At 39.5% G+C, this 122,934-nt stretch overlaps 2 protein-coding genes across 12 annotated transcripts; one reads left to right on the top strand and one right to left on the bottom strand.

Moving 5' to 3' along the window:
• Positions 1-5,517: 5,517 nt before the first annotated feature.
• LOC121942974 (muscleblind-like protein 1) lies at positions 5,518-84,897 on the bottom strand. Of its 11 annotated transcripts, none has more exons than XM_042486304.2 (11): positions 84,740-84,897; positions 57,838-58,814; positions 26,068-26,238; positions 20,201-20,419; positions 17,057-17,296; positions 14,616-14,669; positions 13,669-13,819; positions 12,708-12,743; positions 10,895-10,986; positions 10,481-10,554; positions 5,518-9,314 (listed from the first exon to the last, which is right to left on the bottom strand). In XM_042486304.2, exons 2-10 carry the CDS (start codon positions 58,009-58,011, stop codon positions 10,498-10,500), a joined length of 1,194 nt encoding a protein of 397 aa, XP_042342238.1. In that variant the 5' UTR covers positions 58,012-58,814; positions 84,740-84,897; the 3' UTR covers positions 5,518-9,314; positions 10,481-10,497. The 11 variants fall into 11 exon arrangements, with proteins under 11 accessions (XP_042342238.1, XP_042342239.1, XP_087935130.1 ...); XM_042486305.2 differs by lacking the exon at positions 84,740-84,897 and adding an exon at positions 77,158-77,316; XM_088079004.1 differs by lacking the exons at positions 10,895-10,986; positions 84,740-84,897 and adding an exon at positions 77,158-77,316.
• A 30,678-nt stretch (positions 84,898-115,575) lies between these two features.
• LOC121943437 (succinate receptor 1-like) lies at positions 115,576-117,440 on the top strand. The gene is made up of 2 exons (XM_088078275.1): positions 115,576-115,683; positions 115,930-117,440. Exons 1-2 carry the CDS (start codon positions 115,681-115,683, stop codon positions 116,878-116,880), a joined length of 954 nt encoding a protein of 317 aa, XP_087934401.1. The 5' UTR covers positions 115,576-115,680; the 3' UTR covers positions 116,881-117,440.
• Positions 117,441-122,934: the final 5,494 nt, after the last annotated feature.

Raw genomic sequence — 122,934 nt, 5'->3', positions numbered from 1 at the left:
ACAATGTAATTTAGTATTGTTCCAGTGCAGAGAATTAAACCTTTATGCTGCAGTCTGCACTATGGCTAGTTAGGCTTTTACATTAAACAGCATAGGCCTAATGAAAATTTACAACTTTCAGTATCGTAAAACCACCACAGATGGAAAATACAATAAAAACAAATAACCCGCTGCACATAGCACAACAACATATACCAATACACTTTAATAATTTAGAGAAATGTTACAATTTTTTCAAATTTTTTCAAAATTTCTTTGCATCTAAATTTCATAGCATTCATAGCTTGAAAATTAGCTTGGTCGGACACAGCTTTCATCAGTTTTCCCCTTTAAAACACTAGAGACTTACGCCAACCCGCAGCCTTGAGTGCCAGAGCAGGTAGCCTAATTTCCGCCGGCGGAGGGACTAACTCCAAGATTCACCTTGCTAGCTTAAGTGGCGGTCTAAAAAATTAAATCTTGCAGCCCTTTTGGACTTTCCAAATGTTATCGAACTGGATGGCTTAAATGTAAAAGTGAAATGAATCGTGTTTTGGGCATTTTGAAGCTCACAAAAAAATTATTTACTGATTTACAGAAGTCTCTTTCTCGATGTAAGTCAATGGGGAAAAGTCCTTCTGGGCCAGTTGGCGTCAGGTAACTGTACCAGATGGTGTAATTCCACTTTCGGCCACTATGTAAAATTTACATCAGAGCCTGGCGCACTTCCTAGGGGCTTGGCTGACAAGCTCAGCCTCTGGCTGTTGGGAGTAAAGACGTAGGTAGTAGAGTGAAAGTCTGCATAATGTTCTGTCTCTTTTATTTTAAGGTATTTTGTCATCATCGTCCTTTCAAGAACCTACACAACTTTAACACAACATCCCTAAACCTAATCTGTGTGAGTTTACATGTGTGTAATGTGAAGATGGCATTTATAGGGCCCTAATCAGATGGTTGAATGTGCATTTTCTTCGACATTGAGGCTTCCTTTTCTGAGAGACATTAATGTAAAGCCTCTCTATGTTTTTTATTTACCTTAACTGCACCCTTTCTGGCCTAGCTTCAAAGTGAGCAAAACTAGCAATCAGCAAAACTGTGAGTTCAGGCTGTTCGCCTAAAGTTCAAAGTTGAAAATGTCCAAGTTTATCACTAAGGTGTTGCTCCAAAATTGTCAGCAAAGTGGTGGCCTAAATATTGATGGTAGTTCTGGCAAATTTGAGGATCTCTGAGTTAACAGAGCAGTGGATGATTTCGTCTACCTTTCAAAGGCTGGCACACACAGCTGATGTTGTCACACGGTACAAGGAAGCTAAAAAAATGATAGCCAAGCCTAAAAAGAACAAGGAATTCAACTACATGACTTCATCAAAACACAACCAAATTACAGCCGTTATTGGCAGTGTGGCAGGAAGTCGGTGTTAAATTCTGTGATGGACTTCAACCAGTCAGATCGATAGCACTCCTCTTCCAAGAGGAGATGGTATTAGACTAACCTGCTACTCTCACTCTCTTTTTTCCATCAGCATAGGAAAACACTCACAGACACTTAGTGATAAACACACACAAACACACTCACCATAATCATGCACACCTGGATGCACACACACGCACACACTCCCACATACACCCTAGAGAAAATTGGATGTTTGAGCGGCACTCCAAGTAGCACTCAGTGAAAGTCAAGTGGTGACTCAGCAGACAGATAACAGCAAGGGAGAGACAGCAACAGGGTTTAAGTCGAGGCGGGGTGGATGGTGCATAAAAATAATGAAACGATTACTTTGAAGCAAAAGTGTCAAAAAGTGACAATAATCTGAGCTGTCTGACTTTTGGATCATCATGTGTCAACCCTGGAATTACCTGTCTGTCTCTTTTTGTCTGCACATAAAACCCTTTATAAAGCCTGTTATCTCTGATCTGTTATTTATCTCTGATTTCAGAAGAAAAACATCATTATTTCTTTATGCACTCGTGTCTCACTGTTGTGCCACCTGCCACATCTAATAGTGACTTTAAATACTCACTCTTGCCACCATTGCATTCATCATCTTTCTCTCTTGGTCTCTCTCTCCTTCCCTTGTTTTCCATTATTGCTTCCATAATGAGGTCAGAGCATTAGTTCATTGTGGGTCAGTTTGAAGAAAAAAAGATCTAACCCATTAATTTAACAGTCAGCCCCCCATCACTGTATTGTTTGTATCTATAATTCACAAATAAAATAATTTGCATTTTTATTGTATTTCTCAGTATTTTCATCCCCTGAGAGGTAATTTTAATTAAATGACATTTATCGTCTGGTAATGGACACGTATGGCTGAGTGCTCAAAGTGCAACTTATTTCCTTTTCTTCCCCCACATTTATACTTAGCTGGAGGTGCAATCTTGCACACACACTCACTCACACTCGTGCACTATTCAAGCCTTATTTGTTGTTTTAAAAAAAGAGCCCTAATTGAAAAACTGGGCATGTTGAGGGGGCAGTAGTAAGTGAGATTCATGACGCATTACGGACATGAGGTCATACATCATACTTTGTGAGGCAGGCGACAGAAGCTGCCATTATTGGATCAGCATTGCTTCATTAAGTCTCCACACGACACAGTCTGCCACTAACGCCTGTGGACAGAGAGATGAAGGGGGGAGGGAGGGGGAGGAAAGGAGGGACAAAAGCTGGGAGGAAAAGAAATGCAGAAGAAGAGATGGAGGGAAAGAGACAAGGCACAGGGAGTTGACAATAGAGTGCAGGAGGAGAGAGAAAGAAAACAGTTGTGCAAGAAGATGGAGAAAGAAAGAGATGACTGATATTAAAGATGAAAAAGAAACAAAAGTCATCCATGATTTTCTGTGATTCAGTGCATTTTGATGATTTTTTTCAGGCAGATAATCAGACGTAGAAATCGACGAGTAAGGAAACAACGCATTAGAGATAATGGCCCGCAGTTTCCTGTTAATGCCGGCTTAGTCAACATTTCTACAACTCAAGCACAGTTGGCAAACCCTCCAGCAGCTCAGTGCATCCAAGTTTCAGAGGATAATTCCCATCCATCCAAATAACTGTCCTTCTCCTTTTCCCTGACAACTGTCACCATTATTCCACTTGATTAGGCTGTTGCATGAACAGCAGAAAACAAAGCATCAGGAACAGTGATCTCAATCTGTTTAAATCTATTGTTATAATGAAAGAAAATATATCCAAAGATTCAATATTATGCATAACTCAAATGACGAACAAACAGGTGATTGCAGATTCCTGCACTGCACAGTCACTGCTGGACTGTGAGCCCCAACTGACAAAGAGATGGTGCTATCTGGTGGCTAGACTGTGCATCACACCATTGAACCAGCAGCATGGTTTTATTTTGCTTTAGATTAGGAGAGAGACATCTTACCTTACGCTGGTTTCTGCAAAAAGGCACCAAACAACGAAGCCCCTGCAAACCTTTATATTATTTTATTAGAGCTTCTTTAGGACTGTGTGACTGTGCACTGACTGTGCTTCAGGTTTAATCAGCCACTTTAACTGAAAACACCTGTGTGAGGGAACCAAGGGTGGACAAGCTTCAATTTAGCTCAATTTAATGCTTAAATGCTGACATGAACCTTCTGTCTTTCACAGTGTGTGTACATGCTGCAACATGTATTGCGATTCCCAGACTTAATTTGCTTCTTTAAAAAAACTGCATCTCAATTAAGTGACATTGAGATTTTATCTGTGAATGTTTCTAAAGAAATTAGACTCACATCTCTATCTCAATTAAAATCTTTGCTCCTAATTAGAAGCTTCAGTGGGTAGGACAAATAGAAGCATCATGCAGCGAGATATCAGTAATAGGATTTTAATGAATACCAATATTGATTTGGAGTCACTGAGTGCTAAGAAAACATAAAAAATAAGTCATGCTGGATCAATGTTTGTGGTAGCAAGATCATTATGCTCACTGAATATGGGTAAGTGCAATTATTTAAATTACTGCAAATATACAATAATCAGATGACAGAATAACAGATAAAGATATATTGGATTTTTTAACAGGGTTAAAATAAAAATTAAGTGTTCGATTTAGCTGCTATTGGACTTGCAATCAAAAGTATCTGAATTAGAATTGGCCTATTGATAGAGCGATAACTTTTGGACTGCTTTTTAAATTACTCCTTTTATCTCTGTAATGTAACCACAAATACCCTGTATAGGTACTATAGTAATACTACAGTGGTGCATCTTTAATTATGGCAACACGTAACTGCATTTCTCTTTTAAATGTATTGGCTTATTCAGATGATTAACAACACTCACTTATGAGATGGTTTTGTATGACTTATTGGCTCAGTGATATGTGACATCACTGTTTCTGTTTTCCTGATTATTGGATATTTATTGGTTATTTGAATTTGCTTAAAAAAAAGAGTTAAAAACTTTGGGAAATATTTGAATTCTTGCATGATGAAAAGTTATGCAAGGTTATGTCCAGGACTATCTCTTGGCCAGGTGCAGGGAGTTTTTTGGAGTTGCCTGGCAACCTCAAGGTGACAATAATACTGAAGGAGGCCAAGACCCAAGAAACAGTCATGCATGTCGCCTTCATGTTCTATCAAGCTCGGCCCTCTACTGGACATTCACACACTGATATTTGAATAAATGTGGCCAGCCAATCAGGACATGCCTACCTGGATATGTGCATAGCCCACTGTATGTAAGGAGGCATATGACACTGTCAGCTATCCTTTTTCATCTTCAGTGACAGCCATTAACAATTGACTCACCTTTAACAGGTCAGGTGGATGTTATGTCATGACAAAGTGTTCATTCATCTAGCTCCAGCCACTGTACCCACAAACACTAGTAGAGGTTGGAGCATGTGTGAGGATAAAACAAAGGTTACAATATTGTAACCCTAGTTCTATTAGCACAAGCGGAGCCCTCTATCTAGGAGCTCTGTCACTTTTACACTGTTCACTGAAGGAGGTGTTAGACAGCTAATGGTGTCTTATGTATCCTTCTATACTGTGGGCACTGCACATATTCAGGTAAGCATGGTCTTACGGCTAGACTGCTATTCGCCTGTCAAGGTGAACCTCAAATGGGACCGAAAAGCACTTTACAAATAACAATAATGCACTTTCTCACCCTTGCCTGAACTGCTGCTAAACTGTGTTTTAAATATTGTTTTTGGCTCAGCTGCTCAGTTGTGTTTCTGATATGTCTGTTTAGCTGAAGAGAAACGGTATTTCATTTCAGTCTGTGTATGCAAATACTGAAAATAAAATCTCATCTTGAATCTTGAGGGCTCTGCCTGTGCTAATAGAACTATGGAGTTACAATATCATAACGTTCATTATTGTCAAACTTCAACTTGTCAATTTTGCAATTTATTTGTACAGATGAAAGATATAACATAGCAATGAGTGAGCCTTAGTGCAGGATGCTGGATTTTGTCAGAGCTAAACAAACATATTTGTGCATTTTCTTAAATATGGTGTTATTTGGACAGTACATCATGTGTTCTCCCCAAATACATGAAATACTTTGTCTGAGGCAAATTCTCCTTCAGTTCATTTGTAAATTTTTATTACATTTTTTTTATTCATAACAGCAAGAATCAAATATAGCAATGCAGGCCCCATGAAAAAAACGTGTCAAGAACATTTTTTTCTCTTTACTACACACAACCATCAAAGTTGGCACACAACAGGTTATATTAGCTACATTCATGACTTCAGTTTTTACACAATGTTGTAGCTAATAAATCCCCAGCAAACACATATTTTTACCAGCTTCAGCAGGTTCAGTTGCGCACCTCGATTTCATTCCTGGTTTCCTCTCAAACGTTTCATTCTGATGAGATTATATTTTATGGCTTTAGACTGTGACCATCAGACGTTTTCTCTACAGGTGCTTTTCAGAGGAGGCATGCAAACATGACACATTTTTTCAGGGGGCCCGGAGCAGTAAAAACAAGCAGAAACAAACTGCAGCAGAAGACAGAATACATCATATTAGCACTACGAGCAGAGAAAACAAACAAGAAACAAAAAAAAGTTCAGTTTACATTATATCATAAACGTAAGCATGCGTGCTTGTAGGAGATGAGAGATGACAAAGATGATCAGAACACAATTCTTAAAACTTACGACTTAATGACCAAATCACGAAATGGTATTTCAATCTGAAATGATTCTTTAATTCTGCCTGATGTTGAACTACATTCATGTTTGGTCAGTTTCATCTACTAGAAGCACAGCTTACATAAACATAAAGAACATACTTATAGCTATGGTGTTTGTGTTGCATGTATTTTAACTCTCCAAGTGGTAAAACTTTAGTGAGTATATTTTCAGGATTTTTTTTTTTAAATAAACCACTATTCTATTTTTGTATTTTTTATATATATCTTATTCCATTACACTGATAGAATATTGTATACTGTAAATACATCTTTCTGTATAACATGTTTTCTTATTCAATATTACTGTTGTGATTTTTTTAAACGGTATATGTATTTCCTTTAACATGCATTCCTCTCTGAGTTAAGTAAGGAGACAGGACGTGTTGTGATTGGTTGGGCCTGGGAGGGCGTGGCCATGACACAGACCTGTCCATACAGGCAGGTTAGGGGACCAGACAAACCCAGTCAGGCCCTTACGCTGGAGGGTAGTGGACGCCTCCTCCGGAAGGTTACCTGGCAAACTACAAGCTGCTGACAAAAAAGAAGAGCAACACTTGGCCTTTTCTGAAACGGGTCGCAGAGTCAGAACTCAGTGCCGTTTTGATGCAAGCAATTTTTGTTCAGCCTTTCGTAAGATTTTTTTTGTGTTATCCTAGCAAAATTCCTTGTCGTTATAGACATTATGTTTTTTTTTATTCAAAATAAGATCTCAATATACATGATTCTCTCTTTTTTGACTATGTACAGAAGTGCAAAAAAGTCAACCTTTATCACCTTTATCACCTCAAGTTTCCCCACCCCACCCTTGTTGTTTGCAGTTGGCGAAGTAAGAGATGAGCATGTACACTCAGTTCCCTACTCGCCACGTTCACCTGACCCCGCCAGCGACGCCCCCAAAAAGTGATCAAATATGCAGCTTGTTTTCCAACATGGCCCAATTTCCAGGGAGAGTAAAAATATTAAAACAATAGTTACTATTTGAAATGGATACAGTAGAAAATAACATCTTTACTCTAAACATCTAAGAACTAGATTTTTATAATAGTCTTTTTTTTTCTTATATGACTAGTTACAAACCTTACAATCATTAAAATATTACTCGGTTATTGGCGGTGGTTGCCACAGTGACAACTTAGCCTCTCTGTTCTATTATGTCATCACTAATAGATACTCATATAAAACATCTTTGTCCAAAGAACACAAAAAGACTAGAGAAATTAACAATATGCATACAGTTCAACAATATGCATAACGTAGAAAATATTGAGTTTACAATCATAATCATACTAAAATTAACATTACATGGAATTTCAGGAAACTGTGCATGAGGAACACACAAACACACACTTTTTTTTTTAAACCTTATAGTCACTATAAGAAAGATAAATAGAATGAGCAAAAATCCGAACTAAATATCAAAAATCATCCAAACAAAATAAACACTTCTCATCTAAAGAAAAACCACAAAAAAGTTAAGAAAACACTGACAAAAAAGTGACAATTACATAGTGCTGTGTGTGTGTGTGTGTGTGTGTGTGTGTGTGTGTGTGTGTGTGTGTGTGTGTGTGTGTGTGTGTGTGTGTGTGTGTGTGTGCTAATATGGCGTGAATTAGGCAACTGGATGGTTCAAAATGGCATGTTGCATTGTGCTGACCCGATGGTACATTCTAAGGCTTTGGATGAGTAATACAATCGTTTATATTCTTGCCATTTTCCCTGTACTATCCACCAATTAAATATGCCTGAAGAACACCCAGAACACAACAAGAACAAAGAGTTCTAGAGATCTACTCAATACACTCGATCCTACTTTGGGCTCGCCTGTGCGGCCCGCACATTTTCAAAATTTTGTCCCACTACTCTACCCACAATATCTAGTAACAGTGACCCAAAAAGACTTTGGCTGACTATCTGAAAACTCTCAGGTAGACGTATTAAACAAATATCCTTAAATATGTCAGACCATATATACACTACACTTCAACAGTCTGCTTTAAAAAATGCATAACCATAAAAATGAAAAAAAAAAAAAAAAAAATCAGGTCATACAAAGCCATCACCGGTTGCACCCTCGATTTCTGTCTCACAGCAGTTTGGACACCAACTGATCTCCCTCAAAGCAATTAATTATTACATCATCATTAGGGGAGTCTTTGGTCTCTCGTGCAGGCCGAGACCCCACATACAGCTCATCTGACATTTAGAGTCAGTAGACTTAATGATCATGGAGAGATCTGTGTCAGCATAGATCCAGTCATTTCCTGTCTAAACAACTGACATCAAAGTCTGAGAAAAAAGAAGAAAAAAGAAAACTTTCCTTCAGTAGATTTGATTAAAGCAGACAATCTGGTAGAATCTAATCAGGAGGGGCGCTATTGGCAATCACAGGAAATGACAGGTCACAACATTGGACACTACATGCTGTCCAAAAGAGAAAATAGACGTATTAAAGGGAATTGTTGAGTTTAACACTTTGTAGAACTGCTTTAATACCATTCATGTGTTTTGAGATGTATGGCACTTTACAGGGATGCCTGCAAGGTTAAAGACATGTGCTTAAGAGATAGAAAAGTAGGCTACAAAGGTTTGAAAGACACCTCACAGACATTCAGTTGCTATTTTGCCTCTGAGCACACTCGTGTAATTTCCCCTATCACTGGTTTAACAAAATGAAAAAAAAAAAAAAATTGTTGTGCATGCATATGTGATTAGTCAGATAATTTGTTTCTTTCTTTTGCCTCAAATGAAATACAAGGTGCACCGTTGTGTAAACAAATGAACACATTTCGGTCAAAGACCACCAACCAATAAACAAAAAAACACATGATTCTTGGTCAATGGACGTACCAATCCAGTCATTTTTTTTTTTTGAATGACTGCTCCCTTCGTTTACCTCATGTTGACATTCAAAGTGTGTCCGGTGAATAAAGGTAAGTTGCCTCCACAGAGCGAAAGGCAGTCTTTTAATGCAAATTATATTCTTTTCTGTTGTCGTGTTGAAGTGTGCATGAGTAACACATGAAAACAATCCTAACACACTGTGCCTCCTATGATAACATGCAGATTTATCCCAAACCAATTGAGATTTGGTTTTCCGTTTTGCTCTTGATGTTACAGGCATGAAGGGTTACCGCTAGTCTTGGACTTGACACCAACGCACTCCAGTTCCATCTGGGAAGAAGTTTACAAAACACAAAAAAATCAGATGTGAAAGAAGAGGATGAGCTGCAACAAAGCACAGTTTAGAAATGTGTTATTGTCCTTATTTGTAGAAAAAGGGGTTCCAAAAGGGTTCTTCCTGAAGGGCTGAGGTTCTACCCTCAACCATTTGCTTTTGAAGTACCTTTTTTTGAAGAACAGGATCTTTGTAAGACTAATGGTTTCATCAAGAACCTTTTTCGAAAAGGTTCTTTCGAAGACTAATGGTTCTATTGAGAACCCTTTTCACCCCCACAAAAAACAAAAAAAAAACTTGTTGAATATAGGGTTCTTCAAGAGTTCTTTCTATGATTAAAGATTCCATTACGAACACTTTTCATCCAACAAACTATTTTTAGAGGAGAGAGTTCCTAAATAGTTGTTGAAAACATGGATGTTGAAAGATTTTTATCCTCAAGTATTCAAATGTTTACCCATGTTTCAAACGGTACTTTCAACCGTAGACGTTCCTGTAATCCCGTTAATCAATGTATGTGTCTTGTGTTCTGCCATAGTTGATACCTTTACGGAATATTTGCCCCACAAAAACATGATCAGGAACAATGATTGTAGTGATTTGCACAGGACCACATCAGCCCAATCTTTGGGAGCCTCATGAAACCAAAGTCTGCTGGATGTGGTTTCCTTGGCGGCAGACTAATGTGTTACACTAAAACCATCATTAGTGAGAGAGAGATCTATGGGCAATTTATTTTGTTGCTATTTTTGTAGACCCCAAAGATAAATCCCTTGGAATTAAAAGTGTTCTCGGTAAAACACCATGGGTGGTTGGGTTAGCACCCTTTGATCTCAAATACCAAACAAATACAATTCTTGCTTACTACTGAATCTCCTTTCAGTGCATATCTGGATGTAATAAAAAAGAGCATATTAACCAAAATGTCAATTTATTCCTTTAAGTTATACATTACTCCAATAAATTAAGTGGTAGAAATGTTTGATCATAATATTAACAATAATAATGATAACTTCCTGAAGAAATAACTTTGTCAGCTGCAAACAAAAAGAAATTGTGGCAAATCTTTTTCACAGCAGTTATGTAGCTGTGTGTGAAAAGTAGCAGACAGTATTGGTCAAAATGCAGTGTGTGAGATGTTTGACAGAGGTGCAGTACATACTGTTCTGATTGAGACTCCTACATCTGGGTCACATACTTGTGACTAGTCAGATGGTCTGCAGATATTATTGGAATCTGATTGAGAGAGGAAAAAAGGAGTGGGAGGGAGAAGGGAAAAAGACAGGCAGGGAAAAAAGGTGAGAGACAGACATCATTTAAAATGAGGACAAACAGTACTCCAACCTAAATTGATGGTAAAGTACAGCACTGTGAGCTTTGCTAAATAATCACAGTATTAGATGCTCTGAAAAGCTAGCAAAGATCAGAGATAAGCCTTGTGCACCATTCATGCATTTTTCATTAAGAGGCACATGGGAATCATAAGATCAAAAAAAGAAAACTAACAGACGGTGAGCAGTCAGAGCTGATACCAGAACTGAAAAAAAGAGAAAGAGGAGGCAGTAGAGGAGCAAACCTGATTGGCTGTTGCGGTTGCAAAGGGAACACTTGTGGCAGATGTGGTGGCTGCAGACACAGTGGCTGGATTAGCACCGTGCATCATGGGTACTTGGAGGGAAAGATCATACAAGCAGTTGAACCAGAGCAGATTTGAAGTTTTTTATGTTCACACTTCATGTGTACATCTGTCTTTAGAATGTTGATAAATATGAGTAAATCTGTGTGTAGAATTTGGGAGCATCTTTTGGCAAAAACGGTTTAGTCATAACTTTGATTGAATTAGTTTATAATTACCTAAGATAGGAATCTTTGTGTTTCAGTTACCTTAGAATGAACCCTTTATATTTACATATAGAGCGGGTCCTCTCTCAGTGAGTCCACCATGTTGTTATACAATAGTCCAAGATGGACAACCCAAACACAAGCTAAGACCATTCACGTTTTTGCATCAGCCACTGTGGTTCTCTTACACGCCATCTGCAACCTCACTACTAGATGCCACTAAATACTAAACACTGTACCTTTAAATTACAATCTATTTTCTCATGATCTCTACAGTGGCTTTTGTTTTACCTCCCTAAAGAAAAAATAAATGCAATTAATCATGACTAGAATACAATTAAACTTACATGAACATTTGCCATGCTACTAATAATAAGTCCTCATGTTTATATGGTATATATAACCACACAATAAAATGAGGTGCTTGAGAAGTTGGAGAGCTTGGGATGGACATATAATGAAGCAAGGGTCAGGGGGAATTTAAACTGCAACAAGCATTAGGTGACAGACAGATCTGTGGCAGAGCAGAAAAGGGTTCATTCCAAACCACTAAGATGTATTGCAGAGCAAATTAGGAAAAAAAACAAACAAACATAACTTCCATTTTAAATTACACAATCAAATTTAAAATAAAAATGTATGTTTTATCAGCCTGTTGGCTGCGTTGAAAACAGATAACATATGCCAATGTAGGCTAATATCAAAATCTGGATTCACAAAATGGAGAATGTGCTCACATTGACTACGTTTACATGCACATTAATATTCCCCAATTATTCTGAATATGACAATATTCTGAATTTGATACCGGTCATGTAAACAGCATATCCCTATCGGATATTCTGATTTAGGCCAAATGTAGCCAATCAAGACATGGGGTATGCAAATATTGTTCGGGTTTAAGGCAGTGCATTCAGAATACGCAACTCAATTGAGGTTTTTACAGCAGTTTGCAACACACAGCCTCTGGCCTGCTTACAGTCAGTTCTGTGTGTTGCATGAATATGTTTTACATAAATCAACTAACCAAAAGTTTGTGAGGTTGGGGTAGAAATGCATGCCCCAAAGAAAAGCCCAAATGCTGGCCAGAAGGAGAAACATACTTTCTTTTAAACATTATGAAAGACTATACTTTCATATATACTAGATATCAACTGGGTTTTTTTTTTGGTTTTTTTTAAATAATCACAGATATCGCAAATCCGACCTTTTTAAGAAGTTGGTTGCCGGAATGAAAGAGAGTGGTGGTGTTCACACGGGGGAACAAGTCCCCCACTGTTCGAGAACTTTAAGCAAAATGGCAGACGCCATTCCACTTCTCCATATTTCAATGTAATAAACAACATGTTAGGGTTCAGAAGTGTTAGCAGAAAATTCATTTTCATGGGCCATGTAAACAGCTAAGTAAGAACATTGACTTTTTCAGAATAAGGGGGAAAAAATGAATAATTTATGTATGTAAACAAAGTCATTATGTGGTGAGTTGAATGACACGTGAGAGACTACAATGGGCTCAAAGATAATCAGGAAGGAAAGCTGGCACCTACCAACACTTGTTGCAGGTGTCATGCACAATATCGAGCCTGCCCATCATGCATTGCAACAGGGAGTGGAGTGATTAGGGAGGAAGAAATAAAGAAAAACCCATTACAAGTGTTATAAAGTCAGACACATTGGATTAAATGTGGAAATGAACAAACTGGGCACTGATTATGTTAACCCGCATGCTACATTAAAATGATTATATCTCTGCTTATGTGCCAATACTTACATTAATAATTGCACAGGCAAACCACCTTCATACATCACAGTTGCTGCCACCACACAGCATGGGAAGCATATGCATGAGATACAAAGCTCTGGCTCTCAACTCTCACTGCTCCATTAAAAGGAAGGGGGAATTAAACACTACCAGAGGTCCCATTTTCCTGTCAGCAGCACAGCAGCTGTTTACACAGAGGTACTTTTGAATGTCCTGCTTTCAGAGTCCTTAAAGTGGGCTGCAGTGCCCTGACAGTCCAATTGTGTGGGACATGAGAAAGATGAGGTGAGACAGATGAGAATATAATACACAGTGTACAATTGTACACAGTGGCCAGAGAGGAGCTGTGTGTGTCTGTGCATAAGCACACATACTGTACAATAAGGGTGCAATTTAAATTTTAAGCCTTGCATAACACTGATATTAACAGAATAGACTACCATCATTGTGATATAAAGACCACACTGTGGTGAATTTCGTATTACGTCATTACGTACTAAACTAACACACATGCAAAAAAGCGCAGGCATAAAATGTGTTGTTTTTTTTAAAAAAGTACTTCTGACACTCCTTCTCCCATGCAAGTCCATGCAAATTGTTTCACCCACTATGAATTCACACAGTCATTCAGCCATTTACTGCTGACAGCAAACATTACTCAGTTGTGAGAGACAACACGTGATTTAACAGCCAATAGCAATGAGATCGCTGCCACCAACATGGGTTAAAGAAGTCTCAGGCATTACCTGATGGTATGAAGGCAGCCTGCTGCTGAAACTGCATGTTGGCCAGGGCCTGTTGGTACTGGAATACGCCAGCATTGAACATAGTGGTGGCACCATTGGCTTTTTCAAGTGCAGGTCTCTTTGGTAAAGGAGGCAAGACAGGAGGGAGCCCCTAAAGAGGGGACAACATCAAAATAAAGGGATGGGAGTGAGGGAAACCAAAGGATGGTGGCAGTGACATTCAGGACAGAGAGAAGAAAGAATTTCATTAGAGGATAAAGTTGCTCTTCCAAAACATTACAAACACTGGCAAGCAAGCAGTGGACTGCACTACCTCTGTCAGAGCAAGACAGGACTGTGGTGCCAGCTGATATCTATCAAAAAACTGTCCTCAGCACAATGTCATGAACTTTATGGTATGATTTTGAATAAAACAGTACATTAAGTAATTATTTTTCAGTCTAAGGCACAACTAGATCTCTCTATAACTATGATGAAAGTTAGGATAGTATTTATTGTATTGGCTGTCGGACCATCAACAGGAATGATGTAGTTAGGGAAAGCTGCACTGCCAGCTCCATGATAATAGTTCACTATAAGCCATGTTTAGACACCTCTAAAACAATTACACATGCAATATGGGAAGTGACAGAATCATGCAAAGACTACCTTATTAGAAACTTAAGTATTACATTTTCATGCCACCAATTATTTGCTGATGAGAAGCACTTAAGGTGATGAACTGACCACTTACAGTCACAAATGTGGGGGCTTTCTTATTTAAATATGTTTTTGGTTCCTTATTAAACTACATTGAAACAATTATTCTGTAAATAACAAACATATGATACAAACCAATGGCTTCAGCCAGTTCATCACCCCTCAGTGTTTTGTCATTACATATCTAGAACTACGACTCTAGTACACAACAGCAACATGCCAAGCTAAAAGGTGAAAGGTCATAGTACCAGGTCAAAAGTTGCGTCGAGGGGTCGCTTCAGTGATTTGACAGCCGACTGAGTCTTAATTAGCAGGCAGCGAGCACATGATGGCAATGGGCCAATGGGGTTCAAGCGCATTAACATAAACCAGCAAGCGAAGGTGCATCATGGGGGCAGCAGTGCAGTGTGGGTTGGTGAGGAAAAAAACAAACAAACAAAAAAACAAACAAATAAAAACAAATCATTGGAATGCAATATACAACAATAACAAGACTAAGGCATGCACATTAATGGCTGTAGGGTCACTAAAAAGAATTATAGCCCTTGATGAAGGTTACGAAAATTCTGTTTCATGAACTGTAACATTGAGTGTAATGTCGTTCTTGTCCAGAAAGGAGGATTAGCCAGTTATCAGATCTGTTAAATTCAAAATCAAGCAGTCCTGGATTATTAGACATACACTATGAATACAATGTAAGTATAATATGAGAAAAGCCCATGCTCCAGATTCTGGGTTAACTCGTGGTCTGTGATGACTGGACTATGGCAACTGTTACCATGAAAGTAAACAAGGTTAACTTGATCCCAACCCCTGGTCCCTTTAACTCAACCCCCAAACTATGTCTGCAACTGCTATTACCATCATCTGAACAGAGTGAAACACTGTGTTTTTATTAATGTTTTGCCCCCTGCACACCTTAATTTCACATTTACAATGGCCATAAACCAGAATTATGGGTGCAGTTTGTTGAATTGTCATTAATACAATAGATATCATCTGCCATTAATGAAGTAAAGATTACCTGCTTGCCCTATAGATCAGAATATTTTTTTCTTTCCTTCTTTATTGCTTCAAGGATACTTTTTATATATTTGAATCACCAAAGTCTAGATTTGCTACCAAGGAGGATCATGCATTTAATGTCATAACACCTATGGGTATAACTAACAAAACACTGCTTCTGTAGCTACATAAATGTGAACGTAAAGCCACAGCAATGAGTCCATAGCATGAGTCCATACAGTTAGAGAAGGCATAATTATTAACATTTTCTCTCCATCTCTGAAACAATTTGCTGATATTGACATATTTGATTGTTTTAATTGTTTGACTCTCTTTTAATAAGTCTTTTTTCCATCTTTGGGTGGCTTTGCATTGCAGAATGTTGTTGTCAGTACTGGAATAACAACTTTCTCTGCAGGATTCTCCGTCACTAAATAAGGCTATCACACATGGATTTATTTAGAGAGAACTGGATCCAATGTTAAACACAGCACCCTGTTCATTCTTTTGAGAGTTGCTCTGTGGTGCAAAATGGCTCAACTGCAGCACATAAAATTACCCGGATGATCCGGGGATGATTGGCACTATTTTCACACTGTGCGGCTCATAGAGCATAGGCACTAGCCACAATAAAAATTGGCCTTAAAACCTGTAAAACTTCCTGCGAGCCTGCTTTCACCAACAGAACGTGCACACAAATCTGTCTATGTAGAATAGCCAACAAGAACTCTTTAAAACAAACTGTGATTGGCCAAGGTCTCCTGTCAAGGGCTAGATTTTCTAAAGTCAAAAACAGAGCCAAAAGGAGGTACAGAGGTGTAGTTTTCTCTTAGTCCACTTGAATTACAATATGCTCTAAATTCATTGCCGGATTTTTGCCCAATGGTGCCTACATTTAAACAGCCTTCCGCCGCTTTAACGTTTTAAAGAGAAGAGAGGCTAAAAGGGGCAGATAAATTGTTCAAATGCAAAGGCAAATATTATGCCTAATTTGGCTTCAATGTAAAAAGGAACTGAGATCAAGCTTACCCTCCTTTCTGCAATACTTGCTTTTAATATCTACAGAATTCGGCTGTGCAAAACATGTCCTTCTATAGAAAATTACGATTGCATTGTAGAAACAATGCTGAAGTTGACAACAGTCTTCACAGTTGTCTTTTCAGTAAAAATACAACATATGTACAAACTGCAAACAGCAAAATATACAACTAAGAAAGCAGCAAAACAAGGAGGAGCAGGAGGGGAGCAGTAGGCTCAGTCACATACTAGCATGATCGCTACAGCCTGCTGCTAATAAAACACACATCCACTCTCTGTATCTTCTTAGTGCGTATTGGGGAAGGGCTGAAGAGAGCAGAAACAGAAGAATTTGGGATGTGCGCAGCGAGGTTCAGTAAAACAACAGGGGAGAAGGTGTTGACTCAAACAACATGAAAATGAAGACTTTTACGTCCAAACATGAGTGTTTGTGGTATACTGTGCTCATGTGCTGGTCATGCTGAATGAGCCAGCATCAACATTAGAAGAGCGTAATGATTTGTTTTTGGTAATCACAGAAGTCTGGCTTGATTTCTGAAATAATAATGCTACTCTAGGTGTCATTTCATCTGTTGGATGTCATTATACAGTTATACTGTTCTTTACCTTGACTCCTTATTGGTGCAATCTGTGGACAGATACCTACCATGGCTGCAGCAGCCGCAGCCTGGTTGACTTGGTGTTGGGCCGCTTTGATCTTGGCCTGCAGGTGAGCTGGAGGGTGAAAGTACTTGCACTTCTCCCTCGAGCAGCGGCCCTTTATGTAGTCCATACACACAGTGACCGTGTTATCGTTGGTGTCAATCATAGTGCTGTCTGAAGGGTGGGCAAAGCGACAGTCGTTCTCTCCGCGTGTGCAGTTACCCCGCTGGTACTCCCGACACACCTGGTGCACAAAAACACATGAACGTACACAAGTATAACTGATTTCATTTTGTTTACATGTCTTCAAGATCACAGTAAAACACACATAAATGCACACAAATATCACATCCACACACACATTATAAAGTTACTGTTCACTTTACTTAACTTTTGATGAAGTAATCAATCTGTTGAGTCATTTCAGAACTTGACAATCACTTTACCAGACAGAGCTAACCAATCTTAGTGACAGGCTTGGCCATTACTGTTGATTGATAAGCAGAACAGACTGTAACCAGCGTTTACAGACTCATTAATCACACGGCATTTATCCATTATTCAAATGAGCTGTGTTGTTGTTCTTCCTTATGGAGACAGGAGGGGGCAGCATCTGCGTGAACAGTCAGGGAACCGATTGCCTCAGCCTGAATGTGGAGACTCAATGAGGCTCGTGGGAAATATGAGGCTGGTTGCCCTCAAGGGAGGCTGCAACTGACGTAATCACCAGCCCACGCATAATAATACACACACACAAGGTGGGTGCACATATAAATTATGAGGCAGCATATTTTCCTCCAGAATTAAATTTTGACACTTAAATAGCTGCGCAATAACTTAAAATCTCAGTTTGAGCACAGGCAGACACTGCTGAGTCTGAATTGAAATCCCATCCTGCCCCCAAATAAAATGTAATTTCATGGTACGTTGTATCGATCTATCAGTTATTTTAATAGAACAAGCCATTTACCAAATGTCTGTTTACCAGTCTCACTGTCTGCATGCATAAAGGATTTGATCTGTGGTCGAACTGCTGCCAGACAAAAGGCCACCGATGCTGCAATCTACACACTAACCCTGCTCCGTCTCCTGTCATGACAGCTCATCATCCCCAATCACTGATCTGTGTGAGCAATAGGGCAGGATTCTCTCTGTCTGTCTCCTCTTCCTCTTATGTGCCTCTCTCACACACTCCACACACTCCACAGTCACATACGAATGTGCACTCACATTAATTCACCACCACTGCCACCATCACCACCGCTGCTACTGGTCTTATTTTTTAAGAGAGAGCCTTGTTGTCAGGCAGATGTTTGAGAGGCGGGTGAGGGAGGGAGGGAGGAAACAAGGAGTGAGAGCAAAATGTAAAAGTGGTTGATGAATAAAGAGAAAAAGACAGACAGATGGGTCTTTGGGATTGAGTGAGTGTGGCTAACGTGGAAAAAAAGAATGAGAGGAAATGGAAATGGAAGCAATTCTCTGCGCCAGGTGTGTTATCTTACAGTGGTTAATTGTGTGTTAGAGAGAGCTAACCCAGCGAAAGTGCTTAGTTGGACAAACAAATAAAAGGCCTGTTAATCATATTTCAATCCCCATGGTAACTGTCCCTCCAGTTTGTTTACCACACCATAGTTTTCAGGTGAAGCAAAATATGATTTTATGAGCGCTGAAAGGCTGCAGTATAGCTCCATAAAAGATAGAGACAGAGAGACAAATATTTCTTGGGAAAAACAGTCTGAAATATTGTCTTCTAAAATAGGAATTTCTCTCAGCCTCAAGGAAACAGCCTGAAACATATCTACTCGCTGGTATGTGTGTCGGTCCACAAAATTCTAGCTATGTTTATTTTTTTGACGACACACCAGAAACTAAAATATGTCTGGCCCTTTTCTCCAAGATATTTTTAGCAAACCTAGTTCCTGACAAATTAGGCTAGGATATGAATTCTCCCGATCAAAAAGCTTCACTAGCTCACACAGGCTGAGCTCTACAGGCAGTGTTGACCGCTGGGTGTTAATATCTGAAGTGAAACAGTGAAAATGAGCTGATTTTCCCTCCACTGCCAGTTATTGCATTTGGCTGATAAATATTACACATCTGTTTGGCCGTTTATTGCACTCTAGTGCAGAATGCTATCTGTCCTTTGCCAGACAATAGTTTCAATCTGAGTCGAGACCTGCGTGTTCTTCTTCTCTCAGCAACTAGCTTCCTCTCACTTGTCACGACTCCTCTATGAAATCCAATCATAGCTCCAACCTTTGTTTCTGTTATCTTTGTCTCTGCTTGCCCCAACCACTCCCCTGATGACCACAACAGGTCTCCAAATTGATTTCCCATCTCCCTCTTTGTCTCTTTTTCCCGTCATTGACCCATTCCCTCCCTCTGCATGTCATCCACTCGTTCATCGGGTCCGAAGACTTCCTCAGCCTCACCCCCATTAACTATCCAGCTACATTTTAAATGTAACCTTACCAACATTCTCGCACGCCTCCCACCTGCCTCCAACGATTTCCCCATTATTCTGCTGCAAGTGTTTCCCGGGTGGGGCTGCATAATGGATGAGATTGACTTACTGTCCAATTAATGATTATCTGAACACAGCTAGAGGAACAGTGCTCTTCAGGTATCAAAAGACTGATTGGCTTCATAGAAGAATTAAAGATTTTTGTGAAAATTACTCACTGATAGAATATAACTTGAGCCTGTGCCAAACAATGCTGTCTCCTGGCTGTTGATGGGATGCAGCATTGACAACGGTACTGTTTGTAGAGAGATACTCTAATTAACATCTCTCTCTCTTTGCTTAGGTCTGGGTAATGACTGTATTATGGTAATGGGATGTAGTAACTGTAACAGAAACTGTGTACCAGATACATAATTAAAGTCTACAAACAGAAACTGTTGAGGCAAGATTTTCCAACCCATGCCTTTAATATTCAAATCGGCACAGACCATGTTTCAAAGCCCAATCTGTTTGCATAGCTGCGAAAAAGACCCTCGCCGGGTGCAGTGTTTACTAGAGTTTTGTTAATCTATCTTTCAATCTGTGATATGAAAGTGGAAAAATAATTATGCAAATCCGCTCATCTGTGTGGTCTGTGTGTGTAGTCAAATTATACCTTTGTATGTGAGTGTGTGTGCTGCTCACCTCCAGTCTGTCTGTCCTCATGAGTTTCTGTGCAGCAGCAGCAGCAGCAGCTGGTACGGGGACATTGGGGTTGCTGGTGACCAGTACGGGAGCACTGGGCAAGATGTCAGCGGGCATCAGGCCGGGCGACACGGGGCCAAGGTAGGGGTTAAACGCAGCGGCTGCTGCCGCAGCAGCATTGACATTGGTTGCAAGGCTGGGTGTGACTGAAAACATGGGCTGTAGGCACATGCAGAATGAAAGAGTTGAGCAGAAGATGAGCAAAAAGATTAGTCACAAAGTCGATATTTAAAAATGTAATATGTAAGCCTTTGTAACCTGAGCAAATTCTTTTAATTTCTTTCAAAAATATTGAGAGAAGGCAACCAAAATTTGCTAAAAATTAAGAGAAAATTTTTTTAAAAAATTACCTGAAAATAAGGGAAAGGTTTTAAAAGGAAACACAAAAATGACCTTCAAAAAGTGCTGAAAAATATGTATTTATTTTGTATATATTTTATTTTCTATCATTTTTTTTTCTTTCACGTAATTTCAAATATATATTTTTATTTTTTAAACTATTTTTAACTTAATTTTCTTTGTCAGCTTTTTCTTATTTCTTGCAGTTTGTGAGAAATTCCTTGCCAAGTTGGCCATTGCCTTTCTTCCCATACTTTTGGAAGAAATCATACCAGTTTGCTTAGGGTCGAATAACTTGTGAAAGGCAACTGAATACAGCACAAGAAAACTGATATTGATCTAGGTTTCAAGGGGTTAATTACATCCACCAAAAAGTATAATGCCATCCCTCCCCACCCTGACTCAAATAACCCAATGGACTTGAAGATATATGAAGCAAGACATGTTTGCAATCATCAAGTGCCAAGCAGAGGACCAGAAGTGTGTTGGGAGAGAGTGTCAAAAATAGACAATTACTGGGCCCACATCTGAGGAGAAACAATATATTCAATGGCTGCTTGTCTTTCTTTTGAATTAACACATAAAAGACGCCAAGAGACTCTATATGTGGTGTCACCTCCTCCCTATACGGATCAGATGGAATCACATGCTTGGCAAATCAGAGATCACACACATATAGGAATTATTGCTGAGGGACGTCAAGCTGTGTGTGCATGCAAGGAGAGAGATGGGCTATACTGTGCAAACACATACTGCCTGTATGTGCTATACTGGAGATTGAAAGACACACTCTGTGAGAGGGAGGCTAAGGAGTACGCTAGCTGACATAGCGTAGTCTAAGTTTTCCCTGCACGTTCCTGACCTCAGCCCCAGTCTGAGAATTGTCTCTTGAGCCCCTGCCAACACGACACAGTGAGTAATAGAGCAGCGGCAGCCAAGGCTGGACAGCTACATTCCTCCAAAAACCTCCTTGCTGCTCTGGGATGACTCAGAAAATCAGGAATAATGGCGCAGATTTTCTAATTCTTTCAGTGCTCTGCTCTGGAATGTCTAAAGAATTATGTCCTATCACAAGGTACTCTGGAAAAGTGTCTCTGTCAAGGTGCTCAGATACCAGTTTGGGATATTCACAGCTCAAGGTTGGTATGATGTCAGTGAAAAGACTCACAGTCATGAGGCAGTGATGTCATCCTGTAAAAACTTTGCGATCTTGCTAGCGGCCTTTTCTTAATGTCTCTTCACTAAGCATTGAATTGTTTCCAATAGGACGTAGCACATTCTTGCTATAAATGACAATCCCAACAGATTGAAAACAGATATGTTAAACTGAGTGTATTTACACAGTAAGGACATCTCACTGCATGCCTTCTGTCATTAATCTGTGTTCCTGCGTCGATGTGGTGTCTGTTATGGTGGCTGACATGTGCAAATTTCCATTTGGAGAAGTATGCTGCAGCTTCAGAAATGAATTTAAAAATATGTATGGATATCTAAACAAATGCAACAAGTAAAATGTGCTGCAACTGTAAAAGTTGTGCTGCAGAAAGCCAAAACACAGACAGTAAATAGACCACAAACACGCTACAAATACAGAAACCATGCAAAGTCAAAAACACCAAAAAACTATTGCAACAGATAAAACGTTGCATATCTAGTCAACACAACGGAAGTCCTCCAGGCCTCTAGGGGAGGGCTCAGTGGAACAGCTTGATTCTCAACCCAGAGAGAGAGAAAGAGAGAGATGACCAAACAAGAGTTTTTGTTTGTGAACCAGGAGAAGCAGATTAAAGAAGGAACATAAAAAGGTTTAAATTCTTTTCTTTTTTTTTTTACATTTGACCTTAGTCTTTCACAATATTCTAAAAGAAAAACAGATTTGCGTATATTCCCTAGAGACCTTCAGAACCTCTGTTTTAATGATATATGCAGAATTTTTCTGTTGCATTTTCAGGGTTTGTGTATTTTAGACTTCGCATCATTTCTGTATCTGCAGCATGTTTGCTGCCAGTCTATTTGTTTTGGTGTCCTGCAGCACCTTTTGTTCGTTTGCAGCTTCTATTCTTTGTTGTATTTGCAATATTTTCTAACAAGCTAAAAGAACTACCTGGGGGACCCATGGGTTGTGGGTCCACCATGCATCACTACTGTTCACACTGTTAAATATGCTCCTCTGTTACATTATGAAAATAAACTATTGTACTTGTCAGCTGTGTGCTAATATAAAGAAATCATGTAGTCTATCAGCTGTGCACTGGAGATTATAAGACGTAACCATTTACACGGTGGATGAGTATTTGCAGTCTTCATATGTTTGCAGCCTACTTTTAAACAGAAAAAAACACATTCTATGTTGCGATAATTACTGGAAATTACATGCAATATAGCCAACAGCTAGTGGGTGGTTGTTTGTGACTTTCAGCTCCAGTTAGTGAGTCGGATTTCAGTGATTGATTAATATGTTTACTGGTTAGATGGGCTCTCATAAGTGGCCTGGTGGGTGTGGTTTAAAAAAAACAAAAAAAAACTAAAGCGCATTACTTGTGTCTAAAGTTTGCCAACATTAGCTGACATTAGCTTTTTTAAACTATTGGTCATACTCACCAGCCAATAAACATGGAAAACATACTGTGTAGTTACAGCTTTAACACACCACTGGAATGTCCTTTTGTGCACCTTTAATGGTTTTATTTTACTTATTTCTAAACACCACCTCTGCCAAACGTACACCAAAAGTAAGTGAATGAGTGAGTGAGTGAGTGAGCGAGTGAAAGCGAGATAGATATAATTGTAACATGGGCTGTCCGCTGACGTTGACTCTATAATAAAAAGCATCATGAGCACCATCACTCACAGACATCTGTAATGGACCCTAATTACTTCACCCTCTGCACAGTACCATGCGTGAAATGAAAGCACTCTCCTACGCACACGGAGGGAGGGTGGACAGCTACAGACAAAAAAGTGGGAGAGCAGCAAATATAATTTGTAGAGATACCAGGGATGGGGGCAGGAAACTAAGCTGAAGACACAAGAGAGGGATGGAGGAAGAAAGTCTGATTCCTGGAAAGGCAAGTAGCCAGTCTTACCCTTTGTTCCCTTTGCACACAACACGGCTGTTTTCTTGACTTTTCTTTGTAGTAGAGGCCTAAAGCCATCTCTCCTCACTGCTGTCGTCCTATCTCCTTCATTTTACCTACCTGTCTTTACTCTGTTCATTTATCTCTTCCTGCCTCTCTCTGTCCTCCCTTTCTTCTTCTGCTGTGTCCTTCTCTGTCAGCCTGTCTTCCTCCTCCTATCCTCTGCCCATGACATAAACAGAAAGGGAAGACTTTGCAGTCCCAGGGAGATCTATTGCTTCTTTAAACTCTTTCATGGTTTCCTCTGTTCCTCTCAATGGGCCTCTCCACTCAGCCCCTCTTCCCCAGATAAGGGTGATAAGCCATCGGCTAAGTGTGCACGTGGGGGTGTGTGTCCAAGCATGCAGCATCTGAAGCTCTTTTGAATAGTCTGAGACAAATTCACTCCACTGCTCTCACTTAAACATAAAGGGACAGGAGAAGACAGAGAATTTACTTGAAGCCTGACTGACAGGTCTCATTGACTCTGTGAGGTCTCATGGATGGGGCAGGGAAGGATTCATTTGAACTGGCTGAACGGAGCTACGGCCATCACCTTGAAGATCCTTGGAGCATGCAGCACAGTCACAGAGCTATTTCTGATCTCATTTACTGATTGTGTTTGTGTGTGTGTGTGTGCATGCATGGATTTGTGGGTGTGTTGCATGATAATATTTTATTGATCACCATATAAGAAATACTCACACAGTAATGATACAAATTGTGTGTGTGATGCCTTGGCCTTGTTGTCCCAACAATGCTTGATTATTGGGCCTAACATAACATTAATTGACTGAAACAAGTAGTTTATTAATGAATCAGTCACTATTAAGTTGTTTTTCAAGCAAAAATACAAAATATTCTTTGGTACCACCTTTTTGAAATGTGACGCTTTGCTGTTTTTCTCTGTTTATATCATGGTATGATATATTTTTCAGTTTTGGACTGTTGGTTTCAGTCTTTCTCAATAAAGATCTCCTAGCCTGCTCTGTGCCTATATAAATGAGCTAAACTACATGTTGCTTGTTTGAAAAACTGCTTGCCCTGGCTATATTTTTGCAAAGGTCTGCACACCTCTAAACCATTTTCAGTGCAACAACAGACTGTTTCTAAGGCTCGATCAGGGCTCTATAGGCTAACTGAATGTTGTTTTTGCTTTAAGTATATATCTTAGCATTTTTTTGTGCTCAACATGCCAGAGTTTGGTCACTTGTTGTATGTTATGTGCAGGTGTTAGTCTCTGAGATGGCTATTTTTTGACATGTTAAAGATGAAACAGTTCATTAAAAAAGTAATTTCCAGATTAATCATAAATAAAATTAATAAATATAAATGCAAGTTGCATCCATCTAAACTCAAATTCCACTTTGAACCTTTATTCTGGAGTTCTCACAGTGTGTTTCCTAAATGAATCTTAAGATTTCAAAGTTGCTTTTTTTTAATTTATTTATTTTTGTATGTACTGTTTGGTCAAGACTCAACCTCTATGCTCCAACTTAACAACCCTGTTAATTCTTACCCAGTCAACCTGGCTCTTAGCTTTGGTACTTCTTTGGTACTCTTAACTTTGGTTAAGTTTGAAATAAAGGCAACACACAGTCAAAACTATGATCAGTGCCCACAAGTTGATCATATGATTGTCATGTTTGGCTGATATGATTGACGTCCTTACCCTAAAGATATTCAATTAAATGAAAGCCAGATCTTTCATAGAGCATGCTAAAAGCACTTTCAATCCACAGATTTAACTGCATTACAAATTCCCAGAAATCTGTCAGAGATAATTTTAATAAAAAAAATTCTAATCAGATATAATTATTAGTTGCAATCTCTTTTACACTCCTAGAATAACAAAGCAAATTAGGATTTGTTCTCTTTTTTGGTGCATCGATTGCATTTCATTCTCTAGCCTATTTGATCATTTCTAGATGTTTCATTTTTGTTAATACCAAGCCCCGTGAACATTATTGGGCTATGAAGTGACTTTTTGGAACAATCAAGAATGCAGGTCACATGAAAACCTCTGGCTCAAAAAGAGATTTTTCCCCATACACATTCATTAGAAAAGAAACAGCTGCGAACAATGAATATATTTTTCACCTTAGCATTAAAAAACACTGACATGACTCTTTGCATTTTCTTAATTTAACCCATTATGTCCAGTATACATCTCAAAGAGGTGTTTTGGCTGTCAATCAAAAACATTTATTGAGAGTTCTTGCTCTATCAATAAGATGAATTTTAGAAAGATGGAGAGTAAAGACTTTCTGAAGAGTTTGTACATCCTGTGTGTAGGAAATTAGTGTCATTTTTTTATGTTAATGTGAGCTGTGTATACATGTGTCCACATACCACTGGCTGTAGCTGTGTGCCGGGCATCATGGCGTTGGCGAGCTGCATCTGCTGGGCCAGCATGGCCATGTTTTTCTGCTGGATGAGGTTGTTCCTTCCATTGATCTCCAGCTGGGTCTTTAGGTGGGGAGGAGGATGCAGGTACTTACAGTTCTCTCTAGAACAGCGGCCCTAATGGGGTGAGAGGGTAGGAGGAAGAGGAGACAAGAGTAGGGGATAAGGAGGATAGAGACATGGAAAAATGAGAATTAGATTAGTCTTTCTTTTGACTGGAGCCTAATGTAAAGGAGTAATGAGCCTTGACTCAAGTTGTTGCCCTCCGATTTAGCAGGCGCTGACCTAACATCCCTGGCATCTGGGCCTGCCACTGGCTTCATCGTAAAGAAGACCGATCAGTTCTAGTTACTATTTCCCTATTCGTGACCTAAGCTGTGCACTCACTACCTTACCCTATTTCCTCTAGGTCCCATCGAGAGACAAATTAGCTTCAAGTGCAGCGATAAAGAGGATTAGCTGTCTATCTGCTTCTGCTAACAGATGGTCATACACAGAGCAAAAGAAAAAGAAAGAATGATGCACTGTCCTAATGATGATATGGAAGGTTGTTCTCATAAAGTGTTTGCATGTTTTCTTACAAAAAGTAGCCTAATGCACCCAAATTTGTACATATCCCACACAATCATGGGCTAATATTTGGTGCAAAACCGACATATTTTAGAAGGCTACTTTCACATGACCAATGCACTGACAGCAGAAACAAGGAAGTAGTCCCGAGCAGCAGGTTGAGGTGGTGGATGGGTCACAAAACATTGGACTGTTCAACACTGGGTGTTCGGCCCGTGTGACCTTTGAGTCACAAGGTATGTCCTCACCATATTTTTTTCTCTTAAACCTAACTACAGAAACTTTTCTTGCTTAAACCTTACCTCCCTACCTTTATTTTGATTACGTGACTTGTTAATGTTATGATGTTAAGGACATAACATGATTTATGGAGTGCATTAACATACAAATCATTCTACGCCGATTCACTGGATATGGATAGCTTTATTATTAATCAATCTGGCTGTATTTTCTGGATTTATCTTTGTCCAACCACCTGTCCAAAACCCCAAAAAGTTAAACTTTTGTAATGAAGCAACACAAACTACATGTCTTATGATGAGGAACAACCATTCACAGCTTGTATGTGTATCTTCCCTTTCTTCTGTAAATATCAGTCTATGACAGATATGGAGAATAAGTTGATCATTTCAGAGCTTTTCATCTGTCCTACAGACAAAATGTAAGGCTGGATACACACTTGCCTGGAAAAAGATAAGCCCTGGTATGCTATGGTGCTGGTTATGCTCACTCAAAAACTTCAGACCCAACTTGTTGCGTTCTTAAAAGCTTGAGGCACAAGAGAAGCACCCACCGCCTAACCTCAAGTTTTAAAGATGAAGCGAGTGTCCCAGTCCTTAATATTATCAAAATAGTAACAGATCTTTGTCCATTGATCAAATAATCGATAAATAAAAAAATCATTTTAACTCCAGTGTTCAATCTGTGTAGCTGTTTCAGTAAAAAGTGTCCTTTCTTTTTGTGAGAGAGATTATGTTACAGGGACAAAACACCCAGAAATAAGTAGAGTAATGTGATTTATGCAGTGCAATGCAACCAGGATTGCACAGACTTGGGTCTCTTGGGTGTTGGTGTGTCCATGTGACATCACAGACAGGCAGGAGAACATGTAAACCGGAGGAATGGAAGAGATCTTTGAGAACTTTTCAGTATTTTCTTCTCTTTATATATATCTTTCTCACTCCCTCTCTCTTTAAAATTTGGTGCAGATGTATTTGGATCTGTGTTTTAGTGCTGCTTTGGAGGAGATGGAGGGTAATTAATGACGGCGCATCATTGCATCTTGCCAGTTAAGGAGCTGAAATTATCAAGTCACCAGGTGTTGTATTCCCATCAATGTTGATCGGAGCTGGAGGCAACAAAAGCCCGTGTCTACTGCAGAGTCATTTTACCAGGGTGTTTAAGCCAATCATAGGCATTCTCATTGCTTTAAAAAGCCAGATGTTAGCAGGTGTTAGCTGTTTTTTTTGTGCAGTGGGAAGAAGGCTTCACAATGCTGTCCCAAAGATCAACACTCATTCACACCTGGACCCATCTAGCCACAGCAACCCACACGAATACTGTTTGGGTCAAGGATTTGAAGTGGCCTTAACAACTCTGAAACTCAGAGTCCACATGTGTCCTTAACGACTCCGTAGGACACACCCACATAGGGAGGAAAGCCTGCAACTCCCTTATGGTTGGTTAGAAATGAAGAAGCTTCTTGGATTACAGGCAAAACGTCTTTAAGGAACTAAAACAACTCCAGTTGCAAACGAAATAGCACTTATGGATACTATGACCCAGACTGAGAACCTTCATCATCATACAGGGAAAAGAGGCTCAAGTTCATAAAGGTCAAGAACATACAGTATCTCTTTGTAAGACAGATGTGAAGTAAAAACAATGACATTAAATTAAAAGAAAAGACAAAGAAGCAATGCTCATCTTTTGACCTGAACTTCAGCTGCACTCTAACTCCAAAGACAAACTTTTGTGCGAATCGAATTAGCAAAAACCTGCATTCTCCTCCATCTTACAACATTAAAAGATATCCCACTTTATGTTGGATGTTTTACATGGCCCTCTGAATCACTATTGATCTCCTCCAAATTGAGCAAAATGACTTGTGTGTCAATACTTCACATCATATCAGAAAAAAAGGACCGGAGAACTGATGCCGGATCGATGCATGATTGGAGACTTCTGTGACAATAAACATAAACACATCATGGCACTTTATCTAATATTCTGCTATAAGCAGCGCAGTGTGTGTGTGTGTCTGAGTTCTTGGAGCTGTGGGCGATTATATTCATCCAGCAGCCGGCAGCCCAAGGGGAGAAGGAGGGAATGTAATTTATACTCTCATAATGCCTGCTCCACTGAACACTCCCCCGGATAGGTGTAATATTTTAGATATCTCCTCCTCTTATTCACCCCCCCCCCCTCCCCCCCCTCCTTCTCCTTCATTCCCTCCATCCACTATACACCCCAAGCCCCATGCTGGTATTTGTTCTCCACATCATGAATACAGAGCAGTTGAGGTGCAGCGGTGCTGCTGTGATCTGTGTATGCGAACATGTTCCATGTATGTGTGCAGAATGTGCAAAGCAGACCCTCACTCTGCCTTTGTTGCTTTTGCTCTTTCTTCTTGTCTCGCCTCAATCTTTCCCAATCAAAATGCATCCTCCATCTGTTTCTTCCCATTACTCCCTTATATAAATCTATTTCCAGGGGATGGGGAGAACAACCCTGCGACAACTCCACGGCACCACCTCCCATTTGGAATTAAAGGCTGGCATTCATGCTACAGCTTATCTCAGGGAGATTACCTGCTGCCCATTGCAGCCCACTATTATGACACCTGCTTTCACAACCTAACACATAGACTCTCCCACTCTTCCTCTATTCCTCCCACCACGCTTTATTCCTCTCCTTGTCTCTCTCTATCTCTCCATCTCTGCCTTTTATTTCCTTGTGCAGCCTGTTCTGCCTAGATACAGCAGGAGAGATACTTTGCATTGGGGAGCAGCAGAATGTCAAGAGTTCTTCCAGCATTTTCATTGGCTGAGAGCAATAGTACTCCCAGCCTGCCGATTGGCCTGGAGGCACACATTTTCAATGCTCCCAGTCTGGCTCGTCCCTATGTGGCTGCGACTATTGATCAGCGCTAATTGGTTAATGTCTTTTGATTTTCAAAGCGCATTCCCACTGGGTGACTAGACTCCACCGTGTCAGCTCAAGTCAGTGTATGTGCCTATGTGTGTGTACAGTGTGTGTGTGATTAACTGTGACCTGCAGAGCGTGCATAAAATCCCCAAAGCACCCTTTGAAGGCAATCTCTTCATTGGGTTGCATTTGGTCAACTTTGAGGCAGCTTTACTGAATGTGTTCTACATTCTGAACAAAAATTTAAATGCAACACATTTTCATAGGTTTAAGTTAAAGATCTAAGACTTTTTAATGGACATGTTTTTCTCAATTCTTTGTTGCAAATTTGTTTAAATCTGGTAGTGAGCACTTCTACATTTCCAAGTTCATCCATCCACCCGACAGTTGTGGCATATCACGACTCTGATTAGACAGCATTGTTACTTCGTAGGTGTGCCTTGGGATGGTCACAATAAAAGGCTTCTCTAAAACGTTCAGTTTGATCACATAACACAAGGCCACAGATGTTTGAAGGAGAGTGCCCTTGGCATGCTGACTATAGGAATGTCCACCAGTGCTGTTGCCTGTGGGCTGAATGTGAAATTCACATCATAAGTCATCTCTAGTGTTGTTTCCTTTAATCTGGCAGTACATCCAACTGGCATCAGAACAAATACCACATATAGCCACACCACCTTAGGACCTCCAAATCCAGCGTCTTCACCTGTGGGAGACCAGCCATCCCAAAAAGCTGATGCTACAATTTGTTTGCACAACCAAAGACTTTCTGCACAAACTTTCAGAAAACATCCCAGGAAAGTTCATCTGCATGCTCACTGTCTTCACCAGGGTCTTGACATAACAGCAGTTTATCAGGGAGTAAAGACATAGCATAAAGAGCAAAAGTCTGTGTAAGAAGGCAGGTTTGGGTGGTCGATGGGTCACAAAACCTAATGTAACTTTCCTCGCCTAAAACTTACCAACATAACTACATTAAGTATGTAACTTTACCTTTGGTGTGTAACATCAGTTGTGGGGCGCTAATAAGTGCTATATTAATGTATAATTAATATATATGTAATTGCAGGTTTAAAAAAGTCTTATACCATTTTTTGTACTTATTTTTAAATATGTCAAGCTTGAAAACGTCTTTTAAACTTTTAAATTTAGTGTAATGTAGTGTTTTTGAAATGAAGACAGTTCAATAAATGTTTTGTCCTGTTAGTAATCATCCAAAGTCGAAAATATTGTTAAATAACACATGGTTTGAATAGCTCTTTTTAGTCAAGTTGTAATATTAAAAGAAGTCTCATCTACAAAGTACCTTAATTGAAGAACCCTCCAAAACCTCTTATGAAACCACATTAGCATTAAACCAAAAAGCAGCAACCTCCAAGACTGACAAAATAAGATAATGCAGAGGTGCCAAAAAACATCAGTTCCTTGAACAGCCATTTGAGATTGGCTCCGAAACAGAGTATATCGCCATAGACCACCATGCAAAAATGCCTAACTGTACCTAACTCACCCACGCAGTGTTGCTTGGGCATAACCTCAGGGGTAGGTTATGCACACTGCATGTCAAACATCCTCAATAAAGCCTCTCCATGATACAGTCCATGCCTATTTAGCGGTTGAATCAGCAGACTGAATACAGGTATTTTCTTGCCTTGCCATCTTCTTTTAGTAAAATCAGAGGGAAATGAAAGGACACTTGAAGGAAAGGAAACACGATATTATGGTGGATCAAAAAAACTTTGTTAGGAAATGTTTTTCATTTTGGTGATTTTGGCCTATAGGGCAAGGTCAGTGGCTTTCATGTGATTATCTGCTCAGTCAGCTGTGGTTGTAGAATAACACAGTGGGCTGGAAGCCCAATCTAATGTGGATAATGCTCTGATGTTTGTAAAAGAAGTACTGTTGATTGTTTTGATCCTTTGAGGCGGACACCGCTGTGAACACATTATCTGGGAAGAGTACTATCATTAGGATGAAGGTGCTTGTAGTAATGAGGATCTACCTCTGCACATTTTATTAGCTGCATTCACAAAGGTCAGCACCTTGACGTCGTCCTACCTTTCATGTTTCTGCCAATAGCCCCATTATCTATTGCTATGTTGTTTGAACGATTCAATCCTGCATGAAGTCTCCACCACCAATCACTGCCTGCGATGCTAATGTGCTGGCCTCTCTCCTGCCCCTTTTCTCGGCTGTTTCCCCACTGTCTAAACAGTGTCACTATAGGTTAATGGTGAGCCTGTCTGATCCAAAGCAGTGCTCCCTCTGGCTAAGAGCGTATGACTACCAGACTCCACTCATGTTGACTCTGTTCCACCTTCACCTGTCTGCCTGTCCTCTGCTGAGACGCTAATATGCTAACAGACTACCTCGATCTGTCTTTCACGCACTCTTACGATTGCTTCATCATTCTTCTTGTCTCTTCTCTGTCTGTTTCCCTCAGATACCTTTCAGGTGATTGTCTGGATTGGTCTGTTCTCTTAGCAAGCCCTCGCACCAAACAAACGATATTCTTCACTCAAGAGTCTTCACTCAAAGCTATAAAACATAGTCTGGCATGTCAGGGTAAGGTTTTCGTAAACAGCTTCCACATACGGTAGTCTTAACACCAAATATAGATTGTGAAACTTGAAGCAATTTGCTTTAGCCAGGCTTTGGCCGTGGCAAAGCTTTATTTCACTTGCTTTTAATTGGCAAGTTGTAACAAGAAAGAACCAGCTGTCACAGTCTCACTCTTAAGAGTGTGCATGTACACACGGGGGAATGGAGCATCCTGCACTTATAAATCACCTTGGCCTCATTACACTTGATACCTTTCAGCCATTTTCAGCTCCTGGACACACACTCGCATGCACGCACGTACGCACACTTATTTTTTTAAGGTGATATAACAGTTTTGGTCGGCAGACTGTTATTGATGCTTATTAATCAGTGCCACAGGAACAATAAAGCTAAATTAATTCCCAGGTGCCTACATAAACATGAAAGTATGCATACACACAAACACGCACATACTATACACGTCCTAACATTTAGTTACTTCAATTACCACTGCAGCATTTTTACTGCAGTTTCAGGTATCAGATGTTTGCCTGGGTCTGACCTCGGCAACAACATCGATTTAATCAAGAACACATGATCCTCTATGACAAAGTTGCATCAGCGAGACTGTCCACAAAACAACAGGAACTCAGGAGACTGGGTATAGGATTTTCTTAACCCTATGTCCCAATCACTGGACACACCATATTTTTAAAGTTCCTTTAATTGATATTTTGATCAGCCTTGTTGGCTATGGACACCTGGATGCTAACAACATGTGCCATACATGTATTACATATACACATTCGTTGTACTTCGGGGAATGAGGTATTATGGAAATCTACAACCGTAAACTATGCCACAAGAAACAGACCACATTTTTGTCAAAGAGGTTATAATATTTATCTAGATACATGAGCAGATAAACATAAGAGTTTGATTTTATTATTGGAAGTACCCTAAAGGCAAATCTTAGTCTTAGTCATGTCTTTTTTTATATTCTAAACAGTACCTTTTAAGTTTTTTTTACTTTCTTTTTTTTTTTTGGGAGGTCTGGGTTTGTACAATCACGATCCAGACCAGCAGCATTACTGTTTTTGCAGTAACCACAAATACATCTGTTGCTGTTGCTCATTTTCTTTATGACTCCAGTTATTTTCATTCTTCCAAGCCTTTTCTTCATGCAATTTTCCCCTCTTTTTCACAAGGCTTATTTCCATCTGTTTGATCCAAGTTTTTGAAATGAAGACAGTTCAATAAATGTTTTGTCCTGTTAGTAATCATCCAAAGTCGAAAATAGGAAATGCTCATAACCATATCTGCCAAAATAATGGTCGAGACACTCTTGGTAACATGTTTATGAAGTCACTGACTTGCTAATTTTGTGTGTCTGTGTGTGCTCTGAGACTATGATCAAAACCTAAGACCGTCAGACTATTTGCTGCCTGTGGTAGTTTGGCAGCTCTGAAGGATGTGTCTGTGGACTGCCAGAGAATAAAACTCATGGCAGAATTCCACTCACGGACGAGCAACAGAGACAAAAACAAGACCAGAAGAAGGGGAAGGTAGACAGTCAAACAGAGGCATGAAAAAGCAGAAAGACAGAGATTAATATTAATCAAAGCAGTCTGAGTGATTTCTGCAGTGTCTTAACTGGCAGATATTTACATTCTCCAAGGGTTGAATGGCGCATTGCTTTCCACCAGACCCCTTCTGCATGCTCACTCCAGTAATCACCAATTGATTCTAAATGATCTTTTAATCTACCCGTCCAGGATGACTCATTCCAACTTAACCACACATAATCCAAAAGCCTCTGATCTTTTCCGCATTCTCTCTCTCTGCACACGCTGTGTTGGAGCTCTCCTCAGACTCCCAAATACCGTGACCAGTGTGACAACTGTAGAGCTCAAGTCTGGACAGCCACCGTTCCGAACACCTGTGCATTATTAATTCTCTCCCAATGGCACGGCCTCTCCCTCCTGCTCCCAAAGACAACCATCAATCAAGAAAATGCTGTCTGGATGAGGGGCCGTGAAGAGAATACACAAGTACACACACAAACATACGGGCATGTGCTTTCTTGACCAAGGGTTCCTACTGGCAAGCATACGTCAGACAAATTATGACATCAGATGCAGCACAAAGAACGTCCTGTCTGAGAACAGAGAGTGCTGCCAGACTGGCCAATAACACACACACGCACACACATAAACACAGCACATTTATTAAGCAATACAAACCAGCTGCACACCACTGGTCCATCATGCCAAATGTTAGAAAGTAAACCTGATGACAGACATGTTTTTTCATTGAAGTCAACAAGAGAAAAACATCCTGTGTTCTGTGTCTTCTCTTTCTCTGTCTCATCATGTGCCACTGCTGATACTGGATGTCTATATAAGTCTCATTATCTCTTTCCAATCATTTATCAAATCCAGAACACCCCTGGTGCATTAGTATAATATCCTGGATCAGTTAATGACCTTAAAACCTCATTTAACTGCGCAGAAAGGCTTAGAGATAACGACATGGATAGATATATGGACAGAACAGACAATGACACAACACAGCTAGCAGAAACTATCGCTGGAATTAAACATCTTATGAGTTCACAGAAACGCTGTTCAGAAATTAAAGCTTCTTTACGTCACAAATGACGGCAAGTCCGCAGAAAGCTTTTAGCCGTGGTGCTCAATAAGCCAAAACACCAATTACAGCCCCCGAAAGCACTACTTAGCCTGGCAGTGTGTTAGCATGTTTTGGGGTGGGTGCCGGTGTAAAATCGTTAGCACAGGGAGCTAATTACAGCCCAAAATCATTAGCTGTCATGGCTAATGGCAGCACTCTGCCACTGTTAGCTGGGCTGTTTCCTTTTTGTTATCCAGTATTATACCTGGCTGAAATGTCTGGGTCAAGTGGCCCGTGTTTAACCAGTTTGTTTTATGTTTACTGTCACTGTTTTTCGTGATCAGTGATGGAAATGAAACAAATGTGCTACTTGTGGGCTCTCACAAATCCATTCCCATCAATTAAAGTTATTATAGTTTATGTATTTTAGATGTGTCTGAGTCTGTCTGTTGCAGGCTGCATTCTCCTCACTGCTGTCAATCTTTTAAGAAAAAATAATAAACATTAGCTGCCAAAGTTTTTTTTATACCTTATTTTTTTGCTGCATAATTAGTGTGGCTATCAGTGTTGTTCACTGGTGGGAATAGCTGCCTCCCACTGACTGATCGTTCAATAGATTGGTTATTCCATTAGATTTTTCAATATTTCAATAAGTGCCAGAAAATAGTGAAGAGATTACCACAAGTTCACAGGGCCCAAGATGAAGCAGGAACTAAAAAAGTGTCAGTTCAATGTGAATATATTTATGATTTGTCATTATTTATAAATCCTGTGACAAGCCCCTTTCACACATGACCTGCAAAACGGAAATTAGCGAGAAATTACTCAAAGGAGCTATCAGCAAGGACGCAAATGTTTAAATCATCTAGATAGCACTTTAAGTGGACTTTACCCCCCAAGCTCTATCGTATAAAGTTAGTGTAATATCCAAAGGAGACCATCTGTTAATAGCAGGTAATTGTCCGGAGAATTTACAGTGAGCAAGCTGATGACATTTGTCATGCTGGTAACACAAAATTGGAAGAAAATAAACATTAAACAGTGAAGAAAAAGGGTAATTTACACAAAGATGGTAACAATATCTAACTGGAGAGATGACAATATTTGGGAAAAGTCTGTTGGTAAGGACTGACGCAATAATCACATACAAGTAACTGCAAGAGACTCTGTTATTTATAACCAACATTACAAACAGATATGTGGCTGTGGTGTAATCCATGTTATTTCCCACCTCCTGCACGTGAATTTGCATTTCCTAGCATCGTAGAGCAATCTCCCTAGGATTGGCTAAGTTTTTTTTTTTGCCTTGGATTGGTTGGTTTTGGGTAACAATGTTAGGGTAAGCCAATGAGAGACAGAGTCTGGTGGGCCATTCTTTTGCTATCCTAGGAAATGCAAATTTGCCCCCCGCATGCTCTACCCAGGCATCAACGCTTGCTTAAACCAAATGGAGAATTTCAAGTCAGCGAGAATGCCTCTGGAACTGATAGTCTGTTGTTGTGTGCTACATGTGTGAAAGGGAAACTCCTGACAAAGTCCAGACCTGATTTTCCAGATATCATCGAGAGTTAATATGAGAAAACAACAATACACTGGCACTCTGTCCAGCCTCCCCACCACACTGCAAAGGATCAACAGTTATGGAAAATGGTTGGACGCATACAGGTGCAGGTTTGATGTACAAACAAATATGTAACACAGTAAACGTTGCTAACTTATTGAGCCAGCTAAGCAGCTAACTTAAAATGCCTCAACACTCCGTAATTGGAATAATGGTTGAGTTGCTGTTCTTTCCATTTAATATTGCATCAATGCAGTTTAAAGGCTCCGAAAATGTTATACAAAACAAGAGCATTGTGTGAAATACATAATGAGGATTAAATTCCATACATAGTTTAATGAACTGGAGTATTTACTCTTCAGTCCCTGATTTTAAGTCAAACAATACTGTTTACGAAATCAACATTTGGAAGTCACCTTGCTATAACGAGGCAAACAAGTGCAGTTGGCGACGTGTGTTTATATTTCCAGAAGTCAACTCCCTCCATGTTTTTGTTTTGTTGTGTGTTACACTTCCACTGTCATTGCTGTTTTAATGTCAAAACACTATGAAAGTGCAAAGTTTGCAGAATTCCATATTTTCAAAGGTGTGCATAAAAGGCTCAAAAAAATTCAGTCTCCAGCACTTGCATATTTCACGGTGGGGCAGCACTGAACCCTTGAGGAATGCTGCTGACTGCTTTGAAAGCGAACATCCCCCATGGTCAGAGAAGCCAGCATTAATGTTACGACCCAGCTCTCTAGGGGGAAAGAAAGCAACATAAACCAGATGGATTTAGCAAAAGTTATTTATTGCATTAAAGTTATTTATCATATCGGCCGTGGGTAACTTCGTTTTACAAACAACAAAGGAGGCAAATTCCAAAGTAATAGGGACCTGAGGGCTTACTTCAAATAAATAAATAAATACAACAAAAAGAATACTACCTCAGAGTTTGACTTGATAAAAGACACCAGAAAATAAGGACATGAAACCCAAACTGTATAACCTCCTTTACATTTTGTTGTTTAAAAGAACAGGATAGAAACCAGGAAGTCAGGGGCAGTAATGTGATGTGTCCCGTCTGACTAATTTTATATGCAAATAAATTGATACAACTATTAAAAAATGTATTCACACAGGCTTATGTATTTAAAGTTTTTGGCATTTTGATTTTGTTGGCACTTTATACTTGCTATTGTAATATTTACTTTTGGAGAAACAATGTCTTTACAAAAGTATGGAAGCGTTATTTTCCATTTGTGTGGTGTCACTCTGTTGTGTTGTGATTTATCTATTTATCTGTTAATCTAAACTATAAACAGGAATGTAAAACACTGCAGTGTCAGTTCTTAAAGTGGGTATGGGTAGTGGAGACAAAAATGTTAAACTGAAGCTATGCCGACGCGTGTGCCTGCAGAAGTGTTCGTACTTCACGCCACCCCTGCATAAGTCAGTGCCCCACTTGGGTGACCCCAGTAAAAAAAAGTCTTGACACGCCACTTCTACATCAATCTCACACAGGGATAACGGACACTACTTTACATACATGCAAAACACAGGAAAGAGTCACATGGGGCAGGCAGCAGCCGAAGTGGCAACAATTAGCATTTAAAGGAAATGAAGTTGGTAGTCAGTAAAGGGATTAAATAAAATGTCAAAGTCACTGAGTCAGCAGAGGAGGCACCTTTTCATCTCTGTTCACTATGCTCCTTTCACTGACCCGGCTGCAGTTATAAAGCCTAGATTTGCTCCTTTTTCGCTTGCTTTTAAAATCTGCCTGAAATGGAGTTGATGAAGTCTGTGTCTCTCTCTGGAGAATGCAGTATAGGTGGCAAGTGTTGTTCTGGCTCCTGTGGGAACGTCATTGTAGAATTGTGCAAGGCAAAGTCTCTAATTAGCTTTGTTCTTATTAGGTCTACAACACTATCTCCCCTCAAACACACACACACATACAGTGATGTAGAGAGAGGCCGCGCCACAGCCCCTGAGATCTGCCCCCTCTTCTCTATTTCTCTTTCAATTAACCCTCCTCCTCCATCCTCTATCTGTTCATCTTCCTCTTTCTGCCTTCATCTTCCCTTCACTCTCAGCTTAAACATTCACTATTCACAATCTCTAAAGTTTAGACTAATTCATTTTTATCTCCCATTCACTGTGCAAAGGAGGCAGGCAGAGAGCAGACCCATTAAAACAGCCTTAATGGAAGACTGGTGAACAGGCACACAAGATTCAACAGCTTTTAGGCCTAATTATTTTTTGCCCAACTTTGTAACACTCACTCTGCAGATATATATGGCCTTGCTGGCTGCTGGGAATATATCCTTTTTTTATATCTAAACCTCCCTCCTTTTTCATATCTGGATCTTCCTTCATTTCCACGCTGTCCTTAGATTGCTTCACAGCCATTGTCATTAAGTGTTCAGCAAAAGATGCGCAAAAGAATAGATAAAAATGTTGTCTTGTATCTTAATTTGAAGACAGAGATTGAAAAAAAGTAAAAAGGAAAAGATTAAGTTGTGAATGAACAAAAAATGCTAGCTGACAAAGACTGGCAGCTGCCTTTGGTTTGTGCTGTGATCTTTAGCAGCTACACTGAGTGGCTCCAATGTGAAAACAAAAGACGCTGTTGGCAACAGGCACGGCGCTGCCCTCGGTGTGTGAAAACTGCATGAGTGGACACAAACAACAAGACACAGCCGCATGAGTGCACAGAAATTTTTAATGTGCCTGCTTTGTAGAGTGATCTCAGGAGGGATTTAGGATCAAATGACACTTTTTTTTTTCCTCCTGATGAAGCGAGTCAGGATCAGATGCAGTAGAGTCAGAGGGCTGGAATGTTCTATTCTATTCTACTTCTGATGAGTCATGGGGGACGTGGCGGATAATCACAAGACCACACCCTGAAGCTCTCAAGTCACGGAGTGAGAGAAAGTTGTCAGATGCGAGTAGAGATGTCTTTTGTAGCGTGCATGTTTGCTACATGTCTGCACTCACACATACTCTATCACACACACACTCCTATTCTACTCCGGCGAACAGTGTCACTGTACTGGCATCAGCAGCTAGTGTCATTGCCTCGAGGTTAAAGCAGATAAGAGAGGATTAGCATTCATTACTCCATAAAGTGATGATACCCCAAGCAAGCACACACACACGCACAGAGCTATGTGCAGACATGCTCAAGGCACACACACATACACACACTCAAGGCGAATGGCCAGATTTTTCTCTAAAGCCACAGCATAGCTTCATTTTTTAAAGACAAACCGTCAAAGCTGAAAACAAAGGGAAATGCTAGTCATCCAGAGTTCTAGCATGTAATCCTTTGTACCACCAACAACTGGAGAGCTGGACAATCCTCAAACTGAAGCTTGACTCAAACACTGAAAAATCCAAGGACAACAATAGAAAAAGAAACAGATGAAACAGATTTTTAGAATGTGATAGGAGATCTTTCAAAGGGACTGTTCACCCCATAGCGTTGGGTACCAAACTCTGCACTTTTAAGGAGACTGAATTTCGTCTGTACCCTAGAGTACGGATTCATAATAAATCCACTGTTCCAAATAACGCTAACTTAGAGTGCATCTGGGCAAGTACGCCAGGTTTAGCCAAGGAGTGGAAGTGCCACGATGCACCGAGAAGCTTGGAGACCAATCAAAGAGATCCAAGGCTGACAACAGATCTCCATGGAGTCATGGAGCTCTGCGACTGCTCCATCAGCTTCCCAGCAAGCTCAGCTTATCACTGTAGCAAGCCAAAAGTATCGCTGCGGTGCTGATCTACTGCGATAGTTATGGCATCCAGTCTATTTTATTCTCCATATCATTTGCACTACTAGATAAGAAACACACAAATACATGCAGACAGAGAGACAGACACATAGGATAAGCTCTATGATTTAAAAAAAGGCTGAGAAGCAAAACTGTGATTTGGTCAATTATGTCACTTCTGCAATTGTTTAAATATTATACTTTAGTTATTGCAGAGGAAGTAAAGTACTGAAAAAAAGACAATGTTGGGTACAGGTACTAAATCCCAGGTACTGGAAGTGGAACTACTATTGGTTCAAATGTGAATGTACTTAACCTTATCACCCCAACAGCAAAAACACACACTTTTCCTCTTACCCATAGTGCTCTTTATCAATTTTTGATTGTTTTGATGAAAGTTGTTGAGTGTTGGAGATATCAGCCATAGAGATGTTTGCTCTCTCTTGAATGTAGTGGAAGTAGCTGGCACTCAGCTTGTGGGGCTCAAAGCACCAACAATCACATTTGAAACACTTACCAGCTATGTCTTTTTCCAGAAATCATGACTTAAATCATACTCAAGATAATTCACAGACCATGTTAACATGAAGGAACTTTTTTTCCCTCTAATCAAAATACAACCACCAATCAGGGCACAGAAAGAAGCGTGCATCCAATCATGGACGAGAGGCTCATGCTCTTGAAAGCGCAAGATGTAAACATTATTAGCATCCTCCTTGGATAAGCTGTAACATTAGCCAGCTTAGGTAAGCTATCTTAACAGTATCAAACTATATGGGTAAATAGTGGATGCTTCCTTCTCAAGGTGATTTAGTTGGTGGGTTTACTTTGGTAGAAACAATTAAACCATTTAACTGCTCACAACAAGATTTGTGGATTATCTTGAGTAACAGGGTCATGATTTTGTTGACTTTTTGAGACAGTGTTCTCGAGTTTTTCAAATATCTTTTTTTCTTTCTTTTTTTTTTTGGTGCTTTTAGCACCACAAGCTGAGTGCCAGAGAGGGTGGACATTTCTACTTATGAATTTGTCAACTCTCAGCAACTTTCACCAAAACATCTACATTGATAAATAGCACTATGGGTAAGATAAAAACTATATCTAGGATTTTTGGGTGAGCTGTACCTTAATTCATTAAAATATCCATATAAAAAATATGCACCACAAATAATTAAGCACAAGTAAGTAGCATTTTTCGCTCAGGACCTTGGCTTCACCACTGCAGAGGAACATTCAGCATGCACCATGCGGTGTTCCCATAAAGATGCACAATGGAGTGAAAGCGAGAGACAAAGAGACGGACAGAATGGACCGAGACAGAGTCATTTATAGGTTAAGGATATGTTTTGTTAACACGATACATCATGTAGAAAAGCATGACACAATGTGTCTTAATTCCCTCCCCCACACACACAGAGAAGAGCAGAGCAGGGTGCCATCACCACGTAGCGCCTTCCGGCTGCACACTCATCCACATCGATCCACATTGATCAAAGTCGGCTTGTACCACTTCAGCAAAGAGCGGGGTGATCACCTTCCCTAAGCCGATCTAACAATGGCCTCATCTGTTTCAGATATGCCACGTACTGTATGTAGTCATAAAAGTATATCAGGAACCACAGTCTATTTAAAAAGAAGTAAAGGTCAGGTGGAAATGTGAAAGAATTCAGCCTAAAACCGAACTGAGGTTACACTGAAGGATCTGGTGGTTATTTCCATATCATTTAGATCACATATTTTGTGATATGTCGTCCTTTCGAGACTTCAAATATCGTCAGGAAAGCTGCAGTGAGAGGCAGCATGGTGACAGACAGAGTGCTGTCGGCAGACCCAACACAACACAGCTGCTGTATCTCTCTCTGATGGCTGAGCCTGATACCGCTGTAATCCAGTTAAAGCCTTTTGAAGAATCACAATGTCCAACAGCAAGCCCTGCAACATGCACTATAACAATAAAGGGATATTACAGGCATTCTTCAATCTTGCGCGTCGAATAGACGACTGACACGGCTTCCTTTCACTTCCTCTGTTATTACTTTCCCTCCATCCACACACCAACTATCTGCTGTTCTTTCCTCTCCATCTGTCCATCACTGTCCATGTTACACCATTTGATGTCCTTGTACCCATCCATCACTCTTTCAGTCCCTTTCATTGAATCTCTTTTCCTCTGCTTGTTGACACCACCCTCCTGTCTGTCTGTCTCTGCAGGGATGGCATTCTTTGCCTCATGTTTAATGTCATGATGATGCTATTACAGATGCAGGCATTTCCACAACCGATTTGGCTTCTTGGGTCACTTCACAGCTACTTATGTTTTTGCCGCACACTTTCACGACTTGCATGTTTCAGGGGGGCAAAAATGAAAAAAAAAGTGGGCTTTACAGGTTGCTGTAAGACAGGGATTTAGAGTTGATGTATTAACTTTTATAGAAAGAGAGAGGAAAAGAGCCCGCTGGAAGCAGCAAAAAACATCCGCTCCATAATGGTCATGAAGGATCAATATTGCATGGAGACAAAGTGCTGCTAAACAGTGTGGTTTCTGTTAATTAGCACTTCTCTAATGATCCCTCTCTTTTTTTTTTTTACCTCTCCTTTCCCCTCTCCTTTGCTTTCTGTATTTCCCTCCCACTCTCGCACTTTATTGCTTCCTTCCATTATAACCCTTTCTTTCTTTTGCTTCATCACTTGTTCACTGCTCTCAGTCAGTGGATTCTGTCCTCCTCACCAATGTTCTGTCTGAGCAGAGAAAACAATGCGAGAGGAGGTATCCGAGTTCTTTTCATAAGCGTGATAAATATCCCGCGCCTGTGTTTGCGGCTGATGGCTCTCAAGGATGAGATTTAATGAACCTCTCATCCAACTCTGATTATTTTCTAATTAAAGGAGTGAGTGATGGGGGCAATGAGCAAATTCATGAATTCATGTTTATAACTGCGGGGGGTGGGGGGATAAAACAACAAACTAAACTGGTAAAAAACTGGTAATGACAGACGTAGAGACAGAACTCGTTTTCAGTCGAGCCGTGTTTACTGCACTCCCCTGGGAGTGAGGTCGTTTGGCACAAAGATATATTTGCAAAACTTAAATAAATCAAATTATCTTTATGATGTAAAGTGTGAATGTGTATGGTGTAAATATTAAAGTGTTTAAAGTTTCAATAGGTGCATTAATCAAGCCAGATTTGCCTGGTTACAAATAATATATCTGAAAGCATAATTAACATTATGCTGAGCAATAGGTACACAAGTCAGATATTTTACTACAATTTATGTACCTCACTCTTTGCTACTTGCTGAGCACGAATCTGATACTAAAATCTTCTACCGTAAAGACTACAATATAACATGCATAAACATCAAGCGTTACTAGCCCACTAGACTGTATGGCTTACAACCTAACACATATAATGTTAATGCCTGATGATAAAATGTGGCACTGGTAGATAGCAAGCAAGCCAACAGCATTTGCATTATCGTTTGTGGTACCAACTGTTTACAGATTTAAGCCAATAAACAAACTGTTGACTTCTATCCAACAACAACATAGTCGATGTGAAAGATACATATTTTTGTACAATACTTTGGTGTGTACTGCGGTAGTAATTCACAAGTTTAAAATGTGTTTGTGGTCCTGCACCTTCAACTACGTCGGCAAAATGGCTTCAACTGAGTGTGAGAAGTGTCCAAAATTTTACACTCATAGTGCACTGCATTTTGCCACACTTCTAATTATGAAGGCATTTATGCACTCAAAATGGCAACCATAAGTACAGAAGTATCTGATTTGAGACACAGCATAAGAGTCCACAGCCACACTAAAGCTCTGTTAGCTTTTTAGTTAAATGCCAATGTCAGTAGGCTAATATTTGCACAATGACAATGCTAACATGCCATTGTTGCATAGGCATATGTGTACATTGTGACCATTTTGATACTACATGAAGAATTAAGGGATCACCAAAGGTAGTACAATTTCATGGCAATCCTATTTGTCATTATTATTCAATAGTTATTTCAGTCCTCACCAAGAGGGTGGATGACCAACTGACAGACAAACATTGTCATGACACCTTTGGGCATTTTAGACTTGATAACTTATAACTAATCTGCATGTCTTTGGACTGTGGAAGGAATCGTGGAAACTCTCTACAGAAGGTTGGTTGATTTTGGATTTGAACACTGCAAAAAGACAGCGCTAACCACTGCATCGGCCCACATTTAATACAAAATAAGAACATGCTGCCCTTTAGTTTCACTTTGATCGTCCAAACTCTTTCCTGTCCCATTTTAATTTCTTTATTCCATTACGTCATGATTTGAGAGCTATTGTCCAATGGCTTTAGTGACGGTACACGCATACATAATCAATTCAAAGTGCCCAATAACAGAGCAGTAAGCAACTTGCCCAGATTCCAAATGCCTGCTTGTTGCAGCCTGCAATACCATTAACCAGGCACCAAAGCCACTCTAACGTGATTACCTACCTGAGTTGAATGTTCATGATTTCACAGGACTCTCTCTGCTTTACTGAGATCAGTGTGTGTGTCACTGTGCATGTGGGTGACTGCAGTCAAGAGTAACAGTTTGTTTGCAGTTTGTGTTGATGTGTGTGATTATGTGTTCAGGGATGAAAGTGAAGGATTACACTTCAGAAGTGCAGCTGCATAGTGCTCGAACTCCTGAGATCAGATGTAGAGCAGAGGGTCAATGACAGATAGAGGAGATGATGAGATGGAGGAAAGGCAAGACAGGGGTAGACAGACTTGCGGCGCTGCCGAAAGGAGGAAGCAAGAGACCAAGTTGGCAGAGGAGTCGCTGTCCTGGAGTGAATTAATGCTCCATTGCTCCCATTCTCCATCTACTTCTTCCTCCACCCCATACACCTTACTTGTCTGCATTCTAATTTTAAATGTTTGTTTTACCGCATCACTCTCAAAGAATTACAAATGGTGTGCTTTAAAAGCAGTCGGGAAGACGATGAGGTAAGGAGAAAAAGATGGGGGGGAGACGAGAAGTTAGATTGGTGAGATGAGGAGGGGGGTGAGACAGAACAGAAATGGATCAGGCCATAACTGATTAGATATTCTGTTCACAAGAGCAGTAGCAGCAGGAGCAGCAATAGCAATGGGACATCACGACTCAGCACGGAGAGATGCTGATGTTACCTTCACATTGCCTAAATGTCCAGGGCTCTTGAGCCTCATATGAAAACACATACGTAATGCTAGAAAACTGTCCCAGTCATATTTGGAGAAAAAAAATTCATGCAAAAGGATGTAGTTTGAGGCAAGATTAGTGGTTTGATAAGTGGTGTATTAAAAGTGCATGAAATGTGCCAAAACGTAAAAGGGAGGCAATTGCATGTGGTGAGATGCTATTCCTGAATGCCCTTGTATGTATTTTGGCCCTGATGTTGTTGTGTCATGTCTCCATGCTGATGCAGCATGTTTAAAGATGGATGTGTGTGTTTGTGTGTCTATGCTGAGGCAGCGTATCCACAGATGGATGTAGAAGTGGTGGCCTCTCTGAGGACAGACATTTAGAGGAGACATTTCAAGGGAGGACTTGCTCATGAATTGAGCCAGACAAAGTTAATAGCTTCTGGCTGTGTATTCACTGCTTACTTCATGGCAATGTGCTAATAAAAGCCTCCTTTCATAATGTCCTGCGTAGGCTGAGCTATGTGAGTAATCAGATATGGTATATCCTATTTAGTTTGGCCCAAAATATGTATTCTATAAATGGATCTGCAGAGTGCTAGATGATAACAGTTCGATGGAGCACACCCTCTTCCCAGGACTAATGTTTTTGAGCATCTCTTACACCACTAACAACACTTTACAAAAACAGCTCAGGGGATACTCTTGTACATGCACAGGCACTTGAAAGGCACACTTTTCAATACAAAATAGATAAAGGGTTTAACTAAAAATAACTTCAAGTATGGAACCTACTGTCACTCCTAAATTTACTGACAGTTTGTTTTAAAGTCAAACTGAACTTGTTGTTGTGAGGAAATCTGTTTGTATAATTTATGTTTATACTGACTTGTGTGCTCAATTGGTCAAATGTTTACTTGTGTTTCAATTTTAACCCATTTTCGATTAACAGTGAACACCAGGAATCAAACCTAATCATTTTTCATTGTTAACATTCTGTTTACGTCATTAACATTTGTAAACATTGAAGTAAATCCTGACCATAGTATACAGTATTACATGTTGTGAAACACATCCTAATTGCCCTTTTATATATCAAATGTTTTATAGGCCTAGTGCATCTTAGTGTTAGAAAACTGATTGGCCTTTAAGACTATGCACTTTTTTTAAGTGGCATAAGCAATCCACTTTTGTGTTTCCCCCACAGTTGTAATACTGGCATTTCATTTGGGTAAAAGAAAGAACCTTAATGGGATCAGTATTTGCTGTTGGAGTTGAGATATTTGAATTTTTGTTAGAAGGAGAAATGCTGGCTCTGTTAACTCCTAAAATGTAGCAGGATCAAAGATAAATGTAATTTCACTTTTTAAACTTTTTTTAAAAAATGACTAATAAATCTACCTTCTACCTTCTTAAAATTACATTCACTCTAGGCTGACTTCATCTGACTTCATCCCATGTACAGAGGCTGTGTCATCATTGCAGTGGCCCTGGGTTTGAATCCAGCCTTGGCCCTTTGCTGCATGTCTCCCCTCTCTTTCTCCCCCTTTCATGAAAAGAAAAGAAAATATATTTTTCTTTCTCAGGCCTGCTGTTAACCTGAGCCAGCACTGTTCAAGTGCAAAAGTATGCTTTTTAATAAATGGTCCTCTAAGTGCATACAATTGATCATAGTCCCCACATTGTAGTGTGAACAGAAACAAACTGTGGTATTGGAGTGCAATGAAGTTACGACTGCTCAGACACAACAATCTTAATCCTGTGGATGCACGATTTTCATGGTAAACAGCTTTTTTTTTTTAAAGCTCTAACCATATCAGTGCTGAAACAGTCTAAACTCAGATGCCCTTGGTGACCCCTGCAGACCAAGGTCTGATGATGCACAATAAGGACAAGGAAGCACTGTCCATCCTGGAGGTGTAATTCATCTCGTTCTAATGGGTAACCACAGTTAAAAAACGAAGCCAGAGACAAACAAGTGTCTCCCCAAAATACGATGTAAAGTGATAAAGAAAAAAAAGATTTTAAAAAAATCATTGTGTGTGAAATGGAAATGAAAGTGTCTCAGATGGCTGAGAAAAAATAAGTGTGTGCGTGTGTCTTGGGGGGGGGGATGTAGGATGGGTTGAGTAGAGACAGATTAACAGAGGTAATGAGAGGAGAGGATGAGAGTGGAGAGCATGACAGTAGAATACAGATGCGGTGCAGATTAACACTGTTAGAGTACGTTTCCCTTTCAAAGAGTTCTTATCCAATATACTGCATCCCTCTCTGCACTGCACACTCACTCACACACACACACACACACACACACACACACACACATACTCACACCTCTGTTTTCTACTGGGCTCTCATCTCAATACATATTGCCTTACCTATTCTCCTGTTATCTGCTCTCTTTGCTTACCTCTCTCTCTCACTCTTGCACTTACACTCTACATTTGTTGTGTCTTTTCAAGGACCCTCAAGTAGCCTGTATATGTAGGTCACAATACATTCCTTAGCTCATCTTTGAGTGGCCATGTCTGTGCAATATGGAAATGTATGTCTGATTGTGTTTGTGAGTGTGTGTATGTGAGTTGTACTCTCTCAAATAGAGCCTATAATTATTGATCTACAACAGGGAAAAAGGATTGCTACTTGTAGTGATAAGGGATAAACATAAACATAAATGTATATCATGAACATAGTTTTGAACATAGTGCACAAAGTCAAACTCTGGGGTTTATGACACAAACTGTACAATGAATTACTTCATGGAGTTTACAAAAGCTGCAGAGTTGTTGTTTTGTTTGTCTTTTTTAAATAATTTGTACATTACACAACTTACATTAACCATTTAGGTACTTTGGGGATTTTTGAACAAATATAAAAAAGACTTTACCTTTTTTAATTACTCTCCATTAATGCCCCAGATGGTATGTCTAACTACCTATTTTTTTAATCGTGTATACCTAACCTATAACTACCTTTTGAAATATTAAAATAGGTTTCTACCTTAAACCTTTTTTTGACATCTCTAAAAGTTTGGCTTCTTACACATCTATAAGAAAACTCACTGGTACTGGCTCCACTTTAACAGCCATAATACCCTTGAACAGGCTCTTTAAAGTGATTATGGGGACATAATACACAACAGCTTCACCATAATGACACTAAGGAATGTCCCATGTTATTGCAATAATAAGTACACAAATTCTCAAAGACATCACAAGCAAGATCTCCACCTTTGGGATTATGTTGTGCACAATGACACCCAAAACATTTTGTGACTTTAATATACATACAGAGCACCACATTTTCCTTAAGCCCATGAAATTTCTCCATTTGACTTCTAACAATAAGACCTGTCATGATCCTGGATTCTTGTTTGTAGTCTAGTAATTCTGACGACTCCTGGGTTTGGGCTTTTCTGTTTGTTGTGCTTTTCCTTGTTTCATGTTAATCATTTATGTTTAGTCTGTTTCCTGTTTTATTTTGTAAGTTTACTCTTCATGTGTATTGTTTCATTTTACTTCCTGCCTTTGTGTGCTTTCCTGCCTTAGTGATTGTCTGCCCTGCCCTAATTTGTTTAACCTGTTGTTCACCCTGCTGTCACCTGTTCCTCGTTATCACCCTGCACTCCTTGTGCTGTATTTAGTCCTTGTGCTCCCTCTCATTTTGTGTTTAAATATGCAAATGAGACATTATCTAATTAAATATAAACTTTCTGCATTAACCCCCAGAACAGAAATTTAGACTAAAATTAACTCCTCAGTGTGTATCTCGCACATTTTCCTTCCACTAGTCTAAAAGAAGACCATCCATGTTATGGAGGAAAAATAGTCCAAAATCTCATAATCAACCAGTGCATGAAAAAGAAAAATGTTTCCATGGCTGTGGAGTGTCTAACAGTGCCCAATAAACTAGAGCAGACCAGCATCTTTGACGTCAAAGTGACTAAGTGTTTTGCTAAATAGCCAAGAAGCCTGAAACAGCATCTTTCTAGTCAACTGTACAATGTCCAGTTTGCTGATCCAGTCCTCACATGACTCCTTTAAGCCACTGCAGGTGGACTGAGTGTGAAATTAACAACCCTGGAGCACCGAATATAAGGCAAGTTTGTCTTCAGTTAATAACAGTCAGGTGTCACAATGGCCAGAAAACTTTTGAGACTAAAACATTTTAGTACCTCAGCTATAAAAGTGACTGCTCTTTGTTCCTTGAGATTTTGCTCTTTGTTGATTTTTTATTTTTATTTTTTTGTTCTGACAACCAAACACTTTCTCTAACAATGAGCCAGTCAAATTAAATCAAACCAATGTCTCTCTACCATACACATTCTTTATGAGCTGTTTCTTTCACTGGCTTTAAACAAAGAGGTAAAATTGAGAGGTCGTACTTACCCTTCTGTCTGATTGGGTAATTAGCATAAATTAACAGTTTATAGTCAACAATACATTAATAATTGTCAAAACAAGGCAATATGTAATCACTGACAGACTGGTGAGAATGTGGCACACTGTATTTACTGCAGTTGCTAACTTCTGAACACTGAATGCTACAAGCCAAAATACTTGTGATTTTGTGTAAATCCCTCAGTGTTAGACAGACTGCTGTATTGACTCTAATTTGTGTAACTACATTTACTCAGCTGTCCCCCAACTGTCCGATAATAAAGTGCTCCTTTTACAAATAATATATCGGCTGTCAAAGGCTTCCATTGTACAAGAAAGAGAGTAAGAGTGCTAGATTAGTATGATACAACAAATGCTTTCAGCAGCTTTTCATACTGATCCTACACACATCACATACATCATGGCATGTGGAGGTTGCAGATTCAAGCAGGTGTGGTCCAACTTCCTTATTATTAATCATATTAAATTATAAATAGGGGAAATTTGATATAAACTTTCCACTTTTCCTCATTTCTTTCATTTCAGTATGAAACATGTCTGTTAATATTTTTGCTGATTACCAGCTCCAATGTAAAAGTATCATGGGACTTTGTATTATCCTACATAAGAAAAACAAACTCAGAAATTCATGCAACATATTTTCCTCTCAAACTGCCCAGCTTAAAAGGTCCTGACACCAAGCCAATGGTCAGTCACGGTCTATCGCCCTAGTTTTTGCAGTGTGTCCCATGCTGTTGGCACTAGTCTGCCCTTGTTGTCTTTTTTCAGCCGATTCAGCATGCTGAATTGGTGTCGGATATGGCAGAGCCCATTGGTGAATGAAAACACTCTGATTAGCAGTTCAGCTCAGTGCACGAGAAGATGAAGGAAGTAAGGAAAGCAAACAAACAGCTAAAATCAAGAGGGTGTGAGATGCGTGTTTTGATTTGTCAGTTCTCCAGTTTCCTTTTTTTTTTAACAAAAAAAGGATACATCTCCTCTCATGCAAGAACAGAATGTATGTGCTAGTTGGCTGCTGGCTTTGGTCTTCACAGTGTGTTGTTCAAGTGAAACTTTTTGGCCAAGACACAGGGTATGTGAGGCGTTGCAAAAGTCAGCCTTCGTCGACGCTAGTTCTTTGATGTTGGTTTGATTTGTCTGAGCCTTAACAGACAAAACAACAGGGGGTGAGAGAGAAAATACATCTAGAGTATATTGGCTTTTAATAATCACTTATTCCAATGAACATAAAGTAAACACTATTTATATACATGAAGACTTTGAAGTTTTTCATGTAATGTTGTTTTCTTTGAAGCAAGTAAATTGGTTATTCCTGAGTGGGCTTGTTAGACGACATGTTAACACTAAGAAAATTTAGGTCTAAATTATAATTAGCACAAAAATAGAAATCTGTGTACATAACAAAAACAGCAATTACATCAACCACTCCCCAAAACTAAAACCAAATTCTTTCTATGTTTTCCTGATATAATATATTCCCAATAGAAAACAAAAACAAATAAGAACGTATATGTAAAACATTAACAATGAACCCTTTTGGTAGTTTAGGGGAGTTCTAGGGATTTTCACCAACTCAATAGTTTACCTAATATGTTAATACCAAAAGCTCTTATTTTTCTTTTCATGCAGCTGCTTATGAAAGTTACAGTCGATTCCAATAATGGCAAGAATTTCCAGCAGAGCAGAAATATTCAGTGTCAATAGAAAGGATGAGAATCTTAATGAGAAGGAATTACATGGAAAGTAAACCTACTGAGACAATTTCAGCATGGTCATCAGTAGCCAGTCCATCATACTGTAGTGGAGCTCCTGCAACTCTCTGCCTCACTCTCACCTGTTTCCCATCATAGCCCCAACGGTGAGTTTATTGTATTTCGTCAGCCTAAATATCCCCAGAATTGTTTTTTATCCACTTGCAGTGAAACCAGCTTTGTATCCAGCTGCTAATAGCAACAAGCTGCTGAATTCCTGTGGTAGGAGCCAAAAGAAGAAGCAAATACCTTTTTTCTTGCTCTAATCATAGACAGTTGTCAGACAAGTCCAAAATTGGTTATTTCTCTGTCTTCAAAAACTGTCTGACTATTAAGCCATATGAGTATTTTCTTAGCTGGCACCTCCCTGGCTTAAGTTTTCACACATTCATGTCTAAACACACCTGTAGAAGGAAAACATTTATAATTCAACCAATGCAGTCATTCTTCTGCTGAGGACAGTCACCACTCAGCCTTATAGCAAACATTTTAATGCTATAGACTACGGAAGTAGTTGTTTTAATACTGCTGTCATATTGTGGATTGAACCCATTCACTTCCATCAATGAAAATAACCACAATGTTTAAATGTATTCCTTCCATTACTTATTTAGTAAATATACACATTGTGAACGGAGTTGTATCCATACAGTTTAATAATGGCTTTGTCAGGTTACTTCTCTTTGTTACTGTCTGTCACAGGTTTTCTGTAATGTCAGCCAATCCTACCAAGTCCTGTTCGACCCTATCACTCTATCCTCTGTTACACCACCCATTCAAAGTGTCTTTACACAACATTCACCACTGAAGACCTAATTGAACTAGAAAGGATAACTGACGTGCCTCATTTGATTCTCCTATGGCGCACAGCAGACATGACATTTGAAATGACCAAACCATTTTATGCAGGCTGTTCTCATAAACAACAAATGCACATGCGGTGGGAGGAAGCAGCACGGTCCCTATGTTGACACAACCGCGCAGACTGTCATGATAGTTGGGATTAGGCACCAAAGTCACAGATGGTTAGGTTTAGGCAAAAGAGTCACATGGTAAGGTGTAGAAAATAATACATACGCACAAAACCACATGGGAAACAAACTCCAAACTTCCACGAAACTTGGTTATTTGTGGGACCTATCTACCTCCCCACCTGCCCGCGCTGGCGCTCCTCATTATGTGGTTATCGGCAGCATTATTATCTGACCTGTCCTTCAGCATTTCAGGTACACGCGACTGGTTCCGTCTAGCAGCGCTGTCAGGTGACGCCACCCGTGAGCATTGCACGTGGAGGCGTGTCCATCAGCATATGATCACAACGCCAAGGGTTCTGTCCAACCACATTATAGTCCGATATGCCCGTGCCCGTTTCATGTGGACGTGGAAGGTGGCTTTTGGTGTCATACTCATACGCCGCAGCACTGACAGAACGGCGCTATTTGATGATTTCAGAATGAGACGGGGTTGATGGGTCACAAAACCACTTACTTTCCAAGGGGACTTTCTCACGGAGGGGAATGTTTAGAACTGGGTGGACTTTGAGTCATTTTAAGGTACGTCCACCATGTTTCTTTTTTTACACCTAACCACAGCAACTTTACTTGCCTACACCAGACATCTGTAACTTTATGTCTAGGATGAAAGATCATTCCTGGGGTACTAATTCATAGGACATCACATCATTTCGTTGGATATCATACAAACTGTTCTATGAGGATACAATGTAGGCAGGCATAAGTTTGTAACCAGCAATCTCATTATGTTTTTTTGTTTTTTTCTTCCAGGTCGGTGAAAGTCAAATAAAGCACAGCCAATCAACCTATATTATATTAATTAATTGCTGCTGTTTGGTTTATGAAGCAATTGAAGGTTTATGTCTAGTAGATGTCAATAAACACTCACAAAAACAAAGGTGATGTCTTATTTGTACATAAGAATCTATACCAGTATTTTTTTTATTTTCTTAGGATTTGACATGTGACAATACCACAGTTCCAAATATCTATAGGCAGTGGTAGTTGTTTTCATTCAGTGTTGCAGAACTACAACGGTTTTTAAAGCTTTGAGCTGAGCTATCCTCCGCTGTTGCCCAAAACCGATGTGCGCTCTAGCTGCATCTCCACCTCTGTGTCTCTTCATCTCTACTCTCTGCCTCACTGACTTTGGTTGCTGGGTCCTCATTTGATGCTCCAAAATTGAAACAAGGTCAGAGAAGAGATGTCAAAGCAGCTCGATGCACCTCATAATGCTTTTGGTGCGAGTGCAGACATTTAGAACAGCAGTTGTACTTAAGAATGTCGGTATCTGATGTTTTTAGCGCGTTTGGGCCTTGACAAATACCATTTTTAAGATAACACTGAATGACTGAATGAAGGTAAGAAAATAAAGACTTAACAAGCTTACAAAGAAATATCTTGCCAAACAGCAAGATCAATACTGATTGTATGCATCTTACTTGTATCCTATGAACTTTTGTTTTTTCTTTTTATTATTTTAGATCCTTATTATTGATGAATTTATCTTTGTCCTTGATGAATTTATCTCTTTTCTTTCATGAATTTATCTGTTTAGTCTGCTTCCCATTTTATTGCTTCATTGTCACTTTAGGTGTTTTTCTTTTTGTTGCTATGTCTAATTGTACTACTTCAACTACTATATATAAATATATTTTTTCTTTTCATTTAGCTATTAATCTAGTATCTTGATTATTTTATATCATAAGTTATTTGACCTCCATGTCTGAAACAATTAACATCTACTTAAAGATCAACTCGTAAGAAAATGTGGCTGAAGAAATAGAGGAGATACAGAACAAAGTGTTTTTATAAATCTGAGGAAGATTGTTTCATTAAAATGAGAGAGATGGAAGAAGCAAGAGAGAGCAATCCTTGTATTCCTCCAGCCACAGGCCTCCCTTCCTTTGCCGGCCTGCATTTCAACAGGAATTACGGCTGGGTGGTATGCCAAATTGTCGTGGAGTGCGAAGCCACGTGTAAAGACCATCTATCCCTTTACTCCCTTTTTTCTCCCTACATCCTCCTGCCTGTCCTTCCCTATCCTTTTGCACCTCTCTCCATGCCAAGCTATGTATTATGAATTCATCTGCAGATAAAGTAGATCTATCATTCTGTCATGGAGGAAGGGAGGGGAGGTAGACTGTGGAATGCCCTGGCACTGAGGGGAAGGGAAGGGCGCTGAGCATAGTGCTACGCTTCCTCGCACATTCCCTGCTGCGCCTGCTCTCACCCTCTCCAGCTCAGTCTACACGTCTGTTTTCACAATCCATGCAAGGCCCCCACAGCCCCTTTCCTTTTCCACTCCTATCTTACCTATACCAACCAAAACCATTGGGGGTCCAACCAAGCAGCCCAGAGCTATAATAACACAGCGCCTTGCTTAACAAGGAACCCTCCTCCTCCTGGTTATAAACCAAGGTAAGCCGTGGCCTGGACTGGCTTGACTGACTTCCAGCTCTGGTCTCCAGTTACACTGAATCACACCCTGCTTGCCAATCAGATAGGAGACAAATTACAGGACATGTGCATAACACGGCAGACAGAACTCGAGGATCCAGAATAATTGTGCTCACTTGAGCCAAAACACCCAGATTGACTTAACTGATATCACCGTATCCAACAGATTTCCAGCATCTGGAATAATAAGGCAGCAGGCTCATGCCACAGAGTGAGTGTTTGTATGTATGTATGTTGTGTATGTGACCTTTATTCTGCATATGTACAGTACATACACATACTTGTCTTCATATACAATAAACTACTGTATATCACAGAACGCCAGTGTTTATGTTTGGCTCTCAGCCATGACACATGCTGCCACAGCTGACCCTTTACACACTCTCCCACTGTTGTGGTAAATTAAAAGTGTGACCAGTATTCCCAGTGTATGGGCGTCCTCATCTGTGAACTGCATACCGTACGTTTATGACTGAATGAATAAAGTGTGGTTTATAGAGTACTCCAAGAATGAGTCCTAAAACCTGGAAATGAGTTAGGATTGAGGCTTGAGGTCAATGGGTTCTTCTGAATAAGCTTTTGATTAGATGCCTGAAATAAGGGTCTGTGGTTAACACAAGATTAAGAAGCTTTTATGCTTTGTTCTACGACATAAAATACTTCAGTAAATACCCCACTCATGAACTTTGTAGCCTTTATGTCTCTTAAAAAATTTAAAAAAAGAAAAAAAAATGAAACTACATCGTCTACTACACGTCATCATGCCGTGCCTCACCGAACACTGCTTTACAGCCTTGCTGTGATGGTGATGTTAAGTCGTGTGACCGTAGTGTAGTTTATTTAGCTAAATACCAGCTTTATATATGTGGCAATTGCATTCAGGCTCCAAAAATCCTAATAGTGTATAATTTATTAAGACTATTTTGCTGAACAAAATGTGTAGGTATCAAAAACATTTGTTTGCTACAGAGCTTATTCTCTCCCATAATCCAAAATCCAATGGAAAAATCCCATAGACTTTTCGACAAGGGAAGCAGGGCAAAGCTAACTTCCACATCAGCCTACAGAAAAACATCATCCCACAATGTCATCAACGGCAAAAACATTTGGAGAGAAAGTAGCTATGATGGTATTTGTTTGTTTTTTTATCAACTTGTGGGTGACATGATTTTTTAAAATGTTGTGACAGAATGACTGGTGAAACAAAAATGAACTCATACTATAAATTATTATTGAAGCTTTTATCTAAACTCAAGTACTTTGGTTACAGTCTATTGACATTATAGACTTTCTAATCAGCTGTGCTTTCATGCATCAGGAAAACATTTCTCACCACAATAAATATGCAGCGTTCTGTAATGAACCCTATACAATCCTCTTTTTTTCCGCAACTTCCAAACCGGTTAATTCCTCTTTTCCTCTGTCTTTCCATCATCTCTCCTGTTTGAACCCCCCCCCAACCGCCCCCGTCTCTGACAGAGAGTGAGAGGAGCTGCATAGTGGGAGTGTGTTGTCCCAGTGCCAGGGCAAAAATAGACAGTAAATTACAGAGCCTTCTGAGAACACCCCACTGTGCTTCATGACCTCAAAATAACACATACAGACATACACTCGCAAACTCACATACAAACATGAAATACACAGTGTGCTGCCCTACTTCTATATTTCCCATCCAGCCTGTTGATGTGATGATCACATAGAAACTTCTGTGATGTGCCAACTGACAGTCCTGCAATAAAGTTATGTGCCAGCTAAGGAAACTCTGAGTCTGATTCACAGATGTTAATGCAATTACGGCCTCCTCTCAGTTTACCAGGACACACACACACTCTAAAAAATATTTATACACATATGTGTTGATCCTCTTGCCATGGCTTAACCATTTGAAACCTGAGCAAATTGGCTTGATGTTTTCTGAAAAAAATGGAAAAAGGTCATTGAGAAGTTATGAGTTAAAAGAAAATAACCTAAAATTTAGCATTAAAAAAAAAGAAAAAACTAACCCTAACCCTATGCACAATTCCTGTGACTACGCCCTAACATGAAAAGGTAAAGACCAGAAAAAAAATCCATTAATAAATAGATACAATAGTTAATAATAACAACACTAAGTATAAATATATATTTTTCTAGACCTTTTCCCCTATTTTTTTTATTATTATTAATATATGTATTGTTTAATACTATTTTAAATTATCTCCTAATAATCTTTATCTTTCTCTCTCTCCCTTAAAAATAATTTTTAGGCCAGTTTCTTTTCTTAATTTCCTGCAGTTTGTGGTACATCTCCAACTTGCTCATTGCCTTAATAGCCATGTTTTCAAAAGAAGACAAACTAATTTGCTCAGGTTTCAAAGGATTAAATGCATGTGAAAGGTGTCTAATTGCAGCACAAAAAAATGATGTTCCAGGTTTCAAAGGATTAAATGCATGTGAAAGGTGTCTGAATGCAGCACGAACAAAGTGATGTTCCAGGTTTCAGAGGTTAACCTTGAGGCTAAAGAAATACCTAACTTTTCTTTGCAGCTTACTACAGACTCTTCTCCCCTGCATCAATCCCAGAATCAGCAACCTTCTCTTTAGGTCTAACAGGCATCCCTAAAACCCCCAAATACAACTTAATCCGAAAGACAACGAAAGACAATGCCCATCACCACTGCTCACAAGAAAAACAAGAGAAGACAGGGCCGTGATGAATGAACATCACAGGTGTTTGTCGTACTCACCTTGAGTGAGTCAAAACAGGCAATGACTCTGCCGTTTTCCACTTGACAGCTCTTGGCAGGGTGGGCAAACTTGCACTCGCTGTCCGGTCGCGAACACGTTCCTCTCTGGAATTCCCGACAAACCTCCAACGTCAGCCACTTTGTGTCCCGGATTGGTGTCACATTCACTGCCATTTCGAACCAGGCAGGAGGGGTCGATTAAGAGGAACAGATATCCAGCAAATGCAGTTACGCGTGTATGTTTTCAATGATGCGGGGACAAACGGGGAGAAAGAATAGGTAAAGGACATGGGAAAAGGCCAATTTTAAGAGGTTTTGTCCCCAGAGTCTGATTCTGAGGTGAAGCCTGTGAGGCCTGGGACTTGCCTACCACCTGCGGCCCATCCCAAGAGTCTGTTTGTGGCTGTGATAGGAATCCTCCACCGCCTGTCACCCAGGGCTGGCGACGGCCACAAGGGTTTGCTTTGTAATCTCTCTTTCTTGTTCTCTCTCTCTCAAACACACACACACACCAGATCTGGCCTCGCTCCTCGGCTGAGCTTTGAGATGAGACGAATGGCAAAACACATTATCGATCGAGTTGGCCCATGATGAAAAGATGCGGGGCTGGAGGAGAGAGAAGGAGGAGAAAAATGAACAGAAGAAGGATGAGGAGGAGAAGGCTGTGGTGGAGGGGACAGCAGAGAGACAATCTCCTTCCGTTTGCAGGAGCCGATAAAAGCTGTCTGTCTTCAGTATCAAGCTATGCCTGCAGAGGAGGGGGGGTGGTTGACTTCCACGGAGGAGGGCTGAGTGGCATGGACGGAGGGAAGCAGTGAGGTGTCAGTGGTGTGTAGACTGGCTCAGTGGACGGGATTGGCAGTCCTGGGGCTTCTGGTGTGGCTGGCGACTCTGGCAGACATGGACAGGCACAGAGGCAGAGGCGGCTTCAGTGGAGCCAAACAGCCACAGGGGTCACCGAAAGAAGGCACTTCTCTCTGTGGAGAAGGAGGGAAGATTGTCAATGGAGCACAGCTTAACACATCCACCCACACGCACACACACACACACACACACACACATGCACATGCCGAGGTTAATACACTCAGAGACACATTTGGATTCATACACACAGCTTCATTCGAAAATGTTTCCAAGTCATTCTCTTGCACATCCTCTCTCACAGTAGCCCTCACAGAGACTGCCAGGCTCTCAGCTGGAAAATCAAATCAAACACCATATCGCTAACAGTAAAGCTCACGCATTCAGGCGCAGACAATTTATTTCAAAGGAAGACAGTGAAGAAGAGAGAGATCAAGAGACAAAAAAAAGAAAGAAAGCGAGAATAATTCAATATACTATGCATCTGTGTTGGTGTCCAAAAAAGTGACCCTAGGAATGTATGGTACAAGAAATTTTAATACTAGAATATTTTATGTGACAATATTGATTATGCAAATTCTGACTGTAGTTTATTTCTATTTTTAACATATAATAATGCTGTAGAATTTACTTTTAGATAATTATTCTAATTTGCAAATATCAACCTTTGAAACTTTGAAACATGAGCAAAATTGGCTTGATTTCTTCCCCAAAATTAGCAATAAATTAGTAAAAAGTTACAAGAAAAAATCCCTAAAATAAGTTTTTAAAAGGGGGATTATTATATCTTATCTAATAATCCCCCCAGCTAATATTATTTTATTATTTTTATTTTATTTATTTTATTTTTTTTTTCTTGTTTGCAGAAAATGTCTTGCCAAGTTGCTCATTATGTTTTTGAAAGAAAATGAGCCACTTTTCTCTGGTTTCAGAGGTTTAAATGCTGGTATAAGGCATCTGAATGAACAACAAAACTGATATCAACCAAGGTGTTAGAGGGTTAAAAACAAATTAAATAAATAAATAAAAGTATTACTATTGCAGACTTTTACACTTTCATAGGGAATTCTTAATCTCTATTAAACATATCCATTCTACCCACCATTTAACATAACTGCAATTGAGCCTTTCCAAAAACTGACAAGAGAGCCCCTTTTTATAGGTATCAATAACAAATGAGCAAGTGTTTGAGTATCAAAGTATTGATGTTTGACGTGAGTGAGATATCAATCTGCCCACCCCTGGTAAGATTAGAAGCAGCCAATCAGCTGCCTAAATGGCTCCAGCATCACTGCTGGCTGTTGGCCAGGTGAGACAAGAGAGATAAGGACTAGATGAAGTCATTATGAGAGAGAGAGAGAAAGAATGTGACATATTTCCGCTTTTTCCTTTCGCCAAGCACATTCCTGCATGCTCCTTAAATCCACTCATCCAAACACTTCCTGACCTCTCTGCTCAAATCCGGTTGTTGAAAGAACAGACTGCCCCCCAAAACTCCTACAGCTGCTGTGTTATAGTAAGTACCCTTAACTCTCCATCCCACGTGTGGTTACATCACTGCTAAGTCCCCCACACTCAGTAAGGCCTTTATAAATATGCTGATATGAGCTGCAATGATATGACTTCTGTTTTAAGAAACCATCCAGGCCGAAATTTACGAGCATGAATTAAATATAAAATATTTAATTTACAGTAATATCTCTTCTAGTAGCACTGATATTCATACAGCAGTCCTGTCCCTAAATATGCAAGTTTGGAAATATGCAACTCCTTTACAGTGTAGTCTAGGCTAGTTTATTTGCACATACATGTGTATTAAAAAAAGACAGTACACATTTCAAAAGGATAAACATTGTGCAGGAAAGATTAGAAGCCAAAAAATGTCTTATGAAGATATCTCCTCTTAAAAACAAAAAGCACAAAGTGTGTAATCCAAGTTTCAAGACCAAGCAGAAATACAAAATTGATAGAAATGTAAAATTTACAATAAAAGTTTGCACATACACATTGAGATGTGTTACAAAGGAATCAATCAAGTATTACACATCTTTGCAAATTATAGTTTTTATATGTTGTTTTTTAGATAAATATATAACATATATGCTGATTGTTTTTGTTGTTTTTTTACTTTTGAGCGAACAGCTGTATGTCATATTTATAATCATATCTGTATTCAGAAACCTAATAGAAGCTTTGAGTCAAAAACAGAAGGCCCTGCTCTGTGTCTACCTGACACTACCTGTTGAGTTATTGCATGTGTGTGTTTATGCTCTGGTAGAAAAAAAGCAATATCAAAGACACATCCACAAACTATTTGGCTAGAAAATTAAACCACAAAGACAAGCAGTAACGATGTTGAATGACGTTGAAATAGTTGTAGCAGCTTGCATTCAGCGATGACTATTTGCTTGTACTGGATGCCTGAGCAACACTTAAATAGATATATATGTGTCAATTGGACAGAAAAATGCAAAAATCTAAATGTGTGGACCTTGCGTAACTGAAAAATGATACATGTTTATCTGACAACAGATAGCCCTCAAGCCCTTTAAAACAAAAAAACTTTTACTCCCAGCCTACTGTTATCAAGTTTTGCAACCTACATGTAGTGGATGCAACAAATGTAAGCATTTTTCTCTCAGAACTTTCACAATACATTCTGGGAAATTATAAACTGAAGGAGAGGATGAGTCAGGCTGAAAAGGTAAAAAATAGTAAGCTATACTCCAAAAGTGAGTTATAGCTATTTACCAGAAAATAACCTTAAACACACCAAGCATTAGCAGTGATCACCACAAGATTGTTTTTTTGATATGGAATCATTAATACTGCACGGACGCACATGCACACACACATACTTGTGGTTTTTAACAAAAAATGAGCACTGAAAAAAGGGAAACAAGGGAGGAAGGAAGAAAAAAATGAAAAAATAAAAATACTCTTTTGGTCAAACATTGACTGCTTATGTGTCATTCCCTCTTCTCTTATTTGGGCCAGTCACATCTGTGGTGAACTACTTTTACAGTCCAAAGTTGATATTTTGGGTAGTGTGTGTGTGTGTGTGTGTGTGTGTGTGTGTGTGTGTGTGTGTGTGTGTGTGTGTGTGTGTGTGTGTGTAGACAAGAGAAAGAGGCCAGGGCAGCCCACTGTATCTGGCAGGAAGTCTGTGCTAAGGAGAGGGAATACGGAGAGGGCTACCATTACCAGTGCATTAAATATGGAGTGGCAAAATTACTCTTCTGCATCGCCTATTCTTACTCACTTCCTTACCTCTCAGAATCTCACTGTATTGCACTGTTAAATCCCAGATGGTAGGAAGGTAGATGGAGTTTTTTTGCATGCAAATAAAAGCTGGAAGAACTACATATAAAATGCAAATGACGTCAGGTAAATTTAAGGGATATTGTATTTTCCACACTGGGAGTCCAATGTTCGTTTCTCATCTGAATGTGATGTTTTCTGTACACCTTACCCTAAACCTTTGAACTATCCGTGACAGCATTTATGTTAGTTGCCATGTGCTGTTGTTGCCTAAACAACCACGTGCAGTATAATCCCACCACATGCTTGCGTTTACATCACGGTAGCAGACTGAACCTGAACGTAAAGAGCAGACGCAGAGGGAAACCTTGAGCATAATATGTCGTCGCAGAAGTTTACTGTAAAGTACCAATATGTGGAAACACCTTTTGGGGATGCAGCGTTAGCCATTTAAAGGTTCTCAAATAAACTTTGATTTTACAGAAATAAATTTAAATGCTTGTCCCTGAATTCATCCAAATATAAACATAGATTTCAGATTTTACATTCAACTGACTAAGTACCAAGTTTTGGTGAAACATGCCACAAAACCAAACTGTATTTGTGCACTGTATCTATCCATAAATATTCTAAAGGAGTCATTGTTCTGCGTGTTACTCAACACAACAACTGAACAGCACAATATGGCCAGTAGTGATCCCAGTAATTTCGGGGCCCCAGCCCAGCAAAGGGTCACTGAGGCCCTGACGATTGCACTGACAGTTACTCCTAAGTAAATCACCTAGTGTAAATCACTGGTATCATCATGATATGATATTATATCGATACTTTGGGCAACCATACGATAATTGCCGATATCAGAAAGTCTGCCTCGGTATGACTTCGATTTGATTTGATTTAGGGATCAATACGAGATCGGTATGGATCGTTACACCCCTAGAAGCTAGCTGACATACAACAACTAAAAGGGGACCCACTAAGGGGGTTTGGGGCAGCGATATTGTACTGTACAGCGCCTGTATGGAAGTTTTAAGGGGGTATATAGTTGTCTTCGCAAAATGTGCTACTATGAGAGGCCATCGGGGGCCCCTTTTTCCAATTATTATGGAAAGCAAAAAGAATATGGCCCTTTATTTTGAATGTGTGTATTTGAGGAAAAGATAGAGACTGAAAGTGAAAAATGACCTTGGCGATGAAAATGTACAGTCAGCAACATTTTAAAACTGTTTCTCAATAAGAAAAAAAACCCAAGACATACACTTGCACGCCTAAAGTACCAGTGTTGGGCCAGAAACGTGGTTCACCACAGTTCTGCTGTTGCTGTTTTAGAGGCTTTGGGTCCAGGCAGAGAGGAAATGTGAGTTCAGAGAGAAAACCCACTAAACATCTAGTAGCACTGAACTCTAGCATGCACTGACATAAAAGAGAATATGTCCCATTTACAATGACTGCATGAATGAAAAGGAAGCAAATAGCTGGAGAATGTACACAAATAAGATTAGACAAACTTTCCCTGGAGTCCCAAAGCAGGGTCATGCCACTTTTCTCAAAGGAGTTCTGTTTTCTTTGGCACTTGTTTGATGCCCCAGTGGAAACAGCCATGACAAAATGAGCAGCCGTGAGCTTTGACTTCAAGTAAAGTAGATTTAATAAATGGGGCTCCACCTACATGTATTATTAGCCCCAGTTTCACACAGATATATCTCGTGCCAAAACCTTGAACTCAATTCCCATCAAACAAGCACAACCCATTTGAAAACCCAGAGTGAGTCAGTCTCATTAGATGGGGCTCACGTCAAAACAGAGGATTAAAAACTAAAGGGGTGAAAAATGTGAGAAATGACTCTGGTGTTGAGGAAATATATAAATAAAGGAGTCATCAATAAGCATCTCAGCATGTGTGAATAATGCATGTGGCCATTTCCCGTAGCCAGAGGCAGGAGATATTATTACACCATCAGATCAACTAGCCAAGGTAATAAGTTGGATCAGAAAGGGAGGTGGAGAAGGCTGGGGATATTACAGTACGCAGCCCCCAACCTCCCCCCAAAAAGACACACATACACGCACTTCATTAACAGTATAGAAGGTAAAATCTTAGTCAAACACTTTGGCTTGTGACTAACCTCAGCTGTTCACATGAGGTTCCCGCAAAGCAGAGTTTGATGCTGACATTGTCACCGGGGTTCATGTCTCCATCTCCTCGTTTAAAGGAAGCCACCTGATCCTGTGCTAATCTGTCTGCCGAAATGGTGCCACTAGTTTGGCTGAACTCTGGATTATTCCATGGCTATGACAACCGTACAAGAAAAACACACTGATTTAGCCCCTGGTGACACCACTGCTGCTGAATTACTGACTGTTAAGACCCAATTACATATACAGTTAATGTGTGTTAATAGGCTACATGAATAGGAAACAAATCGTGTGCAAAGCAAAGTCTACAATTTGTTTTATTTTAAAAATTAATTAGAATAGGAAGCAAGATTAAGAAGCAAAACAATGTTCTCAAACTTATGTCTGACTGCTGCTTGGTTGCTTCATTTCACAAAAAAAAGATGAGAGTGCTGCTTATAATGTCTTTAATATTATGATTTCAAGTGATCAGGGAAACATCAGCAATATGCTCTTTTGACAAAACATGGGCTTAAATTCCAGGAAATGCATGTATTTGACATGCTGGACACAAGTGCCACTGCTTCCAAACGAAGCAGCACCTCCATTACCAAGGGTAAATATCCTGTTTTATAGTAATAACATTAGTGCCACACGGGCAGATTTTTTCTTTGAACAGAAAAACTTCTGTGAAAATGAATGCTGTACAAATGCTCTCTTATTTCATCCATTTTAAATGATGACAGACATGCTGACACTGAAAACCATCAAATACCGACACTTGGTCAGTGGCCTGTTGAATGTTCAGGGACAGTGTGTCAAATAACGGTAATCTCTTTTCAAATTAAAGAACAGTTTCTACTCATTCAATGCATACAGTCTCTTCAACATATACTTACTACATTGCTAAAATACTTCATTTAAGCTTTACTACCTTGGGTTTAGGCAACAAAGCACATGCTTAAGCTGAGAAAAAAAGCCATCGTGATTTGAATGAGTACATTTGTTACGTACATGTTATAACATCACCAGCATAGTATGCTAAACATACTAGCACACTGTGTGGTAATCAAAACAACTCAAATGACTTTTAGTTTCACACGGGACTCGAACAGTAGTCTCTAGAGTTGAAGTCCTGAGTTTGTTTGACTTTCCTGCTCTTTATACAACAGCATCTTTTTGGAGCGTCAGCAAATGCCGCCACCTGGGTCTTCTCATACCACCATTAAAGGCCGCATCTGCGTGTCTGTGTGTGATGCTGACGGGCCACTGACAAAGCGTTGGTATTTGATGAATTAGGAGTGAGACCAGGTTGGAAAACCTGTTTAGACCTACTTTTTTTTCCCCCACACAGAAAATTGATCAAGATACTATGGAATATGTACCGTCAATTTTGGAAGGTTTACACTTTCTATATGAAAACTCAATAAAAAGAGGTTTCATAAATGCACACACTTGTCCAGGAGCTAAGCTAACTATTTTAAAGGGTAAAGTTTTAGGGAAAATTCATGTGTTTGGGAAGTAATTAAGAAGGGAATTTATAACAAACTGGACAGATAAGCAGAATCCATAATGGAATTGGTATCAATAACATTTTATCAATTTTACATGCCTGTTTATTATTAGTGATGGTATTAACACGGAGCTGTGCATCTGTATATGTTAATGTGACATTCTTGGTGGATGCCACATGCTATTGCACTCTCTTTTATGGCGGGGCCTCACGCACAGTTAACACAAGCCACATTCAGCCCTGCATCTGAGAGCAATACAGAAGAAAGAATGAGGAAGAAATGGAGTGAACAGGAGCCAGAGATGGGAGCCATTTATTCACCTTGAATGACTTCCAGCAAAGAAAAAAAAAGGGGAAGATGAAAAAGAGCAAAAACGGGTTCCTCTATGTTTGATTTCCACTGGCTGACCTTTTAAATACAATACACAGAGAAACAAAAAGAGCAGTTGTTGAAAATACTTGCAGAGAAGTAAGAGGCAACTCTTTGCTCCAAAACAAACTCCCCTAAGAGAGTCATAGTGTAAACTCTGATCTGTAAAAGTGCCCTTGGACTTGCCGTCTAGCAGTTTAAAGGTCTTGTTTGTTTAGGCTGCAAATTGATGGTTCAGACATTCCTTGAGTGTTACAAATTCAGAAACAGATTTTGAAGCTTTCTTCCAGAGGATATTGGGAAATATGTCTGATTCTTGCTACAAACTTTTGAAACCTGGGCAAATTTTCTTGGTTTCTTTCAAAGACATGGGAAGAAGGCAATTAACAAAAAAAAAAAAAGAAGAAGAAGAAGAAGAAGAAATGGCCCCAAAAATTAACAAGAAATCAGTACAAAAACAAGTACAAGAAAATACATTCAAATTGGTAAAATATTAATAAATAAATAAATAAATAAATAAAAGGGAAAGAAAGTTTTTAAAAAAAAAAGTTGACAAAAGTGCTTACAAAATCAATTAATATATTTATAAATATAATTTTTACTTTACATTTTTCTCTAAATTATTTCAAAATAGTTTTATAAATCAACTAACTTCTTGCAGTTTGTGGATCATTTCTGACAAAGTGGCTCATTGTCTTTCTTTCCATTTCTGAAATAAATCACACTAGTTTGCTCCTGGTGCAAAGGTTTAAATACCTGTGAAAGGTGTCTGAAAGCAGCACAAGAAAAGCCACGTCGCTCCAAGTTTCAAAGGGTTAACTTTGGGAAGCGAAAGAGAGAAAAGAAGACGGAAAGATGGAAGGAGGAAGGGAGGGGAAATTCAGTAATGCGAGAGGTTAAAGGGCGCTTACTGCAGCAGCAAAAAGCAGATGCTGGACGCTTCGTATTACACCGCATCGCCGGCTGACCAGGATATCATCTATATACGACCTGAGCTGCCCTTTATTCTGATAGGAGCATCAGGAGGACGGGAGGGGGGGGGCGACAAATAGAGCAAAGGATACCAGAGGTGGTGACAGGGAAAGGATAGAGGCTAGAGGAAGAGTGATGGAAAGAAAACAGGAACAATTAGTACAAGTTGGCGAAAGACAGAGGTTGGTGCCTGGTTGTGAGGGGAAAAACAAGGTGAGCACTGGCAAGTATAAAAGAGGAGAAAAAAAAAGAGGGGAGAAAAAATATTTGTTCCATTTCAAAGCACTGCTGGCACTCTGCTGTGATACCATCTTGACATTTCTCATCTCTCTTCATTTATCTTTTTCTGATCCCCACCTGTTCTCCTTTTCTTTTTCTCTTTACACGTATGCTTCAGTGTTTTCTACTTCTCTCCCAAAATCTTCCTCCTCCTTAGAAATCTGCTCGCCTTCTGCTAAGTCGCACCACAAGTATCATGTGACATAAACAACTCTGTGAACGTGGCTCGTCTTTTAATAGTAGCTGTCCTCATTTTATTCGCCCACTGTCTCGGGCCCCTCTATCGCTCCGTCTCGCTCCTTGTTCACACAACACCTTATGCTGCAGTACCACGGTAATGTGCTGCAAGGTCATCATCGCCACGGCAACTAGAGAAACCGTGTTTAAAGCAAGGATAAAGTGGTTAATGGTGTCAGGTCCAGCCCAATATTATAACAGTATGAAGGAGATCATGTGAAAGACACCAACCTTTCAAATGAGCTCTGTGACATCTTAGCAGTGTTGCTCGCCAGACTCCCATGCTGTTCATTAATGAGGCGAGACCGGCTAGCTGAGGTGCCGCAATAGCCACAGACAAGGCTTATGTCACCAAATGATTTAGGTTAAACACTTCAGTTAAATTTAAAAGTGTTGTTTAAATAAAAATGACACACTTTCTGTATCACAATAAACATATACCTCTTATTTACACCTAAATAGGTAATGAGTGACACCTTAAGGCTAGCTGTTAACTTTTAGAAAAATACCTTTCGATATAACTCTCAGTATATTTTGAAAGAAATACATGAAACAAATGGTCTTATTTATCTCATTACATCCCTTCTCTTTCCACTGCGTCTAATAGCAGTGACTATAAATGGCTACGGTGCACCAAAAAAACAATCAGAGCCAACAGAACTTGGTCCTGTCAGTTTTGTCAGTCTGATATCAGCCCAGAGCTGTGTTATATTTGTCAACAAAAACTGTGAAAAGAAATATAAATTGAAGACACCTTTGGGAACAAAAAATGCAGTGTGTTACTTTTTTGGGGGGTAAAAAAGAAAAAAGATAATGTGTAAGACAGAGGGAAAGCTGAGCAATGTACAAATTTGAATGCAGTCTGACTCCATGACCTGCAGAAAGAATCGAACATTTTATGCTTCTAAACATATCAAATGCTGCCCAGAGTTGTTTTATTTGCTTGACCTGCAACACTAATCAGCAGAATTTTGCATTTCAATACGGTTATGGCTCTGCCTGTAGCTGACGTCTCTTTTTCTTGGAAGAAAAAAAGCAACAAATTTATGAACCACATTCGTTTCCAGTGCCAATGAAAATTAGACAAGAGGATAGCAACAAAACAGCCAGGACAAACCTCAAAAACAGCCTGGCCAATATGCTAGCAATTCTAAAAAAAAAGGTACATTAAAACCCTAATATTATGCTCATTTCAGGTTTCAACTTGTATTTGGGGCTTTTTTCTAGCTTTCTGCCTAAATATCCCTGTATTCATTGTCTGTCTGAAACACTTTTTTTTTCCAGCACCTGGCATTAAACTCCCCTCCCGAAACAGCCCAGTCTGCTCTGATTGGTCAGTGTTTTCTCGTCTGCCACATCTGCGCTCTCTTTGTTTCTGCATAGTCACTGCAGCTGGAGAATGACTGTAACGGCGCTGTAATAGGATTTCCTACCTTTATAAAGTATATTTGTGACATCACAACTTCACAGAAGTCCTAATGGCTCATATGAAGGCAGTGTCTGAATACAGACTGCATGCATTACTCTGTGTATTAAGCTTTTTATAGCACTTATATCTCCCTTTCAATCAAAACAAAAAAGAAATACAAATCAGACTTTTTACAATATGGGACCTTTAATGATAATGTGAATAATTATCATCAAGGGTGGCAGATGTGAGTGGAACTTGAACATTACTTTCAGTCTGCTATCTTTCATGTTTAGGAAGGTGTGCTGGATTAATATGGAGATGACCAAAATAAAATGAAAACACCAGAGTCACGCACAGAAATGTCAAAGCAGGCAAGAAGTTGTCTGGCAGAAATCATGACTCTCAGTTTACCACTGATCATTCTGACCCTGAAGTCTCTAGACAGATAAAACCTCACGTTACTCCTTCAGTCTTACCTTCAACTTAAATGACATGGTGCTGTTTCTGTGCAAAAGCGAGCAGAGGCAGGACCTTGATTCTATATTAAAGAACAAAACACACTATTTGCTACTTATATAAAAAAAAAAAACCACAGCATTAGCAGGCTGTGTACTTGATTGCTTTGTTGTTGCACACTGTTTATCTCAGTTTATTTTTGAGTCAGTGTTACCAACAGAAAGCTGCTGATCATCAGCTGGCTGATCACTTGACACAGGCCAGGAGGTGAGCTGGAGCCAGAGGGGTTGTGTGCCAGTTTAGAATTTCAAATTTTTGTCAAAGTTAACCCTGTGGTGACACTATTGTCCAACTGGACTACAAAGCAGCTGACTACTGAGTGCTCTATAAAAACACACAAGTCATCCAGCCAATACAACCACATAGGTTCTACGTTTCTACCCTGTCTAAAATAACACTCCTATCTGTGTTGTTAGGTTTGGGAGTGGAATCATAATACTTAATGTCACAAGACACTGTGATGATGTGACTCAACAATGACCTTTGGTGTCAAAATGCACACAAACAGCAGTCTCCTAAATAAAAGTCCTTTATTTGTTTGACCGGTTTACTACCTCAACCTCTCTACTACCACAGACTTTGTGGCTCTTAATACTCCTTCACCTGACCTTATCCTTTGCTCCTGTAATTAGCATGGCCACTCGAGATTGTCACCTAACAATGTAAGTAAACACGGGTAATAAGCTCCTTTTACGACCTATGGGGTCAGCTCGCGGGGGAGGAAGGGCTCAAAACACAACACTGAATTTTGTCATGACCAGCAATTTAATAATGTCATGTGCTGTGTTGTTGCTGTATACTAAAGGGAGAGGAGGCAGACATCTCTATGGCTGATATCTCCAACACTCTGCAATTCACAGCAAAAACTGTCTAGAATGATAAATAGCACTACAGGTAAGAGGATAAATATCTTTCTTTTTTCCAATTTGAGGGTGAACTGTCCCCTTAAGATAGTGGAAAAGCTATCGGCTGCTATGTAGCCAAGCTACTATGGTATTGATGGTACCTTTCAAGTGGTCTTTCCCCACTTTCCCCACACACATTTGAGTGTGGCTAAATAAAACTACAGGGGTTGTCATTACATAAGGATTGTACTTGTTTTAGAAATTATGACAGTCAAAATGGATTTGGCTGTCCATTACTTTTATTTGACAATTTGTTTTGTTTTCTGTGTAAAGTTTTAAAGTTTGAATGGACATTCAGTGTGACGGCGGCACCCACATCATACAGTAATCAAGCTAACAGCACTAAGATCATAAATGTGCAACAACATCTTTTGATGCTGCTAGATATCGACAAAAGCAAGAGACTGTATAGTATTAACTTGCTTTGAGCTGTAAATTCACCACCTTTTCAACTTTAAATGCAGTTTCTCTCTCACTCTGCGCCACTGTAGTGTATCTGCGGCTGCAAAGAGTAGCGTCAAAGTCAGGAGCACTCACTGTGCAGCAAAATCTGGTACACCGCACAGAAAAAAACTAAGTTAACTAAGTTACACGTTAATTTCTGAGGTTAATTTGAGTTTATTTTTCTCAACAGAACGTGTCAGTATAATAAACTTTTTTTATCCTATTTTCTACAATAATCCAAAAGCCAATGGAAAAATCCCACTGGCTTTTGAAGAGGGAACCAAGGGGATGTTAACTTCCAAGACAGTCTACACAACAGTGTCACACCTGCAGCACTCTATTAAAAATAAATCAATTAATCACATGACACTGAATAATGGATTCCTGGGTAAGTTTCCTCATATCCCTTTTAATAAAGATATTGTGTTTGGTCTCCATATATCTATTGCATATCTCAGTCACAATAAATTTCTTTTCTCCTTAAACTGCTTGAGGACAACTGAAAGATGGACATCTCTGTAACATTAATGAGCTCAATTACCTTGCCGAGGGGACAATGACATTAATAATGCTCTCGTGAACTGTGTCCAGCAAACGCTCAGTCACACCCATGCAAGATTGAGATCTGATCCAACAGTCTTCAGCTGAGTGCTGGTCATTCTGAAACAATACTCCATTACAATGATGTTTCCACAGACTGTACCATCAGGGTAATCTTAGACTTAATTTCATCCCCTAGTGTCGGACACACACACACACCCACACACACACACACACACACACACACACACATTAGTATTGACCACAAACCATGAGACAGCAGATCTGCATCATCTACAAAGGATACACAACTACAGAGATGAATGGAAGGTCAGTGAGTGCATTGATATTCAGGACACAGCCATATGAGGAATATGTATGCATATGCACAACATCAACTGTGCGCACTCTCCCCATCTCACACACACATAACCACATGCAATCTATGACTCCCTCCTTCGCTGTAAGACAAACAGAGGGGAGGAGGGATGACGAGGGCAGTCAAGTGGCACGTGTGCAAGCTGTCGTCTGCACTGTGATATCAGCACAAGTGTTTAAACAGCCTGACGTGCACACAGAGACAGGGGGTGAGGCAGCTGGAGTAGACACCTATATGAATAGGGGTGTGAGATAATATATGCTTATGGTTACCTATTCGTTTGTCAGGGAGGAGGGCAGTTCCGCATACATTTTGCTAATCTACAGCCTACAACCACTTTTTTACTCTATCTCCACTGCAGTGTGACTACCTGCTGTGGTAGTACCAGTGTGGTGTAATGCAGCGGCAGGGTGTCATTGAGTTCATGGACATAAACCAACCCGCTGCCAGACTAGTCTACTCCTCTCAGGAATAGCAATAGAGGAGGTGTGTGTATGATATATGTGTGTGGGTGGGAGATCGAGGAAGATTGGGAAATGGCGAGAATGAGAGGAAGAGTCACGCAGACAGGAAGACAGATAGACAGACAGATAGATGGTAAGTGATAGAAAAAGAGACGTCTGAGGGGTATAGATGTAATAGGTGGAGGGAGAGGCAGACAGATGCCAGTAAAAAAAAGTAGTCTGCCCACTTTGGAAAAGCTCCCTTGTGTAAATTTACCACCTCCGCATGTGGCATTTCAAGCACGGGGGCCTTTATCAGACATGAAAAAAGACCAACAGTCTCTCTTTTTTTTTTTACTTTCTCCTGCTCTCACTCTCAGACACATGCCAAACTAGACAGTTACTGAGACATGCAGGCAGACAGTAGAAAAAGACAAAACAAAAATGTACAGACAGACAGACAGACAGGTAGACGGAGCGGAGGAACAGGTGGCACGACCCGAGAAAGACAGAGTGGAGATATTCAGCATGTAATGAGATGGGAGCAGAGTGAGACAGGGGATTCAGACAGAGTATGATACAATAAGTACAGCGAGATAAGAATAATTTATGACAGTGGAAAATCCTTTACAGGAGACGGTTCAGTAACAGCAAGATGATCACTGATTAGAGGCTGAATGGCTGCAAAGCTTAATAGCAGAATTGTTGTAAAGATTACAGAGCTCAATAGATGGAGATGATTAACGCTAATGATTTGGCCTTCTGCGAATTCTTCACATTCCGCAGTCTGGTAGTTTTGATCAAATCGGGAAATACCGCAGGAGTGAATGCTCCCCAGAAGAAATAATCAGTTCTCCAAATCGCAGCCACACACACACACACACACACACACACACACACACACATATGAAGTGCAGAATCTCTGACTTGTCATCAGAGCAGCATTTGGCCAAACAGGGGATAATCTGTACTCTTCAGCTGTCTGTGACCAGTGATTCAGTTTGACACCTTAATCTGTGGAAATCACAGAGGGCTCCACCGTGGAGCCAACTGTATTTACTATAGATTACATCTTCCACTAGTGTGCATTAGTCCAGTGACAGCTTTGCAGACGGCAGGGAAAGCAGCAATCATACGCCACTGACTGACTCACTGTGATTTTGCCACTTGCCAAATAGCCTCGTAGGACTCCCCCAACCATTTGTCTGAGTGACCGACTGTGTATGTGCCAGTTATGTGCTCCGGGTTGAATTTCCGTGGCTCGGGACTCAAAGTCATTTCCACTCAGGTTATCATGCCATCACCTTGTTTAAAGCATCCGTCCCAATTTCTTTTTCTTTTTTTTTCTCAAAAATTGAATGATGTAAATCAGGGTATCTGGGTGCTCATGTCATTAGCCACATACACACTAATTTTCTCCCACACACACAAGCACAAAGCTCATCTGCATTCGACAGACTGCTCTGAGGACAGCAGGGAGATGACATCACTTCTAAAGGACAGATTAGTTGAGGGAAGAAAGGTGGGGGAGGAAAAGAAAAGAGGACAAATTCGAAGAAAAACCTCATTTTTTAAGAAGCAACACTATTAAAACGCAGGTAGCCGTGCATTCTCTCCCCCTCACTTTTCCGCCGTTAGTCTCTTTCTTCTCTCACACACAGTTGTTTAGTCAGAGTCGTGTGTGCTGTGAAATTCAGTATGTATCTGAGTGCCTCTGCGCTCTCGCTGTGCTATACTCTAATGACCTTGTAGATCTGCCTGCTCTGATCTGCAGAGAAGCTTTTTCAACCCACTGAGAGTCAGACACTGAGAGAGAAACACAAAGCAAACCATAAAAAAAGCAGAAAGGCAGATAATAGGCCGAGAGGGGATGAGGAAGTGAATCTGTGAAAGAGAGACAGGAGTGTTGGGATCACTGGGCAAGAAGAGGGTGTGTACTCAAAACAACAGGGAATATACAGATAGACGCAGCATCTACTGCAGCATCAGTTTGGTAAATGCAACTTTATTACAAAAAATAAATACGGTAAATAAAATACACATACAATGCTTCTTCTGGCAGGTGGGCCAACAGCAAATTTCCATCAACATTCAGGCAATATGACGTTGTCTATTCCAAAATTTAGATTACTTTAATATCACCACTTTCCATTTTCTAAGCAGCTCTTATTTGCTGTGATACTGCAGAAAAGTCACCAGCAAACCCCTGCAAAGCTTTTCTGTGAGGTGTGTGGCTACAGAAATTTTGGACTTAGTCATGAAGGTCACTAACTGTGAAAACTCATGTATTTGATGAAAGGCTGCTAAATTGAATTTTTGTTTTTTGTCAGTAGACCAGTTGCAAACATTGCAAATAATAAGATGAAGATACACTTAAGTCAACATGAAATAAAAAAAATACCTTTTTCAGTTTTAATCCTGTGTCCCTCAGTTAATTGATCAGTTATCTCTTGTTGTATGTCAAATATATGTTAAAAAAATCAGTTTCCTATTGTTTTACATCAAAATCTCTGTCTTTTCTCTTTCTGCAGAGCCCGGTAAAAGGGTTTCAATGTTTGATGACTCATTCTGCACTCAGGGCTGTTTACAAAAGTTCCTTCGATCAAACGACACTTTGGGCAACCAGCTAGCCACACCAGTCATATAAAACCACATTACACCATTTGTGGGATGCAGTGACTAACAGAGCAATATGAAGAGGGACTGAAAGAGATATGTGTTTCGATATTAGCAGGCAAAAACTTTGTTTCCATTTCTAGAACAATGTGGTAGACATCTAAGTCATACATCTGTCATTTGTCCTGCTCATGATCTAACGGCAGGGTAGGTTTGTAATTAAGATAAGATGAGCCTTTATTGTCTTCCTTAGACGAAATGTGTCATAGACATTCAACAGAACACAGACGACATGGACACACACATACACAATGTGTGGAGCCAACACTCCACCATAGCTCAGAATCACACCATAGCCCATCCTCTTTTTTACAGTCAAATCAAATGCAAAAGATTTGATGTGAATTCCTCTTGTAACTGTGCTCCATTAAATATTCAGCTTTCTTGGGAAATATGTCACAGTTCAGAAGCTAGAGACGCTCTCATTGTCTTTAAGCTTATTAGTTTAAGAACTGCAGTCATAACAGCTTAGTTGACCCTCCAGTATGTCACCACAGTAAGGGACACCTTCTTCCATAACTGCCTGCATGGGGTATGGAAAACTGGCATCATCATCTCCAGTCGCAGTTGCTTACAGTGCAGCACAGTGCAGGTGTCCAAACTTCATGGAAAAGTGGCAACGAGTTGTAGATGTTGTGAAGATTAATACGTGTTTGGACCCCAAAGCTAATGTATTTCTGACATGTTGAACCGATTGCAGTAATTATGTTTTTAATGCAAAACAAACAAGTGTTTGTCTGCCCCCCCCCCTCAGCCCAACCAACACAGGCAGATGGCCATCCACCACAGAGTGTTGCTTCTGCTCGAGTTTTCTGCCCGTTTAAAGGAAGTTTGTCTTTGCTATCGCATTATGTTCTTGTTCTTGGTGGGAATTTGTTTGAATTCTCGCATCTCTGTAAATTAAAAGTTTTTGTCTGGACTGCTGTATATGAAAAGTGTACAGTAGCCTTTTTACACGCACTTCCATTAAAAAAGTGGTTTCAGTAGTTTCCGATTTAATCAAGCATTTGTTAAACAGAGAAAAAAACGTATGTCTTCATTCCTTAAAAAGTCATTGTATTTGATAATGACAATAGTAATTGTGCAATGCCATATGCCAGGATATTTTCTGATACAATTATTGTACCCTAAAAACCTCATACCATTGTGACCCTCGTCCTGAGATAACTTTTGTTACAGTTTGGCAGTCAATTAAAATGTTGTTCATACTAAAAAATTTAAATACAGCCCTCCATCGCAATGTTTTTATTTTGTTAGTTTCTCCATTAAAATGGCATGCATGCACTGATCCTTGGCCTCCATAAATCCATAACAAACTCTGATAACTTGACTGAGTAGTTGTCAAAAATTTACATTCCAAAAAAAGAGATGAACCTTTTAGTTTTCTAAATAAAGTCAGAAAATGCATATATAAAAAAAAAAAAACACATCACATGATGTTAATAAGTTGTCACAAATAAGAATGTATGAATAACTAAATTTTGACAAAAATGTTAGACAGAACCTTATAATTTTAAGGTTGCCGCCACTCCAGTCAACAACCAACACTGCTCAAATGCAGATTTTTGGGAGAAATACTGACAGAAATATAACACTATTTGTATACACATCTTTATTAATTATTAAGTTAATTATTAAGCCATTAAAGTAAAATTCTGTTCCCACTACAACATGAAAATCTGAATGATGATTCTGTATGCGCACATGCATGCTTGTTAATGTTGTTAATGTGCTTGTGTGTCAGACTGGTGCAGACGGCCTGGGCACAGGGGGAGTTTAATCATTTCCTGAGGGCAGCCGTAGTGTAAACACCAGTAGTGCAGTCATTATACAGAAGGAGTGGAGGGGCTGTTCATATCTGTAAGTGTGTTCCTGAGTGAGTCGGTGTGTTTTTTCATTCATTCATCCATAAATGTGAGTGCGTATTTAGCTTTAGTGTTAACAGTGGGAGTCACACAACAGGGATATCAGTGTAGTCCAGGAGAGAAAGAGAGAGAGAGAGTGTGTAGTCTGGCAGAAAAGGGAATGTGTGTCAGTGTGCATCTCTGTGCGCGAGTGTGTGTGTGTGTGTGTGCTAACTACTCTGCGGAACATTAAACACTAACGTTACCCATTCCTTTGTCTGCTCAGCTCTTTTCCACATTAAAACTGTCCCGCCTCAAACTACCACACATTAGCAGTGAGGCACACTGGTCATCTGCATATGTACACACACGCTCAAACAGACATATAGAACTGACTCAAACAACACATCAACACAGAGCACGCAACATCCAGATGGTGAATAAAAACATTCCAAATGGCAGAACAGAGCAGAAAATGTAAGCAGGGAAAACTCAAACAAACACAAAGTAACTCACACACACACACATGCACACAGTAAACAGCAAAGACTTACTGTATCTCTGCAAGGACTCATCTGACTGCTGCTGAGGGGAGAATGGAAAGTGAAAACCTCATGCTTGCTTCGCGACACTCCTCTCTTTCACTCCCTCCGTCACTGCCCCCTCCTCCCTCCTTTTTCCTTTGCTTTCTCCCTCCCCTGCCTCTTTTTCCTTCCTCCTCCTCCCCTCTCCTCTTCCTCCTTCCCTCCCTGTCCTTCACTCCCTCGCTCCTTCCCTCTTGGCAGAGCCCTACTCTATTCAGATACACCAGTCTCCATATAAGGCAGCACAGCTAAACATGTCACACATAATTTATCCACAGCAGGCTGCAAGTTCACCTTTCACAGCTCTCGTTTGGATCATATGCAAAAGAGGGAGGAGGGCGACGCAGGGGGAACTTAACTCAGACAAACTTCTACTGTCAACAGCCACGTTCCCACACTGCGCGGGAGTGTGTGCTCGCCGGCGTGCATGTGTGTATGTTAACAAATGCTGACAATCAGACCGTGAAAATGCTACCCGAGACCAAAATGCAATTCACCTGCACTGTTCCAACACCTCCCTCTACCTCTTTTCTTCCTCTCCGCCATCTGTATCTGCAGGCAGTAAATCTCATACAGATGCTGTTTGTGAGACCTGTCCACCTGCACACCCCCCACCCCCCTCTCCTCCCCTTCTCTCCTTCCCTCAGTTCTCCTTATCTGTACCTTCATAAAACATGAGTGACAGGAGCAGAGAGGGGGAGAAAACAAACTGGAAGGCAAAAAAAAAACATTAAAAAGGGTTAAACAGAGGCTGAAAAGGAGAGGAGGTGTTAAATCATTTTGTTTTGTGATTAAAACAGGGTGATGCAGCGAGTAAGAGTGCAAGGAGGGCGAGATAAAAATAATATGTCAACAAATAAAACGCCATCCGGACTGCTGTCTGGCTGTGAGGTTGTGAGAATCAGCGCGATTCCCTCTGATGATGTGTCAGGTTTTGCAAAATCGATGGCGTTAAAAATACATGCCTGCTGACCTCTCTTCTGCCTTCTCTACTTCCTCTGCTTGAGTTTTTTATATTTTTATTTCTTATTTATTTCAACTTGCAGCCTTGGTATTGCACTTGAAAAAAAAACGCTGCATGTAGTAGATAGCAATTGTGGTGAAGAGAAAGGAAAAGCAGAGAAAAAGAGAGATTGGGAATAATAATAGCTGCACTTGAGTAGCGGCGCTAGCTGGTAGCTTTCTCCTCCCTCCTCCACAGCTTCAGTCCACTCACAGGACAGCAAGAGTCACAGCTCTGTTGCCATGGCGTCTAACTCCATCAAACACTACGTCAGGTGCATGTTTGTCTATGTGACCATGTGTGAGTGTGTGGTGTTGTGTGTGTGTGTGTGTGTGTGCGGAGGCGTGTATGTCAGGTGGGTGTTACCAAGTGACTCAGAGCCACATCACTGACTTGTGGCTGCAATATATCAGTGTGTTTGGAATTTATCACTGTATTGGCTTGTGTGTGCATGTGTGTGTGTGTGTGTGTGTGTGTGTGTGTGTGTGTGTGTGTGTGTGTGTGTATGCGCAAGGGAAAGGTGTTGATTGAACGGCAGCCTGCAGCCTGCCCTCAAAAGCACCTATGATGGATCTCTGCGCTGCTCTAAGTGTTAATGTTTAGCCCCAGCTCCTATAAATATTTATCAATTCATTCATAGAGTCAAAGCAATGCACTACAGACGCCAGTAATATGGAATTTCAACTTTAGCGCCGGCAAGTCACCGACATGTGCCCAAAAAAGGCCCTGCAGTTGTCTTTCAGGACTAAACTGACCTGTGAAGGGGTAACAGTGTCTCTATGTATGCTCATGTTGAATTGTGATTGTTGAGAACAGAATGGGACTTGGAGGACCTGATAACGGTTTTCTCTGGAAAATGATTTCGCTCTAAAGTAAATCTGAGTTATGCCCTGTAAGGAAATACTTATTCTTGTTTGCCTTACTCAGAGCACAGCTGTCAGCGACAGATTTACAGTCTTACCCTGCTGGCCACCAGTGTCTTTCTTCGTTGAAATTTTTGGTCGAATTTAGGTTGTGACGTCTGGCGACAAAAGTTCAATGTCAGGATTTGACGCAGAATACTGACAACAGATGAAACCAAATGGCTTTTTAACTGTTTTATGTCATCATTTTGATGTAGAATGATGACTTTTAGATGCAGAGAAGAAACAAAAATAACAAAAACAGACATCTGCAAAACATCATGATGTCAACACAAGCTGAAATTCAAACATTAGGGCATTTATAATTATTGTCAATCATTGTAATTTATTCCAACCAAAATTCAATGTCTATTTGACACCTGACGCCCCTCCTACTGTCCTGTAGGCTGACATGGCTTTCCTCATCAGGCAGCTGCTGACATGGGAGGTCGTTAGCTCGGCTACGCTCACCTGGGCCTTCCAGATTATAAAAGCTCGGCAAGGTGTTCACACATTCTCTCCTTTACTACAGCACCCAGCATCATTGTCCACAGCACACCTCACACCTGCTTACTGATTTCCACACTCCGTTGTACATTTGAGTTCGTCTTAGTTTGATAAATTATGATTGGTTTAGCTAAATCTCTTGTGTGGACTCCCTCCTTGTCACATTCACTAAGCCAGTTTGTGACAGAAATAAAAATCAAAAGTCTTTCTGACATCATATTAATGCCTATCCAGCTGGGTTGCTCATGGGAACCTCAGTAGGTCACCTGCATTCAAACATATGCCAGAGGTGCGGAGGAAGGGCTCCAGCCCAAATGTTTTTTGCGGGTGGTTAGGGTTAAGCGGTTAAGGTTAGGGTTAATAATATATGCCTATGTGGTTTATCCTTCTATACTTTTCCCTAATAAAATCTAATTGAGTAAAAGACCTTGTGTTGGCATAACCGTCAATTCAGAGTAATACAGACCAAATCTACTTATTGCAGATCCTTGATTTGTTCATAAGGGTTGACCGAATTATTAGACCGGGGATTCAGTTTAGCAGATTTCTGTTAACTCCACTCCAGCACAGTACAACAAAAATAGGTTTCAAGATGTGCAGTTCTTTACATGCCAAATTTTACCCAACCCATGTCATGTTATGTGATGTTAAGCAACTTAAAAATAGTAACTTCAGACAAACGTTGCCTCTTTTTAGGGGGGAGGATTAAACATCAATCATCATTTGTTGTGTTGTGGTTTCAGAATGATGAAGAGGGTTATAGAACAATTAGACGGAAAGGCTCTACAGGATGGATTTTTTGCTTGTCAACTCTTGTTTTTCCTAAATTATGTAAACATTTGTAGGCATTCTGTTACGTCAAATGGATTGAAAGATGTGTGTATAGTTGCTGTGCCTGGGAAAAATCCCCCCAGTGGAGCATGCCCCCAGAATTCTGTAGATTTGGGCTGAGCCCCAAAAGTTTATAGCATCTGGCTCCGTTCCTGACATACATTACAGAACATCTTCTACCAGGCTGAGTGCGGGAATCCAGTGGGACAAGGAAGGTCGACTCTGTTTGCATCAGAGATGTTTGGTACTCAAACACTGTCAAAGATGATGGACAAGGTTTCCATGATGTCTCTGTTTTATATTAGGTTGCCAACCATATTTTCTTCTCAAAGAATGCACCAGTGCTTTTGTTGCTGCTGTTTACATTCCTCCTGATAAAATTAAATAGATTAATATGCACCTTACTCCTGGTTTGGGTTTGTTTTTCTTGTGTGGTATTGAAGGACTACAACTGCATTTTGTTGTGCAACCCAGTGTTGTACAATGGCAATTATTGAATATTGAAAAGTAGCAAAAGTTACAACTAACATTTGTGACAGAATGGCCACTGTCAGTGTTGCAATGTGTTATTTTATAGTTAAAGTATTAATATCCATGCATTATAAAAAGCAGCAAGCTGATGTTGTAGCTAATTTAAAAGTTGAATTCACTGTGCATTTTATTTTAAATGTTTGCATTGTAAGGATTTACAATATGAAACTTCTAAGAACTCCCCCACCCCCACCCCCCCACCCGAGCCACAGTCACATACAAGTGCACAAAAATGGAAATACTCAAGCAAATAACAAGTTCTTAAAATCATACCAAGCGCTTGAATAAATGCACTTTTCACTGTCAGGCTTCGAGTCTAAAAGGAGAAACGCAGTAATGAAGAAACAAGGCATAGTGAAAGGTTTTGGACTTGTAGATAATTGCTGCAATTGCAGATAATTTAATGCACACTAAGGTTCCTGCTTACTGCTCTGCTGATGTCTGTGTATGGAGGAAAGAGCAAAAAGGACTTCTGAGGCACTGCTTTCTAACACAAGCCAGTATCTCTCACATTGTCTCTCATACAGATCATATCAAAACAGGGCTACAGATCCATGAACATGTGTCCTTGGTGTTCCAGATCATTAAAAACAAGAATGAGGAAAAAGACGAGAAAGAGAACAAAGACAGGAGGAGTTAAAAGTTGGACAAGGAGATCTGGATTCATATATCACCGCTGATCCTCGCTGCTAGGCAAAGCCTGAGCTGGACCAAGAGTAAAAGGAAATCTACTGGAGAAGTTGGAGAGGGATCTCACTGAACGGAAAATCCAGCAGTGTGATCCGGTGTGAGTCTGAGAGGTTTTCAACATTCATAACATAGTTCTGCTCTATTGTTCAAATCATTGAACAGATGATCTTCAAGAAACAGTACCTAATTCAGTCTGTTAAAACAGCCTCTTTCGTGTTTGTCTGAACAGCTCTGTGTTCAACACATTCTGGGGCCCCCCACATGCAACCTCAGTGGAAAATGTGGGAATCTGGGAAACAGACCAGAAGTGGAATATATGAATGACCATTATTCAAAAAGCTCCTAAACTGACCACAGAAATAGCTCTGGTGTAACCACTGTTATGTTTGAACTTATAGACAGATAAGCATCCTTCTGCTTTTCTTTTTTCACTCGCTAACAGCGCCTCTCCGCTTTATCTTGAACTATAACACTTCCTTTAAAGAAGACCTTATATACCCAGATGACTACAGTATATAGGCACATATCTACACACTTTTATCAGGCAGCTTTGATTCTCCTGAACGCCAGCGCTGTATTAATACAAAGTGGAGAAAGAGATATAGAAGCCACTGTCATCTAACTGTCTTGTGGATAATTCTATCACCTGACAACACAGTCGCGAAGTGAAGGGGCCTCTTAATGAAAGGAACCATAATGAAAAAGAGGAGCCTTTCCATTTTGAGTTTTGACAGGTGGATTTCTGCAGGGGAAGTGCAGATAGAAGCAGTGCTCCATCAGAGCTAAATGGAGACAAACTGAATATTCAAAAGATTTTTTATGTCTGATCTGCATTACGGCTTCTTTTGCATTCCATTTCCCAAGCCGCAAAAAGCTCTTTGCATAGTCCGTTACAGTGTTCAGCATAAACAGCTTCCCACAGTCACATAATAGACACTGAGAAAAGGTGCAACATACACAAGTAAAACTGTCACAAAGCTCCTTTGAGACATTTGTGTGATAAGGGGTAATATAAATAAAATTGACCTTGAGCTGTATTTGATATCAAAGCTGGATTTTGGGACAATACAACTTATGTTTGATGGTATAATGGACTTGTATTTGATTAGCGCCTTTGTAGGCTGACTCAATGGATGTAGACTGTGGCTGTAAAGCCGCCACTGTCTGTTGTTTTAGACACACATTCTTTCCCCGTGCTTCTAACGGCGTGTTAGCATTTTCAAAACTGTCTTTGCCTCAGGAGACAACAACTTACACACTGGAGATGGCAAGTTTCGACGAAGATTTGGATAATGCAATAAGGCATTGCTGCTTTGTTCTCTCAGTGAAATATTATAAATAAACCACACCGAATAAAACATCTTAAATGTCCAGTCTCGCAGGACTCTCATGCCTGACAGGGTTTTACCATGATTAATTATATATACCATTTGATATGCTTTTCACCATTTTCTTGGAGCATAGAGTGTATTCTGGGCACAGAGGGAGCAGCAGAATACCAAACGCAGTGAAAGTGAAACTTTTAAGTTGATTGTACTGTGTCTAAAAGTTTGCTTTCTGTTGCATCAATAGCAGCTGCTGCCTTCATCCATCCATGAGCTCTGATTGGACAGACAGATCAATTATGACTCGAACAGCTGCTAAAGAAAGTAAAAAAAAAAAAAAGTTCATGATGAGCTCCACCTGTACTGTGTTCACAGACCTGCAAACACATCTAATTTAGAGAGGGGACACAGAATAATGAAAAAGGGACACACACAAACACACACACAGGATAATCCTACACCCCGTGCAAAATTCAGATCTTCCCATTAGTGGACGACTTGCTCTATCTCCTACTGCAGAGCCGCCCCTTTTAGTTATTTTTCATCAGTGGTCTGTATATAAATAACATTAAATTATGACCATTTGTAATTAAGGTTTAGTTTAGAAATAATCAACTTTTAATTCAATTCAATTTTTTTTTCTCTCTAAACCCTCATTCTGAACTTGCGTTATGTCTCCACATGACTGTGTTGAATCACGATTTCACGATTGGGTCACAGGCTTGCAGAGTGAAATTTCCCATTTGAGTCCTGGGGTAATAAAGTTTGAGAGTCCTTGCCCTAGGCTGCTGCAGTCACACTCTCCAGCCTGTCTGTGTCTCTGGCGCAACAGATACGGTCACAAGCCTCAGTGGCCGTTAAACCACAAACTGACGCTCGATGGAAAAGCAACACTTTTAGCTGCCTATCAGCTGTATTACTGTAACTTGTCATTACTTGCATAAACCTCAAAAAACAAACTTAGGTCATAGAAGTAACTGTAGCACTGTGGGACAGACTGTTGTATATTAAGTTTTAATTACAGAGAGCTTAAGAAAATGAATCCAAAAATGCCTCATCAGTGATCATTGTAATTAAAGTATATCTTAGAAAGCGTCACTGACTCAAACTGTTTTTTTAAGGGCACATTAAGCTTACATTTTACAGCATAATTTGTCTTACTGTAGTGTTACAAGAAGCATATCAGACAGAATCATGCAACATTAACTATCTTTCAAACTCTCCACATTACTGCTGAATATCTGTTGCTTTTGTTGACTACATTTTTGAATTAATTTAAATTATTCTGTAACATTATGCAAGACTGTACCCAATGTTCTCACACAGGTGATCAGAAATACAAAGTGTGACACAAGTTATCCTTTTCTAAAAGTTACACTGTAGGCCTACATGCAAAACCTCCCCAGTTTATTCAGCTACAGTCAAACACTATCTGCAAGCTAGAGGGGCGCAAAAACTATGCAAAACGAAACCTAGTAACACACAAAAAGTAACACATGTATTCCACATGCAAATCAGGTATTTCAAATCTCTCTAAGATATATCCTTGCTTTTGATGAATCCCAAACTCCACAACAGCACCAATCACTCGCAACAGGCAAGGAAGTTGTCGGAATCCTTCCATGTCAAATATTAATGACACCCTGTCGTGTCTATAGAGCAACTCTCCCCTCTCCTGCTCTCAAGAGGCAGCAACAGACAGATAGAGAGATCATCCTGTAAACCCAGTGGTTGTCCATACGGTCACAGAAAAGCTGTCTTACCTGCCTGACTGTCTGTGTGTTTCACTGGCACTCGGTCTGGGTGTACGGAGTGTGTGTGTGCTCACACACAATCCCCTTCCCGAACAGGAACTGATGAATCTGCACGACTTCAGCCCTGCAGCGTGCAGTGCATTATGGGGTTTCAGTCTCTCTCTCTCTCTCTCTCTCTCTCTGCTGTGTCTCTCTCTCTCTCTCCTCCTCTCTCTCTCTGTTGGCACAGTGTTAGAGGGGGATGTCCTCGCCTCCTGTCTGGAGAGAGGAGGGTGAACTCACACGCGCTGTGTCCACACACACAATGCAGAAGAAGCCTCATGATGACGAGCGCCGCGGCTCTGGTTGCCGTGGCAACAGCCTCCCTCCCTCACTCTCCCTCTTGTAGCTCTACAGACTCTCTCTCAGCATATTCTGTTTAAATAGCAAGAAAGTGATAAATGTTCAATAAACTGAACTCATTTTATTTGCTTATAATGCTTCTATTTAGCATTTACTTTGAGCCTGAGCTAACCAGCTCACACAGAAATCGTGGTCATGTGATCACCAACTGTTGCTTCTGCCTTCTGAGATAAAGAGAGGGCGGTGTATAGTCAGAGAGAATAGAGACAGATACTGTTTGTGTGCACATGCATCATTGTGCTTGTGTGTGTGTGTGTGTGTGTGTGTGTGTGTGTGTGTGTGTGTGTGTGTGTGCGTGTGTGTTGCTTTTGAGTGTGGGGGTTGATGTTGTGGTTCCTGGAAGCAGGCTGTAGTTCCTGTTTGTGGTTCCTTTCCTTCTTTTCATTGCTACTGCCAGTTCACTGAGGCCTGCAGCCCTTTGATAACACACATTTTAGTCACATTACCAACACGGGAAGTTCAGCTGGTCTGACCAATTGAACGAATGTGACGTGTGCACACACGCATGTAAGCAGGTAGACACAGAAAGACTGAGCGTGCCCACTGGTGTAATTATTTCAATTGTCATCATCATTCTCCTTCCTGGAGGTTGGTTTTAACCGTTATTTAGTGGCTGATTCAGAATGATAATAAGAGCTTGGTGGGTTATTGGAAGAGAGGGGGCTGATAGGCCAAAAAAGAACAGAGGTGGAGGCAAAGAGATATAAAGGGATACTGTAAACACAAGAGAATGACAGTGAGGAAGGAAAAGGAGATGAGACCTCCTCTCCACCATCTCCCATGGCGACAGAGTGGGTGGAAGGCCGCGGCTGTCCTTCAGGCCCTGTAAATCAGCAGCTCACAGCTGAGTTTTGCAGCACAACCATCACACTGGTAACCCCCAACGCTCAGTCTTTCAATATCTAGGCTTCCTTTTTTTCTCCTGCAGCTGTCATCGCTCTCTCTTCCTCTCTGTCACTCGATCTTGCACTCCCCCCGACTCTGCTCCCAACCCCTGACCCTAAAAGAGTCATCTCTGTCACCAAAACAAATATGTTACATGTTCATATTTGGATCAAGATGATTGATACCACTGTGCCAAAGGAACTAGAACGAGTTAAAGGTTATAAAAAAATACATTTCCCATAGTCCTGTTCTCTGTCTTTCCAGTAGCCATGGGAACAGGTAGGAACTGGGATTCACTGAACATTGATTGTTGAAATTCTTATGGGGCAGATTTAATCAGTGAGCTTGGCAAAGGAAGGGAAAGGGAGCAGGGTAAGGTATAGACAGAGTGGGAAGCAACAGATGGTCATGAGTGTGCATGTGCCAGGATCCGTGTGCTTGTTTGTCGAAGCAAGTTGCCAATTCATACTTGCTGTTCTACTTTATTCTTTGGGTCTGCAATGAATGTGCCACTATTTTAAAGAGACAGTTTAACCCGAAAACAAACCTATGTAAAATATATATTCATCTCGCCAATATAATGGAAATAGATAGCACTCAGCTTGATGTCTCTTTCCAGAATCATGACCAAGTTATGCAAGATAATCCGCAGACCTTGTTGTGAGCTGTTTGTTGGAAGGACCAATTGTCCTTCTACTGAACTGTATCATTGCTCAGGAGGAACCATTGATCTATTATTCATTCAAACTAACACTTAGAAACTGAAAGCACCACTGAGCTGGCTACACTGTAATACATTGTCATGTAAAATCATGCATTATTTTCAACACGTGCCATGTCAATTTGTCTTGTTGCCACGTTGCAGTGGACTTCTGTGTCTATATATCATGACTTAGGTATCCTTCTACATATGCTGTTTACATTCTGGGATACCGCTATGTGATGTCAACAAATTCACATGGTGGGATGATGTGGCAAGTGGTTATGTTTAGACAGCATAGGCACATGGTAACCAATGCCAGAACATTAACAAATGCACATGCTGACACAGATGGTTAGGATTAGTGTAAGGAGGCACAAGTAAAGTGTAGAAAAAACCCATTAAATTATACAGGAAGAAAACACTGGGGTCCTGCATGAAAATCCACTGTTGTGGGACCCATTCACCACCACTCCTGCCCACCCTATAGGCAACCTTGTGCTCCTTATATTACACCGATACTGGTGGCATTTCAGCTTTACACCATCCTACCGCAAGTCATGAGCATGCGACAGGTTTCGTCCAGCCACATTTTCAATTGACACCAGCCGCCCACATATCGGGTGTTGATGCTGCTAACTAATGCTAGAAGCACTGTAAAAGCAGCTCTATTTTAAGAGTTCATAATGAGAATGGGCTGTTACTTTCATCATTAGTTCAACAGTAAATTGCCATTAATTACAATATTCTACAGTACAATATGAAGCTTACAGTGTAATATTGTAGCTAATCTGCATGTGGCATCTATCCCTCCGCTAGGCCTGGTAAAATGAAAATGAAATGAAATGAAAAAAAAATGCATAATGCCATAAAATCATACAACAGCCTACAATTTGCATTAGGTTTGCTTCAAAAGGCATCAGAATTTATTGTTTTTTAGTGTCTTTTGGAAAACCTGCACATTAGTTTTAGAATTTGGTCGTATTTTTATTGCAATTTTTTACAGCCTATCCTTACAGCCTAACGGCGTTTTTACAAGCACAGGCCTTTTGTCATTGAGTTGATGCACGCTTTCCTCTGCACAGTGATTCGTTTGGTGAGTGTATTTGGTATGAAAAATACTTCCTCCCTAAAACTGCTCACAACAACGTTTGTGAAATTTCTTGAGTAACCAGGTCATGATTTCCGGAAAAAGACATGGCTGTTGAGGTTTTCAAATGTATTTTGAGCACTATGAGCCGTGTCATCTAGTTCCATTATATTCGAAAGAAGGCAGACATCGAGGACTGAAATCTCAAGCATTCACCGACTCCCATCAAAACAATGCAACTTGATTAATAGCACTACAGGTAAGAGGAAAAATATGTATTTTTGACTCTCAAACCTACTCCTCCAGGCATCCACTGCTCCACAACAGAGGAAACTGCATCTAATCAATATGAAAGGCTTTTCTGTGGCTCTCATTTATTGTGCATCTGGAATGTATCTGCACAAGCTCGCAGTATCACTGGACCCTCATGTCCTCCTTGTAATGAAGAGTCCTTGAGTTGAGGGACACTGAATAACCTACTCAGATTTGAAAGCCACAGTGATTAGTCTGCTCTTTGGGACTAATGGCAATGGCAGGTGTCCACAGGCTCTGTGTGCCAAATCTACTCATTAGAGACATTAACGTGCGTTTGCGCACATATACACACACATGCACACACAGAGCTCACTGCTCATTGGAACTATTCATTAACAACATCGCAATACCCCTTAAGCGCAATGACCATTGATTAGGCTTATGCATAATGATGGTGGTGGAACCGCAGGTGTAATTATTACTACACACAGACTTTTGTCCACCTGGATGTGGATTTCTTATACCTGTATTGTCGGCATTGTGCCTCTTTCTGATACTGTGTAACGTTTCTGGTCCTACATACAGTGTTACTGTGTTTACTTCATTACAGGAACTTAGGTCTTGAGCCATATTCACATTATTGCAGAAACAAAATGGCTCTTGAACTGCGTGTGATGCTTTGCATAATGCCAGATTTTTGAGTGAAAGCTGTTGGAACTAACTTATTGGCAAATATTAATAAGTAGATACTCAGCATTAGTTTTAAGCCATTTACAAACTCACATGTCACAATATGAACTTTGCAAACAGTACGCTTTATCTGACTCACAGAATCAGATAAATGCATACTCATAAGTATGCTCCAATTTATGAGCATGCATTCACCCACTGAAATTTGCAACGTGCCTACCTTATTTCATGTGGAGTCATCAATACAAAAGGAGGCATATGACACCATCAGACAGCCTTTTGTCAGCAACTAACCTTAAGCCAGTCAGGATTTGTGTGGGTGGGTTGAAGTCGTGTCACGACAGGGTGTTCATTCATCAGGCTCCACCCACTGCATCCATAGAGTCCACTAAATGGCGGAGCCTGTGTGAGACTGAAGGAAGCTCCTCCACAGCGCAAGCCTCTTGTCTGAATATGGTAAATTCTAGCTCCAACAAACCAAAGATCGCCATGGCTGAAATGCCAAACTCACAGCTTTAAATCAGCAGCCCACAAACCAGTGGGTGACATCATGGTAGCTACATCCATTATTTGAACATGCTTAAGCCACAGTATTTTTTTCATTTTTTTGGTCTGAATATGATGATGTGATTGTGTAAATAGGCTACTTTCAGAACCATCTTTTAAGATTCTATCCTCCATTTTTATTCTGAGCACAACCGGTAGCCTTCAGCAATTACCTGTGCTTGTGGAGGTCAGAGCAACCTGGGGTCAAAGATCAACAAAATTTTAACTTTGGACACAGTTTGTATCCAAATGAACTATCACTTGATTATCTACAGTAAACAAAAACACTACATCCACTTTTATGGAAGAAGCCCAGACAAAAGTTGCAGAGTGGGCTGAACTTGGCTTTTGAATATACAGAATTTATTATTTATTTATTTATTTATTTGTTTATTTATTTATCTATTTTGCCTTTTTCAGTTTTCAGAGGATGCACAGACTGAGCTGAAAGTAGCAGTTACAGTAGATACAATGAGAACGTTTGTGAAAGATCATTGGCACTCACTATTGCAATAGTGGATGCTGAAGGATACATGCAGTATGGTAAAAATGTGACATTTAGTTTGCTTTATCATATTGCATGTAAAATAAAGGGAAAGTCAAACAGAGGTGTTATCTGCAGCAATGGATGTCATTAGTTTCCTGTTTGTGATCATATTCAGATATGCATTCTGTAAACCTAAAAGGTTCAGTTGCAGTATTGCCTATTATCTTATTAAGCTCGAGGACAAACTATTTCTAACGGCTCAGTTTGTTGATGCAAGCACAGTACTACATCACAAATACTTTAACTAGTAATGCATTTTAAAGCTCTATTTAAAGAGTGGGACCCTGTTTGTGATCTGTAAACAGCACATCTGCAGTATTAAAGGCTTGAGTTTCAGTTGCTGGTGTAAGGTTGAACGGGCTTTTCAAATCGTGCATCTGACAGCAAAATAATATTTACCCATTTATTTTTAAACACATCTTCCCTCATCTCTGTCTGAGAGACAGAGTGGGGATGGGTGAGGGGTTCGATGTCTGACTCTGTTATAATCAGTCTGTTCCCACAGAGAGAGATGCACACCAAACAGAATGGGCAAGCATCACAGTGTTGAAATCTTTTTAGTATTCTTTCACATGCAAACTATCAACAGTACTCTCTGTATCAGCACAACAACAAAGGCTGCTGTACAGCAATGCTTTCAGCAACTAGAAAATAATTTACAAAATGTATATATTATTGCTTAATATGTGCAAAAAACAAACAAAACTGCCATAACATTTCAAAGAGAGGTTCACACAAACAGTATGCAGCAATCTGTTTTCTGCCAAGGCTAAACACTAAACAGAATATCCAATGTTGTCATCGCCCTGCCCTTAGGCCCAAATTAAAAGTTGTTGGTGTTTGAGGTTGAGAAACTTCAACCACACAACAACACCAATAAAATTCCAAGCGTAGTTTCTGTAAGACGTGGAAACCAGCAGGAGCAAAAACTGGCCATAGCAGAATAAACTGACCAAAAATAGTAAACCAGTAACCCCTCCCACATCATCAGCACATAATATTAATTAATGTGAAGCCAGGAGTACGCTTAATGTGGTACTTTGCCAATTTTCAACTAGCATTGTGTCCTAACAATGTGGTAAGTATGTCTAAATGAACTATGGTAAACTTCCATCAAAAATAACTGTATAGTATACTATAGTATAGTATAGCATAGTATAGTATGGATACGCATTGAAAGAGAAGGTCACCGCTTTTTCTGTCTCTCTCATCCAAATTCCGAATTCTGATCAAACTGTAAAACATGCCAGTGCTTGTCAAACATAAACCACAAGTTTTTTTTGTTTTTTATTTGTTGGTTTGGTTTTTACAGAATTGTCCATTTCTTGCCTATAATATTTTTAGCAACATATTTTAGTGCACTGTTTGGCTGTAATGCAAGAATTTATACACAGGAAGTGGACAATATATTGTTCCCTGTATTGTATAAATTGAGGTTGAAAAAAATCTGATCAAATGGTAAAACTAAGGAACCTTGATCAAATTTGAACCAAATTCTGTTATTGTGTTGTTATTTCTTACTTCAAATGTTTTCAGAAACATTTTAGTGTACAGTGTAACTGTAATATGAGATTGTTTGTGTCCAGCCGGCCACGATATTGTTTTTTGACTCATGACCGCATATTATTTCACCCATCAGCATGACGGTTTATTGGTCCAGTGTAGCACAGTGCATTCTGGTAGTTGTAGGTTTTCTTTTCCTCAGGAAAAGACATTGCCACAGCCCTTTTTTCACTATTTTCCCTGGTTCTATAGCACCAATGTCAAACATTTTGCATCTCTCTACTACATGGAAAGCCTAGTTTTATGAAAACACAATTTTTTCAGCAGTGAAATACTTATACAAACATTTAATTACAAAATCTATAAGCTCACTTTTAGCCTTGAAATGCCAAGGCTGGCCATGACATTGCATTTACTTGGCCAATGCTTTCTGTACAAAGTGAACTCCCTCAAAACAAGAGCTGAATATCACCAAAGAATTGAAGTGCACCCCTTACCCACCCAAAAAACTCAAATTACTCTTCAATACCAATGCTTACTGAAGTAAAGACTCCTTTTTTCCTTAATTTGAAGACTTATCTTCCGCAACTATTGTACTTCCTTTTCTTCCCTTTCCTTAGAACTGATATGTTCCTTTCGCTCTTTGTTCACTCCTCATTAACCTGTTTACTCCCTATTTAAACCCTGCACACTCTTTCATTCAGTCTTTAATGAGCATCACATGTGGTGGCAGTGCTGATTTACAGCCCATGTTTCAAGGCTGATAAATTTTGACGGATACCTGTAATGGTGCACCTTTCCTTCTGAACCTCCTCCTTAACACTCATCGTTGTATTTTTTTATTTATTTAGGAAATATGGTATGTCAAGGTGTAGTTTGAAAAGATGGATTTCATTGGGGAGCTTATTCCACTTCTAAGTAAATACACGAGCCACCACACAGCACTTCAACTAAAAGGCTACGATAATGTATAATGATAGGTTAATTGTGCAATCAGAAAGCTAAGCATTAAATAGAGATTATATAACCCCCATTTGTTTTGGTTAAAAGCCTCTCAGTCAAATATTCTTACTGTCCTCTGGCTGTCAGCTTGACAACCAGTTCAGCACTGCTGCCCCTGACTGCGTTCCACAGATGAATGCCACTCCATTGTTGGGACAATAATGTGAATTGTTGGAAAGTGTTGGATAGCAGAAAATTTCTTGTTAACGCCAAAAGAGAGAATGGTGCAATGTAGCTGCAACCTTGCCTGTTTGTAGCAGTGTCTTGCTGGGCGTATACTGTGTGCATCCAGCAAAACCAGCGTGCAATGTACAGACTGAGTATGAGTTAAAGATGCAGTCAGGTACCAAAAAATTTAGTAAGAGCTCATGTGGACTTCATTTTGCTCTCAAAAAGCTGTGAAAATGAAAAATAATGTGAGTATGCAAAAAAACTAATTTACAGCAGGTCAGGCTCTGATTGTGGGAGGGATGTGGACATCTCTGGTAACGTAGGTTACTCTGGGGTTTGATCCAAAAGCCTGACCCTGCTTGGAGGAGAGTACTGAAAAATAATATGCATACAAATGCAGTCTGAAGCCCACAAGCGTACCAATGAAACAGGGTGGGAGTGAAGGAATCTCAGCAGATTGCCCTTGGTAACTTACTGTTGGTAAATATTCATAAGCACAACCTCTAGATTCATTGCAGCCGGCAGAAAGATGTGTAGATGCTTGACAAGGGAGAAAACGATTATCAGAGAGTGTGTTTGAGAACGAGAACAGATGCTACGGAACCATAAGGTAAATAACAGTGGAAAACAGAAACATGCTTTTATTATTGGTTTTGGTAAACAGAAGAGAAATGCTTTGGTCAAAAAGATGCACATACTTTTTGAAACTAATTGGCAATTATTGTAGTTTACTTATGCATAAACAAAACTAAACTGTACTTTGTTTATGTGGAGATAAAAAGCTGATTAGAGATGCATGAACAAAAGTATCAGTGAACATTATGCATCACAACTGGATCACTGACTTTCTGAGCTAATTGGGGTTGAATCTGATGATTAAAAACAACTAGACTCCAATTTCACATGTCCCATGTCTACAGTTTGTTCTCCGAAGAAATTTGACTGGGGTATCAAACTGCTACTTTTATTGCAGTGAGAAAACCTCAGAAAAATCACCTGCAGCAACCCCAAGGCAATATGAAATCGAGATTTTCTGTTTGATCGGACAAACAAATGCTTCGCGAAATAATAAAGCCTGCGGTGACTGCCAGTCCTCGGCACACACTGTACATATTCATGAGGCCATGCTTTACACCCGATGATGCAACAATATTTAATGATTTCTAACAGTTTTTCATTTCTTTTTTTCATAATTCAAAGTCAGAATGGTTTCCCTGAGGGGACACACTCTTCTTCAGCAGCTGGTTATAGATGCACCATTCACAGAGCAGATCAACACAGAAGGTGAACTATGGAGAAACCCTGTGAGGCAGAGCAGGATATGTCCAGTTTTAACTGTTGCATTGCTTCACTTTGCCTGTGTCCCAGCCAAAAATTTGCATGTGTCTGTCTTTTACCAAACTAAGTCAAGCTTAATTGCCCAGGTCAGTCATTGTAAAAACACATCCTTTAAACATGATAGAAACAAATAAAACTCTTTAAAACCACCTTGGTCGTGTTAGTTAGTTCACTGTTCTAATAATCCCCACCACCACTGGTTTGGTGCAAACCCCTTAATTTAGCAAGTTAGATATGAAAATAAGCGTTTACCCCTGCAGTCTCTCTGCCCTTTCTGCTGTTGCAAGCCGGGTGTTTACAGTCCTGTAATGTTATCCCCACTACTGGCAGTGGCCATGTTTTTCAGCTCAGCTGTCGGTTCCAACAGACTGACATCTGGTAGCGCATGATGTGCACTAAATACAAAACATCCTTATTACAGCATATCCAGTATGACGTTGATAGGAAGATGAGCATCTGTATTTTTCATAGTGCACAAAATCATACCATCTGGATTTCTAAATAACCTAGTGTACCCAGTTGCGTCGCGTGGGGTTTTTTAAAAAAAAAAAATGTTTTATGAGGAAATCAAGTAAGACATAACCTTTAATATATTTTCTTTTTAGGGTGTGGGGGACAGAAAATAGTATGTTGCAGCTTGTACATAGCTATTTCATGAATCCGAATGACCTATTAAAGCGCCCAGTATCATTTTACCGGGACTTACACACGCCTGTTATCTAACCGACACTTTGAACACCGACACACGCTCTTTCTCTCTCCCTCCCTCAGTGGCTCACTCACACAAATACATTGTCTTCTTGACGTGACTTGACTTAAACATCTTATTAAGTTACTCAACCGCCCATACAAATGCAAAATTGCCCGCTTTAATGCACAGTGCAGATTTGAAAGTGAAAAAAATAGCATTCATTCACAAACGTAATCAGAAGATGTTAAGTTTTACGCCCACGTCATATACGACTTGCACGCTGTATGTGCTCGAGATACACACTTTCCACATGTCCTTATCGTCTGATAGGCCAAATGTTTATTACACTGCATGGGCCAAAAGACAAAAACAACCCAGTACCAATGACTATAAACAGCGCACCTGACACCTGCATCTATTCAGGAAGGCCGCTGTCTGTGGTGCTGATTTTTTCAGCGTAAACAACCGCAATAAACAATAACTTCAGCGGAGTGAAACGTGCAGCTTAATCGAGGCAAGCAAGGCACAAAAGACATACAACCACATCAAAAATAACACGCATAGCTAAATAGGCAGTTCAGTAACCAGTAAAGCACAGAAAAAGTGTGCATTTTCCTTACCTTGTTTCAAGAGGAACGCCATTCTCCTGTCTTTCATGGTGGCAAAGCGGTCAATAACCATGTCGTAGACTTTCCCATTGGCCTCCACAAAAACAGAGTCAATGTGTATCTTGGTTAAGTTGACAAATCCGTCCAAATGTATTTATATTTTTATCCTTTTAAGACAAGAAAATTTGAGCTCTGCTGATGTGCTGGTGGCTGGTATCGTGAGTATAAGCTGCAACAGTTTGTAGACCTCGGAGAGTGTGGTCATCCTCAATAAGAAGCTGTAGCAGCTATGCTGGTGGCTTGTGAAACAACCTGTTGTTGTTCAGCGTGTGCAGCTCATTTCTTAACTTCTGGGGTTTCTTGGTCTGTCGTCAGATTTATCTTAAGTTGTTGCTGTAGAGGTAGTTTAGTAAAATAGTTTTTTACTAAATACTCCAAATCTCCACACTAAATAACTGCACTTGCTAATTTTGCTAACGAGATGTCAACACAAACTTGCTAATCTCCCGATATTTCATTCAGTGACTTGATGATGACCATACTATGATTTGATTGGTGTGCGGCCAAAGGGTGGGCGGTATCCTGACACAGTCCTGGCTAATCACAGGTGAGCAGTGACATGAGGATAGCCTCACCTGATTGGTTAATCATTATAATTTTTTTTCACTAACGGACGCCAACTCCGCTTGACCTCCTTGCAGACAACAGTGTGCAATATCTATTTCACTACTCATTCGCCACTTAACATTTAGAGGACCACTGTTTTACACATGTTAAAATGCTCAATAATTAGAGGAGAGAAATTAGGAAGAGATGACAGTGACACAACACAAGAATTATCTTAACTGTTAAAATTAGTGTTTTTATTTAATGACAGCTACAGTCTAGAAAAATAGAGGAAGCATGGCTTTCCTTAGCCTCCGGGAAGAGAAACGCCACTTGGTGTACCATAAAAGTGTAAAACTGCCCAATTCTATGTACATCACCAAGTCAACATCCAGCCCATTCTAATTCTGAACTTATTAAATGGTGCTGCTTTTGGCATTGGAGTGCAATGCTAAAAGGAACTTTCTGTGAGTGCATGAAATGAGGCAAGACGGCGTCAGCTTAAAAGGCTGCAGATAATGCTGTATTATAAGGAGTGCAAGGGTGCCTACGGGGCTGGTGAAAGAAGTGGTGGATGGGTTGACAAACCAGGACTTTAATGTGGGAGTTGGTGTTTGCTTCTTTGAATGTGACATTTTTTCTACACCTACCCATGTTCCTCCTTTCCCTAAACCCAACCATCCTTGACTTTGTCGCCTAACTCAAACCATGCGTGCCAGCATGTGCGTTTGTTGATGTCCCAGCATTGCTTGCCATGTAATGTTGTTGCCTAAGCATAACTATGTGCAGCATCATCCCACCATGTGCATTTGTTGACAGCAGGGCAGCAGCATCCTGGAGTGTAAAGAGAAGACACAGAAGGATACAGAAGCATAAAATTTGAACACTGAAAAAAGCTGCAATATGTGACCAATTGGGATGAGAACATGTTGTAACATCCTGAATCAGCTGAAAAAAAGCAGACACCAGCAGACTAGAGCCAAAGGTGCAGGAAACACCACATAAACTGGAGGAAAAGACGCTTACAGACAGTCCAACATTGACCAACAGCCGACCGTTAGCTTGGCGTGTGCCCTTGCAGGGGTACTAAAGATACTTTCAGCAAGGCCTTCTGAGGAAATAAGTAAACAAGATGCTGACTGTATGTAACTCTGTCCTTCTGTCAGGCTTAGGTACTCAGTGTTGGATAATGTACCTTATTTTGGATAAGAGTGGTTCTCATTTTCCTTCTCTATTGATTTCAAGCAATGCACAAACTGTACAGTATGCCTGCAATCCAATACAAAGATCTCCTCTCAGCCCAGTAGTATCACTTACAGTGACCAGAACAGGACCAAGTTGTAGCACAGTTGGAAATGTAAAAAGTGGAGCATACCATATCTGCTATGACAGCAACAGTCTTAGCAGTGCTGAGTATTTAAAATAAGACTTTATTGCAACTCTTTTGCTTTGTGTTAACACTACTTCAAGAGGCTTCTCTTGAACGAGACCTCAGCTTATGTATCAGATTTCAACTTTGGCCTTCTTGAAAATATAATAATCACGACATGTATCTCTCCTTTAGCTAAAAATAAGTCTGTTTCTAAGAGGTGCTGGCCAGCTTAATGGACTAATTAACTCAAATCCCAGGAGCACTGTAACAGCCAATTGAAATTACAAAAACAGCTAACACAACACTTTGCATTAGAGCCAGTGACTTATTATTTTCATTGATGCGCAACAGTCTGCATGAATATCCCTTTTTTAATCTCTCTTTTTCTCTCCAGTACATGTACAAACATGCAAATCTCTGCTACACACATAGTCCCCAACACAATGATTTTTCCCTTTTCACGCCCTTTTCCCCTTTCCTTTTGAGACAGTAATCCTCAGATGCAGCACTAATAGCATTAGCAGAGCATATCCAATCCCCTTGGTACCCCTACAGGGAGCGCAGAGCTCCGACCTACACTGAGGCAGACACTCTGGGGGAACTACACTACCCATAGTGCCTTAGGAAATCCGTGCACATCACTCAGCTCATTATTGATTAAAACAAAGAAAAACAAAGAGTAGAGAGTAAAAATGAGGAAGCTATGCATCAATATAACAGAAACAGTTACTGCAGACTGCTTTAAGAGTATTGTGTGAAAAGACAGCAAGACAAGGTCACAAGGGTTATCTACAGATCAAGGTCGACCAGAACCTTGTTTAACCTATTGTTCAGCTTTGTGTAGGACTGTGACAGGGACATATTCGAGGGGATTATGGAAGCTCACAAAAACCAGTACAGGAAACATGAGCCAAAGCTGCCTCTGTGGAAGCAGTGGATTTAGATATACAGTATCAAGCAGCAGATAATTACCCTACAGTGCTGGTAACAACATGATAACTGCATTGCTTCTTATTGATAGGCCATACAGTATTATAACTAGTGCTGCACAACAGCAACAACAACAATCATTCCCCTATAGACAATTGTTGCGGAGATATGTGATTTCAGTAAACTTGTTTATTTCTGCTGTCATTTTCAGCCATAACTGTAATGTTTAGAGATAAATAGGTAAATAGTTATTTTCTGGGTTGCTTTGTTAACTAGCATCTTTGATAAACAACCTGCTTGCATGGAAGCTAAACAATTTACTGTTGTTGACAGGGACTGCAGCAAAATGGATTTTTGTCACCTAAAAGGACCTAAGAAAATTAAAAACACTTTATATGTACAATATATTTGGAATATTTCACTGTTTTACCCTGCACACTAATCATAGCAGTTCATCAATTCTTGTTTTCTATGAAGTAAATTATGATTTTTTGTCAATGAAGCTTCTGCTAACAGCTTTGGTTCCCTGTCAGGCAGTCTAATGACATGTAAAGCAGTGAAAATATTCTAAACGTAGTGCAATTTACACTGATAATTAACCTTTTAGGTGAAACTTTTTTAGGTGGCCAAAATGTAACCAATTGAGGCAGCTTTTGCTCAGCACAGTTTCATTTTATGTAAGTGATGCAGAGGGATTCTACCTAGAAGTTATTGTAAACAAACATTGTGATTCGGCCTGTATGTTGATACAAATCACTGTGTGCTCCTTCGTATGGCCACGTGTATGCATGACCAAACAAATTATGAAGAATGTATTTGACTGTTTTGAATGAAAAAAAACTAAACAATGAAATTATGTTGACATTATTATTTCAGATTTGAATTCACTACAGCATCCTGGTGTGTTTGGAATTTGCTGCATTGTTGCTGAATTATTCATTTACAAACAGAGCAGACAAGCATTTCTATGTAAATGTATTTGTGTGTGCCTACATGCATGTTATATGTTTCTGCATAGCTAACACGATAGATAGATAGATAGATAGATAGATAGATAGATAGATAGATAATACAGTCGTCCTTAAGTGGGCCATTCGCTCCACAGTGTAAGCTGCAAACAAACCATTTTCCCAAACACCTCCTTCTAAGGCAGAACACCACCAAACCAACCAGCAGAGGACTTGTCTTCCTTCCTCCCAGCCCCCGTAAGCCAGCCTGCCAACCACTCTGCTTCTTAACTCCATCTACATCTCTCAGCCATTACCCATCGCTCAGAGTGAGTCACTGACTTGAAAACAGGCTGCAGTCTGCCACAGCATCGGCAATCATTCTGCTATGCAGAGTCAATATTGTTTTTTGTTTTTCTCTTTTTCGGTGTATGTGTGTTTGAGAGAGAGACAGAGAAAATGATGTAGACACAAGGAAGGAAAGAGGAAGCTACAAAGGAATGAAGGGGAAAAGGAGAAGGAAAAAAACAGAAGCTGTTGTGTGTCGGGCCTAAGAATGAGCTGTAACCTAATGAGTCTAGATGAAAGCTGACTGTCTGAGCTAACTCAATTCTTTGCTCTGCTAGTCACAGTTCTTAGCTTAATGATGTTTGCTCCAGACTACTGATGCTCTGGCCAATGCTGGATTGCCTTTTTTTGGTCATATGTTTTCCTGTGCGCGACAACCCTCCTCACTGCTTGCATGCATAGAATGTTGAACTTGGCTTGGGCCGCACATGGAATGACATCACCCACACTGTGCAGCAGACATCCGTTTAAGATGTGTTTACAGTGCTTAAACCACCAGCATGCCTCCATCCCCGCTCGTATAAACACAGAATGTGGCTGACCATGTGCACACTTGTATGTGTACGCAGTGTTTACACAGAACAGATAAAGAAGTATAACCAGAGCAGGAGGTAAAGGCTGCAATCTGTGAGGTTGCAGCTAAATACAGCACAGGGCTGAAGCAACACAAGGGCGAGGATGTTCCAGGGAGGTCTTTGTAAAGGGTATCAGAGCTTTTGAGGGGCAAGGTGTAGTGTGTACACAGAGGTGAGGAGGAGGCATGATTCTTACTCAGGAATGTTGTAAAGCTGTTTGTAGAGTCAGCAGGCCAATGAAAAAGCTTAGACGTTGGAGCTCTGCCAAAGCCGTGATGGGAAAAATGAAGAAAAGAAAGAAAATGGGGGAATGGGAATAAAAGAAAAGAATGGGATCCATAAAGAGAAATCTCAGGCGTGTTGTCCATTGAGGAGAGTTTTACACTCTCAATAAGAATGCAGTCTCAGGTTTAATGAAATCTGGGAAGCTCTCTTTAGAATTGAATCAAAGCCCTTGCTGCCCTAATGCACCATTTCTACCATTTCCATCTCCACTGCAGAATGCATTCATCGTTTATTTCAGTGCTTCCCATCACATCTGTTTCACACATCTGAGCCAGTATGTATGTGTTGTTGACATCCAAGTCAGTATGTATGTCTGCATGTCTCCCTATAGAGGTAAAGTTAAAGTACATATATGTTATACAAACTTAGGCTGTTCTCATGCACAGTTCGTATGTATACCTATGTATATGTATGTGGGTGTTTATGTGGACGGGCGGCATCAGTTCATAATGCCACTGAACCTGGTACTGTTGTATAATTTGCTGTCAGATGGTGTCAGGTTTAAATGCTGCTGGTAACAAAGTAATATAAAGAGCTGCAAGGTCTCTACAGGGCAAGCAGATGGGTAGTGGAAGGGTCCAACAAACCAAGGACTTTCATGCAAGAGTTCGGTGTACACTGCCACTATGAATGTAGAGCCAAACTATAATATTTTTTCTAAACATAACCAATCACTTTTGTTGTCTAAACTTGACCATCCGTGCCTTTGTAGCCTAATCCTAACCCCATGCTTTTGTTGACATCCCAGCACTGATTGCCATGTGCTTTTGTTGTTGCGACATCCTGGAACATCAACGGCCAATGCAGGAGAATAACTAGAACATAATATGAAGATGCAAAAGTGCAGCATTGAAATGTGACAGCTTGGGATGACAACATGTTGAACCCATGGAAACATGAATACCGCAATCACTTGACCAAACGAAGAAAGAAGGAAGTAGTCTGCACAAGGACACAAGTTAGGGTTGGTGGATGGGTCACAAAACACAGGACTTTATCTCTGGACACAGTTCAGGACTGTGTGAAGCCAAGTGAACTTTGAGCCATTTCAAGATTTGTGGTGACATCATTTGCAGCGCACTAATTCATCAGATTTCATATAAACCAATGTATGAAAAAATTCCACCTGTCCTATTCAGAGGGATTTTTAAAAAAGCCAATGAAATTGTGATAATAGGACAGCATCCAAACAAAATGCCACATCATAGGCTTCTCACCAATAGAACAAAAATGTCTAATAATAATGATTCCTCAGCTTCCCAATCTTATGTCATTGTAAAGTATAGATCAATACATAGCAATTCAGTTGAGATTCAAAAGTTGAAGGTTTTAGATGGAAACATGTGTCAGGTATTGTGGGCTGTCCCCTGTCCAAGTACTAAGTACTGTATATATACTGTATATATATATATATATAGATAGATAGATAGATAGAAATGGAAGGAATGCCACAGAGGTTAATTTAGGAGTCACTAATGAGGCATAATATAATCATGGTGGTGGAGATAGCCTTTTGATAGAAATAAAAGCTAATTAGATATCAGATGTGAAAAAAATAGTCAAAGCATAAATGGTGATGGGAATATTGTACTGTAGTAGAGGTAACATTGACAATCTATGCTAAAACAAGAATGAAAGCCTATAGCCATGCTCTGCAAGACAATATTTATGCACAGCTTTAAGCTAAATACAAGTGATGCCACAATGACATTGATATCATATGGATGTTAACCATCTTCAGTTAGTGCTAGCATGCCAACATGCGATAATTAACAGTATCTGTAAGTGAAGCTGAGACTAATGGGAATGGCATCAGCTTTTTATATATTTGCTCATCGATCAAAGTGTTGGTTGACCTCTTTGCACCAAGGTGTGAGTGTCTGTGGCATGCTACTAAAGCCCTTGAAGAACACTGATATGCAATAACCCTATATAATATTCTTAGGGTCACAAAAATGTACCTGAATTCACAAATGTGTAGAATATAACTTTTTTTCCCCCTAAGAATGCTACATTGTGATAATGTGATATGAAGTCTGCTCTCCGAATTTGTGGACTACATCCGCTCTGTCAGTTCTTTTGGCATACGAGTGTGATGCCAAAAGCTACCGTCTGCATCCAACCAGAATGCAGCTGGACGGTGTCAGATGAGAATGTGCTCCGACAAAATAAGTGGCATTTTTATTTATTTTATTTATGGTCGCACACAGGCAGTGTCACTTGAGAATGCTCCTGGACAGAACCTGTCTCATGCGCATGAAACGCTGAAGGACAGCATCAGGTAATAACGCTGTTGGTAACAATATAATATAAGGAGCACGAGTGCACTAATCGGCTTAAAGGGCGGGTTGGTGGGGAGGTAGATGGGTTCCACAAATAATCAACCTTCGTTTAAACTTGTGGATGCGAGGTTTTTACACCTTATCTTAAGCCGCGACTTTGTGTACTTTGTGTACTGTTGTGTAAACACAAGGACCGTGCTGCATTATCCCAGCATGTACATATGTTGACATCACGGTAACAGCATCCCCGAGCGTAAACAGCTGACGCAGAAGGATACCTAAAATCTAAAACTCAGAAAGTCACTGACAGAGTGTGACGAGCTGGGATAAGAACGTGTTGGATTATACCACTGATTGATACTGTATTGACTGGATTGATTATGAATTGATGATGCTGTACCATATGTGATATAAAAATGTTTTCACCAACAAGGTGAAAGTCAGTGGAGTTGAACCTGGAGAAAGTTAGCATTGCAGCCAGAAAGCTTTTAAAACTGATGTTTTTAGCATAAGTTAATAGAGTTGAACACAGAGAAATTTAGCTTTATACTGAAAGTTTACTCGACTCACCAGTGCAATCAGTTGGGACATTAGCTTGGAAAATTGTGCCAGGCCTCAGCGCACAGACTGGAATGAAACAGTGTTTTTTTTTGTTTTTGTTTTTGTTTTTTTTAAATCCACACTTTGATTTCCTATCCATAACAAAGTTGCCTGATAAATTAACACATGAAAGCACAACAGTAACTTAAAATGAGTTTCTTCATCACTTAGCCGAGTTTCTCACAACTTTAATGCTTTGCTCTTGTCAAGCATTTAGACTGGTGCTTTGACCTCTCACTGTCACTGGTTTTACCAGTCAGTGGATGGTAGGGAGGTAGAATAAAGCTTTATATCGGCTAAAGAGAAAGTAAACTCAAATGTGCTGGCTATTTCCTAAACTTATCAAACACTTTCTGTCTATCCATTAAACTATCTCAAACATTTGTAATATTTAATGAGTTTATTTAAAGTTCAAGATTTCCTCTATATTGCTCATTTAAACTGCTCTGGGCTACAAAGCAAGTGAGGAATAGTGGCAAGAGGGGGAGAGCAGAGAATCTATGCAGGTTCATTTTAGATTTATCTCCATCTGAGCAAATATCCAATTTAGATCCACCCCTCCTTGACCACATATCCATGCAGCTTCTCCTTCACAGCACAACATAACTCAAGGACAGTGAGTCAGGCAACCAATATGAGCCTAATCTAATCTGTAGTGCTGAAACCTGAGTTGCCATGAGACAAGCAGAGAGCTGTGATGTCACAGAGCGAGACCTCCACCCTGTCTACCTGCTGAGAGAGGCATGGGGAGAGGGAGCAGGAGTGGAAAAAGGGGATGGGAGAGACTGCTTCCCTCTCTCTAACAACGATGTTGTTTTTTTCTTTTTTTCCCCCCTTGTCTGTGTGCAGCAGAGCACAAAGTTGAAACATTAGTATCATGTCACTCATAATCGGCACCAGGGGAGGGATGAGTGATAAGAAGAAGGCCAAGCAACTGACCAACGAGGAAGACAGCAGAAAGCACAGACAGAGAAATGAGGAAACACTGAATGCTTAGACGGACATTAACCCTTTAACATCTGGATCGACATCAGCTTTCTTCTGTTGCATCAGACGCAACTTTCCCATTTTCAAATTCTCAAATATTTGAAAATTAAAACTACCCTCATAATAAGTCTTTGTTTTCTTGCTTTTGTTTGTTTTTTTACTTATCTTTTTTTCTGTTTTTTTGCTTATTTTCCAGGTCATTTTCTTATTACTTTTTACTTATTTTTTTTTTTATTTATTTTGCCTTTTTTTTTTTCATCATTTCTTTTTAAGCTGCCTGTTGTCCTCTTCCCATGTTGTTGAAAGAAATCGAAACCAAGATATCGAAGGGTTAAGGGGCAGGATTGAAAGGCTGCCACAAACAAACTAACATATCAACATTCATACATTATAAACGGAATATGACTTCTTGCAGTATTTATGCCACAGATCTCCCCATATAAGAAAACAACAGGATAACCCCTCTCGACCACAGAACAAACATTTAAACTCTTAGCAGCTCTACTTCTGTGAGCACCTCCAAACACGCTGTCTCCTTCTTTCCTCTCTTTATTTTCTTAAAATCAAGCAAACTCGGACAAATTCCTGTGGGTGCGTTATTTAGAGGAACTGTTGACCACTTTGACAATGGCTGGCAAAGTGACTGTCATCCTTTGGTGCCAACACATACAAGCCAGGAAGTCGAAGACCCCACAGGGAAAAATTCATCATTCTCTCCTGACACTGAGACTTGATATACAGAGACATTAAAATCTGTCAGAATCTATTTATACGACTCTTTGTCAACTCAGTTAACTCTACTTTTGTGTCAAATCTTAGTTCATCGTCTTACTTTTTATCTTGCAAAATTGGCAGTGAAAAACATCCAAATCATGTCACTGCTCAATGCATTGTTTCCCTGAAAACCGTCTTTTCTTGAGAGTGCAGACAGATTTCAGTGACGTCCTCCGTGGCGCTAGATTTCCCTGTCCCCTGACACTGTGTGACACCAATTAGGGGGCTGTGGATATGACAAGCCATTGGTCTAAACACTGTAACTGACAAAAAAAAAAAAGCTTCTCTAGCTACGTTGCTTTGTGTCTGATATTTTAGTGAGAAGAGAGGAAGCAAAACAGAGACAAATCAAGAGCCTTACAATGATGAGGAGGGGGGAAGGAGGATGTTAAAAGAGAAAGATGGGGAAAGAACGGCTGATGTCAGTGTTGCAAAGGGAAGTTTTCTGTTGTCAGCCCACACTTGACTGTCAACTGACAGAGCTGCCGATTCAGGCCTTGTGGAAAAGGAATGACAAGAGAGCTGATGTGCTGTTACTTGCTGTGCTGAGTACTTCTCGAATATAAAGGGAACTCCCCCCTTGCTGCTAAAGCAATGAACAGTATTTTATAATCACCGCAGAGGTTTACATGCTGTCTCGTCTAATCTTACTCAAGCATTACAATGTGTTTTACATAATAAAACCTGTTTAACGGCTCCCAGGTTCCCCCACAGCAGTGTTATGATGTCATCAAGTTAAGACACAGAACGGGGGGGGGTAATATTTTCTGCGTGGTGCAGTAATGTTCACATCTGTAAAACCTGGTGATACTGAAACAAGAGAAGACTTTGAAAGAGCCCTTAAGTGTGTGTAATGTATTTGTGTGTGCGTTTGAAAAGGACTCCTAGTAACGAAAACTGCCACCTGCCGAAATGAATGGTGGTGATTCACCTGAACTCTGACAGGGACGCAACTGGCAAATCACACACAGATGTTGCATTTCGGAGCGCCCCCCTTGTGTGTCACACAGCTGTCAATTTAATGCCGGAAACAAGTTTCATTGCTTGTGAAAAAAAATCCACAAACGCTCACTCAAGCTACTGTTTTGAAGAATTAAAAGCAGGCAGCTGCTTAGTGGATTTCTGACTGTTCAAAAAAGGGACCCATACATTAACCATGCATTATCTGAAAAACCTGCTTTAGCACAGAAAAACAGCAGAGCAGGGTTGTACAAGCTTCACACACAAATGTAAAGCGTCTGGATCGAGCTTCAGCATGACATTAGTTGTGCTTGACTGACCCTGAGAGCTGGCTATCAGCGTCTGAAGTGAAAACATGGCAGGGTTAGATATTAGAGCCTGCTGAGGCCAGGAAGTCTTAGCTCTGCAACGTGTCCAGTGACTAGCGTAGCGATTAGCTGACGGTTAGCTGACCTGACGGTGGTTTTGAATTTATACGTCCCAGTAGACAGCAGAGCAATCATATCAGTAACGCTGAAAAAGCCTGACGAAGCATACACCAGCAGCGTGTGTAAAACAAGCCTCTGGAGCTGCCATGAGTGAAAATGAAATAGATCCACAGTAAGGCAAAGAATACAAAAAGACATGCAGGAGGCACAGAGTTCAAACTGATGGGGGATGAAGGTCCCAGAACACCTATAAGAATGAACATGGTTGAACATGTGGGGTCCTGGATATTTTCTGTCAAAATGTATGACCTGACATGTCTTGGTTTTATCGCGTCTTCAGCTGACTTGTCACCTTGTCTGTTTTCATCAGGGTTTCAAAGTTGTTGTTTTTTTTTTCCCCCACGGTTTCAAACATGCTAAAGTGCACAGTCCTGTAATTTTGACCTCATGGACTGTAGGCAACACAAAGAGAGGAAATATGTAGTAATAATGTGGAATATTTATTTGAGGAAATAGTTATTATCCTTCAAATTGACCGGGGTACTAATAATCTTAAATACTGTAATTTGAGACCCTTTCTAATGAGAATTTACAATTTAAAGTAGAGTAATCATCAACTTAGCTTTATTTGAATAATGCTGTTCATACAAACATGCAGCAAAAGAGCTTCACAAGCAAAATTTAAAAAAATACACAAAAAACAACTCAGATAAAATTTACAGTATAACATAATCAACTACACAATGTTTTGCAAGACTAGAAAAAATACATCAGTAGGAAAATACAACATTTTTTTAGAAAAAAAAAAGCGAACAACCAAATAAACAAATTAATAAAATCACAATAAGCAGCTGGAATAGTAAAAAACAATGATTAAAATTTAAATTTAAGACTAATCTTACTCTAAATTAAAAAGACACATTAAGAACATCTTTAATTTACCTAAAAAAATAAAATAAAAAAGAGCATATCATTCCAATATCAAAAGGTAGTTCCACAGCTATGGGGCATCAGAAGCCCCATGATACGATGGTATGATGATACTTAAGTCATGGTAAGATATTAACATTTTAAACATTCTACAACAAGGTGAGCATTGTTATAACATATATTGTGATATATTATGAATTAATACCATTTTTCAACTGCAAATCATGTCCCTTAAGGAAAACTTTAACAACTTTTTTTTTAATCTAATAAAATAAGGTTTTCAGTTTTTTTAATCTCATTTCTTTTTTTTTTTTTGCAGCAAGATGTATCAAGTGGACTGAAAAAGCCATTTATTTTATTTTTTTAGTGAGATACTAAAAGCTGCTTTATTATTATTATTTATTTGCAATGTTAACAATTTGTATATAAAAAAAAATTGCTGATTTATGTTTGAGTATTGATTCAATATTGCCAAGCAAAATACTGCAATACTATGCTGTATCAATTTTGTCCCCAAACATGGTTCAGCTTTATAAAGCACAAACTGCAGTTTTGGATAAAGAAATGTCGCAGAAATTGAACTTGATGTCAAAGTCTGACAATTATACCCTTTGTTAGGGGTTAGTTTTATTTTCTTTCTGCAGTAGTAATGAGAAAAGAGGAAAGGGGGCTTAATTTGACAGTATCTTTGACAGATAAAACAGCATGAGCTTAACTGGTTCTCTCTCTGAAGTGAAATTGTAAATTGGCCAAAAAAGCAAAAGCTATTGGTAGATTCCTACTGCTAATGATCACTGGGACGCAATGACCACTTATGTCTGAAAAATTTAAAACAAAGATGGTTGTGGGGCTGTTAAGGTCATTTTTTATAATGTTTGCATGACTGGCCCTGGCTGTGACCTCAGCAAAGAGATGAGAGCAGGTGAAGCCCTCAATCTTCCCCTGTCTGAGTGTGCTGCTGCTCAAACAAACATTGTATGAATTATTGAAGCACCCTTTGACTCAAGCCTTTGAGAACATTTGAATTTGAGGTTTGAAAGAAAATAAAGGAGACAGGATTGAAAAAGAGAAGGTTGAAATGATCATAAAGGAAGATAAGAGACTATTGGGGAGAAAAAAATCCAACAAGAAAAAGATCTCAAAAGAGGAGAGGAGACAGGTCATCTTGAGAGCACAGATAGTGCAGAGCGCTTGAGGACTTTCTGCTGCACTTACAGCTTTCGGACATAACTCAACTAAACACTATAGTATAAAAGATGCAGTCTCTTACTTGCTTTGCTTCCATCTCATGTGATACACACCTCTAAGCCCACGCTCTACATCAGCTTTGATCCAATTAACTCACTGTCAAATGTGAACCACGTTGATAATTAGTGCAGAGTTCTAGTGATAAAGCTGTAAGTGTGTCACCTTCAGAACTGGGACACTTTAAGCTACAGGAGCAAATGGGAACACTCACGCAGAGCATGAGACACATACTCACTCATAAGTGTTAACATGAAAATTTTGTTAAAATAATACCCATAAAGTGTTGCCAGGACAAATCGTTTATTCTTGTTTCATCAACAGAATTTATTTTAGGTTCTTTTAGGTCGCCCATTTAGGTAGTTTATCTAATGTTTTCTTTCTGTCTGTGTGTGTGTGTGTGTGTGTGTGTGTGTGTGTGTGTGTGTGTGTGTTTTTGCACATCAGGGTACATTTGGGACAAATTGCCCATCTAAAGAGGCGAGGACGGAATGAGCACAAGTGAAACTAGCAGATACAGTCCATCACCTTTTCATTTCCTCATTACACACACAGACACACCGAACCGACTTGTGCACACACACACACACACACACACACACACAAACACACACACACAATCACGAGAGATGAGGGCACTGTGACATACTGATTGGCACAGCTCCACCCTCCACCAACTAGCCCATCACAAGTTGTCTTTATTTCTCTTCTGTCTCAATGTTCCTCATTCTGTCTTGTTTTTTCCAGCTTTATTTCCATTTAACTGGCAATAATAAGGACTTGTTCTCCTGTGCTGCTCCCCATTTACCTCTCAGACTGATTCATAACTGTCACGCATTATTTCAGTTTAGCATTTGATCTAATTTATGGCATTTTATGTTTGTTTGGTCTTTGTTGAATAATTTCATCAATGCAGTTTTGCACAAACACAAGGCAGGACACTCATGAAATTAAACCCACTATCTGAGCTTTGTGCTAATACTGTCCTCTGCTGGAACAAATGTGCTATTATGATTTATATACAGTTACCATCAGTGTTCTTTTCTTGTTGGTGTCACTTGAGTGGGATTATTATTTGCAGTGTCATGAGCTCCTTAGATTCCTCTCTCACAACTCACAACACACATTACAGCAATATGCATGTGGGAGGGAGCAGCTGTGAACTTTAGTAACTGCATTCAAATTTAAATTTAATGTTACATTTTGGAGGTTGTTTAGACCAGATAGTGGTTTTCAGTCTGACTGCATGGATTACTACAAGAGAAAGACTGCAATGTAATCACTTGGAACATGTTCGCTAGTCAATTTGTGTCCACTATAAGTGCTGGTTTTGCCACTGACAGGCTCAGATTGTTATTATAAGTGTCTGGCAACATTATGGAAAAAGATCTCTGAGGGTTAAGGTTAGGGGTTAGCAGTTAACAGTTAACAATCATTTCAGCAATTTTAACAGTTAGTTATTTTAACAATAATTTTAGCATGTATGAGGTCCACATATTTACAGATCTAATTGGATGAATGATGGGTGCATTTTAACCAAACCAGGGTTGGTTATTTTTTGGAACAGTTGAAAGACAAACTAAGACCATTTTTGAGAGTTATATTTTGTTTCTTTCACATAAAAGAAGTGTGTTTTATGATGAGAAAATTACTGTTTATTAATATGAAACCTGTTGGATTTTTAGGGCTGTTTATAGTTATAGTTATAGTTATAGTTTTCCATAATTTCCACAATCTTAGCCTACCAATGCAAAAACAAGCATTTTTAGTGATTGCATATTCATGCTGCATGATTGCCACTGCATTACATTGCAGCTGATTCAGTCAACACTGGGACAACTTTAAAAACTGTTGTCTCTATCAGTCAGTTAGACACAAAAACATGGGGAACTGGGTTCCACGTTGAAAAATACAGAATTACCCTTTAAGAATGGTTCAAATCCATACATGTGCACATGCATGTGTACCTTTGCCCTTTAGTTTGAAGTTAATGCACCTGCTGAAATCATGCCCTATTTGTCTGAAATAGGTATAGAAATATGGCACTATCAGTGTTAGAGGGGATGATGTATTGGCTAGTATCCAGAGTCCCCTCTGTAGGACCTAAAATTATTGATGGTCATATGAAGTTTCTAAAAAATATAAAAGATCATTGTTTGGTGACTGGGGGGGCCTGCCTCCTGAGTGCCTTTCCAGTCCCTGGGCACTTAATGTTTTTCTCTTTTCTAGCATGAATATTACTGAATTAGTACTCAGTACTGAATATTGAGTACTGAGTACTACACAAATACAACAATTAGCAATGAAAACTGGTAATGTGTGAAAAAACAACCTTGAACCAGCACTGGATACTGTGAAGACTCTGATATGTTTTCTGTTATCTGCCACTAGAGGGCACTCTCATTATATAAAATGGCAATCAAAAACACATTCATAGTGCCATATGAAACAAGTATTAGGAGTTATCAGATATATACATTAATGATATATCTGATTCTTCTCAAGGTATCTTCTCTTGTCTCTCAAGGGGAGACAAACTTTGTTATACAATAAACATAAAATCTAAAGCAAGACAAGTGTATTTTGCACAATAAAAACTAAAAGTTTACATCTGTGTCCTCAAATCAACCTAAATTTGAGGCATGGCACAGATAAGCTACACTGCCTGTCCGAACAACAGAAGTCCTGCTGTCTTGACCTGATAGAAGACACAGCCTGGAGAGCGCTGCCTATGGTCTGAAAAGTTTTTGTAGTTGATTTTGGGTGAACATTTGTTTTGTGTAATTTGGAGCAAGGCCATTAAATGATTCACACATCCTTTATTAATCATACAAACAAAAGGATACTTTAACAAAAGCCAGCCCAAGTTAGTATTAAAAATAAGACCGGTGTCATCACCCCACTATTGGCCTCCACTAGAACAAATCCTAACACTACTGAAGCACAGGAATGCTGAAAGCTTACGCTTGATCCCAGAGTAATATAACCAAACAAACCACTGTCAGTCCCAGGCTGGGTTTCCTAAGGACATGTCCATGCTATTATACCTAGATTACCATCTCTGCAGGGTGATGTAAAATTAAAAAAAAAGTAACTCCACCCTGACTTTGTCTCACATGTCTCTCAGCAGTAGATCATGTGCTTTGCAAAGGTTGACCAACATCATAAGCACTGCTGCCAAAATATACTGTAAGTCCCCGATGACAATCAACATCATTAAGATCAGGCAGTGTTTTGCAACCACTGGAAAGGCCCTTGACGCAACAGATAAGAGATGAATGTCAACACTGGCATTGTTTGGTGAATGCATGTGTTCCAAAGCAAAGTGAATGGGTTATTCTTGTAGTTCTACATTATCATAATATATGAAATTACAAACAGGAACATTTTAATTCATTTTTTTGAAATGCTTGTGACAGCTATTATTATTATTATTGCTTTAACACTCTAGCATTTGAAGATTATTCAGATGTTTTTAATCAGCATGCCAATCCACAATTTTCAATGAAAAGACTTCGAAGAAATTATTCAAATGTTTTATAACCTTGACTATCTAGTTAGTGTGTGAAGATTAAACAGTCTATCATGTTTTTCTTTGTAGATCTGGCCATAGCTCTTCTTTCATGACATATTTGAATGACACTAATACATTCAAAACTAAAGGATGGTGGGCTGCAAAATTGATTTAATTAAGGATAGCAGTTGATATTATAGATCAGATGATACTTCCCGTGCTGCAGTGACTTGGACATGGTGTCTCTGCTGTAACCTGATAGATTTTAGAAGGTTTTCTTTGATGGCAAAAAAGAAAAAAAATTGTGATGGTTAAATTAAAGTCTCAAGACTGATCCAGCTCACCTGTGTAACATTAGATGCAGTAAACATTTGATGCAATAATATGCAGATGACACCATTCTGCATTTTAAAGCCTCTTTCAAAACTATATCCAAGTCATATTTAGTTTCTCAAACCCAAAATAATTGTCCTTACCTCTAGATGTGCACTGTAGTTTTACTTACTGATAGTTTTATACCTTGAAAAATTATCAGTGTACAATATAAATATGTATATGTGTCATTATCACAATCAGTGTCCTGATGACTTTTGGGGAGACTGGACTGAGTAAGTCTTGAGTGACCTGAATTAGTTTGTCTGTCTTTTTTTTTCACTTGGTCAGTCTATCATTAGGAAGATTGTGTTTTGTTTTGTTTTTTTTTTCATTTTTGTGTTTCTGTTTACTGTGTTTTCCCCCACCTGTGTTCCTGTGCTGTTTTCCCAGCGTCTGCCCATCTGCACACCTTCCTTGCATCAGCCTTGTTAGTCCCCCCTTGCTCCACACTTTGCCTCAGCCAATCAGCTCCCTGCCTGTTCTTCTGCCTCATCACCTTCCTCGCCTCACCTGAGCTTCTCTGCCTCATCACACCGTGTGACAGCCATTCTGTTAACAAAAGTTTCATAATGTATCGATTGAATGAAAACTATCTGTATTGTATTTTTGAAAAAACATCCATGGAAGAAAGAAAATGTGTACTTGTTTTCAAAGAAGCAAAAGTAGATTCAGAGATAAATAGGCTCCATTTCAAGCATTTTGAGCTTTTGCCTTGAGAGCTGAAAAGGGCTAATTGATGCACAGATGTGCTTATATTAATACACAGGTTTAACAAACGCATGTTAGTCTTACAAATGTATTTAGCTTATTGATTGTTCTTATTGATAGATCGCTTGAGTCTGCTGTTTCATAGTTGGGATGCTCAGCTGTTCCATCTCACAGTTCCCTTACCTGAAAACAAGCAAAAATGTTCACTTATTTCTGACTCAGTATAGGAAAATGTTTGTTAGTTGAGTAGACTACTTTAAGACTAAGGCTAAGGTAAACATAGTAAATTGAAATCTGTCTGTCTTAAACAAACATAGATTTGCTTGTTCTACTCTTCCCTGGGTGTTCAGGCAGAAAAATTTCCCGAGGCTCAAACACATATTGATAGTTTTGGGACAGTAACATTAGGCAAGCAGGCGTTAGAAGGAAGTTTAGACGCCTAAATATAAACCTTATAACCACTAAAATGAACAATATAAAATATACATACCTTGGAAATTCTGAGATTTTTTAGCAGAATATATCCCCCTCCTCTGGCTCTGTATTATTTCTTCTACCTAAAATGGCCCTGAAGCATTGTTGTACAATTCTGTAGAGTGAATTATAATGAAAGAAATGTGATGATTGAAAATAATTATGTAAGACATTGAGTGTAAAATTAAGAGAGAAACTTAATGTGTTTGTATGAGTTGACTGAAATAAAAAGCGGAACTTCATAGTGCTTATGGAGAGTACCATGGTCAGAAATACATTGCAGTTTCATGAGAAATCAAGTGAAAGGAACATTAGTTTATTATCCTATCTTGTGGACACTGTAATCCGCTGACACAGAATGTTCAAATAGAATATGTAACACTGAAATTAAGAGAAATAGTCAGACTCAATCTCTGCGGTTGAGGACACTGCATTGCTAAACCCAATATTTTTTTAAAATTTTTTTTTTTACAGTTTTCTACCTTATTCTTTTGGAATAGAAGGTATTCTCTAAGTAGAAGAAATATTGAAAGAAAGAGAGTACTACAGCTATAAATGGCCGCAAGCTCAAAGAAAAAATTATACCACCAGAGAATGGTTTTGAAAAGTCTTTTTTTTTTAAGGTCAGCTACCTGCAACAACCAGATTTTCTTCTTTTTTGTACTTTTTCCTAAAAATAAAATCAGGAAATAAACTGATAATTCTCTTATTCATGTTTCTGTTTCACATTTAAACTACTTGCTGCAGATTGTACAGCAACTGAAACTATTATTCACATTTAAAGGTTTCCATCAAAGTTTTTCCTCAAGGATGTAAAATTCTAAACAATATGTATCAACTTACTTGTTGATCTATGTGTTGCACTCTTTAATGCCACTATTATTTGGATATTACAGTAATACTAAATTCCATTTCACTGACAGTGAACACATGGATGGTTTGACTGATCAGCAGTTGACCCAACTGACAACTGAAGATAGCCTATATGGATATGACTATTTTACAGTCTTGAAATACTTGGCTTAAATTTGGTATGAATTATCTTTTAAGTAACAATAAAATGTATGTTTTTACATTGCATCAGTATTCAGACTTAATTTGCTAGCATCATTGTTGTACTACTCATGATCAGTCTTGGTCTTGAGACCACTTTTTGAGGCCAAGGTCTCTGGCTTGTCTCTGATTCAGTCTCATCTCAGCCTAAAACAAAGACGGCTCTGGATATTATTTTAAGATCAGTCAAGACTAAAATTTCAGGAATAACACTAAAGCGCCTGTGCAAAAAAAAAAAAAAAAGGAGTGTTAAATGAAAGATTGATGAGTTGATTTCAGCTCCTCAGTGTGTGTTCTTATTTTGTTGCCCATAGAAAATGTCCATGCCCATTCACCTCTGCAATGTCTTTTGTGTTCTTGTATCAAAATATTTTTTTCATGATACACTTACACATGCACACATATAAAGAATATGCTATTTTAAGAGGTGAATGCAGAGGGATCTTCATTAGTTTTCTGTGGGTATTATTCTGAGAATATGGATGTTTCAGATCAATTTGAGGAGTGCCTGTGGTTTACATGTACTAAGTGTTTCATTCAGTGTGTGACTCACACTCGTCTGGTCTTAGTCACTAAATTCCTGTGTTAGTCTTGGTCTGACTTATAGTCTCAATTACACCTCAGGTCTTGGTCTAGTCTTGGTCTCGATCATGACTTGAAAATCTTAAATGTAAAATTGTTTAAGTGGTCACTTTTCTCTGAAAGATTAAATGAAACCTTAACCTTTTCATGCAAAAGTCTGAAGTAAATATTGGAGCAGCCGATAACAGATTATATTTGATTGATAAGTTAAAATGTTTTCGAGACATTTAACTTGATGAGTGGAAATACAAGCCAGTCATCAACATTTATATAGGACTGCCAGGTAACCAGATGAAGCATGGTTGTGCAATTATTAGATTACTTATAAAGTCTACTGGTAGGCTTTGTTTGGTTTGTATTATCTTTCCATATTTTATATACAAATTGCACTCAAACTGCCTGTTTGTTTTATCAGCCAGTTCATATGACAGGCACCAGTACCCTCAGAGCTCAGTGTTTACTGTTTCCAGTGTGCAGATAGTGGCTGCACCTGCTGATGGTTTCTCTCCCTTCTCACGTTACCAGTAACTACTAGAACGACTACAGCATGGTAAGTCTTGTTATACTAACATATAATATTCATGTTGTGCTGAATGTGCTAAGCTCTGAACCTAAAATTAGTTTTTATCGAATCTGTTGTTGAAAATTGTCCTTAAAGTTCACAATTCATTTGATTTTGCTTCTATTATTAATCACCTGTTTGTTTCCTCGTCCCTTTCCCTCTTACTTCCCTGACTCCCCCCGTTTTTGTCCTCCCTTTTCTATTTTCTCTTATTTTGTCTCCTCTCCTCTCCAGACGTTCAGTTGCACAGAGATTGATGATGTGCTTGAGAGGTACTACCTTTCACCATTTTATGGCATCGAGTTCTGCATTGGGTTCCCTGGCAACCTTTTGGTTGTACTTGGTTACATATTTTGTTTGCCAGAGTGGCAGAGCTGCAATATTTATCTATTCAACCTGGCAGTCTCAGACCTTATTTTCCTCTGCACACTGCCACGCCTCTCGTACCTCTACGCAAATGACCAATCGGAGACCAGTCCCTTCGCTTGTATTACCAACCGCTATGTTCTGCATGTCAATCTTTACTCCTCCATACTGTTTATGGTTTGGCTAAGCATGGACCGCTTCCTGCTCATAAGACATCCAACACGGAACCACTATCTGCTGAAGCCACAGACAGCCCTGATTGTGTCAGGGCTAAGCTGGGTAGCTGTCAATGTGGAAGTTGCTCCAATGATATCACTAATGGTGAATGACCTTCAGAGCAGAAACTGGAGTCACTGTAAGGATTTTGCCAGCCTGGAAGGAGACATCAATGTATTTGGCTACAGCCTGGGACTAACTCTGACCGGTTACCTTCTCCCTCTGCTTGGACTTTGTGGTTTCTATTACCAAATTGCACATTTGCTTCGTGTCCAGGAAAGGGCTGTGCAGCGTAGAACAACATCGTACAAGCAGCCTCTCAGGGTAGCTGCCTCGGCTGCAGTCATGTTTCTGGTAATATACACACCCTACCATGTGCTGAGAAATGTCAGGATAGCATCGCGGCAGCCGTGGGCGGGGCTGCAGCAGTGTACGAGGATGTACATAGAGGGCCTGTACATCATCACGCGACCATTGGCTTTCTTGCACAGTGTAATCAACCCTGCCTTCTACTTCCTCATGGGTGACAAGTTCAGAGAGCTCCTACTTGCTAAGATTAGAAAGGTTGTCAGAAAGACAGAGCGGCAAAGAGGATCAGCCTAAAAAAATTCAACACAAGGCCCCTGAAAATGTGATACACATGAACATAGTACATTCCAACATGTTAATCTGCCCTATCTTTACACTTTTTTTAATCAAAAGTTGCCTGTTTTTCTTTATTTATGTCATGTTTTAAGTGTTTAATATTTCCATTAATATCATCCGTTCAAATATTGTCAGATCGTCTGTCATTATTAATACTGAATGACATATTTGGTGTCAGCTGAATATTTTCTTTCTGCCTGTGTAGCGGTGACCATATCCAAATAGATTATATAAGTATAAGTGATTGAAACACATCAGGATATCCAAAAAGTGGAACGAAGACAAAGTTATCATTCATGTTGACAAAGTAACAAATTAAAATAACAGTACATTTAAAGGACTTAACCTCTTGCTATTTTTTAAATTAAGGTTCTATTTAAGTGTGAGTATGTATGTGCAGATAGGTTGCTGTTATGTTTGTATTTGTATCTATGTTTGGAGAAAAAGCAGTTATTTATGTGTTGTTGGCTAAAATGGAGGTGCCTGTTTTGTCATCTGTATGACCATTTTTGGGATGTTTGTGCAGCATTGTGCTGCACTACTTTTAAATCTAATAAAATTTAACATAACTAATAAGAATTGGCTAATATTTGTATTTTCGGTTGGAAGATTAATGGTTTGTAAGGAAAGATAATTGTTTCAGCAAGATGCATTATCTTTAGAGTCCCTTTCCAGACAATTTTAAAGTACTACTTTTACAAAGGGCTCACTTATGCTCAACATTATATATGAAGACGGAGGCAGCCTTCTGTCTATACCCTGCAGACATTTTGGAAAGTCAAAAAAGTACAAACAAAATGGAGCAGCATCACTGGAGACAGCTGGGACCATAAAATACAAAGAAGCCATTTAAAAAGTGGCAGAACTGAATTTATACATAATAGTGTTAAAAGATTTTTTTGATTTTTGATTTGAGGGTAAATGCACAGACATCACCCGCTTCAGTAGAGGAATGAGAAAATGCCTCTCTGTAGGGGGACTTTTAAAAAAGAAAAGAAAAAAAAAGAAAAACATTTGCTGTTGAGAAATTAAATGCAAGGCCCTGTGAACTTTATTTCATTGTATTCATAATTATAATACTTAATATAATACTTAATACATAATACATAATTATTAATTTCTGATCAGAGTTCCTGTGTTGTTTTGTTTTGTTTGTTTGTTTTGACACAGCATGTGAGTGCAATGCTGATCAAAAGTCATTTCTCACTATTTGGATTTCTGGGTTTCTGATCAGCACTGAAAAAGTCAGTCGATAGACTTTCCAGTTTATAAAGCGCTGAACTTGAATTCCCTTACAGCACAAGCAATATTAAAAGTTAAAACTGCAGCGCGCCCGAATGGTTTATGATGCATACAATATAACAGAATTCATCACCCTCTTGATTTTCACCTTCCAATCTCAATTATTGATGTACGTTTTCTGCATTCACATAATAACGCATTCCAAGTAGTTGACTGAATTCCTGTTACTTTTGAACTTTTAATCAAGCCATATTAATAAAATGCCAATAATACTCAACCTAGCCAGTCAATGCTTTGGTTTTAGTGGATTTGTATTTATGAAGACTTCAGCTGTTTTTCTCGTTCCTCAGCACAACCATGTGATATTCTACAACTCAAACATTTAGAAAAGTGTATTTGTTATGCTTTACACATTATAAAGGAGGATTATCCCGAAAATCAGTCAAAGAAAACAGTTTCAAGTTTTGATCTCTGTTGTCTTTGTTTTTCATGGACTTAACTGACCCCAGCCTACTGGTTTATGTAGCACCTCAACTTGTGGCCTTAAGCTCAATCATCAGCATGATTTTTATTTTCTCTCCAAGAGCCAAGGTTTATTATGCAGTTTTCTGGGTAGTGTCAAGGTACAAGGGTGATCAAGACTTCTAAAGAATAGTTGAACGGTTTAGCAGTACATATCCATCACTATATCAGACTTGTTTATCATTTGTTTTACTTGTTTTAACACACACACACACACACACACACACACACACACACACACCCTTCACCATCATTACAACAGTACATCATTTCCTTCTTTTTGTCTTTCAATTTCAGAGTGAGCCTGTTTTACAGCACTAACTCTAGCTCAGATTTTTATTTTCTTTTTTTCCTGAATCACACTGATTACTCAGGATATTTAGTTTCAAAAGCATTCTATCCCCAGCTTGAAAAAAAATCATATGTTGTATGCTGTTGCAGCAAGGAAATACAGAGTTAGACTCTTGTTTTGACAGTCTTTTTTTTTCCTTTCAATGAAGCGTGTTTCTAGTGTTGGTTGGTTTGGTTTATTGAAACACCTCTAATTAATTCCACTTCATATTTTTCTGAAGTTGGAATTTTCATGAAAGCCTTCTTCATATTGGACTATCAGTGACCTCTTAGAACTATTTGGGCTTTGAATCCCCATCAAACTTCATAGGGCTTTAATACAACAAACCAAGTCAGGTGCTTTTTCTCAGCCGTGACTTATCACACCATGCTGGATCCCTCATTTCATTTACATTGGCATCTATCCTGGAATGAGCCAAGGAAAGGAGCAAAAGCAGAATACTGGGCTGCCTTCTATACATGTGCTTCGGGTTTCACAATAAAAGCACGAGGAGATGTATTTCAACAGAGCTCATGAGAAAATCAGCAGGAAAGTTTATGTGAGGATAAATGTGAAACCTAAAGCTCTGTAATGTGATATCCTTGTTATATTTTTGGGGAAAGACAATTCAACATAGCAAATCAGGCTGTGGCAAACGAGGAAATGAAGGCCATACAGAGCACCTGGTCTTTATACAAGTTCTTAGGTGGGTTGCTGTATATTAGCGTTATAGTTTCTATAAAAAAAAAAAAAACACTTATTCTAAGCAGTAATAATGTTGTGGGGATACAATTTCAATAGGATTAATGAAGTGAGACTCAAAAATAATGAAGATAAATATATAAATAAAAACTTTATGAACTGTGTTGCACCAAAGTTAAGAGAACATCATGTTACGCTTGCTGCATATTTGCATTAGCAGTTTGTGCGTGCTTACTTGCATTCCTGTGTGTGAACAGAGTATTTGTGTACTTCCTGTACTGTATGTGGTTATAATCCGTGCAAAACCACTATACATTACTACCAGTTTCAAGGAATCATCTGCCATAATCCAATTCACGTTATTGTTATTAGCCCCCCACAGCAGTGAAGGAATCCGGGAACAGTCATAACATTTCATCTACAGAGGGATAAATAAGTCCATACGTACATAAAGTGCACACGCGCACACACACACACACACACACACACACACACACACACACAAGCACAGCATGCAGAGGAATATGACCAGCATGGTGTAGCACATAAGGTAGAAGGTTTATTAACTTACATTTGTCCTTGATCCTGCTACATCTTTGGAATTAAAGGATAAGATTATGAAAATCAGCAGCTACTATTGAGATTCCATCCGGTTGCTTGGGCATGTTGCTGGTTGCATCATTCAATTCCTGCATTGCATTTTTTAAAAATTTACATCAGTCTTGTGTCCTTATGGCTCCCAACAAGATCCATCCATCCATTGCAATATTTTGATCCAGGATGTTAGGGGTTAACAATGTCTCTGTGAAGATGTGCGCAGAGCAGTCCCCTTTTCTAAGTGAGCTTCAGTCGCATAAATAGTTCAATCTAAGCCCATGAGGCTTGAAGAGTTTTGTTTAAAGTGTCCTGATGAACGAGGTTGACCTATCTGAATCATCATTTTTTTATAAATGCTTTGCTCGCACTGATGTTTCATCCTATTTGCTATTCAGAGAGGGGAAAAAAAAGCTGCCTCTTTTTTTTTTGTTTAAGCCTCTTGAGTAAAACTTGTGTAGGTGTGCTTTGTGGTAGATTTGTGACTGCAGTATGTTTGCAGGTCAGTTGTATTCTTTCCTCATAGCTTTATGAACCCATCTACAGATTCCACCTGAACTGCTTTCCCTGTGGTAGCGCCAAGTGGATTTCAATGTCTGAGTCAGTCTATACAGAACATCCCCATAGCATTGTGGCAATCTGTCATTATTTTGTACTGGCTCTCGTGTTCCTTTTTTCCATATCACACACGTTGTATGTATAGTATTCATACTTATTGTTCTTCATGTATATATCTGTTTTACATTGTAGCACATATTTATAATTGTAACTTTACATACTAGTTTTATACATTGCATTGTAGCATAAGCCACAAAGTTTTATATTTTTACACACTTTACATATTTAGCACATTAAACAATTTTAAATATTCACATACTAGTGCTAATCATTTCTTATTATTACTGTATTTCTAATTTATATTTTATATTTTAGAACACTTTGCATTCTCAGCATATTATACATATATTTTCTTCTAAATATTTACATACTAGTATGATTTGTTTTTTATTATTACTGATTATAAACTTTCTGCAGGAATTTATTTTCACTTTCTATAGTTCTCTGTGCTTGGCATCAGAACAACTCTATCCCTCCCTCCAGAGATAACCAAAGCATTTCTGATTTTAATTTAGCTGGGTGTCACAGTTCCCCAGAGTTGATTGGAGGATTATTCAGATCACCTGTCGCACACAGGGTGTGGACACTGACTCCTTAATTAAGAACTGATAGCAGCTTGGTGCATTTTCCCTCTGGGCCAATCAGAGTGAGACAACGCCCTTTCTTTGGGCTTAAGACAGGTGAGGCTATCAAGTCAGTCTGATCCTTCCTTGGTTTAATGTGGTCCTCATGTTACCTGACAATGTCAAACAGATATTGGTTTCTGGGCCCTTTTAGACTGAATTGCTGTCTATTGCTGTTTTGTTTGAGGTTGATTTTGTGCTCTCTAAAATCTAAGTGGAGGGTATATTAAAGAACCCCTGAAAACAAGGTCACCTGCATCTGAGTTGTTTTAGTGCTTTCATCCAAGAGTTTGCCTGCCCAGCAATCACCCAGTACCTGCAGGCACTGGGTGATTCATGATATGACTTTTTGGTTTATTTAATTGTAACCCAACATAATCACTACCTAGAGCAAACTTTTGCTGCTCACAGTCTTCCTTCTGCCTTTGAGAAATGAAGCAGGTTTATTTATTTATTTATCTGGAGGTTACTAAATTCTGATTTGTTGCTCCCATATAAAGAGACATATGAGGCAGAAGAACAAATCAGTTCTTTTGCTGCACTCATATGCTTCAGTTTTCTCAACTCTGAAATGATAATTAATAAATAAAATAAATAAATAAATAAATAAATTCAGGTGTTCTTTTGAATATTACTGTTTTCCTAAGAGTGGATTATTCCAGTAAAAAAATACTGCAGTGATAGAGGAAAAAAAGCATTTCAAGATCTTGAATTCTGATTAAGCTAAGACACAAAGAAAGCTGTTTCTCAGGAGCTGAATATAAGAAGTATGAGAAGATCCATTTAGAATTTTCCTTTCCTCTGGGTAACCACATATATAAGCACATTTGGTTATTTTTAAAAATTATTGAAGCGCAATTTGTTTATTTTGCAAGAGCCATTCGTTTATTTCTGAATATGCATTTGTTTTTATTAAAGAGCCATTTGTTTATTATCAGCAAGGAGGCACTCTGTGAAGGCTTGTATGACATTTGTTTCTACAACTGAAAATTTATATTTATATTTATATTTATATTTTATTATGTGGTTGGGAAATTACACTCATGCTTCTTTCTGACCAGCTGAAATCTGAGGAAAAGTTACTACAGCATATTACCATGTTCACTTTCACTGTGTTAAATATTGGTCAACATCCTGTATTATGACGAGACACTTCTGCGATGGTTCCCCAAATTTTCAACAGAGGTGGCCAGATAGGGCCACTGAAAATCTTGGGGTTGCACACCCAAAAAACAAACTGAATTTAAGGGGTTTTAATTGTATGCAGTTGAAACATTAGGGCTAGTTGAAACCATGTCAATATGAAGAGTTAAGAATCCCATATTGATGTACTGGTTTCTTGATTTATAGTTAATGTCACTGTTTATCTGGTGTGCATAG

This window comes from Plectropomus leopardus, chromosome 6 (genome assembly GCF_026936395.1).
Source record: "Plectropomus leopardus strain MGB_pleo_1.0 chromosome 6, ASM2693639v1, whole genome shotgun sequence".
Taxonomy (NCBI): Eukaryota; Metazoa; Chordata; class Actinopteri; order Perciformes; family Serranidae; genus Plectropomus; species Plectropomus leopardus.
The sequence above is the reverse complement of the archived record's forward strand: the minus strand, read 5'-3'. Positions and strand labels throughout refer to the sequence as shown.

Excerpts from the sequence above, each read along its gene's own strand:
- LOC121942974 (XM_042486304.2), bottom strand. The coding sequence starts at position 58,011 with ATGGCAGTGAATGTGACACCAATCCGGGACACAAAGTGGCTGACGTTG. Across the intron at positions 20,420-26,067 it reads GCACACAGCTACAGCCAGTG|CCCATGTTTTCAGTCACACC; the intron begins GTATGTGGACAC and ends ATGTGCCTACAG. Across the intron at positions 10,555-10,894 it reads CAACCGCAACAGCCAATCAG|ATTCCAATAATATCTGCAGA; the intron begins GTTTGCTCCTCT and ends TCTCTCAATCAG.